At 62.5% G+C, this 121896-nt stretch overlaps 6 protein-coding genes across 15 annotated transcripts; 2 read left to right on the top strand and 4 right to left on the bottom strand.

Annotated features, from left to right (window-relative positions):
* Positions 1-5040: 5040 nt before the first annotated feature.
* On the top strand, positions 5041-19359 carry GTF3C5 (general transcription factor IIIC subunit 5). The gene is made up of 11 exons (XM_037492940.2): positions 5041-5198; positions 7807-8023; positions 9163-9361; positions 12913-13108; positions 13526-13630; positions 14488-14602; positions 14986-15066; positions 15209-15306; positions 16202-16284; positions 16751-16893; positions 17404-19359. The coding sequence occupies exons 1-11, from the start codon at positions 5046-5048 to the stop codon at positions 17547-17549; spliced, it is 1536 nt and encodes a 511-aa protein (XP_037348837.1). The 5' UTR covers positions 5041-5045; the 3' UTR covers positions 17550-19359.
* A 3540-nt stretch (positions 19360-22899) lies between these two features.
* Positions 22900-29326, top strand: CEL (carboxyl ester lipase). The gene is made up of 11 exons (XM_037492984.1): positions 22900-22965; positions 24642-24792; positions 24878-25000; positions 25205-25402; positions 25854-25984; positions 26129-26236; positions 26337-26454; positions 27146-27332; positions 27485-27688; positions 28466-28663; positions 28944-29326. The coding sequence occupies exons 1-11, from the start codon at positions 22900-22902 to the stop codon at positions 29257-29259; spliced, it is 1800 nt and encodes a 599-aa protein (XP_037348881.1). The 3' UTR covers positions 29260-29326.
* Positions 29327-33124: 3798 nt separating this feature from the next.
* RALGDS (ral guanine nucleotide dissociation stimulator) lies at positions 33125-71326 on the bottom strand. 4 transcript variants are annotated; one of them, XM_037492910.2, is made up of 18 exons: positions 52161-52343; positions 44430-44540; positions 43623-43816; positions 43106-43201; positions 42640-42833; positions 42025-42473; positions 41658-41873; positions 41291-41394; positions 40929-41013; positions 39784-39852; positions 39359-39445; positions 38912-38944; positions 38395-38516; positions 38201-38296; positions 37790-37991; positions 37420-37662; positions 36330-36444; positions 33125-34978 (listed from the first exon to the last, which is right to left on the bottom strand). In XM_037492910.2, exons 1-18 carry the CDS (start codon positions 52341-52343, stop codon positions 34803-34805), a joined length of 2775 nt encoding a protein of 924 aa, XP_037348807.1. In that variant the 3' UTR covers positions 33125-34802. The 4 variants fall into 4 exon arrangements, with proteins under 4 accessions (XP_037348807.1, XP_037348808.1, XP_037348810.1 ...); XM_037492911.2 differs by having other exon boundaries at positions 43106-43165; XM_037492913.2 differs by lacking the exon at positions 52161-52343 and adding an exon at positions 71268-71326 and having other exon boundaries at positions 33126-34978; positions 43106-43204.
* A 1799-nt stretch (positions 71327-73125) lies between these two features.
* GBGT1 (globoside alpha-1,3-N-acetylgalactosaminyltransferase 1 (FORS blood group)) lies at positions 73126-80832 on the bottom strand. 7 transcript variants are annotated; one of them, XM_054689221.1, is made up of 7 exons: positions 80016-80107; positions 79522-79587; positions 75857-75929; positions 75743-75778; positions 75274-75408; positions 74644-74757; positions 73126-74481 (listed from the first exon to the last, which is right to left on the bottom strand). In XM_054689221.1, exons 1-7 carry the CDS (start codon positions 80084-80086, stop codon positions 73450-73452), a joined length of 1527 nt encoding a protein of 508 aa, XP_054545196.1. In that variant the 5' UTR covers positions 80087-80107; the 3' UTR covers positions 73126-73449. The 7 variants fall into 7 exon arrangements, with proteins under 7 accessions (XP_054545196.1, XP_037348846.1, XP_054545197.1 ...); XM_037492949.2 differs by lacking the exon at positions 74644-74757 and having other exon boundaries at positions 73758-74481; positions 75857-75907; XM_054689222.1 differs by lacking the exon at positions 74644-74757 and having other exon boundaries at positions 73758-74481; positions 80016-80054.
* Positions 80833-83998: 3166 nt separating this feature from the next.
* OBP2B (odorant binding protein 2B) lies at positions 83999-88781 on the bottom strand. The gene is made up of 9 exons (XM_037491406.2): positions 88757-88781; positions 87417-87600; positions 86486-86591; positions 85989-86122; positions 85746-85816; positions 85255-85365; positions 84630-84731; positions 84378-84404; positions 83999-84116 (listed from the first exon to the last, which is right to left on the bottom strand). The coding sequence occupies exons 1-8, from the start codon at positions 88779-88781 to the stop codon at positions 84379-84381; spliced, it is 759 nt and encodes a 252-aa protein (XP_037347303.1). The 3' UTR covers positions 83999-84116; position 84378.
* A 3739-nt stretch (positions 88782-92520) lies between these two features.
* ABO (ABO, alpha 1-3-N-acetylgalactosaminyltransferase and alpha 1-3-galactosyltransferase) lies at positions 92521-98003 on the bottom strand. Its single transcript, XM_037491401.2, has 4 exons — positions 97963-98003; positions 97461-97496; positions 95031-95159; positions 92521-93243 (listed from the first exon to the last, which is right to left on the bottom strand). The coding sequence occupies exons 1-4, from the start codon at positions 97968-97970 to the stop codon at positions 92556-92558; spliced, it is 861 nt and encodes a 286-aa protein (XP_037347298.2). The 5' UTR covers positions 97971-98003; the 3' UTR covers positions 92521-92555.
* Positions 98004-121896: the final 23893 nt, after the last annotated feature.

Genomic DNA, 121896 nt, shown 5'->3' with positions numbered 1-121896 from the left:
CTGACTCGCCAGCTCCTCCCCTCAGCAGTGTATTTCAGACAATCTGCCTGTTCTGCTCCCCACTCTGTCTCTGGTGAATCCTCACCCCCCACACCTCTGGCCTGCACCCCAGATCTTGTATGCATCAATCTTTTTTAAAAATGAAAAAAAAAATGTGCATTTACACATGTGCATGCTGCACTGTCACAGTTATTAATGATGGGGGAGAGATTTCTTTCTAAATGTGGATGAAAAGCAATTCCTCTGTTTGTACTTTTTAAAAAATTGTGGCAAAATACACAACCATGAAACATACCATCTTAGCCCTGAACTCTAATTCAGGGGTGTGAAGTTCATTCACATGGCTGTGCCACCATCACCCTGTCACACTCAGAACTTGTTCATTTTCCCCAAATTGACCCTGTCCCCATGAAACACCCACTCCCTATCCCCTCGAACTCCAGGTGCTCACCTCCCCACTTTCTATGAATCTGACTACTTTAGGTCTCTCACATGAGCAGAACCCTACGGTGCCTGGTCTGGCTTATCTCTTAGTGTAATGCCCTCGAGGTCCATTCCTTTTATAGACGAGTATGTGTCAGAATCTCCTTCCTTTCTAAGGCTAAATGCTATTCCACGTGGCGCTTCTGTGGGGACAGGACTGTTCAGGTCGTCAATCAGGGAGCAGGGACTGGGGCTTGGCTGGACCCTGGGACAGTCACCCCCCTTAAAGTCACCCCCTGGGAAAGAGGATGGAGGAGCTTTGGGGTACCCTTCACCACACCACTCCAGGACTGGGGTGCCCAGCTGTGCAGAGATCTGGGCTGCTGTCTAGAGGAGGGGATGGGGCACGTGGGGCAGAAAACAGTCAACTCGCCCTGGTCCTGGCTTGACCCCCCAGCTCCCATTACCTGATTGGCGTCACCTGCTGTTGCCCGTCTGTGCTAGTCAGACGCAGGCCCAGGGCTGGGGCAGGAGCCCTCCGAGCGGCGCCGGAGCCCAGGTGGGGTCACACACAGGAGCCAGCTGGAGCTGGCGCCGGGGCAGCACGTCTGAAACCACCCTGCCGTGACGATGGGGCGAGTCTGCAGTGCCTCAGCGAGCACTGGGAATGAGGGTCTCTGACCTCATGAAATGGTGAGGACGATGGGGTGGGGGTGGGGCATGAAGACGCCTGCTCGCCAGGGAAAGCCTTCCATGCCTCGAGAGAAGACAATCTGACCCACTCATGACGGAGTTTCAAAAATGAATCCTGGACGATTTGGGAACTCGGGAGCTCTGCCCCCTGCACGCGGGTCTGTGGCCGCTGCAACGAGTGACCGCAAACTGGCGACTTGAAACCCAACAAGAATTTGTTTTCACAGTTCTGGGGGCGCACTCCCTCTGAAGGGCCGAGGTCAAATCCTTCCTGGCCTCTCGCAGCTTCCGGGAGCTCCGCTCTCCTTGGCTTGCAGCCACATCACTCCAGTCTCCGGGGTCACAAGGCAGCCTCCCTCCGCCTTTCTCTTCTAAGGACACCCGTCATTGGGTTTAGGGCCGAAGACACCCTCTTCTCAAATTCCTTAGCTTAATCACAAAGACCCTCCCCCCAACAAGGTCACGCCGACAGGTTGCAGGGATTAGGGTGTGGACCTGTCCGAGCTGTGTCCAGCACCTGCTTGCTCTTTCCTTGGCACGTGGAGTCCCTCGAGGGCCAGGTGTGAGGACTGTATGTGTCTATTATCTGCCTCCTTTGAAAGGCGGGATCTGCTGCCTGGCACAGGCTGGAGACAGCATGTTTTTGTGGAATTAATGAACGGAAGTCATGTTTTTCTTAATATTTGACTACAGTGGGAATCCTGTGGGCTCCAATATAGAAGCAACCTGTTTCATCTAACACGCCCCTCCCCACCCATTCTCACTCCTGCCACGGGAAGTAAAACATTCCAACATGCATATTCCCCACCACAGTCCAGTGTCCATACACACAGATGGAGCGTTAGGAAGTGGCCCGTCCATCTGAGGACAGGGCTGAGCTTCCACTTCACATTCCAGACAGTGCTGAAAGCAGAGCTTCCGCAAGGCCTGAGGCTGAAGCTAAGGCTCAGCCGAGTTACCCTCAGCCTGTCGGCGATGGGAGGGTCTGAGTCTGGGAAGGGGAGCTGAGCCCTGGGTCTGCAGTGGCTTGTGCCAGGTGTCCCCACCTTTCTCCAGGGCAACAAACACTCCCCAGAGGGAGTGGCATGTACAGGTCACCTCCACAACACTCCAATTCTGACCACCAGAGGTGGTGAGGGCCACAGGGACCTCAGAGCCCTTCTTTCCCGTAGGTGAAAACTACCATCTTGCAGGGAACAAGGTGGAAGAGGACGCCCTGAAACCAGGCAACCAAGGTGCCCCTCAATATGTAGATTTTAAGGATTGGTGTCTGGTCTGAAGGCTACAATTATTTGGGGGGAAAGTCCAGCTGCTTCTTTAACTGGGCTCCTGGTCCCTCCTGGCTCCCCTCTGCTCCCAGCCTGGCCTCACAGCTCTACCTCTGCTGTCCTTTCCTTGGATCCCAGGTAAGACCAGGCTCTGTGCCCAGTTGGCCCTGTCTTCTCCATCCAGGTTCTCCCCTCAGATCCCGTGACTCTGGGGCCTCTCTCTCTGGTGACCATGCCCCATCTGGGAGCTGGACCAAACAAGGCTCAAAGGAGCCAAAAGGCAAGTAGTCTCTGTGCCAGGGCCAGGAAGCCAGCGGTCAGTCATCCAGACTCGGGCCCCTGCCTCAGGAAACTGCCGTTCTGCAGGAGGAGAACTAGAAATAAAACAGTGCTGTGTGATGAGGTGGATTTGGGTTCCATGGGCAGAAGTTGGCACCACCTCCCAGGCAAGGTGAATGACAAGCTAAACATAAAGGAAGATGAGGAGCCGACCAGGTGGGGCAGTGTGGGGAAGGGGCAGGGTCCCTGGAGACAGGGCTAGCATGAGACTTCTACCGAGGTCACTGGCTGCTGTAGGGGGAGCAGATGAGAGCAGAGAGAGCCGGCGGGTCCTCGGGTTGGGAGGTGGGTGCTGTCAGGAGCCAGTTGGCTCACTCAGATTTCCAGGTGATTTAGAGTCAAATGTGCAGGTTCAGACTCAATTCCTACTGTAGCCAGAGGTAGGGTGCTATATTTAGCAGATAAAAACACATCTAGATAATTTGAATTTCAGATGGGTCAGTGTCCAGCATAAGCACGGCCCCAATATTGCATGATTTTCAAATGTCCTGGTGCAGCTAACGTTACTGGTCAACTCTGCCAGCGATGAGGTCACCAGGACTGACTCAAGGGCACCAAACTCACACGGGTCTAATGTAGATACACCAATTTAGTATTCTACAGCTCCAGAGAGGGGAGAAACATGTTATTTGGGTTCTCCTCTCTGGAAAATTAAACCAACCATCTGAAGACTGTTCAGTGAGCAGAGGAGAGCAAAAGAATATGAGAAGTTGGAAAGGAAATTTTATCACAGGGCCCCACCATACATTATATTCTTTGGTGTCAGATCACACATGTGCCCACTGGTCCCCCCTGATGAAATGCACTGTCCCTCCAGGTCATCCGTTTCTTGCAGGGGGTTGTACTTTGCTGGGGGTGGCAAAAGGGGCTGCTCTTTCAGAGTGTTGTTTCCTGCAAAGTCTCCCAATTACAAAATAATGTCATATTTCACACTCAACTCACACATTTTTCTTTTTGAGGTGTATGGCAGTCTGCAGTCCTTTGACTTCCTTAAGCCCATCTAGAACAACGTCCTCTTTTGATTTAGAAATCATTTCAGAGGGGCCTCCCTGGTGGCACAAAGGGGTTAAAGAACCTCACTGTGAGGCTGTCTGCAGCCACTGCTGCACAAGTTCGAACCCCAGTCAGGGAGCCACCCACAGGGCGCAGCAGACCCCTCCTGTCTCCCCGCTGCTCCCCTCAGCAGTGGATCTCAGTCAATCTGCCTGTTCTGCTCCCCACTCTGTCTCTGGTGAATCCTCTCACCCCCGTGCCTCTGGCCTGTACCCCAGTTCTTGTATGCATAAATAAATAAAAACTTTTTTAAAAAAATCACTTCAGAAACTTGGGGTACTCAAATCCAGGGGTCCCTTGCTCTTACTCCTTACAGCCTCAAGTCCAGTCCTTTCTTTGCACTCACTGCACGTCCTGGCCCCGGACAGCACCTCTGGCGCGTACTGCGCAGCCCCCCGGTTGACCTGAGTCCACTTTGGCCCCGTCTGGCCTATTTTCCGCACCGGATCCCTTTAAACGCCCAGAGGAGACCGCGCGCTCCTGAAGGGCCGCGTCGAGGGCTCCCCGGTCAGGCACCCGCTTTTTAGGACCTGTCCGGCCTGTGGGCCGGCGCCCTCGCTGCCCCCTGCGCGGCGCCCCGCTTCGCCCCGGCACCCCGATGGGCCGGGCGCCTCTGCTCGGTTCCGAGCAGCGCGCGGCGGGCGGCAGGCGCCAGGGCACCCTGCCAGGCGGCGGGGCGTCTCCAGCCGCACGCCCGCGTCATCTCCTCCAGGGGCCGCCGGAAGCCCCGTCCCGGGGCGGCGGACAGAAGCGGGGTCCGCGCCAGAGGGACCCCGCGGCGGACCCGGCCCGGAAGTCAGCTCCCCGCCGCGAGCTTCCCCGCGCGAAGCGCACCGGAAGTTCTCCAGGGCCCGCCCCGAGCTGCCATTGGTGGACGGCGACGACGGACGATGACGCGGCCTAGTCATGACTCTCTATTGGCTAACCTTTGGGGGGGGTGGAACCTGGCTGCCTCCTGGCTCCTCATTGGCTAAAATTTCTGCCGGGCTTAGGGTTCTCATTGGTTGAAGTCGCGACAGCGGCCCCGGGCCCCGCGCGGGAGGGTGCGAGACGGGCCCTCGCCCCGCCCCCGGGCGCCCCCGCTTCACCTCAGCCCCAGCTGAGGGCCGGCGGTCGTTCGCCCCCAAGCCTCGGGCTCCCCTCGGGCGCGCGTTCCCGCGGGCCCTCGAGTCCGGGCGCGGCGAGGAAGCCGGAACGTCTCTTCCCGGAACCACCGAGGCGAGGCCTGCGGGGGCGCGCGGACGCCGGGCCGCGGCGGGCCGGGCCGGGATGGCGGCGGGGGCGGCGGACGCGGGCCCGGGAGGCGCCGTCCCGGTGGAGCTGCGGCGCGAGCGGCGCCTGGTGTGCGTGGAGTTCCCGGGCGTGGTGCGCGACGTGGCCAGGATGCTCTCCACGCTGGGCGGCGAGGAGGGCGTCTCCCGGGTACGGAGCGGGGCGGCCCCGGGCCGGGGAGGAGGCGGGCCGCGCGCGCGGGCGGGCGGGCGGGCGGGGTCCCGGCTCCCCCCGCGTCCTGCTGAACCTGCCGCGGCCGCAGCCGGCCCGTTGTCGCGGAGGAGCGCGGCTAGGCCCGGGCGGCGCGGATCGTTGTCTGGAGGCCAGGAGGACGTGGAGCCCCCGGCCCGCCCCCTTGCCAGCGGGCATCGCCTCGGGCCAGGGTTTCTGCCGGCCAAACCGCACGCGGAGCCAGCGGGGCCTCTCACCCGGGCGCGGGACCTGGTGTGAGGAGCCTGCCGGGAATCCAGCATCTGCCGAGAGCAGCAGGCAGGCATTACGGCCAGACTAGCAAGACCAGCTGCAAACCTTACGTGTACAGATTAGCAGAAAGTTAGGCAGGAACAGGGACTAGAGACAGGATCTTTGGCTGGCAGGAACTGTGGAGACACCCCACCCCCCAAACCCCCACCCCGCCCAAGCAATAGCCCCTGGTCACTCCACCTTAGCTGGCACCAGACAACGTCGCATCCCGGATAACACATCCCCACGTGCTTGCCCACCTTCTGGGGACCTGGTTCTAAATAAAAATGAGACTTCGCGTGCATGGGGCTGCACCTTCCAGGCATAAGCCCCTCTAGGCCTCTCTCTACTTGGACTTTGAATCTTCACCCCGCGCGGCCCACAACACTGCTGCTTCGCAGGCAGGGCAACGGAGGAGCAGTGTGGTATACTTCTAGCTTTACAAGTAGCGACAGCTAACATTCTGTACCACACACAGTGCGAGGTGCTGTACTTGCAGGTGACCCTGGTTTAACCAGGTAGACACTGTCACCGTCCGCATTTTACAAGGAAGTCAATGAACTTGTTTAAAGGTCTCCCGGCAAACAGAGGAGCTGGGTTGAGTCCTTAGCTCTGTGTAAGCACTTTTCCTGCACCAGATCTTGAGCCGTCTCTCCTTTGGAGAGGCCTACCCCGACTGTCCTAACTAAAGTGGACTCTGGCAGTTAACATCTGCCTTCTCACCCTGTTAATTGCAATCTGAAATTTTATCTCAACTTATTCCTTGTCTTAGCTCTGGGACTGTAAACTCCAAGAGAGCAGGGCCCTGTGTGTCTCGGTCACTCCTGTGGGTGCCTGCTTCCCGAATAGTTCTCAATTGCACGACTGAGTCCTCACAAAAATCTGGTGCAGTAAATACATTCCCGTCCCCCTTTTTAGCTAAAGACGCAGGTAGGAAAGGTAGGTCAGACAAGCCCCGCCCCTCTGCGGTGTGGGCTCTCCTTGTCTGCTTCCTCATCCTTCATGTCCAGAAGCCTCAACTGGACATTAAGCACAGGACGCCATAGTGGACCCATCGGTGGCGTTTGTTCTTTTATCCTGATCACGCTCCCGTGGCATTGCCTGCACCCTCACTATCACCAACCCCAGGGATATCTCCCCAGCTACACCGTGAACCCTTTGGAAAAGATTCTGGCCATTCATTCAGTCCATCCATGTTTCTCGGGCACCTCCACTGTGCCAGGCCACATCCAGGGCCCTTCCCAGCTCAGAAGTCTCAGATGTGTTTTTGGTGAGAAGGGATTCTCCAGGATGGGGCCTCCCTGGTGGCATAAGGGGTTAAGTCTCAGCACTATGAAGCTGTCCACAGCCACTGCAGCACGAGTTCCATCCCCGGCCAGGGAGCTACCCACATGGCACAGCAGACCTCCCCTGTCTCCCCGCTGCTCCCCTCAGCAGTGTATTTCAGTCAGTCTGCCTGTTCTGCTCCCCACTGTGTCTCTGGTAAATCCTCTCACCACCACATCTCTTGCCTTACCCCAGCTCTTGTATGCATAAATAAATCTTTAAAAAAAAAATAAAAAATACATGAATCTCCTTTTCCTAGGTGTTGCCTGAGCTCCTCCTAACGGCAGGCCCTGTCCTATGAGCTTGCCGGTGGTGCCTTCAGACACACACACTGACACCTGTGTGGGGCAGTCATTTTCACGGGGGTGGGGCACACAGGCTGAGTGTCTGTTAGGTGCCTGGCCAAGTGGTCTGCACGTGTTGTCATTTACTGCTCGTGACAGTCCTGTGAGGTAGGCTGTGCTACGTCCATTGTAGGGAGAAGGGACCGGGACTTGGGGAAGATAAGTAACAGCCAGTCAGAGCCAAGGTGGTGATTACCAATTGATGTCACCTCCTTGCGCCTACAAGCGTCTGCATGTGGCTGCATACCAAGACCCTGGGGCGGGGGGGGGGTTAGTTTGCTAGAGTAGAAAGTCTTGCACAAGGCTCAGAGCCCCCATAAGCTCGGGAGATGAGTAGATCCATGCAGACCCAGGCAGCACCAGAAAAGTCATGTGACCCCCAGATTGCACCTTGATAGCTGGTGGCTTTACCTGACCATTGGCCTTACAGCCCCGGACAAGGAAGAAACTCTGCTCATTTTTCCTACTAAATAAAAACTAAGATCCTTGGGCTTCAAAATGAGTCTTTGGGAGTGAAAAGCTGAGTGTGAGACCCTGGATGTCGGGGTCACCATTGGGCTCTGGCTCGGGAGCAGCTCCCTGCCGGCTGGTCCCGGCTTCACTTTTCTCCTTTGGCCTCGCCACAGATCTACGCGGACCCCACCAAGAGGCTGGAGCTGTACTTCCGGCCCCAGGACCCCTACTGCCACCCCGTGTGCGCCAACCGCTTCAGCACCAGCAGCCTGCTGCTCCGCATCAGGAAGAAAACGAGGCGGCCCGAGGGCCAGGGGCCCAAGGCCCCCGCCACGGCCGCGTTCCACATCGAGATCCTTGGCATCGTCTCCACCATTTACAAATTTCAAGGTCTCTGCCAAGTGTGTTCCTAGCCCTTGGGGGGGTTCAAGCCCCTGCCTGAGGGGCCGTGTGAGGTGGCAGGATCTGCCCAGGCAGGAGGACGGGCTAAGAGCAGCCAGCAGCCCCCTCCGCCCGTCCCTTGGTTGCCCGTCGCCTGCACCCCTAAGCTGCAGCCTATGAGCAACTGCCCTCTTTTTTTTAAGCCCACTGTGTGGGACCCAAGTAAAACTGGCCTCCAGTTTTCCACCCCCGGTGGTGTGAGACCTTTTCTCGGTCCTGGCTGCTGCTGGTCCCGCTCCCTCTGCAGCCTTCCCAGGTCACCCCAGCCCTGTGGGACCGCGCGTCCCTTTGAATCTCAGTAGATCGACAGCCCTCGTGGCCCTCAGTTGGGTTTGTTACCACGGGGACCCCAGACAGGAGGCGGTAAGGTGGGGCCAGGGAAGGGAACTATGGGAACTTTGGGGTGTGTCCCTTGGGCGGCAGCTCGGCTTCCCTCAGCCCAGGCCCTCGTCTGCACCGGGCCTTCAGCCCTCATGAAGGTTCAGGCCAGGGCCGATGCCCTTAAAGGCCAGGCCAGGCACGCGGGCGGCCCTTGCCAGACGGCTGGCTAGCCTCGGAAGTGTCTGCAGTTACGGCTGCCACGCTAGGGGAGACTGATGGGAATGAAGATTGAGGGGGCAGGAGGAGAAAGGGAAAGAACAAAACGGGGCCACGGGTGGGCGTTCGAGCGTCGGTCATGGGGGGGAACGTAGGACCCCCGCGGCGGAGCCAGGTTTCCCAGGGAGTCACTTGGCGACTGTTGGCCCTCAGCCTGCCCCTCGGGGTCCCCGGCTGGCTGCAGCCGCCTCCCTGGGGCTCGTCAGACGTGCGGCATCTCGGTGTCTGCGCCAGCAGGGCCCGGGGGTCCCACGCGCTGCACACTGAGGCGCTGCCCTGGACTGGCCTCCCCCACCGCAGAACCCGTCCCCCCACACGACACTTAGCCAGTGACTTGGAGCGTGTGCGGCCTGGCGCACGAGGCGCCGCGAAGGCTGTGGTGTCGGTCCTGCGGCTGGTCGGCGACCCCCCAGGAGGCGTGGGCGCGGGGCTCTACGCGGCCAGGTCCTGCGTGGGCGTGACTGGGCGTGCCGGCGGCCCTCTCCTGCCAGGGATGTCCGACTTCCAGTACCTGGCGGTGCACACGGAGCCTGGCGGCCGGCACGTGTCCATGTACGAGAAGGTGCTCCTGCTGCGGCCCGAGAAGGAGGGCTTCTTCCACCAGGAGCTGCCGCTCTACATACCCCCGCCCATCTTCTCGCGGCTGGACGCCCCTGTCGACTACTTCTACCGGCCCGAGACGCAGCACCGGTAAGGCCCCCGGGGTCCTCACTAGCACGGGGTTCAGAGTGAGGCCCCCCTGAGCCCACCAGCAAAAGGAAGCAGGGCGCTGGCAGACGGCCCGACCCGTAGCGGGGGGTGTTCGTCCAGGAGTCTTGCCGTGTCGTGTCTCAAGCTTCCAAAAATGTGGCCTTTTCGTGCTTGGGCAGCCAAGGCGCCGCTCCCCCCCAGGCCAGCAGGGGCTTTGCCCAAGCCCATGGCCACTGCGCCTCTAGGGGCAGTGCGGCTGGTGACAAGGGGCCCTGACGAGAAGGGGAGACCCTATCTGTCCTAGGCCGTGCCCAGCAGGAGGATCGCTCTGCGCTGTCCCTGAGGCGTGTCCTGGAGGTGTGATGAGACCCCTTCTCCTGAAGGAGCCCCGGGTCAGGTCAGCGGGAGAACAATCTGGCAAAAGCTATTACAATTGTTGATGTTCTTCCCTGTGTTGAGAAGCAGTGTGCCTCAGGACTGACACCTGAGCTTGCCTCCGTGCAGACTCGCAGGTGAGAACGTTCCCGGATTAACTGTCGGAGCAGCAAGAAACAGAGCCTGGTGGTGGGGAGCGCGAGGCGCCCTCTGGCGGGCCGTCCTGCACGAGCCTGGTTGCTCCCCCAGAGTCCCCATCTGCAGCGGGCTCACAGTGGTGCCCACGCCCCTGTGCTTTTCGGGGGTTAAAGAGACTGAAGAGTTTGGAGATACTTAGAACAGTGCGAGCCTGGCGGATTTGATGAATTAGTAAGCGGCTGGTCAGATGACAGGGACGAGGCTCCTTCAGCTCGGTCTGTATAAGGGCAGGAGGGTTCTCTATGGCCCGAGCAGACGGGTAAAGGAGGAGCGAGTCCTAGGTGCCCTCGGTGGCTTTTCAGGCTTTTATTGGGATTTACCAGGTACACGGCAGGTCTCCCAGCCCCCAGCAAGTCTTCACTCTACCTGGGCTCTCCAGCGTTCTCTGGTGGTTCTTTCTCTGCTCTCGTGGTTCTGCTTCTGCTGGCGTCTCCGTGATGCTGCTCTTATAAGCCCAGTCTGTCAGCCCAGGTGCACCCACTTACGCATGCCCACACCCTACTCCAGGTGCCCGCCATCAGGCATGCGTGCAGGACCGCAAGGGTCCATCCTCCATCCTAATGGTGGGAGAGCAGAAAAGCCTGACACTTTACTTACCCTACAGTCTGCCTGGGGTGTCGGGACCTTGCGCAGGGCTAACACAAGCCTGGAACAGTCTGGAAGTGTGGGCTCAGGACAGTTGTCTGAATAACCATGTTTCCCGGGGACCTAGGGGAGCCGGTGTCCAGATGCGTGTCTTCAGGGAGATAAAGGGTCACCCCAGGGCGGGGGCTTAGGGTGTCAGACGGCTCTCGGTCTTGCTAGCATCTGAGACAGATCTGAGCTGTGACAGCGGAACAGGGGCGATCCTGGAAGAATATTCCAGATCAGAGCACTGGCTCTAGCTAAAGAACAGCGTGGGGCCAGTGGCCCTGGAGTGTGGACAGTGGAAGGGGTAAGGCGCTCAGAGTTAATTTTGGGCAGAAGGTGTAGTGTTTTCTTTAAAGAAAAAGACCATGGAACACTCCAAACATTTTCCAAAACAATCCTCTAATGGACCCCACCGGCGTCCTAGCTTCCAGGACCAGCAGCTCCTGCTCCCCCAGCACCGCAGCGCCTCAGGGGCCGTGAGGGGCGTCTCTCAGGACTGATGCTGCAGTTCCCCCTGCACCTGGCGCCCCTCCTCGTTCAGGAGAGCTGTGACGGGGGAGGCTGTGAGGGGGAGTCACAGCACCCCCTCCCCGAGCGCACATACACCCCCCTCCCCTCCCGTGGCCTTTTCTAAATCAGGCTCGTTAGACCAAAACATTACGGAAACCTGTAACTAGCAGGAACCGGGCCGCCGCGGGCGGGAGCCCTGAGTGAGCGGTGGTTTCCATGACTCCACCAGACCCCGCGCAGCGCCACAGAGCGTGAGGCAGGGGTCTGCAAGTTTACTGTTTTCTGAAGCGTTGTGAGTACTTTTCCCCCACAAACATTTTACTCTTATGGTCAGAAACAAACAAAAGTAGAAAAAAAGAAACAGCTCCCTCCGTACTGGTGCCCCGGCACTGGTGGCCCCGGCACTGGGTGTTGACCCCGGCACTGGGTGGCCCCGGCACCGGCTGGCAGCGTCTGAGTCACTTCTCTGTCCTGCAGGGCCAGCAGGCAGCTGCACCCGAGCCTGGGGCGGGGAGGGGGCTGGGGGGCGGGGAGCCGCCCTTGGCCCCAGGCCTGTGTTCCTCCCTGAGTGGTGTATCGATTTTCCGCTCGTGGAGAGAACCTGCCTTTTCTCCCAGGACCACATTGATTTTTTCTGCCCCACTGGCCTTCCTGGCTAACTGTACTGTTGAGGGGGGGCGCAGGCTGCTCCCTGCCTGGGTCTGGGGATGTTGAGCTCCTCACAGTCGGGTCCCAGGACAACCAGGAGGCTGGCCTGAGGGTGTCCCTCCTCGGGGGACAGCAGGGGCTCAGGGGTCCTCCCTGCTGCTGCCGACCTGCAGACAGCTCCCCTCCCGGAGTGAGCCACAGGGCTTCCTTTTCAGGTGCCCGGGGTTTCTGGGAGGCATCTGAAATCAGGGTGAAGCTGCCCTATGGGGACGGGTTCCTAGTGGAGTCACCTCGAAAAAGGCCTCGACTTTCCAATTTGGTTTCCCAAATTGGACAAATCTGCTGTTTAGCACAGACGTGCAGCTGGCCCATCCTTGTAGGAAATTAAATGGGATCATGTTTAAGAGGCAGCGATGCCCCGGATGAGGCTAGGTGGTCGGGACAGGTGGCCTGGGGAGGGTCCGATGAGGTGAAATTAGCCACGAAGCAGTAGTGGTAAAGCTGGTGGCGGGCTTCTGCCACGCCCACCTTCCCGTGGTAACCTGCGAGCACCGGGCGTGCCCTGTGTGAGCAGAGAGCGCAGCCTGGCACCTGGCATTTAGCCCCTGTGCTCCGAGGGGCTGTAGCAACAGCGGTAGCTGCTCATTCCTGCGGAAGCTCACTTCCCAGCTCACTTCCCGGCGCAGGCCTGGCTGCAGGGGATGGCCTGGGTGGGCTGGAGACCTGGCCCGGGTGGGCTGGGGTCTCCGCAGCCTCTCTGGGTTTGGCACTGGGCAACATTGTTACGAGGAGCTGGGAGGCAGCTTTTGACCTCTGGGCCTCTGTTCTTTCCCCAAGAAGGGGCTCCTTCAGGGATTATTTTGCGGCTTAGGGGGCTGAGCAGTGAAGGCTGCTGAGCAGGTGTTGAGTTTGCTCCCCGCCTGTCACCAGCCTCCCACAGGTGCCCTTTGTTGCACCCCAGCCTCAGCTCTGCTCGAGCCACAGGCCCCGCTCCTACCGGCTGTCTGGCAGTCACTTCCTCTCGCTCCTGGCGTCAGCCTGGGGGCGCAGGCTCCTCTCCCCAGCCAGGCTTCCAGGGAAATGCTGGACCGCGGGCACCACGAGCCTGGGGGGCTCCCTGCCTCATCCTGCCAGGCCTGCGCCTGGAGTCTCCTCGTGCCCCGGGCCTCACTGGCTCCCTCTGCCTGCAGGGAAGGCTACAATAACCCCCCTGTCGCCGGGGAGAACCTGATCGGTCTGAGCAGGGCCCGGCGCCCCCACAATGCCATCTTTGTCAACTTCGAGGAGGACGAGGTGCCCGCGCAGCCCCTGGAGGCCGCGGTGCAGACATGGAAGAAGGTGTGTGCCAGCCCCATGGACCAGAAGGTGGAGGAGGAGCTGAGGAAGGTGAGCGCTGGGCCCTTCGCCCTCAGCTCCCTCACCGGGCAGCTGACTTTATGAAAGCGGGTGCTAGGGTTCAGTAGCACCCGGATGCCTCGCCCCGGGGTGGTGTCCGAAAGCCCAGAGCTGAAGATGCGTCTTAGAATGCCCTCAGCGGGGGGCAGTCGGGGCTTTGTCATAAGGTGGCCTCCGCCTGGCGCCCAGCCCCAGCCCTGTCTTTGTCCACTCATGGACCTGCCGAGCGCCTGCATGGGCTGGACAGCCTCGTCCTGCCAGTGCCCCCCCAGCTTGCGGGTTCTGGGAAGACCCGGCCGGGGCTCGTTCCCCTGTCCCCGCGTCCCCAGAGGCAAAGATGGCGGGTCTCGGCGAGGGGCGGGGCGGGGGAGCTGCCTTGTTCACTGTGGCCTCTGCCTCACCCCCCAGCTGTTCGACATCCGCCCCATCTGGTCACGAAATGCTGTCAAGGCCAACCTCAGCATCCACCCTGACAAGCTCAAGGTCCTGCTGCCCTTCGTGGCCTATTACATGGTAAGTGTCCACCCAGCTTAGTTCCCCAGGTCATCCTACCCCTGAAGTCCCCTCAGAGCCACAGCAAGAGCAGGCGCCCACCCCTGACAGTGCGACAGCCCCTAGAAGGGCCTACTTCTGGCCAGATTTGGGTGGCTTTGGGGTTAAGGATCACGCTTTTAACTGACCTCATATTGAAGAACTGTTTAAGGACCGGTCGCCAGGTTACCGTTCCTGTTCCTCCTTCCTGGAGGGGTGCTTACCCCTGAGGAGGATCCTAGGGGACCTCCCTGGGGACTGACCTGTTTGGCCGCAAGCTCCCCAGCCACAGTGGCCCCCTGCCTCTGCCCACTCTCCCTATGCCAAAGGGGGCAGAGCCGATGGGGACTCAGTCCCAGAGGGCATGGAGGTGGGGGCATCATTACCGAGGTCCTCCTTAGTGCCAGGATGAAGGGGTTCTGCCTGCCAAGGGCCCCTGCGTGGAGCCACAGCAGAAGACATGACACGTGGCAGGGATAAGAAAGGCTCAGCCCCTCGTCCTCATACCCCAGGGCTCAGAGAGCGGCCGTGGGTTCTTCGCTCGGCCTTCTCACCCTGAGGCCCTGCCGGGCGCCGTGTGAGGCCAGGCCAGCAGCAGCGTGGACAGAGCGCGGAGCGCTGCAGCTCGTGGCAAGGGCCTGCGTCTCCATGCTCACACACTGTGGGGAGGGCCCGCGTCACCGCCACCAGATGGAAGCCCTGGTGCCAGCGCACGGGCAGAACTGGGGTCCAGAGTCGTGTCCATGCCTTGGGGTGTGTGCTGCCCCAGCATAGGCCTCTGTCCTGAGGGGGCCAAGGGTGGGTCTTGACCCTCCATGTTCTCTCACTGGTTCTCTCAGATCACAGGCCCCTGGAGAAGCCTGTGGATCCGATACGGATATGACCCCCGGAAACACCCGGAAGCCAAGATCTACCAGGTGCTTGATTTCCGAATCCGCTGCGGAATGAAATACGGTAAAGATGACCAGGATCTGCTCCTTGTCTTTCTCTTCTGTTCTCCCGCTTCTAGTCTTCTCCCTTGTGCTAAGGATGTCTCCAGTGGCGAGAACAAGAGCCCTTTCCCCCTGGGGAGCTCTGCGGGCCGCACAACAGCGTAGAGTGAGGGTCTGCTCTGCCCTGGCCCGGCTGCTGCCCCTGAGCTCCTGAGCCGCAGGCGCCATCATTGCCTGGCCCGTGGTCACCCGGCGCCTGTCGCGGGCCAGGCCGTGTGGACGTGCAGCTCCGGCCTCATGAGCCACTGCCCGCAGCCTGCGTGGTCAGTGCCCCCTTCTCTGGAGCCAGTGCTGATCCAGGAGGCACACAGGCCAGCCCCGCCTGATGCGCCCCCTGGTCTGCAGGTTACGCCCCCAGCGACATGCCCGTCAAGGCCAAGCGCAGCACCTACAACTACAGCCTCCCCATCACCGTCAAGAAGACCTGTGAGTGCCAGCCTCTGCAGGCAGGCCCTCGCCCTCACCGGCAGTGTGGACGAAACGGGCACCTGGACGGGCGGGCGGGCAGAGGGTGCGCGTGGGGAGCAAGGCCACCTTGTATCCACAGCACTGCTGTCGTCCCTTGCAGCCAGCCAGCCTGTCACCATGCATGACCTGAAGCAGGGCCTGGGTCCCTCGGGGATGGCTGGCACACGGAAGTCGGCCTCCAGCAAGTACAAGCTCAAGGTGGGTGCCCCTGGGCACCAGTGAGGGCCCTGTGCAGGCCTGACATGCTGTGCAGGGCTTGCACTGTGACCCCCGGGATTCTGTGGGGCAGTGTTGCCTGCCCAGCACCTAGACTCCACTCCCGCCGTCAGGGTGGCCTGGGCAGCAGGAAGGGAGCTTAGGCAGGGGGCGCAGAAGGCCGCTTGTGCCCACAGGTGGTGGCTGGCCTCAGGGGCACCCATACCACTGCTGTGCAGGGCTGCCCATGAGCGGCGGACGTGGGAGGCCAGGTAAGGCCTGGGCTCAAGTGAATACAGCACCGTGCAGCCCAGCTGGAGGGCGGGCAGTGCTGCAGGGGCACGCGCCAGGGCCCACAGCCCACATCTGCACCTGCAGAAGATCCTTCCCAGAGGCCTTCCCCATGCTCTGCTGCTGCACATGTGCCACAGTGGGGGGCCCACCTGGAGTCAGATACCTCACATCGGGGGTGGCACAGAGTGGGCCTGCAGGAGAGGGCAGAGGGCCTGGGGACAATCTCCCTGTACCATTGTCTCCTGGCTGCTCGGGGCAAGGGCGAGCACCAGCTGGGCAGTGGGACAGTGTCCGGTGTGTAGGGCCCTGCCTGGCGAGGAGGCGAGCGTGGCTCTGGCTGAGCCACGCCATGTTGGGGCCTGCGACCTCCCGGAGGCCATCGATCCCTGAGGTCAGCAGGGAGCCTCGGACAGCAGAGCCAGCGTGAGGCCATTTGAGCCCCTGACCTGCCACACAGGCGACTCCTGTGCTCCAGGCCGAGGGCGGGAATCCAGGGACCAGCCAGCTCCTTAGAGAGGCCTCCGTGGTTGGCCAGCGTGTGTGTCTCTAACACCGCCTGCCTCGGGCAGCTCCACCACCTTCCCTTCTCCCCACCTCTCCCCAGGACTCGGTCTACATCTTCCGGGAGGGGGCCTTGCCGCCATATCGACAGATGTTCTACCAGCTGTGCGATTTGAACGTGGAGGAGTAAGTAGGGGGGACCTGGCGTGAGGTGGGACCGGGAACTCGGGTCCAGGCTCTCCCAGTGTGTTTCCAGCAGCTCTTTCATGGCACGTGGGCGCGAGTCTGGGGAGAAGGCCCCCTCTGGGGTTGGGGTGGACTCTGGGCTCACGTCCCCAAGGCTGCGCCCTGAGCAGCATCTGTTCTAGTGAAATCCCTGCTCCTCGGGGCCTGACCTGACTCTCAGAACCCTCAAATCCACTTGCTTTAGTGGCAGTTACAAAGTGGGGGCCGGGGTGCAGGTTAAATACGGCCTCAAGTCTGGGGCGAGCTGCCAGCTCCTCTCACAGGGAACATGCTGTGTGCACAGGGGCCAAGCAGGCCCAGGAGCGCGCTGTCCAGCTGCTCCTCACAGGCTGTACTGGGGCCGCTCCCGAGCGCGCGGCCAAGCTCACAGATACCCCAGCCCAGAACTTGACTCCCCAACCCCCAGGTTGCAAAAGATCATTCACCGCAACGACGGGGCCGAGAGCGCCTGCACGGAGCGGGACGGGTGGTGCCTGCCCAAGACCAGCGACGACCTGCGGGACGCCATGTCCCTCATGATCCGGCAGACCATCCGCTCCAAGAGGCCTGGTGAGGGCCGCGCGGCAAGGGGCAGGGAGGCACTGCCCCCACCGGGCTGAGGCCCCCCGGGTGGAGCCTGGCTGGGCAGTGCCGCCGCTGGGGCCTGAACATTACGCCCTGACGCCGTCCCACATCCAGGGGAGAGTGGGGATGGGCCAGCAGGAGCCCAGGTCCCTTACCCTGCACCCCGCTCCCCGCTGTCCCAGGGGCTGGGCTCTCGTTGGGCTGCGGGTCTGACCAGGCAGGGAGAGCACTCAGTAGGCCCCTCACGGCTTCTTGCTGGGGACCAGGCACAGCCACCCCCACCGGCTGACGCGAGCAGGCCCCTGCACCTCCGAGCCTGAAACTAGGCCGTGGCCCTTGCCCCAAAAGGAAGCTCCAAGCAGAATGTTCCCGCAGTGCTGTTAGCCCGGCCCCCACGCCGTCCTGCCCCACGAGTCCCTCAAGAGCGCCGCCCTGGTTGCCCGCAGGCCCCCGGCAGCCTGTGTTGGGGTAACTCTGGCCTTCTGTCCCTCCCAGCTCTCTTCTCTAGCCCGAGCAAAGCCGACGGCGGGAAGGAGCAGCTGACGTCCGAGTCGGGGGAGGAGGAGGAGGATGAGGAGGACTTCAAGCCGTCAGACGCGAGTGAGAACGAGATGGAGACCGAGATTCTAGACTATGTGTGATGCCCTGGGCCTCCCAGCCCCGCGCTGGGTCTGGCCTGTTCGAGCCGGGACCAGCCAGGGTGCCCTGTGCCGCCACGCCAGCCAGGCTGCCCTCGGGGGCCCTGAAGGCGAGGGGGCCTGGCGCTGGGGCAGCAGACCCTGCTGTTGCCCTCTGGCCTGGACGCCTGGGGACAGCCCTGAGGCCTGGCTCACACCTCCATGGGCGACCATGCCCGGCGCCCAGCTGCACCCCTCGCCTCCCTCTGGCTGAGACCAGCAGGAGGTGGAGGTGGGGAGCAAGCCGTCGGGCAGGGCCTCTCCCTCTCTCCCCTGACACAGCGTGGGGAGGCTGGCTTGCTCTCAGAGGGCAGAGCCTGGCCTTGGGCTGGAGCTCATCTGGGGTAGGTTTGGCCATGGCCAGGCCCAGCTGGAATCGTACTTATTAAACAAGCTTTCCCAGGAGTCCTGGCGCCTCACTGGGGGGCTGCACCCAGGGGTTTCCTAGCTCTTTGGATGTGGGCTCCCGCTGGGCCCTCATTTCCTCCCTCAGCCCCCCTTCAGTGACCTCACGTGGGTGGTGCCAGCACCATACAGAGAGGCCTGAGGTCCCTCGCCAAGCGGGTGGGGTGCCAGGGAAGGGCCGTGGGGTCACAAGTCAGCCCCTTCTGCTCCAGGGGTGAGCCCTAGGGCCCTCCAGGAAACCGCTCTTGTAGCTGCCAGGGTGCACTTGGCTCCGGGGCTGTGCTCCCAGAAGCACTCGGGCAGCCTGGACCAGATGGGAGCTGCTACCCTACCCTGGGCCCGCAGACCCGGCCCCTCAGCCCATGTCAGCCCCTTAGCACTGCCAGGATTAGACCCTGAGGGTCAGGCTCCTGGGGGTCCAGTTCCCATTTGCGGCATGGAGTGAACCACCTTGTGGAGCAGCAGCTGTTGGGGGGGACAGTGGGGAGGGAGGAGACACTGCCCCAGGCCTGTCCCTGAAGCCACCAGAAATAGAACTTCCTGAGGGGAGCTGGGTCCCACCTGCTCCTCTGGTGCCTACTGTTTGCCCTTGGGCCGCCGGGCTGTGGGGGTTCTCCCCACGTGCCCCTCACGGGAGAGCTGCCAGGTTCTGGTTCCCATCTCCCCGAAGCCCCTGGGTCCCCCTGCAAATCTGCGGTGAAGAGGGCGGGACACCCCCTCTCCACACCCATCCTGTAACCTGGCCCCACCACCTCGCTGCCCCGTCGGAACCTTCTTAAGTTCCACCCACATGTAGGAAGAGGATTTGGTGACGCTGACGCCCCACTTAGAAACCTAAACGCTGCCCCTTCAAAAGCTTTTCACTGGAAACGCCCCCCGCCCTCCTCCAGGGCCAGGACTTCCCTCGGCCCCTGCGCCAGGATTCCTTTGTGTTTTGCCCGGATTGTTGGGCAGGGACCCCGCGGCCTGCGACCGGCTGGTCTTTCAGCTTCCAGTCGCCAAGACAGCCCCGCCCTGCCAGGCCCAGCCGCCGCCCCGCACCCCGGGTATGGAAATGGTATCTGGAGACCCCAGTCAGCGCCAGGGCTGGCGGCTGCTTCTGACAGAGCTTTTGTATGTACATAAAAAATCAGTTTACACAGATCTATCCCAAGTAAGACAAAATTTTAGGATTTTGCTTCTCTGACACCAGCTTCCTTTCCTACCCATGCGAGAGGCCGGGGCTTCTAGCAGCACCACCAACCTCAACCCCCACACCCCCGCCCTGTCCTGTAATAGGAGACTCTGAAAGTGGAAAACGCAGGCCCCGGAGCAGGCGGCGAGGTGCAGGTAGGCATGCGGTGCAGGTAGGCATGCGGTGCAGGTAGGCATGCGGTGCAGGTAGGCATGCGGTGCAGGTAGGCATGCGGGTGCTGGCAGAGACCAGGCAGTCATGATGAAACGGCAGGACGCTGGGTCACTGAGGGCCTCGCGCCTTCCCCACAGCACGGACAGCCCTGCCCCGAGTCTCCAGGGTGGCGAGACACGTTAGGGGCCCTGCAGTTTGAAATGGGTGTTCCTCTGCTGGAAAATGAAGGTTGAATGTTCCTTTCCGAGCGCCTTGTAACCTGCGAGTCGGCAGACCCCGGCTGGCCGAGGTGAGCGCCTTCCGCCGTCTCTGGGCGAGGGCGGGCAGGAGGCCGGCGAGAAGGCAGCCGGCGCCGGCCTGACTTGCAGCGTTTGCCGGGTGCGCTGTGCACAGCCGCGTCTGCCCTCTCGGAACACGCTCCGGTCCAGAAAATTCTAAGTGTTTGCCTGAGCGGTGGGTGCCCCTGTCCCGAGATGCTTTCCTGCCCTGCGGCTGCGCCCGCTCAGAACCTCGACACTAGCCTAGACTAGCGGGGAGGTCAGAGACTCCCCGAGTTCCCGATGGCTGTGGAGACTGCAGAGAAACGTGAGTCCCCGCAAATCGGTGCATCCAGTTTCAAGGGCATCCCGGGCCCCCACGATCTGCCCTTCAACTTCCAGCAGGGCCACGGGCCGGGACTCAAGTGTCCACCACAGCACTGGGCGCAGGAGCCCGGTGCTGGGCGCCACCTGAGTGCCCGGTGGCAGGTGAGCGTGTGAAGGAGGCTGGAGGACTCTTCAGCTCTGAAAAAAAGATGAGCTCTTGCCGCTGGTGACAGCAGGGGCGGAACCGGAAGGTAGAATGACAAGTACCGGAAGGCGGCGTGCCGACGCGGGATCCGGAGGAACAACGGGACAGGCCAGGCCAAACCAAAACAGCCTGGAAACCTCAGAGCTCTTGGGGGGTAGCGGGGGAGGGGCCCGTGGTCCCTGGTGAAGGGATGTGGGTTCTCTGGTGGGGGCGATGGCCATCTGAGGAGGGGGGACCTGTTCCCTGGCCCATACCCAGCACTGCACGCCAGTGTCACCTCCATTAGAAGATAAATACGTGGATGAGAAAAATGCCTGTTATCTCCCATCATCGCCCGTGAACATTTTAACCTTATTTGATTAGTAAACTCAAGTGGAAGAGAAACACATGCTCGCGTTCTATGCGATAGCGCCCGAGACACAGCTGTCCCAATACTATTGAGCCAGTTGATTTATCACAGAGTTCCCCAAGTCACGTGACCTGGAACAGCCCTGGGCTCCGGCTGTCCGGGCGCTCGAGGAGGGCCTCGTTCACGGGAGTGCTCGTTTCTCTCGAGACCCAGTTTGAACAGAATTCCTCTGAGGGGTTTTGAAAAGTAATCTGGCAACACCGTAAGGAGTAGACAAAGACCACGCATGCACGCGTAGCACGCACGCACGCACGGACGCGTGCAAGGCTGCGGGAACACGGACACGAGCAGACGTCGCTTCGTTCTGAACTTGCCCCCACGCGCCGGTGAGATCCTGACACGCGGCCGCCGGTTGGTCTCCACTTGTGTTTTTATCTGAATTGTTTCTGGAAGCCGGCACCAGAGAAGGCTGCCTGTGTAGCTACACTTGAGGTTTCTAGAACTTCCTTTGCCCTGATCCCTAATCTTAAAGACTGCATTTCAGGCGAGTGGTCGAGATGCCTTGAAGCTGCCCAGACATCAGCAAAGCCTCAGGTTCTGGGCCTTTTTCTCCTCTCAGCATCAGGGGCTGCTTTCCGAGGTCCCCGTGTCCCTGCAGAGCCCTGGAAGGAAGTCAAGGGGCCCGCAAAGGTCCAGTGGCTGGGCCAGCGGGAAGGGAGAGCTCTGGTAGGTGGACAGAGGGGTGCGGAGCGGAGGGCTCGCGGGGACAGAGCCAGGGGTGGGACGGGAGGGCGGGCTGAAGGTGGTGGGGGGGCAGGAGCAACGGGCTGGAGGCATTAGAGGACATTTGGGGACACCCCACATTTCCCAACAAGGCCAGCCACCCTGCACAGCTGCACGACGCAGAGACACCTCACGGAGGGAGTTCAGAGGACCTGCGCAGAGCGGGGAGGAGAGACCCTCCGAGCCCTCACACACGGGGCGTGTCTTTCCGGGTTGAGAAGAACACCCCTAGAAGTCAGCGCCCTAGAGCAGGGCCCACAGGCAGGGGGTGCAGCTGGCAGCTTGCCCCTGGTCACACAGCCCTGCTGGCTGTTCTCTGGGAATGGTGCTTACTGCCGCCCTACTGTGTGCAGGGCCTCACTGCTGCACGGCAGCCCCCTCCCCTCCCGTTCCTCACGGCTGCCATAAACAACACTTCAGCCAACATCCTCGCGCACACGGGCCCCCCACAGTCAGAATGACTTCCTGGAGAACAGCTTCCCGGAATCGGCAGAGCCAGGCAAGAGGCGTGTGTTAGCAGATGCACTTCCTTGTCCCCGGCAGCACCCGTCAAACCCTTTGCACCCCCGTCCTCAAGCTCCCCCAGCTGAGGGCACATTTGCCCCGGCCTGGCTGCTCCCTCCCACATGGGCCACCAGCCGCCCTCCCCCCAGCTGCTCTGCCTCATGCCTGCAGGGAGGGCCCTGGCCTGCCTTGCAAGCAGGGCCCCAGACACCGGAAGGGCTCCCCAGAGGGGCTGTTGGCCCGGAGCGCCCGGGCTGCCCCCTGCGTGTGTCCCCGTCATTGAGAGGACTCTGCCGTGGAGCCCGTGTGTCCTCCGGGAGGCCCAGCCCGGTGGCCTTTCACTTGTCACCACTTTTTCTGGTCACCAAAGTCACGCGCAGTCACACGTTCCTGTGACCTGGCCTCTGTGTCCACCCGGGCGCCGGCTGAGGAAGCCCAGGGCCCTTGCTGAGCCCGCTCTCCTGCCCCTCCCTGCCTCCGGGCCTCTGGCCCCGACGCTCGTGGGGGTCTCCCCACACCCAAGGGCAGGGTCACCTGGTGCTAGTGCTCTGGGGCCCCGCAGTCACTCAGGCCGCACCCCAGGCCCTCGGCAAGCAGGTGAGCCACACAGGCTGACCCGTAGCCCCAGCTGTCTCCGTCCCCGAAGTCACTGGCCCTGGCCCCCAGGGGCCCCCTGCTGAACTTAGGGGCCAGCAGGGCTCAGAGGCGAAGCACCCCCATGCTCTTAGGGGGAACGAGCTCCAGTCAGTGCCTGAACCACACCCCCGGGCCCGGGGCACAGGGCTACCACCCCCGCCCTGCAGCCTGCCGGCGCCACCTGCCTCGGCTCCCAGGTGGGCAGCCACCTGCACAGGTGCACCGACAGCCCTGCAGCCTTGGGAAAGACGGCCAGTTCCTGTGAGTGCGTGTGTGCACACCCGCCCGCATGCGACCTTGGCCCAGGCTGAGCCCGGCTGGGGAAAGCAGCTGCCTCCTAGCCCCAAGTACGGCCCTGGCATAGGTACAGCCCCAGGTACAGCCTGGAGGGCAGAGCCAGAGGAGGAGGAGGAGGAAGGGGCCCTCTGCACAGCGCTGGCCGCCGGGCTCCATAAATAGCCCTGGCCAGCGGAAGGGCCGCCCAGAGGCAGGAGTGCACCATGGGGCGCCTGGGGCTGTTCGTCGCAGGCCTGGCCTGCTGCCTGGCCGCAGTGAGCGCCGCAAAGGTGAGCGAGAGGCCGGCAGACGGGGCCAGGCCTCTCCTGCTCGGGCAACCGGGAAACTGGGGAGCCGGGGTGCAAAGGAGGGCAGATGGACAGACGGACCGAGCAGGAAAAACAGCCAAGAAGGAGCCTCCAGCCGCGCCAGGACAGCGCCTCTGGGCCCCGCTCTGAGCTTTGGGTCCTGCACTCATGGGGTGACCGGGCACCCAGGGCTCTGGCGTCTCATAGGAACCAGGGGTGACTTTCAGTGCAAGCAGCTGCCAGGAAGAATTCGGGGCGCACTCACACTCAGCGAAAAGCCGTGCTCATCTGCACTGCAGGTGTCACCAGCACCCTGGAGTCGCAGCTCCGAGCCGGCGGCCTGCCCGCAGTGCCTGGCTGCCCCTCCTCTCCCCACAGATGGAAGTGTCCCCTTTGATGGAAGGGGAGACAGGGGTGCAGAGCCCCTGAGTGGTTTGCCCCCCCACCTCACAGTCGGCGGTAGCTGAACAGGAATCTGAATCGGGTCCAGGTGGGGTGGCTGCCGATGTGCCCCATCTCCGGAGATGCGCCCCCCTCATCCAGTGCTGCTCCCCTCCCGGCCAGCCCTGCTTGGCAGCCCCCGCAGGAGGGAGGGACCGGCAGGAAAGCCACACACAGAGGGGGGTTGCCAGCCGTTCCTGCACCTGCAGGGCTCCAATAGGCGCCCCCAGGCCCGCGACGGCTCTCCCAACTGCCAGTCTCCAGCCCTCAGCCTGTCCCTCGCCCAGGGACCCTCACCCCAGGTGCCCCATGGCCCTGGAGGCGCAGGCAGGTTCTGAGGCCACCTCAGGACCTCAGGCCAATTTCAATCACACACAGACTCTTCTGAGAGGTGACTTCCCTGTCCCCCAGGCACTGGCCTGGCCCTGGCCCTCTCCCAGCAGCAGGGACTGGTCAGGAATACGCCTGGAGGCCTGGAACAAGGATGCTTGGATGGTGGAGGTGGGGGGAGCTCTGGGGCCCTATTAGCTTAGGGCCCTCTCAGGCCCGGGGGTGGTGATGAGGTGGGCGGCCCATCTGGCCCCGGGGGGGGGGGCCGGCGAGTCTTGCAGGGTGGGAGTGAAGGAGGGAGGGGGGAGGGACAGGAGCTGGGCTTGGAGGTCAGGCGGCCGCTTCCCAGCTGGCAACTCCAAGCAGGAGAGCCTCCGGGGGGGCGGTGGGTGACCATCAGCCTTCAGGAGTCTCCCTGGGGGCCAAGGGGGCAGCCCCGGGCGCAGCTCACTGCCCAAGGGAGCGGGAGGCACAGATGGCTCTGCCGGCCGGGGTGGGGGCTCCGGGTCTGACGGACTGCGGGGCGGCTTGAGCGTGGGGTCGAGGGGGGAGGCTGGGCCGTGCTCAGGGAGCCAGGGATGGACAGGGGAGTCAGTGCGCCGGGGCGCCGGGCAGCACACAGGCCCTGGGGGGACACTGCCCACTGCCGCTCTGGTCCGCATGAGAAAGCGGTGGCCATCACGGTGGCGAATGTCCACCCGCCTCTCCCAGCCTTCAGGAAGCCTTCTGGGGTGAGATCCGAAGAGCAGGGCTCCCCAGGGGATGGGGGGACAATATTCTGGCTCCCCCCACAGTGTGGACAGGTACAAGGACCGGCCCTCCTTGAGACAGTCTCTGGAGCACCCCTGCCCCTCCCCTGTCCAACCCAAGCCCTGTTCCCCACCCAGCTGGGCGCCGTCTACACCGAAGGAGGCTTCGTGGAAGGTGTCAACAAGAAGCTCGGTCTCTTTGGCGACTACGTCGATGTGTTCAAGGGCATCCCCTACGCCGCTCCCCCTAAGCCCCTGGAAAAGCCCGAGCGACACCCCGGCTGGCAAGGTGGGCGTGGGCAGGTGCTGGGCAGGGCCCCAGACGGAGCGGGCCTGCTGGCCGCCCGCCTACAACTGCCTCTGGCCACCTGCAGGGACCCTGCAGGCCAAGGACTTCAAGAAGCGATGCGTGCAGGCCACCATCACCCAGGACAGCTCGTACGGGGACGAGGACTGCCTCTACCTCAACATCTGGGTCCCCCAGGGCAAGAAGGAAGGTCTGACTCCCCCCAACCCCAGGCCCTTGCGGGAAGCTCCCAGCGATCAGGGCCCAGGCCCTGCCCCATGGCTGTTCTGGGGCTCCGCAGCCCAAGCCCCCTGACACCGGCAGGGGAGGGGTGCTCAGAGTCGCTCCCCAGCCAGGGGCCAGGCACTCCTGGAGGGAGGGTGTCGGGGGTCACCCGCTGCTCCCTCCTCCTCAGTCTCCCGGAACCTGCCCGTTATGATCTGGATCTTCGGGGGAGCCTTCCTCATCGGGTCCGGCCATGGGCCCAACTTCCTCAAAAACTACCTGTACGACGGGGAGGAGCTGGCCACGCGGGGCAATGTCATCGTGGTCACCTTAAACTACCGCGTCGGCCCCCTGGGCTTCCTGAGCACCGGAGACGCCAACCTGCCAGGTCTGTGCGGCCTGGGTGGGCGTGAGCCCGAGGCCAGGACGACCCTCATCCCCAAGCCCCCCGACGGCCCCCAGAGGGTTCAGAATCCCACTGGCAGAGGCAGGCCACGGAGATGGACTGTAAGACGCAGGAGGAAAGAGGCTGCCAGCCGCAGAGAGACAGACGGCGACCGGGGAGCCCGGGGGCCGGGGCGGGGAGCAGAGAGAGACAGAAACGAGGGGTGGAGGTGGGCACTGAGGGGCAGACAGACAAGAGTGGCCGTGGCAGAAAGATCCCCAGGCCCAGGTCCACGGCCCACAAGCACCCCACCCCACCCGCCTCCTGAGGACCCACTATTCACCACCCCGAGGTCCCCCGGGAGCCCCTGGGGTGGCTCCTCATGTCCTACTTGGATGCAACCCCCCGGGCCCGCCCTGGCAGCAGCCCAGGGTGCTGACGACGCCCCACCCAGGTAACTACGGGCTCTGGGACCAGCACATGGCCATCGCTTGGGTGAAGAGGAATATCGCAGCCTTCGGAGGGGACCCCAATAACATCACCATCTTTGGGGAATCAGCTGGAGCTGCCAGTGTCTCCCTGCAGGTTTGGGGCTGCTGGCGGGAAAGACCTGCCCCGAAGGGCTCAGGAGGAGGCGCTGGAGGCTGGAGGGGCAGGGCAGAGCAGACCTGCGGGGGTGCCTGCTGAGCCAGGCTGGGCCGTGGGTGACGGGACCCCTCTGCGTTGCAGACCCTCTCTCCCCACAACAAGGGCCTCATCCGGAGGGCCATCAGCCAGAGCGGTGTGGCACTGACTCCCTGGGCCATCCAGAAGGAGCCCCTCACCTGGGCCAAAAAGGTATGGGGGGGAATGGGGGGACCGTCTTCCTTTCCACTCCCTGCCCTGGCCCCACCCCCCGCTCACCGAGCTCCGGCCCACCCACCTGCCCTTCCCCCAGATCGCCGAGAAGGTGGGCTGCCCGGTGGACGACACCGCCAGGATGGCCAAGTGTCTGAAGGTCACGGACCCCCGCGCTGTGACCATGGCCTATAAGTTGCCCTTGCGGGGCATGGAGTGTGAGTAGGGGCTCCGGGGTGGGGGGTGCAGGGCCACTGTCAGGAGAAGGGAGGAGGGGGTCTGAGGCCCAGGGCACCCGCCTGAACCCTCAGGGGTGCACAGGGGGCAGGAGGGCCGTCCTCTCCTGGCCTCAGGGGGCCTCACGCCTTTGAGAAGCTGATGGACGTCTGGGCCCCACCCCCAGGGACACACACAATTTTAGAGAGATTTGGGGATACCAAGAGGCTTTGTGCAAGCCAGTCACGCATTCTTCCCTCGCCCATTCACCCAGCGTTCTCTAAACCCCTGCGTGGCCACTGGCCCTTCCTGCCCGGGGACCCTGACCCCCAGGAAGGCTGGGCCCAGAGGCCACAATCCACTCTTGCTCCTCTGGTCAAGGACAACAGGGGCGCCTCATGTGCATCTTTGCCGAACCCCAGAAATGCAAGGTGAAACAGCCAGAACAAACCTGGCCCCAAAATCAAAGCAGCAGACGAGGCCAGGGCTGCCCCACACACCCCTGGACAGGCCGCCGCCGCAGAATCACCCTGCCCAAAGCCGAGGTCCCAGGCCCAGGAGCCCTGGTGTAGGCCAGAGAGGGCAGGGTTGTCCCCTGGGCCTTGTCGGGGTGGAGTCACCCCGAGACCTGGCAGCCAAGGGGCAGGCAGGTGAGTTCTGGAAGGTTTGAGAACCCTGTGGTCCTCCACGCAGACCCCATCGTTTACTACCTCGGCTTCCTGCCCGTCGTGGACGGAGACTTCATCCCCGACGACCCCATCAACCTGTTCGCCAACGCGGCCGACATCGACTACCTGGTGGGCACCAACGACATGGACGGCCACTTTTTTGCCAACTTGGACAACACAGCCATCAACAACAACAAAGTGCCCCTCTCGGAGTAAGGGGGCGCGGCGGGGCGGTGCTGGGGGGAGGGCCAGCTGCGCGGGGAAGGTGCCCCTGCCGGAGGGCCGTGGGTGGCTTCCGCAGGGTGGGCGTCAGCCCCCTCCCGCTGGCCCTGGCTGGCGGGTGACGGAGGCTTGGTCCTTGCAGCGAGTACTTCTACAAGCTGGTCAGTGATTTCACCTTCATCAAGGGGCTCAGGGGCGCCAATGCCACCTTTGATTTGTACACCGAGTCCTGGGCCCAAGACTCGTCCCAGGAGACCAAGAAGAAGACCATGGTGAACCTGGAGACGGACATCCTCTTCCTGATTCCCACCAAGATCGCCCTGGCCCAGCACAAAGCCAACGCCAAGTGAGAGGGGGGCGGGGAGGCTCTCTGGGCAGGCAGCGGGGCCCCGCCCACGCCCGAAGCCTGCATCGTCCTCTTCGAGGACGCTAGGGAGGGCTCCTCGTCCCTGCTCAGCCTCAGGGAGGGGTGAACCCCCCCCCCCAATCCTTTGCCCAGCCCGGCACTCTCTCCCTTACTTGAAAGCACTTGAGTCTCCTTCCCTCCGGCCCGCATGCTGGAAGGGCAGATGCGGGATGGTGCCCCAACACTCCTGGGGTTTCCACTTTGCCAACTTAATAACAGAGGCCTGCGGCCTCATTAAAGACCTCGTGTAATCATGGCCAGTGAAAACAAAAATCAGCTGGGAATGCACAAAACATAGGCGGGCAACAGGAACCTGGAAGCTCGGGCCCCGTCCGGAGGGCCGCCGGCCAGAGCGGCGCGAGAGCTGGGCGACAGCTGCACGACACAGCGCGCTCCGAGCTTCCCATCGGTCAAGGCAAAAGGGGAAACATCCGCAGGTGGAGTCTTGTCCAATTAAACGAAGGACAGAAAGACCCGTGGAGAGAGAAAACCACTCTTGACCGAATCAGGAGGAAGTGGCCGCCAGGCTTTGGTGGCGGGGAAGCAGCCGGGCCCTCGAAGCTTCCCAATTTTCCTTCCACGGCACGAGAATTCCGGTTCCTCTTGCATCTGGTGGGAATTCCCCAGACCACGGCCCCGGTGACCTCCCTGCAGGGTCAGGCTCGGGCCGGCGCGTCAGTGCCCTGCTGATCTGGGTGGTCTCCCTCCTCTTCTCAGGAGTGCCAAGACCTACTCCTACCTGTTCTCCCAGCCCTCTCGGATGCCCATCTACCCCAAGTGGGTCGGGGCCGACCACGCGGATGACCTCCAGTACGTCTTTGGGAAGCCCTTTTCCACCCCCTTGGGCTACCGGCCCCAAGACAGGACTGTTTCCAAGGCCATGATCGCCTACTGGACCAACTTTGCCAGAAGCGGGTAAGTCAGGGGTGAGGTTGAGCCTCCTGCCACCGGGCCCGGCAGACCTGGCTTCTGGCCCCTGCTCTCTCACACTTCACCTCCCTGAGCCTTGAGGTCCCGGTCTGTGTGTAGATGGAACTGAGCTCTGGACTTGTGGGTGCCCGGCCAGGCCCCAGGATACAGGGAGGTGACCCGGCTGTTGGGGCCAGCGCCCAGGGTTGCCCAAGCAAGCCGGGCAGAGCTGGGCCAGGGCCTCCAGTCTCTGACGAGCCCCCACCCAGCCTTTTCTCACCCACAGGGACCCCAACATGGGTGGGGCGGTTGTGCCCACCCACTGGAAACCCTACACCGTGGAGAACGGCGACTACCTGGAGATCAACAACAAGATTGACGCCAACTCCATGAAGCAGCACCTGAGGTCCGAGTTCCTGCACTACTGGACGCTGACCTACCATGCGCTGCCCACCGTGAACGGCCAGGAAACCACCCCCGTGCCCCCCTCTGAGGACTCCAACGTGGACCCCGTGCCCCCCTCCGAGGACACTGAGGGGCCCCCCGCACCTCCCTCCGAGGACATTGAGGGGGCTCACATGCCCGTAGTCATCGGCTTCTAATGCCCTTGGCCCCAGAGGGCCCCCTCCCCTCCTGGGCGCCCCTAAATAAAGCCTCATCTCTCTCCATGTGGCAGCTTTCTTTGCCCCACTTTGGTCAGTTTGCAACCCCCGCCCCCACAAGTGCGATGCAAACCCACAAGTTCCCAATGAGGGGTCAAAAGAATACCCCCTAAGAGCAGCAGAAAATGACGCTTTTCCTCCAAACTGTGGAAAGGCAGCTACTGTCCGGGGTCGGGAAATTGTTGTTTTTAAAAGCTGGGGTAAAGCATAAGCTATGCTCCTTTAACTATTTTCAGGAGTACAGTTTGCTGACATTAATCCCATCCACACTTGTGCGACCATCACCGCTGCCCCCAAAACATTTCAGTCACGCCAAGCGCAGCCCGCCGGACCTCTCCACCCCCACTCGCCACCAGCCCCGCATGGGCTCCACTTTGTCTCCACGTCCCTAGGCCGGGGATTTTTTTTTTTTTTGCATAGCACTGGGGTGCAGGCCAGAGGAGCAGGGCCTGAGAGGATCCACCTGAGACAGAGGGGGGCACAGAACAGCCTGCGCCAGGCATTTCTTAAGCGGCACCCTAACATTTCCAAGGTTCACCCACGTTGTCACAGCCGAACACCCCCGCGCCAGCCGTCGGGGCAGGACTGCCGTGACGGTCTGCGGTGAGGTCCCCCTTTCAGACTCCGGCAGCTTGAGTCTTGCCTCCTGTTGTCTTAGTCAATATGGTTTGTTGATCTTGTCATAAAACCAACATTTGGTTTCGTTGATTTTTTTTTTTTTTTACTGTTTTTCTATTCTCTGTTTTATTTCTGCTCTAATCTTCCTTTCTTCTGCTTTGGGTTTAATTTGTTCTTTTCTAGTCCCGTAAGGTACAGAGTGAGGTCACTGATTTGACATCTTCTTTGATGTGTCCACAGCTAGGAAGGCGCCTCCGCGCTGCTTTCACCGCACACCGTACATTTTGGTACGTGGCATTTGTCCTCGTCTGTCTCAAGGCCTTCGCCAGCATGTGTGTGTTTCTGAGTGTGTCGCTTCATTTCCACGTATTCATGAGTGTTCCAGCTTCCCTTCTCCTGTTGACTTCTGGCTTTACTCCACTGCGACTGCAGGGCGGCAAACTCTCAAGGTTTATGACGGCTGAGTGTACGATCTAACATACGGTTATGCTGAAGAAAGTTACCTTTGGGATTACAATGAATATCTTAAACTGTTAACAACCCAATTTGAATAATGCCACATTTCATAGTCGGTAGTTGAGCAATCCTTAAGGATCTTTTCCTTCTGTTTGTCCTAGACATTACTGGAAGTGAGGGGTTAAGACCTTCAACTGTTCATCCCTTTCTTTGTGCCAATTTCTGCCTCACGTGCATGATGAACTGATATGTTCACAGCTGCCATTTCTTCTTGGTGACCAATATAAGCTGACCTGGTCTCTTGTTATCTGTTTGACTTAAAATCTATTTTGTCTGATAACAGAACTACCACAGCTGCCTTTCCTCATTTCACGGGATATCTGTATTTATACTTTTTCTTTCATCCTTTTCATCTTTGTGATCCAAAGACTCTCCTCAAATACAACATATACGTAGATCATGGCTTTTAATCTGTTTTGCCAAACTATGACTTTTAGTTGGAGAATTAAACCCACTTAATTATGGTCATTACAACAAGGACTTCTTTCGTCCATCAGGCTATTTATCTCGTTTTACACATTTTTGTTCCTCAATTCTTCCATTATTACTTTTTACAGACTGAGCTGATTTTCTTCTAGCACACCATTTTTTTTGTTTTTTTTATTTATTTATTTATTTATTTATTTATTTATTTATTTATTTATTTATTTATACAAGCACTGGGTACAGTGAGAAGCGCGGGAGGGTGAGAGGATCCACCAGAGCCAGAGCGGGGAACAGAACAGGCAGACTGTCGAAGTACACTGCTGAGGGGAGCAGCGGGCGGCAGGAGAGGTCTGCGCGCCATGTGGGACCCTCCTCCTGTGGTCGGGGAGCAGCCGGGGATCGAACCGGCACTGCAGAGGCCGCCGGCAGCTTCGCAACCCAGCGCTCAACCGCTGCGCCACCGGGGAGGCCCTCGCACACCATTTTGATTCCCTTCTTTCCTGTGTATTTCTAAAATCTTATTTTCTTGCTGGTTACCTTTGGGATTATAACATCTTAAATTTATAACAACCTACTTAGCATAATACCAAGTTGCTTTCAGTGGTATATACTCAGTTCCCCTACCTCCATCCCCCCACCCCCACTCATGTGGCTGTCGCCGATTTTAACTGTATACATTGTGTTCACATGAATGGAAACGTATTGTCTTATGAATTTGCTTTTAAAAATCATATAAAAAAGGAGCTACAAATCAAAAGTGCAATAATAGACTTCCATGATTACCTAGGAGTGCCCCTACCCGTGCTCTTACTTTTGCATAAGGCTTTGAGTTGCTCTCCAGGCCTGAAGCCTCCCTTGAACAGATCTTGTAGGGCAGTTTATTCCCAGGCGTTTCATCCTATTTGGCACTGGACATGGAACTGTCCTCCCGAGTCCCCTTTCTTTTGATACATCACTTGCATATAGAAGTGCCACCGATTTGGGTGTACTGATTTTGTATCCTGACACCTTACTGTACTCCTTATTATTTCTAGGTTTGTTTTTTTTTTTTAATATATTTTAAAAGCAGGCTTAGGGCCTCCCTTGGTGGCGCAGCGGTTGAGCGCTGGGCTGCGAAGCTGCCCGCAGCCTCTGCAGCACTGGTTCGATCCCCGGCTGCTCCCAGGCCACCGGAGGAGGGTCCCACATGGCGCGCGGACCTCTCCTGCCGCCCGCTGCTCCCCTCAGCAGTGTACTTCGACAGTCTGCCTGTTCTGTTCCCCGCTCTGGCTCTGGTGAATTCTCTCACCCTCCCGTGCTTCTGACTGTACCCAGTGCTTGTATAAATAAATTAAAAAAAAAAAGCAGGCTTATTAGGAAAAGGGTTAGAAAAGTAAAGTACACTTGCATAGACACCAGCAGGCAGGAAGAGCTGCCCCAGAAGGGACAGGTTTGCTAAGCGAGGCCTGCATGGTTGCAGGCAGGAGGCCTCTGACAGGTCATGGGCAGGCAGGAAGTCTGCAGTCCTGCAGCGGGAGAGAGGTGGTGAAAAGAGGCACCTGCACAGTCACAGGTGGGCAGTGGGAGTGCTGCCTATTTTAGAAATTTTTCATAGAATCCTTTTGTTTCTCTAAGTATGCTAGATGTCATCCGCGAACACTGACAGTTTCACTTCTTTTTCCATTGGGATTCCTTTTATCTTTTTCTTGCCTAATTGCTTCAGCAAGGACTTCCAAAACTACGTTGAGTAATAGTGGTGACCGTGGCCATCCCTGTCTTGTTCCTGCACTGCTTTCAGCTTTCCAACATCAACTCTGATGGCTGTAGGTTGGTCTTTTATATGACTTTCATAATATTTATATAGGTTCCATCTATGCCCATTTTTTAGAGAGTTTTTATCATACATGATGTTGGATCTTGAGGAATGCTTTTTTGGCATCCATTGAGACGATGGTGTGATTTTTGGCTTCTTGATCTGACGGATGACACTGGTGAACCAGCCCTGGGCCAAGAAATCAGCCCTACTCGATCGTGGTGATTCCAGCGCCCCCTCTGGTCCCTCCCTTGCTGTCCCTCAGCAGCCACCAAGTTTCATTCTTCAGCTCTTTGGGGAAGTCCTGAGACTGTGTAGCTGGGATGAAGCATCTGGAGCTTCCTATGGCCACATATTCATCTCTTACAGGTTGTTTTAAAAGGGGAGGCACCCCGGCCTCTCTCCCTGGGTGGGTGGGTGGGTGGGTGGTCTCACGAGTCTCGCGTCTGCCCGCTGGGCTCTGCCCTATTCTGTGTTTCCATTTACATTATCGTACTTTTCAGCTCCAGAATTCCCATTTGGCTCCTTTTGATAACTTCTAGCTCCTTGTTAAATTTCCTATTTGTTCTTACAGTCTGTTGCCGTAGTTTTTTTTGCCCACGGTTTTCAGTCGATTTAACGGGCTAAGTCATATTCATGTTCTGGGCTTTTCCTCGGAGTGTTTCTGTCAAATTCTTTATTTTCCCCTGTGATCAAGCTTTCTTTTCCTGTTGCTTTTATGCCTTGTAATTCACTGACACCTGGACCTGGAGTGTTACCTGTGGGAGCCGTGGGGCGCTCTCCCCCTCGGGGGCTCTCCCCCTGCAGCGACATTCCCCCTCTCTCCGCAAGCCCACTGCAATTCTGCCTCATTGTTTCGGGGTCCAAGGGTGGCCTGGCAGAGCACCCCCTTCCATCAGGCACCCCCTGCTCATGTTTGTGTGAGGGTCCAGCGCCCACATTGTTGATTCTGATGGGTTTTATCAGCTTCGTGGTTGTTTACAGGCGTGACTGAGCCCTGGAGCCTCTCACTCCACCATTTTCTGTCACAGACATTACTTTTAAAGTAACGTGTCGGAATTCCAGAGGTGTCACTGTGCCCTCCAACTCTAAGACACCCCAGGCGTTCTGAGGGGTGCCTCTGCGCCAGTGACACCTGTGCTGTGAAGGGGGACTGGCTCACTCCTCTGGTGAGTCGCGGGGGGCGGGGGTGTCCTTCTCACTCCTTCTGCACAAAACAAGCCCAAAGCCCGCAAGGTCTCTTACCTGGTCACACAAGGTGAGCGTCTGTGTCTTATTCAAATCAGCCAGGAAATGAAGGACTAAAACCATCACTCCCAGGCTATAGTAGAAACAGGATTTTAATATAATATTCAAGTCTACCATTTGCTATTTACAACAAATAAATATTGCCCCTCCCCAACTGGTAAACATCTTTTTGCCCTTTTTACAAATGTTCAGTCCCCGCCCCTCCCCCCACCTCCTCCCTTCCCGCTAAGCCCTGGCTCAAGTGGCCCGTGAAGCCCAGGACGCAGTGGAGAGCGGCACCCGCAGGAGTCGACGTCGAGGGCCTGGCTGGAGCCGCCTCACTCATCAGGTGGGTGTGGTCCGTGGAGAGCCCCTCTCCGGGGGAGGGCTGGCGCAGGGGTGGGAGAGCCTCCCCCTCTGTTGGCCCAGATGATGGAATCTTTGGTGCAGCCTGAGAAAGGCCAGAGTGGTGGGAGGGCCTGGGCAGGGCCATGGGCCCGAGGCAAGGACACCTGTGGTCAGGCCCGGTGGACAAGCAGGCGCGCGAGGGTGCCCATGGGCACAGGCGGCAGTGACCCACACTGGAGGTGTGTGGAGGCGGTGCCGGCGGCACACGGGGGTCCGTGCCCAGGGCAGCACCCCTTGGCAGAACAGCTGGGCCTCTGGTTCGAGAGAGCAAAGGCACCTAAGGCAGCGAGTGGTCCACGGGAGGCCGGGTCAGCCTGTGCAGGCGTCAATCCCAGCAGCGGGAGAGTTTGGGGTGGAACTGGTCCTGGGGATGGTCTGGGCTGGCAGGACGGGCAGAGGGTGCCCGCCTGGCCAGGGCCTCTGTAGTCTAAGTGCTGAGCCGCTGGTCAGTCAGACCTGGACAGGGCGCTCCTGCGGCTGGACAGCACGGGGCCATTCAGAAGATGCCCTTGGCGATCTTGAGCCCCTTCTGCTTCATGCGAGGGAGGGTGGAGCTGGCTCCGTGCCTGACCTTTGCCCCCTTGGTGAAGGTCCGCTTCTTCAGCACAAAGTCGTAGTTGGCCGCAGAGTTCATGGCGTAGAACACGTTGGCGTTGTCGGGAATCTTCAGCTCTGGGGGGCGGGGCAGAGGGAGTCAGTGGTGCTCAAGGGGGTCCCACGGACACCCGTTCACTTGAGAACCTCCCGGGATGGCCGCCCCGAACTGGAGACCGGAGACCCCAGTCCAACTCCAGGACCGCCACTGCCGGGGACTGAGGTTTGAAAGGGATCTGGCTGCAGAGCCCCCACTGTCTGGCCCCGGCTGCCCGGGCCGATCAGGGTCCCCAGCTGGAAAAAGCTTCCTGGAGCCCCAACCTCCCGCCCTGCATCCTGCCCTACTCAGGAGAAGGGCTCGGGGCCCAGCGAGGGGGCCTGGCCTGGGCCCCCAGCCCGGGCTGGGCGTCCGGCAGGTACTTCTCCCACTGCCCACGGTCTCCACCCTGGAGTCTTGCTGCAGCCCTGCTGCTGGCGTCCAGCTCCTGCCTCCAAGGCCCGGCCCCTCAGGCTGGGGAGGCCGCCGTCTCCTCTCTGGATGGTGAGGTCCCCCTGCCCAGCCGACACGGAGCAAGATGGCGAGGACACCCTCAAGGTCACGCAGGGTCTACAACTGTCTGGCTACGGCGGGGGAGGCCAGCTCGCGCGGAGGATGTAGGGGTGCCGACGCCCAGCTGCCCTTCGTGACGCACATCACACGTGTGCTTGCAGACAGCATGTGTGCACCTGACCTCAGCCACGGCTCACACGCGGGCGGGCGCTGACCAGGTCTCCACTGGGGAGGGGCAGCCACGAGGCTGCGGGCCTGGCCAGGGTCTCGGGCCTTGCCGTCTGGCGCGAGCTGCTGCTGCTGCATGGGGCTTCCTGGTATTTGGACATAGTTGCGCCCCAGAAACCTGCATGCCTGTGCCCCACCAATCCTATCCCCCAAAGTGGGAGAGGTGGGCCTTTGGGGGTGAAGAGGTCACGAATGGGACAGGGCCCCTACAGAACAGGCTGACTCCCCGTGGCTGTGGGGACGCACGCGGGCAGCGGGTGCCACGATGGTGCCGGCGCCCAGACCTCGGCCCACCAGGACCCATCCCTACCGTCTTCGAGCCTCGGTGGGCAGCGCTCTGGCCTAAGCCTCACCCCAGACTCAGGCTGCGACCGCCCAGTCCCAGCAGGCGCCACTCCCGCTGACGCATACCCTCCCGTCTCAACCAGCGCGTCCCCGGTGGCCGCGGGGACCCGGCCCTCTGGCCGCCGTGCCCTCGAGGGGGCCCTTCTCTGCAACGCTAGCTCTGCCCTCACACCCGGGGAAGGGCGCACGCCGGGTCCAGGGGGCAGTGAGGGGACACAGGGCACATGCCCGAGCAGTGAGCAGTGTGTCTGGGCACGGCGCCAGCCCACCCCCCCCGCCCTCCCCCTGCCGTCCGGCCCAACTCACTTCTCTCTTCTGAGATGACCTGCACCAGCTCGTAGTCCTCCGGCTCGTCCTCGTCCAGATTGTGTTTGTCCATGGCCTTGCGGATCACGGCGGGGGCCTTATCCTGACTGGTCACCTGGGGTGGGCGGGGCGGGCCATTAGCCGGGGGCCGGGGCAGCGCCCCGAGCACAGAGGCCAGGTAGCCTTGAGCTCCTCGGCACTGGGCTCGGGGCTCAGAGCCCTGGCCAGGAGCTGGGGCCTTCCCCACCTTCCCGACCCTGGGGAAGGCCCCTGTGCAAGGAGGAGGGCCCTGCTACTGCCTCCCACACCCAGGAAACTGCCTGCCCCTCAGTTATCAGCGAGTCCAGGGGATAGGCAGCATCTGCCCCCTGCCCGCGGTCAGAGGAGGAGCCAGTGAGAGGCCTGGGGCTTGGCCAGGCCTGCGCCGGGGTGATGGTCGGCACAGGTGGGCCCCAGCTGCCTGAGCCCGGGGTCAGAGCACCCGCGATGGCTGCATGACAGCCACGGCAGCTCTGGTAGGGAGCGAGCTCCGCACAGGTGGGCATGTGATGGGGCTCAGCACAGGTGGGCATGTGATGGGGCACCTGACCTGAGCGGGCGGGGGAGGGGCAGTGGCTCTCTGCAGCCCACACACTAAGGACGAGCCAAGCCCCATGCCCACTCCCGGGCAAGTCCAAGTGGCTCCATCTTGACCTTCACATTACAACCCGCGCCTGACACAGCTGCCCGCCTCCACAGCCACCAGCCCGCTGCGCCACTCTGCTCTGCGAGGGGACTGTCACCTGCCCGCTGCGCTTCCGGTGCCAGCCCAGGCCCCGCGGAGAAACCAGACACTGTCCCTTCTCTGCTCTGACCTCGAGGCTCCTGTTCTCTCCCCCAGGATCCAGGCAGACGCCTGACCAGACTCTCAGCCCTACCCCTGCCCCCCAGCCCCCCGGCCCTGGTCTAACCCCGTCCCCAGCACCAGGACCACCACTGGGCACCGGCTGACTGCATCCAGCGGACGCAGTCCCTCCGCCCCCGAGGCCAGCCAGCACGGGAGGGCAGGGCTGAGGGCCGGGCTGTCTGCGGCGAGGCCCGCGGCGCTCACCAGTATGCTCTTGTACATGTTGCCATTGTCCACGTCCAGGCTGACCCGGATGATGCAGCAGTCGCCCACCTGCTGGTTGTAGAGGGGCAGCGCGGAGCCGTGGCTGCAGACCCCTGAGACGGAGCGCTTGTGGGTGCGGGTGGAGGCCACGGGCGTGGTGGAGGCCGAGGAGGAGGAGGCACTGCTGGAGGCGGAGCTGATGCCCGAGGTCTCCGGGGACGACTGGGAGGTTGACTCCCAGAACTGTGGGGACAGCGCCATCAGGGGGAGCCCGGGGCCCACTCTCGTCCTCGAGAAGCTGGGGGTGGGCGCCCCGTGCCCTCCGGGTGGGGGTGGGGAACAGCAGGACGGCGGCGGGGTGGGCAGGCACCTTCTTCTCCTGGGCATCCGGGGACTCGGGCACGAAGCTCACACTGATCTCCTCCACGTCGGAGCTGGACGAGCCAGCCGAGTGGACACTGAGCGCATCGGCCACGTCTCCACTGCCGAGGTAGGGGCCGCACCTGAGCTGGTCACAGGACTTGGAGTGGGAGCTGCCACCAGCGCTGAGCTCCGTGCTGGGGACCTGGCGGCTAAAGGTGGAGCTGGGTGACTCGGGGTCCCCCAGGGATGCATCCCAGCTGGCACCTGCTGCGGGCCCTGCCGAGCACCCCACACACGCCTTGTGTCCACCAGACCATCTAGCCTCACCCCATTTCAAGGGGGGCTGCAGGTCGGGGGCAGTGTGCTGGGGGCTGGGGGCTCGGCCCCAGGCGGCCCGCCCTGCCCACCCGGCACTCACTCGCTCCAGCGCTTGACGATGGCCGTGCTCTTCTTCACCTTGAGGGTGCTGCTGGCCGACTCGGACGGGGGCTCCAGCTCGCAGGAGAGGTTGTAGCTACAGGACAGAGGAGCGGCTGTGAGCCCCAGGAGTCAGCCCAGTCTCCTCCCGCCTCGGGGTCCACACCAGACTCCGCCCCCGCCCAGCGGCCTCACCTCTCGCTCTCACTGAGCCGCTCCACGGTGCGGAACCAGGCCCCGAAGCGCTCCTCGGGCAAGATGCTGTAGTTGTTGCAGGCGGACTGCAGGAGCTTGATCCGCGCGATCACCTCGAACTCCTGCGCGGAGGGATGTGGGAGCTGGGGCACCAGGGGGTGCAGGGGGGCCTGGGGAAGTGCTGGGGGAGGCCTGGGGGTGCCGGGGGATTCTGGAGAGGCCTGGGGGATGCTAGAGGGGCTTGGGAAGGAGTGCTGAGTGGGCCCGGGTGGGATGCTTGGGGGGAGCCTGGCAGGATGGTGTGGAGGTCTGAGTGGGGTGCTGGGTGGGTCCGGGCAGGCAAGGTCCAGTCTCGGGGCCCCTTCTTCCTCTCTATTCCCATCCCAGCCCCTTATTTCCTGGGGTTCCCCCCTCACTAATCTAGGAGGAAGGGGGACGGAGCCAGTGAGTGTCCTGGGGGGGGAGTGTCTCAGATTCCCACCACCTCATTGACCAGGTGAGGGCGGCAGCTGCTCACCTTCCTCCTCTTCTCGAAGTTGATCAGTCTCCCCTGCAAGGCAGACAACAGGGTCCATCAGGAAGTGTCCCTGGGCCCTCCCGCCTCAGGCCGCACTACCGAGAGCACACGCTAGGGGGCAGGGCACACCTGGCATACACCTGGGTCTCAGGTGGGTTCTGGGTGCCAGGGCAAGGGCTGGGGCAGAGGCTCAGGGACCATCCCCCAGTCCTCTGAGGTCAGGTGGAGAGGACAGGCCCCGCCCAGCTTGGCCACCACACACCTGGCCTCCGCCACTGCAGAGGGCCTGAGGGCCAGGCGGTGTCCAGCTCGGCCAAAACCCCTGCGGCCCTGGGCCCACCAGCAGGGAACGGAGCTGGCCCCTCGATGGCCGCTGGGCATGGTCCCCACACACAGGGAGCTCTGGGGGCCCTTCCAGGCTTCCGGCCCCGGCCCCAGTTCACTCACATACAGGTAGTCCTTCATGGCAGTGTCCAGCATCACCAGGTCGGTGAGGAACGTGCCCAGGTAGGGGATGGTGCCCTGGATGACACCCTGGGACAAGGAGGGGCCGATGAGCCAGGCCCAAGGGCCCTCCTGGAACCCTCACCCCCAACCAACCCCAGGCACCTCAGTCTCCCTAGTCACTCCCAGGGCTATATCCTGGCGAGCCCCCAGGCCTACGGTCCCAGGCCCCACCTCAACCCCACACCCCGAGACCCATTCTGCCAGCCCTAGGCCTGGCAGCTGCCACTAACCCCACTAAGACAGTAGGTGGTCAAAGCAGGCCTACAGGGGCAGCAGGAGGTCACACCTACAGGGGTGGCTCCTACAGGGGCGGCAGGAGGCAGGCTCCAGGAAGGCAGCCCCACTCAGGCCTCAGATACACTCACCGTCTCCTTCGGACGCTTCTGGGCTCTCTTGGGGTTCATCTCCAGGGTGGCAAACTTGGAGGTGCCCTCCTGCCAGGGGGGGAGAAAGGAGTCAGTGAGGCGTTCCTCCACTTCACCCCTCCAGAGCCCCGACCTCTGGCCTCAGGCTGAGGGTGAGACCAGACCCCAGTGCCTCTGGGGTCGCCGGGGACTCAGTGCCTCATGCCGGCTGGGCTGTGCAGCCTCCCCGTCCTGAGGGGCCTGCCCAGCTCCACGTTCCTTTTCTCCCTCTGGCCTCCTCGCCTCTGGTCCAGATGGGAAAACTGAGGCCCAGGGTGGGGTGGTGGCTTGCAAGTCCTGCAGGGACTCAGAGCACAGGCTGCCCCGGCCTTCATGCCCACTTCCCCACCACTGACCGGCCGGTCCTTGGGGCTCTTGGGGGTGCCTGGCCCCAGCCAACCGAGCCATGGGGACAAGGGCCGGGGTGGAGTGGGGCTGGCTGGGTCCTGTCTTCCCAGTGCCATGGAGGTCTGCCCCTGGCGGGGTCACCTCCCAGGAAGCCCCTCAGGATGCCCCCTGCAGATATCTGCCTTGGGGTCTCCTCGGTGCCAGCGCAGACCTCCGAGTAAGCCGGGGCTGCCGGGGGCGCTGCCAGTGACACTTTGCTTCCCCTTTCACACGGACGCATCTGAGACGAGGTGTGGAAATACCCACCAGCCCTGCCACATCCCTGGGCCTTGGGGCGCGTGGCACCACCAACACGAGGGCTGAGGGGAGAGCGAAAGGGCTCTCTGGGACCCACCTGCGGCGCCTGCTCCAGCTAGGGGTGGTGAGGGGTCTCCATGCCATACCCCTCCCCCCCAGCTCAGGCAATCACCCTGTGCTGGGCAACCCCTCTGGGGCCAGGCCCCTGGGCACCCCGTGTGACCCACCCTGGGCAGTGCAGATGGGCCGCAGGGCGGGGCTGGTGTGGGAGGAAGGGACACCCAGCTCAGCCCAGGCACCCACCCGAGGAAGCCGAGCACAGGGGGGCGCTCACCTGCAGCTCCACAGCTTCCCAGGCAGCCTCCTCCCACCCCTTCCCCACGGCACCCCCACCCCGCCCACAGACCCGCTTCTGCCGGGGGGCTCCCGGGAGCACCTCCAGGAGACTCCCGGAGCCTCACCTTGATGAGCAGCTCTCTGCTGAGTGAGTAGTTGTTCTCATCAGAGAAAATTTCTGACAGCTTCTGGAAGATTCGAAAACTGTCCCTGTGGGAAGGAGAAAGTAGGGGTGATGGGAGGGGGCGAGTGCGAAGAACCTGTTTTATTTTAGAACCCAGAGGTGTGGTCCTCAACCAGGGCTCCGCAGGCCGCGTCACCTGGGGACCGCGGTCCTGTTTCCACCACGCGACGCCAAGTGCCGGGGGGTCAGGCTCGCTCCCGCCCCACAGGGGTGGGCGCTGAATTCTGAGGCGGCCTGTGGCCCGTGGACACCCAGCCGCGGGCGGGGCTGACACCGGCGGGGGCGGCCGAGAAGGACACCCACCTGGAAACCTCTTCCCACGTCTTCTTCAGGCGGTGGATGGCGTTGCTCTGCAGAGCCGAGAGGATGGCGTAGAGGGACGAGAAGTTCTTGAGGATCCGGCACTCCTGGCCCGGGGGAACCAGCGTGAGGTGGGGCTGGTGCGCCCTCGTCGGAACCCCATCCCTGGCAAGACCCTCCGGGGTGCCCCCCTGGGCCCAGGGAGGAGGGCGTGGGCCAGCCCAAGGAGGGAGGAGGAGGACGTGGGCAGCGGATGTGGGGACGAGGCTGGCAGGACCCTGGGAGGGGCCTGGGGTCTCCACAGGGACCCCAGGGACACCGAGAGCAGGTGAAGGGGAGAAGGGGGAGCCCCTGGGCCTCCGAGGCATACCCTGGCCACCTCGATCCAGTGCTCCACCACCCTGGCCCGGGCCCGGGCCGTCACGCTCCTGTCCCCGAGGCAGGTGGTGATGACGCAGTTGGCCACACTGTTGAACTGGGTGACGGTGGCGCGGACGGTGGGGGCCAGGTGCTCCTTCCCCTTCTTGTCCCGCTGGGACCAGATGGAGCCCAGGCAGTGGTAGGGCACCACCTTCTTGAACAGCTCCTGGGCAAGACGGGACCGTCAGGCAGCTGGCCGCAGCCCCGCAGGCAGCGGGTGGCCGCCCGGGCCCGGGTCACGTGGGCCGCGAGGGTCCAGGGCCTCGGCCGGGCCGGGGAGGGCAGGGCAGAGCTGCCCACTGAGGAGGGCTGCTCACCGCATCCATCAGCGTGAACTGCTCGGCCACCAGGTCGGGAGGGAAAGCCAGGATGTGCGGCCTTTCCTCCGTCAGCCCGTTCTCCGCAGCCGCAGGCCAAGGAGGCTCAGGCGCCGGGGCTGGCTCCAGCTCCAGGGTGGGCGACGGAGCGGGCTCCAGCTCTGAGGCTGGCACTGCGGGCGGCTCGGGCGCAGTCTCTGGCTCTGGAGCGGGGGTGAGGGCAGGCTCCAGCCCTGCGGCTGACCCGGGCGCGGGGCCCAGCTCGAGCTCCGAGGCCTCGCCAGCCGTGAGTGTGGGCTCCAGCTGTGGCCCCAGCGCGGGCTCTTGCTCCTCCACTGGCTCTGGGGCTGGCAGTGGGGCCGGTGGTGGCTCCAGTGCCAGGGCGGGAGTCGGGGTCGGCTCTCGCTCTGGAGTGGGTCTCAAAGCTGGCACCGGAGCCGGTAACAGAGCTGCGAGAGGAGCAGAGCTCTGTAACATGCCTGCCTTCCAAGGCCACTTGTCCCGGAGCCTCCCGGAGAAGGCCCAGGGGCTCCCCGGACAGCATCCCAACCGCAGCCCACCTCTGGGGGTGCAGGCCCGCCCTGCCTCCGGCCCAGCCCGACCCGTGTTCCTCACCCTCGGGCTCCCCCTCCACGAGCTCAGCGTGCTCCAGCTGGGCCAGGAGGAGGTGGGCGCGGCGCTCCAGGTCGGAGCCCGGCATGTTGAGTTGCACGTAGGCCACCAGCTGCTTGAGGCAGGGGAAGTCGGGGGGCTGGCAGAAGTCCTCGGAGTACTGGTCCAGCCAGGTGCCCAGGATGGAGGAGATGGCACTAGGGTGGGGAGACAGCAGAGTCAGGCTGGCTTCTCAATCCACGGCCCTGCCCCTCTCGATTCACTGCACCCCTGCCCCTCCCGGCCTGGGCCCGGGCACTGGGGAGGACAGGCCAGGTTGGGGTGGTGGGGAGGGACGTGCTCCGACCCCCTTCCTGCCGTGGGAGAAGCCTCCAGGCCTTGGCCCCCTAGGGAATCCCAGGACAGGTGGGAGCCAGGGTTCTGCCCGCCACGCCCCCACCCCAGCCACAGCCCTGAAGTCTCAACTCACTTCTTCAGTTGGTCCTGGGGTCCGCCGTCCCCACTGGAATACGGGAGGACGCAGCCGTATCTAGAGGAGGCCGTGAGGGCGTCACACCTACCATACCTGCTGTGAGGCCCAGCGTTACCCCCACGAGAACGGAGGCCTGGGGCGGAGGGCAGGGACTTTGGGCCGCTCTTGCACGCAAGCAGGCTTCCTGCCTAGACAGCCCTCCAGCCGCAGGGGCTTCGCGCTTTTGCTAAACGAAGGTCCCCACCCAGTTCACGCCCGGGAAAGCTGGAGATGGATCACGCCATGGTCACGGGTGGGAGCCCGAGGCTGAGCTTCCCGGGAGGGAGAGGCGAGTCAGGGATGAGAACCGGCACAGACCTGCAGCCCTTGGCACCGGCCCCGCGGGGGTCCACACCGCCCGCGCTCACCACCCACCCCAGAACAGCCCTGCGAGGCTGGCGCCGAAGCACCCCCGGTTCCCAGGCACAGACAGGCCGAGGAGCTCAAGGCGCCCAGGAGGGGTGGCGGGGCTCACCTTTTGAACAGGAGGTCCAGGACCTGCTGGGTGGTGGTGAAGGCGCGGTAGGTGCACAGGAAGATGGTGACGTAGGAGAGGTCGCTGCCCTGGAAGGCGGGCACCAGGTGCTCCACCAGCCTCTCCAGGGTACCTGCCTTCACCGTGCGCACCTTGCAGGTCTCATACACGTTCAGGGCCGACTCATTTTCACACTGGGTGGAACAATGGAAGGTCATGAGACGAGCCTGCCAGGAGGCAGCAAGGCTGGCGCTCTGGGGCCCGGTGGCGTGCGGCAGAGGGCCGACGAGCGTCCCCGGCGGAGGCTGCTCAGTTTTAGAAGTCGAATTCAACAAATGTGAGTACTTCCAGCTGAGCGTGCCAGCCGAGTCAGGTCAGTGTCTCCAGGGAGACTGGACAGCACCGGAGAAGTGACCACAGCACAAAGACTGGACGCCGTGGTTACCGGCCTCCCTTCTAGAATGTTCGGCACCCAAGCTTCTAAACTGCAGGGCTCACGGGCTGTGTCCAACGACACAGCAGCCTGAGCTCCCAGCCCTACTGAGCATGATGATGTGGAAGGGGCTGGGAGGGCCACCGGGGACCCGGAGAGGGCAGTGGCAAGACTGGGGCAAAGTGCAAGAACGCCGTGGTGGCATCTGCGGGGATGTGGGTGCAAACATGTCAACCGTGATTCTGTGGCTGCCCACAGCCAGGCCTGGACAGTCAGTGAGGGAGGGTGGGGACCCCGACACTTTTGGGAGCAGGACTGGGGGTCCTGAGGCAGTGGGGCCCTGAGCAGGGAGGCCCCAGGGTGCCCGCACTCACCCCGAGCCAGCGCTGGCCCTTGTTGGCGCCCTGACACACCTGCACTTTGCGCAGGGAGATGGAGTAGATGACTCCGTTGACCAGCTCCTCGCCGATCTCCTGCGTGGAGCTCTGCAGAGACAGCGGGGGGCAGATGGCGGGGGTCAGGGATCTGGCCCAGGCAACCTGCCACCCCCAGATGAGGCACAGACCAGGGCCACGGGACCGACCGCCAGCATTGGGGTGGGTGGGCACTGCCCCAGAATGGCCCTCCACCCTGCCAGCCACAGCCGGGTGTGGACAAGACTCTTGTGCCCCCCGGAGGGGTACAGATGACCATGGAGGCCTGGAGAAGAGCCCTTGCCCACAGCCATGTCACGGCAGATGCATGGAGCCCCGGGACACCAAGCCAGCTCCATCTGGAGGCCCTGGCCCCCGGGGTGCCTCCCGCAGCCCCAGTCTGTGCCCACCTCCCTCACTCCCAGCGGACCCTGCCCTGGAGTCAGCAGCTTGGGTCTGGGGGGAGGCGTAGGGACTTCTGGATGCCACGTCCGAGGCCACTTCCTCCCCTCTGCCATTCATGGCCTTGGGCCTTTGCGCAACGAGCCCCAGTTCCCTGCCTGCCACGTGCGCGGGGACAGTGTGGCACACCGTGACGGCTGGGGTCCCAAGGAGGCGACACCCCAGGCTTCAGCTGAGACCACAGGGGGTCTGTCTGCTCCCTGGACCTCCCGGGAGAGAAAAAAACTCTGTGTTGGGAGGCAGTGCCCTTCCCAGTGGGCAGGCTGGCCTGGGGGCCACAGCCCTGGTCACTCAGTCCCCTCTGCCACTGACCGTGCAGGGAGCTCGCAGCGGGGAGGGGGCTGGGAGTAAAGACACTGACCTCCAGGGCTTCAGGCACAGTCAGCGCCCGCGGGGGAGACCTCGGGTCACCGCCCCGAGCCAAGGAGGGCGTGAAGCTCAGAGAAGGGCAGGAGAAAGCGCTGACTCAGCCTCGGTCTAAGCTGGGCTGGACCCCCCAAGACACCAACACCCTGGGGCAGGGGCTGGCCCTCTCGCCTCCTGCCCACCCCGCAGGCCCTGGCAGGCCTTGAACCAGGTCCGGAAGCCCACTTCCTCCGCCGAGGCCGCCTCTCGCCGCGCAGTCACACCGGCCGGCATGGCCTCCTCTGGGGCGAGAGCCAGCTCGCTTCTTGGAAATTTGTGGGGAGTCCACAGGCAGAGGCCCCCAGAGCAGCGCTCCCACACCCACACCCCTCAAACCGCCCACATTTGGGGAGTCCGGCCCACCCTTCGAGGGGGGGAAATTCCTTCTCCCGAAGCAGAAAAACTGAAACAGATGCTGTCCCCCGGCCCTCCTCGCACCCCGCAGGAGGACACCCCCGGGGCGGGCTGCGGGCCCCGTGGCAGAAGGGCTGCTGCCCACCCACCGGGCCGGGGCCCCCACCTCTCCGCAGGGCCCCACAGGCACCCAGCGCGGGCCTCTGGCGCGGCTGAAAGGCTGCCCCTCCCGGGGGGCTTTTCACCACATGTCGCCCAGCCGGAAGCCAGGCAGTGTCCAAGGCGCCCTCGGCCGCCCCGGGCAGGACCAGCCAGCCGGAGGCGCCGGACTCATGCGTCCCAGGAGCCCACACAGGACCCCGCTCCCAGGAGGGGCTCCATCCGTGCCTGCTGGACAGAAGCGCTGGCCTGCCTTGGGGGGTGGCGGGCAGGGAGGCTGCGCAGTCCCCGGGGTCTGAATAGCCGCTCCACAGTAAGCCCTGGCGGCTGCCAAGCAGCTGGCCGCCCTGCCCGGTGTCATGTGATCCCCAGGCCCTTCCCCCACCCCAGGGGCCCCCTTCTGCCAGTCGAGGGGGGGGGCAGGGCAGGATGCTAAGAGCCGCACATGCTGGGCGTGGGGAGTCACCACCCTGTCACAGATGGGGGCTGCACAGCCCAGCGGCGCTGACCCATCCTCTCGGGCCCTCACGCAGCACAGCCGGGGCTAAACCAGACGGAGCAGAGCTGAGCGCAGGGGGGCCTGGAGCCACCTGCCTGGCCCCAGGAGGCGGCAGTGCAGGGCTGGGCTGGCAGGGACGGAGGGAAAGCGGCCGCGGCCCAGCATCTGCCAGGACCCGCAGTGGGCCCCCAGCTGAGCAAGACCAGGCGCTGCCCACGGGGGCAGCACCCCCACACTCCAGCGGGGCAGGGGCGGAGCTGAGGCCACAAACAGCCTGAAGGGGTGTCCACGGGCAGGGCTGTGATGTCAGGAGAGAGAAGGCCGCGTGGACGCCGTGTCCTTGGGGCAGGTCCCCATGTTCCATCTCAGAAGCCACACGACCTGGCCCCAGGGCCCAGGCTGCTGTGGTGGGCGGGTGCCTCACATACTCTGGCCCACTGCTGTCGCTCGAGGGGGACAGAGGAGGGCAGCCAGCGCCCCCATGGCCCTGGTGAGCAGAAGCTGGCAGAAGAGGCATGTGGGGGGCGGGCGCGGACCCCACAGCCCCTCAGAGCACAGCCTAGAACCCCCAGGATGAGAGAAGCCCCCTCCACGGGGTGGCGTCACCAGGTGTCACCTGATCGGCCTTCTCAGGGTGACAGGCGGGCAGGATGCTGTGTCCCCAGCCAATCACAGGCCAAGCCCTGAGCCCCACCAGGCATGACAGTGGGTCACCAGGGGCTCTCCCCAGTCCTGCCTCCTCTCCCGGGAGGTGACTCGCGCTGTGTGCGTGGAGATGGCACCCCTGATCCTGACCGCCCGTCTACTCCAGCTTAGACACGCACCTCCCCGTGGAAGCTGCACGCGGCCCAATGCTCCAACCACAGACACTCCTCCAAGGCGGCCAGTGGGGCTGAGGCCACAGCAACCCCCTCCCCAGGGAGGTGGCCGCAGCCAGAGCCTCTGCACGCAAGACCGCTGCTCGGCGTGACCTCCCCACCCATTGAGCTGCCGCCCGGGGCCGCTGGGTCTCAGAGGCCACCCCAGGCCTGGTACCCCCCGCCCCCACAGCTCCGGCCCCCGAGGCCCCCAAGTCCCCTGCCCAGGGCGCCCAGTCTCTGCAAGGGCTCTGGCCAGCTGGGCTTGCCTGGGAAGTGGGCACAGCAAGCCAATGGGGCTGGGGCACACCGGGCAGGCCGCAGCCCCGCGGCAGGCAGTGGACACAGGGCACAGGGGCAGACTGCTGCTGACTGTGTGCCTTTCACTGGGGTGCACTATGAACCCCAAGACCACTGGCAGGGCCCCTGGGCAGTGTGCACATGCTGCCGCCCGCCCACTTTATAAGGGGCGACAGACCAGGACGCCTTCTCCGCAGCGTCCATGTGAGCAGAGCATCGGGCGCCTCCAGCCCAGCCACGCTGGTTCGCCTCTGACGCCAGAAGCACAACTGGGCCCATTTCACTCAAGAGGAAGGTGGGGTGCGGCGCCCCTCCCAGCACATGTGGGCGCCGGCTCTCGAGCCTGCTCGAGCCCAGGTGGCAGCGGGCACCCCGAGCCCAGGGCACCGGCAGGACCGGCGGGGACGCGAGGTCGGCCCTGATAGGGGTGGCCATGCTCCCAGTCCCCGGGCACCGCAGCCAGGTGGCCGGATGGGGGCCTTCTGAGGTGGCTGGTTGCCAGGGCAACTCCAGAGAATGGACCAGCCTGTGCTGAGCCCCCAAAGAAGCTGACCCATCCCTTAAAATCCTCCCTGCCAGTCTTCTCAAGCTGCTCCCCAGCACTTAAAGGAGGAGGGGCCTCGCCCTCCAGACCCGCACGCTGACCACAGCACGGCACACACGGACACACCCTGGACACTGGGCCTTGCACGCACATCATGCACAATCCCAGCACCTCACTCGACTGATGAAAAAAGTGGGCGGGGGACGCGCCCCAGTTAGGAGCCAGGAAGTGGCAGCTGGGGCGGGGATCTGGACCCTGGCCCGTGACTCTCTGGCCCAGGCCCGCTGCTGCCTCTCTGCTGGTGGCTGCTACAGCCCCGGCCCCAGAGCCGAGTCCTGCCCCTGGTGACCCGGACACGGCCGAGGCCAGACTCAGGAAGGGCTCCCAGGCCACGGGCCCAGTGGGAGCAGCAGGGTGGCCAGCTCTCCACGGGACAGCCAGGGCCCCGCGTCCAGGCACAAGGACCAGCCCCAGCAGAAGTGGCCACACGCCCGGCCCGTCAGAGAACACACTGGCCTGTGGCCTGTGCCAGGCTCTGCAGGGCCTGCCGGTCAGGCCGCCGTCACACCCGCTCTCCCAGAAGCCGAGGGAGGAGCTGGCGGAACGCATCTCACAGAGGACACTGAGGCTCGGGGAGCAGGGACCGGACTTGGGCTGCAGACGTTCCGAGGGGCCTTCCGGCTCCGAGCTCCAGAGTCCGAGTTCTTCCCTTTTGGGGGGGCCCCAAGTTCTTGACTGGCATGCCTGACCCTGACCCTGAGTTCAAGATGACATCACTGCACGGGCCTCCCTGGTGGCGCAGGGGTTAAAGTCTCAGTACTATGAAGCTATCCGCAGCCTCTGCAGCACAAGTTCGATTCCTGGCCAGGGAGCCACCCACATGGCGCAGCAGACCTCTCCTGTCTCCCTGCTGCTCCCCTCAGCAGTGCATTTCAGTGGATCTGCCTGTTCTGCTCCCCATTCCATCTCTGGTGAATCCTCCCACCCCACACCTTAGGCCTGTACCCCAGTTCTTGTGTGCATAAATAAATACATCTTTTTAAAAAATTACAAAAAATACACAAAGTCATCGCTGTGTCTCTAGGCATGGGCACCCCAGAAAAGGAAACCCCAAGGCAGCACCCACAGGCCAGAGCTCTCCACACAGGCCCTGTGCCCAGAGCCCACCGGTCGCCCAGGAGCACCTGCCAGCAGCCGCTCGCTGCAAAGAGGGGCCGGGCCGGGTCTGCCGAGCTCCCGCCTTTCAAAGAGTTGGAGTCACCCCGCTGGAGCCGGGTGTCCCAGAACACGGTGTTTCTGGGCCTGTGAGGCCAGAGGCCCGAGCCCAGGACACAGTGGACACGGAAGTGTCTCACCGTGGGAGCTGTCTGGGCGGCAGGCCAGTGGCCCGTGGGAGCCAGTCCTCCCTGTCTGGTGTGGCCTGAAGCCGCCCCCTCGGGGGCAGGGCCAGGGCAAAATCGAAGTCAGCCCCTGTTCAGCACCGGGAGGGTGGGCCCAGGGATGGCAAGTCCAGGCTGGGGATGGGCCCCCACGCTTGCCCGCTGCTCAAATACCTCCCGGCCTCCCAGGAACCAGCTCAGAAGGCCCACGGGAGGACCCAGCCCCGGCCAGCCCAGCCCCCTCCTTCCCCAACTCTCCTGGGGCCCAGCGGAGTAAAGCAGGAGAACCCCAAGGTCCATGGAGGCCCAGCGGCTGGCAGCCGCCCCTCTGGAGCCCAGGGAAAGCGCTCCTTGATGATCACAAGACACACGTGTGCGCACACACACACACATGCGCACATGCACACGTGCATCCCTCAGGGCTTAGGGGCCCGGGCCAAGCACAGGGTAAGGCGCGGGCACCCCGCAACTGGCCCCAGGCCTTGTCCTCACACCGCCTGGGTCAGAGTCCCGCCTCTGCCACTTCTGTGATCGGGGATCTTAACCTCCAGGGCTCACTGCCCCACCGGCTAAATGGGCTACTGGCCGCTCACACGCGTGGACACGATGTGCTCAGAACACGCGTTACCCAGGTCCTCCCACCATGGCCGGTCACGCTGACTATGCTGCTCACCCCCAGCACCCGGTGTGTGCTTGCGCCTTCCCGGAGCTCCCCCCGCCCCCGCGTCCGCTGGCCTGGAGGCACCACTAGCCGGCTCCGAGCCCTGGGGCTCCCGCGCGGCCTGGGCCTGGTTCTGGTTCCTCCTCCCATGGGCTCCCGGAGCCCTCCCTGCAGAGGCCTGTCTGCGCCCGCGGCCCTGCACACGCGGGGCGCCACCGGACAACCGCCCACGTTCCGAGCGGCCGCCCCCCAGGGCCGGGATGTCTGGCTCAGGCCTTCACCTCTCAGAGCCCCGGCTCCCGTGGGCGCAGCACCTGCTCGCAAGGGCAGGTGGACGGGGCGGGGGGGTGTCCACAGTCGCAGGGCCCACGGACGGGAACTTTCACCAGGTGAGGCGGCAGCCTGCCTGGAGCCGGGGCGCGGGCCAGGTGACTCCCAGAAAGCAGGCGGCGCGGGCGGGGCTTGGACTCGGGATGAGCGGACATCCAGATGCGCAAGGACGCCGGCAGCCCGAGCGGGAAGCCTGGGTGGAGGCTTGGAAACGGGACAGGGGAGGAAGATATGAAGCGCCCGGTGGTTTCCAGCACGGACAGGGACCACGAGCCGGGGCCCTTCAGCCCAGGCCCGGCACTGCGACCAGGAAATCAGCCCAGGATGGGGGGGTGTTGGCAGGAGGGACAGGGACTCCCCGCCCCTCCCCCAGCCCATGGTCAATGGTCATTGTGTTCGGTTTCCGGCTGTGGCCTCCTCTCCTGCCAAGACCCTGGCTTTCCTGCCCCAGCCAGAAGCTTCCCCTTTGATTTCTAAACAGCAGCCACGGCCTGGATCTCAGTGCTGAGGCCGGATGAGGGCGAGCGACAGGGAGACAGCGACAGAGACACTCGCCGGGGCAGGGACGGGCCTCAGACCTGCCTCTCCCTACCCCTCAGGGACGCGGACGGTGGAGGGAGAAAGAGCAGCGGCCGCCCCGCCCGGGCGGGAACCTGCCCGGCCCCTGAAGCGCACAGGCTGGACCCTCCCGGCACACAAAGCCCAAGTCGCTGCCAGACATAATGAGAGTCAGATGAGCGCTGGGCTGGTGTCAGCCCCCACCCCCACGCTCCCAGGGGTCCTGCTCCTGGCGCCAGCACAGACGGGAGCGCTGGGTGGACAGGAGCGCTCGCGCTGGTCTGGCCCCCCAAGGTCAGGAGGACAGGATCTCCCCAGCCTGTGTTCCCCCACGAAGAACTCCCCCTAAGCACCCTCCCCTTCGCGAGCAGGAAACCCCCTTTAGCTCTGGGCAGATGTGCTTCCAGGTCCCACCCAGACACGGGGGGCACACAGCAGAGGACTAAGGCTGGTAGTCGCCCACATGGGTGAAAGTGGGGGGAGCCCTAAGTCCCTGAGCGTGGGGCTCAAGAACTTCACTGTGAAGGCTCCGTCCCGAGCCCCCGGCCCCCCCGCACCACCCAGGCCAAGCAGCGAGGCGGTTCTCCTGGACGGTGCCACCTCCGAACACCCGCGGGGCCCATGTCCAGAGCCCACTAGAAACACGTCCCCACCCCCACCTGGGCCAGGCGCACTCCCTATCTCTGCCCCCGACGCGCTGTAACCAAGCAGGAGAGACGGCCTCGTTGAGACACCTGGTCCCACGGGTTGGAGGCCTGCCCCGCGGCGGCCCTCCTCCGGGCAGCCCCAAGCATCAGAGCCAGTGTGCCCGCACAGGGGCCACCGGGAAGGCCTCCGCGGCTCCACAGGGTACCACCCTAGCCACTCCCTGGCCACCTGCGCCGGGAAGCCTACCTGCCTGCAGGCGGGGCTGGCTCCGGAGGTAAAAGGCGGCCCAGCCCGCGGGATCGGCAAGTTCACAGGCGTCAACGGACAGTGACAGCGCCGGGGCGGGTCCACCTGGGCGGCAAGGGCGCGGGGCTGGCACACCTGGCTGGGTGCCGGCCGGCACCAGGGCGCGTCCGGGGCCGCACCGGGTCCGGCCCGAGCCCGGGGGCACCGCGGCCCACGCCCACCTGCTCCCTGGGCTGCTCCCTGCCGGGCCCGTCCCCCGCGCCCCGGGCCCGCGCGGCCCGCACACCCACCTCCAGGCGCGGCAGGTCGGGGTCGAGCTGCGTGAAGCTGTGCAGCACCACGGCGCGGCTGTCGGGGCCGCCCAGCTCCAGGCGCACGGCGTCCCACACGCTGCGGCTCCGCCGGGAGCCGGGAAACAGCGGCTCGGCGCCGCCCGCCGGCCCGGCCGCCTCGGCCCACATGCGCTGCACCATGGGCGGCTCGGCCGGGCGCGGGCCCCGGGGCGGCGCGGGCGCGGGGCCGGCCCGGCGCGCGGCTCGGCGCTGCCTGCGCTCTGCGCCCGGCCCCGCGGAGGTCAGGCCGGGGCGGGGCGGGCCGGCCGGGGCGGGGCCGGGCGCGCGGGCTGCACCCACGGCCGCCGGGCCCGCTGGGCGCGCGGGGGCGCTGGGCTGGCGCAGCGTCCGCCGGGCCGGGCCGGGGCCGGGGGAAGCCCCTCCCCGGCGCCCGGGCTCCCGCGGCTGCCTCACCTTCCCGCGCTAAAGCGGCTCCTGCGCCCCGAGGCTGGCACCGGGGCAGGCGCCGGCACCCCGCGCTGCCCGTGTCCCCCGCGCGTGTGCATCTGCAAGCCCGCGGAGCTGGGGCGAGTGCGCCGTGGGAGGGGCCTTTCGGAGCGGGGCGCTTTGCCCGCACCATCTCTTTTCAGTTCTGCGGCCAGTGGGGGGCGGACAGGGCGTGTCCAGACACCCCAGAGTAAGGGATCCAGTGGGGCAGAAGCCAGCAAGCACCTGGCCGCCCGCCTGGTCAGCTGGGGACACTGGTGACTTGAGGGCTCAGGGTCTCCGGGCAAGGGTGGTGGCGGACGTGGGCTGGGGAGGAAGCAGGCCTGACCCCTTCTCCAGAAGCTGGGGAGGAAGAGAGGCTGGAGGTCAATAGCCAGGTCAAGCAGGGTCATCATCCCTTTGGAGACGGATGGAGGCCGCAGTTGCTGCCAGCAGCCCTGGCAATGCCACCACCCGCCTGCAAAGCCCACGCCGTTGGCCTCAGTTTCTCAGCTGCAAGGAGAGGACAGGACCAGACTGTGCATCCCGTGGGCCTCTCCTGCACACCCACTGTGAGCCCACAGAGAGCCATGGGCAGTGGGGCCCAGCGAGACCATTGCTCGTGGGCCACACAGGCGGCTGTTCCGTTGGGTGGGAGGCAGGCGAGGAGTTGGCAGCTCCTAGTAAGGGCACTGACGGCGCTCCTGCCTTAACTCCACTACCCGCCACTGCCAAGTTCACCCTCAGGCCACAATGAGCGCTGGGCACAGGGATTCCCAGAGGAGGACTCAGGCGGAAGCCACTACAGCTCACCAGGCCACGGCGACCCGGCCGCCCCAGGCCGCCCCCCCGGACTGTCCAGCTCACAGGCCCCGATCAAGGCGCGGAGGCACCCGGATGCAGATGGAGCCTCGCGAGTGGACACTTGGCCACCAGCCGGCCCTGTCCGGCAAAAGCCACGGTGGCTACCTCCGGGCAGTGCTTGGCACCTTTCCTCCTACTTCTTGAATTTTCTAGTTTCCTTCAACTATTTTTGTGATCACGAACATGCAGTAAGTACAATGAATTTTTTTTTTAATATATAAAAAGGCGGGGCGATTTGGTCTGGGTGGAGATACCCAAGAGGCTTTGGGGGAGCTTCCCACCCTGTCTCCTACCCCCCCACGGGGAGCCAGGGCGCGCGCACCCAGAGTGGCGGCGGGGCGGCCCGGGCGCTGCCTTCCCGCGCGGCGTCTGTCCTCCCACTCCCTCCGGAGCTGAGCTCTGGCCTCAGGGAGCACAGCCCTTGCCAGGTGCATCCAAGCACCGTCTGAGGCTCACTTCATCTCCTCGCTGCTCCGCACCTTCTCCCAGGGAGGGGCCTGGGAAGCAAGCTCAGGCCCATTTTACAGCCTGGAAAGTGGCCCAGGGGCCAAGTGACTCACGAGGGCACCGAGACTCCAGGTCACTGCCTCTCCGGCCGTGACTGTCCAGGCTGCTGGGGTGGGGAAGACCCCAAAAGTCTGGCGAGGTGGGGGAGAGGATGGTCCCTCACGACACCCCCCATGGCCGGCAGGGCAGCCTCTCATCCAACCACCGGACACCCCCATGGGCGGTGAAGTGTGGGGTGTCCTTTGCTGAGCAGCCCCTCCGGCTGCCGTCTGTGTTCACGACCTCGCGGCCTCGCTCACCCGTCCAGGGTTCCCTCCTGAGTCCGGCAAGCCCACTCACTGCTCCAGCTGCACAGGTGTGTGTGCACGCACCCCCACACACGCACCCCCGGCTCCCAGGGTGCAACTCCTTCCCTTTCTTACTGTGTGACCCCCCTCTGCTCCCAGGCAAGTCACCCTGCTCCACCACAGCTCTTTCCTATAAAGGGGCATAACTAACACATGCTCAGCACCCAGGTCAGGCAGGCCCAAGACACCGTGCTAGACTCATAGGACAAGGGCTGTGATTCTCGGGGGGGCCTCGGGTGTGTGAGTCTCTCTAGTTCTCATGTACCCCCAAGGCTGTGGCCAAGTCCTTTTCCCAGGACAGGGCCAGCCACAAAGAGACCAGACAGGGCTGTGTGTCACCTGCTGGAGGACACAGAGCCACCCCCATCCCCATGTTCTTGCCAAACCACATGTGGACCCAGCCAGGCAGGGCTCTGCCCGTGGCGGCCACGCGGGAGCATTTCAGGGCCCCGAGGACCCCGTGAGACACACCAGGGGTGTGAGCAGCAGGCTCCAGACACTGGGAACCGCTGCAGGACAAACCACCCAGTTTCTTCAGCTCCTACATTTCACGGGGAAACGCAAAGCGGGAGACGGGGAGCAGACAGGCAGTGACGTGGACGCGGCAGCTGGTTAGACGGGGGCTGCCGTCAACACTGTCGGCGCTTGACACATTCAACCTCATTCTTTGAGTTACATGTTGGAATATTTATGGATGGAAGGATGCTCCAGGATTTAAATAAACATGGGGGGCATGTGGGGAGATGGACGGTCGTTAGAGGAGAAACGAGAGCAGGCCAGACGTGACCATCAAATTGGGGCGTCACGATGCCAATGTCTCTGCTTTTGTGTCTATTTGGAATTTTCCACAGGAGTTAAAGGAGGACAGCTGGAGCCTGCCCCCTCCTCACCCGGAGCAGTGACCCCTGAGCTCTTCCCCATTTCCGGGGTCCCAGAAGGGATACCACGCCAACAGCTTCCAGCCCAGCTGGGGACAGTGCAGGCAGCCCCAGGATCTGGGGGAGTCTGCAGTCCCAGGGCCGGCGGGAGGACCAGGGGCCTCCGGACGCGCTGGGGCCTCCGGACGCGCTGGGGCCTCCCTCCACCTGCACACTCAGCTCACCCAGTCCCAGGAGAAGCAGCCTGGGACGGGCCTCCCCACGGCCAGGATGCTCCGGCCGGGACACCCAGCGCAGGAAACTAAGGACAGACGGCCAGGCCGAGACAGGCCAAGTCCAAGCCACGCGTGTGGTTGGCTTGGCTTTCAAAGTGATTTCAAAATTTTGAGCCAACCATAACAAGAAGAGTGATTTCATCAAAAATCCACATCTCCAGCTTCTCCTGTAACTCTGGCGACCTGGCCACGCCGGCCTGCTGGCCCTGTCGGTGGGGGCTGGGCTCCTGGGGTGAGCAGACCCCAATGGCCTGGACTCTCTCCCTGGCTTGGAGTCTCCTTGGGGTGAGGGACGGTGGGCACAGGTCAAACCTCTGAGACCCCTTTTTCTTCCTGCTTTCACACACCTTTGGTCCCTCCCCCCAGCAGCCAGAGGAGCCTCAGATCCTTCACAGCTCCCTCGCCGCTCTCAGGCAAAAGACAGTCTCCTTGCTGGGGCCCAAGTGGCGCCCCCAGGGCCTCTGTCCCAGCCCAGCGAGGTTGGACAGAGCGCTGAGTGCCAGTGCCCCAGGCCGGGCCCTCTTCTCCCCGCCCAGCTGCCTACCTTCCAGCCACCCGCGCCAGCCCGTAAGAACCACGCTAAAGGGTGCTCCGAGTGCGCTCGAAGCCAGCGCCAGCTTTGCCTCTGCCCAGGTGCCAGGGTGGGGCATGGCCTGGGCACAGCGCGGCTCAGAGCCAGAACTGGGCTCCGGGTCTGGGCGGCCCCAGGCCTCAGCCGTCACCCCTTCCAACCTGGGCTGGGCCGCGGCCACGGGGGCAGGAGCAGCAGCTGGGGACCCAGATTCGGGGCAGGCCTTTCGCGCCTGCCTGGGCAGGCAGAGGTCAAGGTCACCCCATCTGTCTCTTGTGGTCTATATTTAGAGCACGGGGAAGACGGGACAGGGTGTGTTCTGGGTCATTTCCCGACTCCGACGTCACCATTCCTGGCCTGCCTGGGTCCCGGGGCAGCCCTCTGTGGGCAGGTGAGCACACACCTTGGCAGGAGGTGACACATCTGCCCCGGCCCCGCCCCTCTGCCACTGCCTTCCTGGGAACCTGCAGGGCCTCCCCTCTTCCTCCCTCGGGGGCGCGGGGCCCACGGGCTGGGGGCTGCGCCCAGAGGTGGTCAGGGGCGGACATGGAGCCTGCAAGCCTCTAGGAGGCCATACGAGGCGGAGGGAGGTGACATCACAGCGGCCAGATCTCTGACCTCACAGGGCGTTACTGTCTCAGGCGACCAGCACAAGGAGGCCAGCGCCTGGCACCAAGGGAACAGCCCGGGTAGGGGTGCTCAGGGCACGGGGTCAGCCACGAGCTCGCTGGGGGCCTCCACGCCCCCTCACAGGAAGGGGGTGCGCTCGGTCCTGACTCAACTCCTGGGAGGCTGGGGCAGCTCTCGGACATTCCAGGCCCCGGGTCACTGTGCTACACACGGTGGGGACGAGGGGTCGTGACAAGTGTCCCCATCCCAGGGCCACTGAAGGCCACCAACCCAACCCAGCCCGAGGTACAGGGGACGAGAGGGAGAGAACAGAAGGGGACCCTGAGACACTGCAGCTGAGCCGAGACAGTTCCCGAGGGGCTGGTGTGGGAGGGAGACAGCTGGACACACCAGGCCCACCCCAGCAGGGCCAGGCCGCCGAGCGCCGGACACGGAGGGCTGAGGAGGCGCCCGTGGCGTGGGGAGCCCCCTCTCTCTCAAGATGTGGGACCCAGGTTGGTGTTCTCCCCGCCCAGCTGCCTACCTTCCAGCCACCCGCGCCAGCCCATGAGAACCATGCCAGCCCTAAGGACCACCTTGCACCTCCCTGTCCATCAGTGAGATGGGGACAAGAGAAACAACGAGGAGGAGGGTGCTAACGGGGTCACCACCTGCCCGGGGTTCCCAGAAGAGCAGCCGGAGCAGCCCACAAGCCCTTGTGAGCCAAGCAGCACCGTGAGGACAGGAGCCCAGGACAGCCCCGTGACCCTACGCCGCCCGCCCGGGGAGGGTGGGCAGACACGCTGCCCGGGAGCACGCGGGCACGGCGGCGGCACCCCCCTCCGCCGCTACCCCAGTATGGGAGAGGGAGCCTCCAGGGCTGCCAGCAAACTCCTTCAACCAGTCCTGACAGGAGGGAGGAAGTAGACGGAGCCGCCCCTGAGCCGTGCCCCGGTGGCCCAGCCGGCCTCCCGGCAGAGGCGCCCACGTCCCTGGAAACTCACCTCGGGGGCCGGCAGAGGGGGCGGCCAGGGCGCAGGACTGCGGGGGGTGGCGCGGCGAGAGCTGGCCCACCGCCTGGCGGTCACCACGGAGACAGAGGCAAAAAACAGCCAGGCCCTCCGCTCCCTGGGCACGGCGGGCCGCGCTTCCCGGGCCATGCTGGGCAGGCCCAGCTCCACGGAGGCCCTCTGCCAGTCTGCCCGTCCGCCGGCCTGGCCCCGTGGAGCTGAGCACCCAAGTGCCTAGGCCTGGTGTCACCCGCATGGCTGTCATACCTGCTCCCGTGACGGGCAGGGCCAGGAATTCCCACTCGTCTCAGGCCGTGAGCCAGCCAAGGACACGCAGACGGGCTCTGGAGCGAGCTGGGCCGGCAGCCCCTCCTGGGTGGGCCCACGGGCTCCCCGACACCCTAAGGCCCCATTCCCTTCCCCCATCCGGGAGGTCACCACCCAGAGCCAGGAAAGGTGGCAGATCAAAACAGGGCTCGGTGGGTGGGGCCCCCAGCTTTGGTGGCACCCCACCCCCGCCCACTTACCCCAGCTATGGCCTCATTCCAGAAGCCTTGGCGACGCACGACCCTCACAGCCCCCACCCCAGCACCCCAAGCTGGGACTTGGTGTTGAACTGCGGGGACCAACCAGGCAGCCGCCAGCTCCATCTCAGAGAAGCCACCGAAAACGCCGGGGGTGCGGGTGGGGGGCTCGCCATCGGGGGTGGCGCCATGCAGCAGGCTCACCGGCTTCGGGAAAACACCCCTGACCCTGTTTTCCCCGTGTTGCTGTCAACCAGACATCAGCAGCCAGGGGGCGAGTCCAGCACGCGCTGGACAAATGGAACCCGAGGCCCAGGGCAGGGCAACAGGGACTTGCCCGGGACCTCCGGGCGGAGATCTCATGGGGTCCGCCCGGCAGCTCTGCAGAGATGCCCCTTCCAGGAGCATTCGGCGCCCAGACCCCCAAACCCAGAGAGACAGAGCCCAGATGTTGGGTTGCTTCCTTACCCTTCTGGGGCCCTGGTGGGCAGAGGGCTGGGGGCTCAGAGCGCCGGAGGCCTGTAGGAGCAGGGGGCCGGTGGGGGCTCCGGAGCCCGCCAGCAGGCACATCAAGGCCCGGGACCGGCAGAGGCAGCCAGGAGAGCCAGTGTGACACAGAGCCCGCCTGCACCTACTGGCTGAGTTTCACATCCTCTTCCGGTGGCTTTGTGGGGCGAGGGGACCCAGCTGAGCAGGCAAGAGCTGAGACCAGGCTCCAGAGGGACCTGCAGATTCTTCTTTTTGAGCCTCAGCTTCCTGGGCCACAAAGCAGGGGTGCAGGATGGGGGGCTGCCCTCAGCCAGAGTGCGCACCCCTGGGCTCCGACGGGAAGATCTCTTACCCGGAAGACAGGAACCCCTGGAGGATGTGGGTGGGGGCCAGGGGATCAAAGAAACGCAGGTGAAGAGGGGGACCCCAGGTGGACCCCGAAGCAGTGCCTTCCACCTCCAGGGCTCACTTCTACCCGGCCCGCCCGGCCCTCAGAGCATGCAGCGCGGTGTCCTCAGCCCCGGCAGCAGGGCCCGAGTCAGCCAGCTCAGGCCAGGACCGTGACCGGGCGGCTCTGGGCCTCAATGTTCTCGCGTGTAAAACGGGGGCAGGGGTCCTGCGGGATTCAACAGGAGCTCAGCTCAGGCCTGGCTCATGATCGGAGACCCACGCATGCTCGCCCACCTCCCTCGGCCACCCGCCGCCCCGCAGCCTGGCACGTCACACACACCCGGAGGTGTCGGTGGGTATGACCCACGGGCCCGTGCCAGGTGGCCTGGCTCCAGCCCCAGGAGGAGCTCCAGATGGCAGCCTGGGCCTGTGCGTGCTCAGTGTGCGGCCCCACGACCAAGCCCTATGGATAACTTGGAAAAGTTTGTCGTCTAAAAGGGGGAGCATGTGTGTCTGTGGGGGTGGGGGGCGGAGGGGGGCTGCCTATTAGGTGTGTTAGGGTCTCACCGCCTGGGCTTAAGCGTTCACCGAGCGCTTACCCACAGTCCCACAGCAGCTCCCTGCTTCCTAGGCGCCAAACAGGCCCCCTGTGCTCCCCACATTCTCCACTTCCCGCCAGCCCCAGCCTCCAGGTCGGCTGGCCTCAGGGCCCAGGCGTCAGCCAGTCCTTTCTGAGCCAGGCCAGGGCTGCGCCGGGGAGGAGGGCTCGGCCTGAGTCACGGCCAGGCCACGGACGCCGGGGCCAGCTGCAGGCCAGCTGCAGGCCAGAAACACCATCCAGGGGGCGGGGCTGGCGAGGGGAGGGGAGCGCAGAGGCGCCTTTGTTCCCTGCCACATGCTGCACCACATCACTGTCACCGCCTGCAACAGAGAGCCAGGTTTCCGGGGGCCGGGGGCAAGGCTCGCTGGGGACGCCACCTGCATCCACCGTGTCCCGAGCGTGCCCGGCACACAGCCCGCGCCGGCCCTGTCCACTCTCGCCAAGCTGCTCCCCGACACCGAGGTGACGTGACCCGCCTGGCTCCCACGGTGCTCTGCCTGCCATGCCCATGGCCCTGGGATTAGGCACCTGGCCAGGCACATGCCGCAGGCTCAGCAAACCCGACTCAGGGACTCACGTGCGTGTGTGTGTGTGTGTGCGCGCGCACACACACGCGTGCCAATGCTCTCCTCCACCCAGACTCGCGTCCTCTGGTGGGGGAGGGATTCCTGGGGGGCCTGCCATGCTCAACATCTGGCAGGGGGTTCCTCTCGCCCCCTCCTGGGGCTCACAACCCTGTGGCATGAAGCGCCGTGTTTATAAACAGCAGCCCTGTCGCTAGGGGCGGTGACTCAGCCAGGCCGTGACTCCTCGAGCTGTTTACTCAGCACAACATCCTGTCCAGGAAGCAGATAGGGGAGGCCACGGCCCAGCCTGGCCCCTCTTCCCTGCAGCCTCCGACCTGACACTGGGTGCTGCTGGCGGGGCTCAGCAGTGACCCGGTCCCTGGGCTGGGGGAGGGCTGTGATGGGGTGCAGCTCCGCCTGGCCACCCCCATCCTCATTGACTGGGGCTCCCGGAAGCAGGGTACTGAGCCCCAAGGCCAATGCCAGCCCACTGAGAAGAGGGAGCTGCCCCTCAGGCCCTAGAGCCCCGCCTGGCTCTCCTCGATGGACACAAAGTGTTTCCATTCCGCGTCCGTGCAGCGGATGACGCAGTGACCACGTGTGTGGTTAAAGCCGAGAAACTCTCAGGGCCCAGAGAGGGCGAACTATTTGCCTGAGGCTGCACAGCAGGCCGGGGCCAAGGTCAGGGGCACACCCAGCCCTGACTGCCCTGCCCCCAGCTCGCTGTCCTCCACTCTGCCCAGTTGCAGACCACAGTGGATGCGCCCAGGCAGCAGAGGGGCAGGGGCTGCCCGTGGTGGCTGGTGCCCCATGCCCTGTAGAAGGGCCGACTCCAGATGCTGCCGCCTCTGCCTGCCCACCCCAGTGCCGACACTCCATCTCTACTATCCACCGGCGTGCCAGCGCGGCGGTCACGTCCCCGGCGCGAGGTGAAGCAGGCCCGCGGGGGAGCTCGGCTCAGCAGCTCGGCGAGGGCGCCACTCACCCAAAGCCACAGAGCTCAGCCGGGCTGCCAGCGGCTGCGGGCCCCTGCTCCTCCCTGCACACCTGAGCTGGGGCTGCTCAATCCTCACCACGGGTGCCCTTCTATAAAAGGGGACGCACTGCTTTAAAGGGGGTGCAGCGCCTCAGAGTCACTCTGGAAGGCCACAGGTCCACCCGGGAGGCCCCGTCCCCTGGCGCCGGCTGGGAAGCCCCAGGAGGGGCAGCGTCCAGGAAGCACCTGCCAGGGAGCGGGAGAAAGGCAAAGGGGCCAGGCTTGTTCTGGCAGCTGAGGCTCGCCCCCCCCCACCCCCGCCGCCCTGCCCAGGCGGTGCTGCTCGGCTGCTGATTCACCCGCCACGGGGCTCCCCCGCCGCAGGCCGTTCCCAGCCCACTGACTCAAACAGGCTGCCAAGAAGCTGGGGTTCGGAGAATCTGGGGCTCGGCCCCAGCCGCGCCCCCTGGCTGCATGCCCAGGAGGCCCCAGCACTGCCAAGGGCAGCCCCCCCCTGCTTGGGCAGCCCAGGAGTGTGCCCCTAAGCCCCCTGGGGCCCGGCCCCCACATCCAGCTGGGCAAGCAGCCCGAGGGCGACCGCGAGGACCGCAGTGACACGGGGGCTCTGCGTCGACGGCCCGGGCGCCAGTCCCCGCGGCCACCTGCTCTGGCGGACTCGGGCAGCCCCGCCCCCGAGGCTCCGTGCAGGTGCGAGCACATCCCGGGGGGGAGACACCGAGGACGGCACCTGGGAGCAGCCGCGTGCTCGGGAGCTGCCGCCTGGGGAGAACCAGTGGTTCCCCCGAATCCCCTCCGCAGGACGGCTGGGCACCGCGGCAAGACGCCGCCTACGCGACGTCCCATTGCCACGAAGCTCTCCAGACCATCTCCGCTCATCTCCCGCCCCCAAGGGCCGGCAGCAGAACCTGGAGCCCAAACCACCCGTGGCCTGTGACCCCAGGCCTGCCGCTCACACTCGCCCAGGCGGCGTGTCCGGGCCCTCCAGGCGCCAGGCCCAGTTCCGGCGCTGGCGAGCACAGCAGGCAAACATCGCCTGCCGGTGCTGGGGCGCAGCAGGGAAAATGCGTGTCTGCGGGTGAGAATGGACAAGTCGGGGGGAGGGGGGAGGCTGGCACATGGGGGGCCGGGGGACAGGCTGGTGCGGAAGACAGTGGCTCCACAAGGGGCGGGCAAGCAGAGAGAGCACCAGGTGAGGAAAGACCGGAGGGAGAAGCACTGGAGTCACCCTCGGTCCACCACCTGCCCCCAACACCCAGCGGGGCTCCCGACTCCCTGGGGCAGCCACTCCTGTCCTGTGCACCCTCGTGTCCACTGCCTGGGACGATGCCCAGCCCGTAGTGGGCCCGCAGGCACCGACAGGTGCAGGGCGAGCAGAGCACGTGTGGGCACACACCGCCACGCAGGAAGGGGCCCTGGGCTCCAAGCCCCCGAGTCCGCCCCTCTCCTCAGTTGGGAGGCGCGTGAGGAAGCCCAGCCACCTGAGGGACACTGGCGCTGAGCTCAGCCCGGGCATAGCATGGGTTCTCAATAAATCCCGGGATGAACGGGCGTGCCCCAGGGTCCAGGTGGTTCCTCCAGCCTCAAAGTGCCTGGACTTGAAAATATTCAAGTCCAAGAGCCAAGGAGTTCCAGGTGAGAAGATCCCTGGAAAGCTTCCTGGAAGAGGTGGCAAGGCCGGGGAGAAGCTGGAGGAGGGCATAGCAAGGGCAAGGCCTTCTCAGCCAGCCTGGCTCTCCCATGAAAGTGCTTCCCAGAGAGCCGGGCTGGAGGCGGGGCCTGCGCTGGGATGGCCGAGCTGGGGGGTGGGGAGAGGCAGGCGGTCAGTTCCGCTGGTTCAACCTGGGTTTTCGTTCCTCCCTAAATGGTTGGCTCAGCAACCTCGGGGGACTGGGTCTTTGCTTACTGGGTAAGTAGGTGACTCCAGTCTGGACTGGCCGGGCTGAGCAGCCCCTCCCCAAAGCACAGCCAGGGCCTGCTGAGGCGGGGTGGAGGGAGGTGGGGGGGGCACTGAGCCCACAGTGGGCTCCTGTGTCCAGCAGGGCCTGGTCACTTGGGGCTCTAGGGCCAGGGGAGTCGGGACAAACGGGCCCTTGTGGAGACACGGCTATTGGCTGTGCCAGGGACGCCGAGTGCCCGGGGCTGCCACCTGCCTGCCGCCCGCCTGAGGCGGGCCCAGGGCCTGGGAAGCAGGGCTGCCCTTTCAGAGGGGACCGCCCGAGCCGCCCCGGCCGCTGGGAAGGACCCAGGGCTCCAGCTGGCTGCTGGTACCCACCGCCCTTGTGCCCACAGTCTTCCAGCAAGGACGTTCTCCCCGGCAAGGGACGGTGTCTTGGGTTGCACTGAGCTGAAGCGACGGCTTTCGAGTCGCCGCCTCTGTCCCGCGCCCACCCTCCGGCAGCCAGGCCCTGCACTTTGCCCCTCGCTTGGTTTGTCCTACAGAAGGCTCGGGGCTCCCCCACCTCCACCTGCTCAAACCCGGGATGCGAGACAAGGGACAGGAAGGCACCGGGTGGCCTCCCACCGAACGGAGGAGCATGCTGGTGCTCACGGCTGGGGGTCCCGGTCCTCAGGGTCAGGCTCAGGCCTGGCACTTAGAAAACGCAAGGTGCAGACACGGAACGTACACGGGTCCCAGGACCCCGCAGGCCCCATCGTCAGCTGCCCCCTCTGCTCCGCCACACGCGTCCCCGCACACGTGTGCTTGCTCAGCCACCGCCTGGCACGGGCACCCACAGCCAGCCAAGGGCCCACAGTCACCCTCAGACAGGGAGAGGCTCCCAACATGCGTGCAGCCTCGAAGCCCAACGGGCCCCCGCTGCCTGCAGCTCTGCCGGACGGTGGCGGCCGCCCGTGTGCCAGGCCGGGTGGCATGCTCCCTCACCACGCGCCTGCTCCCGGCAGGGCTGGGGATGGGGAAGGGGCCCTGCTCTGGGCAGCTAGGAAGGCAGCTCCTGAGAGCCAGAGGAATGGCGAAATCCCGCCAGCTCAGCCCTTCCACTCCGGGCACTGCCCTGAGAGCCCACAGCGGCCACCAAGCTGGGGCCAGGTGCACAGCCTCACCCTTGCAATACAGCCCCGGAGGGCCAACGGGCACGCCCGGCCACCTCTGCCTCCTGGTCAGCACACCCCGGGAGGGGCTGGGAGGAGGCAGATCCAGGTGGAGCAATTTGCTCAACTCCGGGTCCCGACTTTCCCCACCTGGGAAGTGGCTGGGTTCACATAGGGCCAGCGAGTCAATCTGCCCCTGCCGGCCCCCACCCCTGCTCCCCAAGGGCAGCGAAGCCATTGCTGGGCCTTCCTGGGGCGTGGGGGGCACCTGCAGAGGGCCCGCCAAGAGCCAGATGCTTCAGGAACCTTCACACACCTGACATCCCTGAGTCCACAGGTGAGGCCGCTGGGCGGGGCAGGAGTTAAGGCTCTCACCTGGCTGGGGCCCTGCACGCAATGCCCAGGCTCCCAGCCTCCCACCAGCCTTGACCTCTCGACAGCCTTAGGTCCTGGCCCCAGGGCTCCCGGGTGAGACGGGTGGTCACTGTCAGGCCAGGCTCCCTGCTCCCTGGGGCGACCGCCCGGCCAGAGCGGGGTGGCCATCAAGACTCCCAGGGAACAGACTGTCCGCAGCCCCATGGGCTTAAGCCCCTCCCACGCCCACGTCTGCACAGCCAGTAACCGGGAAAGGGACACGGCGGCCAGGGCCTCGGGTCAGGAGGGAGTCCCCAGAGGGGCCGTGGGAAAGACGGGGGAGTTACTGGCCTCCGGTCACTCCCTGGCCAGGATGCCTCCTGCCGGCCGCGGCTCCTACCCCTGGTCAAGCGGGCACACGGGGACCTCAGGCGGCGGCTAGAGCAAAGGCCTCCGTGCCTTCTCCAAGGGAGCCAACTCTGGGTCCCCAACCAGAGGGGGGCGGGCTTAGGGGCTCCCCATTTGGCTCATCTGCACCCAGGGTGAGGGGGGCTTGCTGGGGCGTCTGGTTCCCTGGGGGGCTCTCACCTCCGTGCGCCCACAGGGCGGCACCACCAGCATGAACGCGGGCAGGGGCTGCGGCACGTCGGGGCGCAGGGGCGCGCGGCGGGTGCGGGCTCAGGGTCGGGGGCCTGCCCACAGCCCCAGCCGCTCCCGACACTCGGCCGCCGCCGCCGGGCCATTGTCTGCGCCGCCTCGCCCCGCCCCTCCTCCCGCCGCTCGAGCTGGGCGCCTGGCTGGGTGGCCGCCACCCCCATCGCTGCCCCCAAACCCTGCACTGCGGCCCGCACTGTGCCCACAGCCTGCCCCACTCCGGGGGTGGACGCGCCCCCTCCCGCGAGACACGGGGTGGGGGGGGGCAGGGAAACGGGGGGGGCTCAGAGGAGCGAGGAGGGGTCACACAGTGAAGGACTGCTCAAGGTCATGCTGGAACCCCCCGGAACTCCCTGGGGGGAGGTCAGCAGCCCCACCCCTCACTGCCCTCCCCAGAGAGAACCTCTGGGGCAATCCGGCCCCACACCCTTCCCAGCTTCGAGAACCCAGGCACCTGCGGGCGCTCCGCTCCGCTCCGGCCGCCCTGGGGCCCCGCCAGCATCCAGGCTCCCTGCACCCCGGCTCGGGCGCCCACAGACAGAAGCAGCCCCGGGAGAGCCCGCGGGAGCCCATTTCCTTCCATGGCCACAGCAACCTGTGAGGGGTCATTGTCCTCACGGCTCGGGGCGCAGTGAGGCTCGGAGGGGCCGAGTGCCTGTTCCGGGGGGCCAGGGGTAAGCGTGGCGCTGGGGAGGGGCTCGGGCGTCCAGCCCTAAGCCGGTGGCTGAGTCGGGACGGTCGGGCCGCAGAGGGGGAGGCGCAGAGGCCAGCCTGGCCGAGCCGCACCCTCCTGTCCGCAGGCAGCGTGGCTCCCTGGGCACCTGCGCCCGGGTGACAGACACTCAGGCACGGGGACGCAGTCCAGAGCGAGGGGCTGCAACCAGGCCACGGCGCTGTCAGCGTCCCCTTGGCACTCCAAGGGCCCCACCCCCACCTTCACCACCCCCGCCCTGCCCAGGCCCGGGCAGCTGACCGCTGCAGGGGGTGCCAAGCCCAGCACCGAGCCCAGCCCCCCAACCTGGCTGCCCCCCACCCCCGTCCAGTGTGCTCTCTGAACCCGCATTCTCTGACATTCTGTCCCCGTCGTCTATCACTCGGGGAGCCAGGAAAGAGGCTGTTGCTGGGGGACTGGCCAGATGCCAGGGGGCTGGCTGGGGGTGGGGAGGAAAGGGGTGCAGACTGGGGCTTTCCTCAGGAAGGACCCAGGGGTGGGGGAGCATCAACCACGAAGCGAGGACTTGGCAGTTAAGGCTCATACTCGGGCTGGTCGGAAAGCCCCCGGCCTCGCGCCTGCTCCAAAGCAAGTATTTTGGGGGCCTGCAGTTGCCAAGCAACGGCTCCAGGTTGCCATGGGAACTCTCCCTTCGGCTGGGGCTTGTCAGTTTTAGGGGGATAAGGTCTCCTCTCCACCTCCTCGCCCCGGCTCGGGTGCCCTGGGAGGAGACACTAGGTACCACCGACTCCCGCCCCCACCCCCCACAAAGCCCACCTAGCCTGGACCCCAACAGGAGACTGAGGTTCAAAATCCCAGAACCCCGAGAAAATGCAGAGCCCGGAGCCCAAGGCCTTCATCAGAGCGGGGAGAGCAGGGGAGGGCTCCTGGGCTGTGCTCACGTCTCCACCCCGCATAACCACCACCTTGGGGCCTCCCGCCGGCCCGGCCCTGACCGCGGTGGAAGCGGCTGTCATTGGGAGGAACTTGGCACCGGCACCCGTGCCCGGCCTGGCCCAGGCTTGTCTGCCCGCGGGTACACGCCGCCCCCAGCTGTGCCACTGACTGGCCCCGGGGGTCCCGTCATCTTTCAGTGCCTCAGTTTCCCTACCCAAATGGCAGGCACAGCCCTGCAGGCCACGGCCAGGCGAGGCGGACGGCTGTCCCCTGGCAGGTCCAAGAGAGGGTGCCCGAGTGGCCTGGTGCCATTCTGCAGAGGCCGGCTTCCCAAGGCGGGCGCGGGGCCCGGTCGCTGAGGGCAGGGTGGCCTCCGTGTCCAGGCCCCCAGGCTCCCAGCCCAGCGGTGTCCGCGTCCTTGCTCTACAGCCTCCCCCTCGCAGGGAAGCAGAGCGTGCCACCCCCATGGGGTGCTTCTGGGAGGATAAAGCCCGACACCCCCCAGGAAGAAACAGCCTCCGCTTCCTGGGCCAGCGCCGCCCTGGGCACCTTGCTCCCCTTTGCCGAGGCCTAAGGGAGCCCACCTGGAGCAGGGACAGGGAGCCCCGCGCCTCAGCCTCCCCACTTGTGTAAGGGGACAGGGCGGAACCCAGCAGGTGGGCACAGGGGCGGCTCAAGCCGCACGGCCCCCCGCGATCGGGCCTCTGGGGAAGGGACTCCTCAAGCCTCGACCTGCCGCCCCACGGCTGCCCCCCGTGTGCCCCCAGACCTGGGGCCCGCGGTAACAGGAGAGCCGCGTCGAAGTGTAACGGTAGCTGCGGCCGCGGGGCCCGGGGCCGGCTCGGCTTGCAGGTGACGCGCCAGACGCCAGCTCCAGACTGCACCGGCCGCCTGGGATCTGGGTCTGGCCCCGGCCCCTCCCGCGCCCTCCGCCCCGGCCCACCTGGCTGTGGGCTCTGCCTCCCCACAAATCGCCATCCACCCAGAGTCACCACGCGGGCTCCCCCGCAGCGCGTCACCTGGAGGGGCCGTGCGGTTTACAGCCGCCTGCAGCCTCCTCGCGGCGAGGGTGAGACCAGGTCTCCTCCGCTGTGGCCCCCTGAAGGCGCATCCCCGGGATCCATGCACCCCACCGCCCCAGCTGCAGTCCCCAAGACAGCCGCAGAGCCCGGGCACCTGTGTCCCTGGTCTTCGGGGGCGAGTCACCTGGAGCCCCTCTCGTGGCCTGGCCGGGCCCCCTATTCACAGTCCCGGGGCCGGGACCTGACTTGGAAATCGGGGTCTCTGCGGGTGTGCTCGGGTTAAGAGGAGTCATTCTGGATGAGGGGAGCTCCAGTCCAATGACTGGCGTCCCCCAAGGAGGCACAGAGGAGGCCACACGGAGCCGGAAGGAGGCTGGAGGGATCGCTGCCACCGCTGGGGGCGGGAAGAGGGGGCGGGAAGAGAAGGGGGCTCGGCGGGGACCCCTAGCTGTGGGCCTGCGGGCCCAGAGCCGGGCAAGGAAACGTCTCGTCTGTGTTCTAAGCCACCCCACAGGTGGGGCTTGGCCACAGCAGCCACAGGGCACGCCCACAGGCCCGCCCCCGGCTGCCCCACCCGCTGCCCCCTGAAGTGTTGCCCCTGTGTTCCGGGCGGGCCTGGGCGGTGACCTCGTCTCCAGCCTCGTGCCTCCCTCCTCCGTCAGCCGGGACCGCAGGGGCCTCCTTCCAGAACACCTCTCTGCGCCCGCCGCTGCCCCCGTGGAAGCCCCTGCCAACTCTCTGGACTGTCCCACTGCTTCCTCCAGCCGGCCCGGGGCGCGGGGAGCTCACGCCCACCGCGAGGGCACGAATCCCCCCTCTGCAACTCCCGCAGATGCATGTGCTGGCGAACCTCAAGGGGCTGAGGGTCAGGGGCCGTAGGGCGGGTGACGGCAGGCGAGGAGGGGGCCCGAGGAGGGGAATCCGGGGGCCTGGGCATTGAGAACAGAGGCAGCCATCCTGGGGTGCCACACCCAGCCGAGGTGTGGAGAGGCAAAGACATATGGGTTCCCGGCTGTGCCCTCTGCAGCTCTACCCCCCGGGCCAGCCACCGGCCACTCGGCCTCCCGCTGCCCCACCTTCGCAGCTGGCACGTGCTCCCTAGAGACGGCGTCAGTGGAGGGGGGTGAGGCCGACACGCGGGGCCTGGGGCAGGACGTAGCCGTGGCAAGCACCTGCTGGGGGGAGAGTCACAAAGAGGGGCGAGACCCCGCAGGGGCTCACTCAGGCCGGGCCTGGGTTCCGGCTCTGTCTCCAGGGGACGTCGCTTCCCCGGTGGGCTGGCTTCCTGGTCTGGGCCGTGAGGGGGCTGAAATGGAGGACCGCAAGCCTCCCAGGGCCTGCTCACCCCGCACCCCAGGCCTCATCAGGCTGGCGGGATGGGGGCGCCCACAGGGCACTCCAGCAACCTCTTCCCAGGACCTCGCCCTCCAGGGCGGATGGACGGGGAGGCCGGTTCCGGCCCCCAGCACATGGCGGAGCCGCGGCTGCCCCTTCCGGGATGCAGTCACAGCCCCGCGGCTCGGCCTTACCCGTCCTGTCCGCGCGCCCACCCCGCTGTCACTGCGTCCTCGCGCTGGGGACGCAAGCTGGGGTGCAGCGACCTGCCCGACAGAGGCCAGCGGCGGCGACGCGGTGAAGGGCCACGGGCAGCCAGAGGAACTGACCTCCTCCGACTGCGTCCTGTGCGCCCCGCGCCTCAGGTCAGGGGTGTCCCAGCCCCCACAGGTGGTCTCTTCAGGCCCGGAGCTTGCCCGTTCCCTCCCTTCCCCACCTGCTCCTTTTCCACCTGCTCTGTGGCCAAATTCCCCGCGGCCTCCTGGTCTCCGTGTCTTTGTGCTTCCCCGCGCCGGCCCACGGGCAGCGCCGGTCCACCCCGGCCCAGGCCCTCCCTCTGCACCCGCAGCAGCGCCCCGTCTCATCGCCCTGGGGTCCTTGCTCTTCTCTCCAGGCGTCATGCCCTGGGGCTGCCCCACCTCCTCTCCAGCCCCGGGAGGGAGAGGCCACGTGGTCCTCACAGCCCCTCCGGGGACCAAGCAGCCCGGCCGGCTCCGGGAGCGCTGAGGCCACGGGAGCTGAACGCATGGTGGCCGCAGCTCAAGCCCCCCACCTCTGAGCAGCCCACCCGGTGGACATGGAGGCTACTAACAAAAGGTGCAGCTTGGGCTGGAGGCAGGGGGACCCCCAGAATGACCCCTGGGTGTCCCCTCCTGGGCCAGCGGACGGCTGAACAGCGGGTGCAGCCCGCCCCCTGGAGGTCAGCCCAGGCGCCGCAGCCGGGCAGGAACCGGAAAACAAAACACACACCTTTGTTTGGCTGTAGCCAAGGCAGCGGCCCCCGCCCCAGGGGCCGGGAGCAGGACACCGCTCCAGGGGGATGTGAGGGGCCTCCCAAGTTAGCCTGGTCCTGCTTTTCCCCTCCAGGGTCCCGGCGTCCGGTGCACCCACGCTACTCCTCACCCCGCCTGGCTCCAGGCCCGCTGCCAGGTGAGGAGCCCTGCAGGCTCCCAGCGGCTGGGACGCTCCCCGCTCCCCGGCCGGAGCCCAGGCCCTGCGAGCTCTGCGGGTGCACGAGCCTGGCCCGCGGGCGCTCTGCTCCGCAGGACCTCGAGGGAGCAGAAGCATTTGCTGCCCAAGGACTGGGGGTGTACTGGAGGGCAGCGCTGGGCCAAGGCCAGCAGACCCTCGGGTGATCCCATCCTCGGACCTTTGGTGCCATCTATGCACCCCAATTTCTGGAGGAATACACCGAGGTCTTCCACCCTGAAGCCCCCTCCACACCAGGGGGGCGGGCTCCTCCTAGTTCCAGGTGTCCAGAGTGTTGGTGCAGGTCCCCAGAACCTGTCCTCTCCGGGCTGCCAGGGGGACGGTCCTGGCCCAGGTGACCCCTGGAAACCTGGGGGGCTCCTCCCCCCCCACTCTATGGAGCCTGTGGTCGCAGACCCGAAGCCCAGCGCCGCGGCAGAAGCTGCCTGCAGCCTCTCAGCCTCTTTCTTCTCCAAACGCCCCCCCAGCCCCCCTAGCCCCCCCCCCTGTCCAGCACCCCTCTGCCCCGCCTCAGGGTCCCCACCTGTGAAGCCAACGCGGTGACTCTCTGGGCGCGCGGCGACGCCAAGAGGAAACTGCCTCGCGTGGGAGGGGCTGCGCAGGGGTCCCCCAGGATTCCAGGGGCTCCCGTCTCCCAAGGAAACCCCACGGGGGGCGCTGGGTCGGGCCCCGCCGGGCGGAACCTCCCCGGCTCCGCACCCGCCCGCCGGGCCCGGCCGTCCCGCCCTCGGCCCAGTTTCCCGGGGCCCGGGGCGCGGCGCGGGCGGGCCGGGCACTCACCTGGCAATCGACCATCGTCCTCAGCCCCGGCTGCGCATCGCCGGCCCCAGGGCGGGGCCCGGGGCTCGCAGCGGCCGCTCGCCTCGGCCCGCGCGCGGCGCAGGGGGGCGCCCGGCGGCGGGGCTCATGGCGCGGCCTCGCGTCCCCGCCGGGCCCGGGGCTGCGCCGCCCTCGCCCGCGCCGCCGCCGCCCGCGCCGCTGCCATTGTCTGCGCCGCCCGCCCGCCCGCCCGCCCGGCCGCTCGGGCCCCGCGCTCGGCGCCGCCCGGGCTCGCGGGCTCCGGCCGGGGGCGGGACAGCCGCGGCCCCGCCCCGCCCCGGGACACGCCCCGGCCCCGCCCGGCCCCGCCCCCGGCCGCCCCGGAACCCGCCCCCGGCTCGGCCCCGCCCCCGGGCCCCGCCCCCGCCCCGCCCCGCCCCCGCCCCGCCCCCGGGACCCGCCCCGGCCCCGGCCCCGCTAGGCCCTGGCCCCGCCTCCGGCTCGGCCCCGCCCGGTCCCGCCCCGGACCCCCCCGGACCCGCCCCCGGCCGCCCCTGGCCCCGCCCCCGACACGGCCCCGCCCCCGGGACCCGCCACGGACGCCCCGGGCCCGCCCGGCTCCGCCCCCGGCCCCGCCCCCGGGACCCGCCCCGCTAGGCCCTGGCCCCGCCTCCGGCTGGGCCCCGCCCGGTCCCGCCCCGGACCCCGCCCGGACCCGCCCCGGACCCCGCCCGGACCCGCCTGGCCCCCGCCCGGCACCGCCCCGGCCCCCTCCCCGGCCCCCGCCCGGCCCCGCCCGGCCCCGCCCGGCCCCCCGCCCGGCCCCGCCGCAGGTGCGAGGGGCGGGCCCGCCGGCTGCGGGGGCGCGCGGCGCGGGCGGCGGGGCTCGGGCCGGGGGTCCGGCGGCCAGCGCGCGCCCGAGAGCCCCGCCCAGCCGCGCGCACGCCCGGACCTCCGCGCTGGCCGGCCCCGCGTGGGCGGGTCCCCGCCAGTCCCGAGCCCCTGTGCGGGGCCTCCTCTGCCCCCCGGGCCTCCACCCCGGGCCCAGCCAGCGACTGCGGTGCTGGCCGGGATGGCAGTGGCGACCCGGGGACGCGGGAGTCGCCCTGACCCCCCGCCCCTACCCCATGTGCCCCCAGAGGTCAGGTGCGCGCAGGGCTGAGCCGGGACCTGGAAGCAGAAGTGAAGGGCAGGTCTGCAGGCACAAGGTCAGGCCGCCCCTGCCTGCCCCTCTGCTGTCCAGGCCTCTGGCAGGGCCGCAGGGACACAGAGGGCAGCTTGTCCCTGCTGCGGCCCTGCTGGTGTCCAGCTCAGGGGCCCACGAAGGAGGGGTGTCCCAGGGGGTGTTTACTGTAACCGGGAGCCCCTGGCTGCCCCAATCTCACCCCTTTTTCTACAGGAGCAGTGAGCCCACCCGGCCTGGGCTCACTGCCCCCTCCCTCTGTAACCCCCAGACGCCCTCCAGGGCACTCCTGCGCTGCAGCCCAGCCCAGAACTTCTCCTCACCTCATGGAGACAGTCCGGCCCCTCTCCTGCCTTTGGTCCTGCTCGCTGACCAAACCACACGCTGCAGGAGGAGTGGGCTTGGGGCTGGCCCCAGGTTTTCTGGGATCTCCAGGTGGCTGCCCACTCCTGATGTGGACATGGTACCCCCCCAGGCTCTGCCTCACCCCTGCATGGAACGCTGCTGCTGCCTCCAGGGACAGACGGTGGGCCAGGGGGCCCACCCCACCTCTGCCCTGCCAGGCTCGGGGGTGAGTCTCTGGAGCCACAGGAGAGGCTGCCCCGGCAGGCCTCTGACCCCGCAGATGGCCTCGCTGGGCTGAGGCTGGCCTGGAGCCAGGAGGGCCTGAGACATTTGTCATGCCCTCGGGAGCTAAGAGCCCATGAACCCTCCAAGTTAACCCAGGTTTTTTTTAAAGCCATACATACCCCCCTCCACCACTCCCACAAGTTGATGGCGTTTGAAACCCAGGCTGCCTGACCCCCGGTGGCCAACAGCACGGACACTTGGATATGCAGGTGGTCAGGCCCTGCTGAGGGCCTGGCACAGGCCAGCTTTATTAAAAACCACCCGAACACTCTTACAAAGGAGGAAGCTCAGGCTCAGGCCAGTCCACCCTGGGGTGCCGGCTGGATTGGACCAGAGGAGCTGCCGAGACCTGGTGCCTTTCAAAGCCTCACTGCGGGGTCCCAAGTGAGGTCACAGCGCTGACACCTCCTGCAGCCAGAGGACAGGGTCCGGCCGCCTTTCGCACCCCACTCTGACAGGGGGCCGAGACCGCACCCGGCAAAGGCACTGCTGCTGGGGTTGGCTGTGGGCGCACCTGCTTGACCCGGCTCCCTGCTCCCGGCGTCTGGCCGGTCTCTGTGTGCTGGGCACGTGGGCACAACCCTTTCGAGTTCGCAGAGGCTTTTCTGCATTCATTTCCGGCCGGGTTCTGCTAGACGGGGCACAGAACAGTCTGCTCTCGCCCGAGGCTCGGCCCCTGGGTGGCTGGGATCCCTGAGGGGCAAGCTGCTCCGTGGGCACGGCAGCCCGGCTCTGCGTCAGCCCCTCAGCCAGCGGGTGTCCTTGTCCAGGGTGGAAAAGCGGATCAGCTTCAGGCTGGGTGGCTGCGGCTTCCTGTCGTCCCAGAGGTACTCGGGGGACAGCACCCTGGAGGGCTTGTGCGAGATGAAGCGGCGGTTCAGGTGGCTCTCCTCCTGCCAGGCAGCCATGACGCCGTTGGCCTTGTCGGCCAGGATGGCCATGTGGCAGCCCCTGGTAAACTCGTACACCCTGGCCACGCGCCCCCCAAAGACCGCCCCGCCATAGTAGAAGTCCCCCTCGCCCTCCGCCACGAAGGCGGTGGAGACCGGCCTGCGCTCGTAGGGGAACTGCTGGCGGGGGGCCATGAAGTAGCCGGGGTGGATGGCCGCGACCAGGTCGCCCAGAGTCTCGGGGCCCCAGGGGTTCCGGAACACCATGTCCACATCGAGGCAGAAGAGGTAGTCCACCTCCCGGTGCGCCCTGGCGGCGATGTGCTGGCTGATGGTCTCCATCCGGCGCATGGACACCTCCTCCCAGCGGGAGTGCGGCTGCACCGGGAAGACGCTGAGGCGGCGGCCGGCGCCGAGTGGGCCCCGGGGGATGGCCGCGGGGTCGTCGGTAAAGACATAGTAGTGCACCCGGTAACCTCGCATGAAGAACCGCTCGGCCGACTCCAGGAAGTGCCGCGTGAAGCCCGTGTACCTGGGGGCGGCCACCCGTCACCTGCCGCGGCGGGGCCACTCCCGGGGTCCCCACCTGAGCTCCACTTCCCCAGTCACGGTCCCCAGCGCTGAAGACCCGGGTGAGCAAGCTGAGCCCGCACGCGAGCGCCACCCCGCGCTCGCCACCTCCAGCCTCACTCACTGGCCAGGAGGAAGGCCCTGCGGTTCCCGTTTCAGAGGCCGAGACGCCTAGGCCAGAGAGGGGGCAGCAACAAGCAGCAGTGACCGCACCAAAGGAGGGTGAACTGGGGGGGGCCTGGGGGGGACGTGGAACAGGAGGAAACTGCAGCCACCGCCCCTCGCCGCCCCAGGCTGCAGCTGTTCAGACCAGGGGGTGACCCGGCCGCGGGTGGGTCATCCAGGGAGCCCCAACACAGTCCCCCAGGGGTCCCCAAAGAGGCAGGTAGGCTCGGGGAGGAAACAGGAAATGTGCCGAGAGGTGGAGGGGAGAGCTCCTGCGGCAGGCCAGGGGCCCCGGACCTCCTGACCGCGTGGCCTGACCACAGCCCCCAGTTATGGGAAGTGGTCTGGGGTCAACGCCTCATCTCTGAGGCCTGACTGGACCACTTGGGGGAGGCAGAGGGCCGAGGGAGTCCTGACTCAAAGTTCCCACTGCCCCGCCCCTGGGCTGCCCCCGCCCCGGCCCCCTCCCCTCAGCCTCTCCCCACAGCGCCTGGCTCAGGGCCTCCTAGTACCCAGGTCAGGTCCTTCCCAGACCATCCGCCCCTGTGGCTCAGGGGTGCCCTCACCCCCACCCCAGCCCACTACTCACTTCCCCACTGCAAACACCGTGACCCCAATGGTCAGGTTCAGCGGCTGGTAGATGTGCTGCAGGAGCTCGGGGTCGAAGGTGCCCTCGGACACGATGGGCGCCAGCCAGGGCGTGAGTGTCAGCAGCTCCACAGGCCTGGCGGAGGGGAGCCTGGGGCTGAGCGCTCCCCTGGTAACATCCACATCCTGCCCAGGCACCGCCACCCCCACCCCTCCCCGAGCTGCGTGGCCCTGGGCAGCTCTGTGCACCCCTCTGGCCCCCAGCAAGGTGGGGACGACTACTACGCACCTGAATACAGCTCAGAGGTGACACAACCGGTGCGCGTCCCCATCCCTGACTCCTAGACCGTGTCTCTGCCTGGTCTCAGGTGACCGGACCCCAAGGCCACCTCCCCTGCCCACCACCCAGCGTAGACGGCCTTCTCGCCAGTCCAGCCTCCTCTTTGCACCCTGACCGCCTCGATGCCTACCTCTGCTCCAGCAGCTTGGGCTGCGGGTACTGTGCCCTGGAACAGAGAAGGGCGCGGTGAGCAGAGGGAGGCAGCCCCGCCAGGGCCACCCAGGGGACAGAGACCATCGCTTACTGTGCCGCGGGCTGGAAAGGCCTCTCCCCCTTGTACTGCAGCTTCATGTTGCTGATGGTGGAGGCGACAAGAGCTGTTAGTTAGTGGAGGTGCTCAGCAGGGAAGAAGAAAGCTGAGATGAACCAAATGCCCCCACGGGGCAGGCACACCCCAGGTCCCAGCGGACCCCCTCCAGCCTCCCCGCTGCTCTGCCCCCTCCCCCCACGCACATGCGCAGGCCTGGGGTGGGCGCGGCGAGGCACCCTCGGGCCGCCACTCTCCAAAGCTGACGCCTTCTCCGGCACTGGGCACCCAGCACCAGCTAAGAGACTAGAGAAACTGGGGGGGCCCAGCTGTGCCACTTTCTAGCAGGGTCCTCAGGCGAGCCCATTAACCTGGGCTCCCAGTGGGGTCTGCGGTAGGATCCGGGTCTCCGGCGCCATCCGGGCGTGCTCTGAGGGCGTCTGCATGTGAAGACTGTCCGGATGCGCTGGGCCGGCCGGACCCTGCTCTGACGCCGGCCTGTAGATTTCCAGCTGGCCCTGCCACCCCTGCAGCCAGCTTCCCTCCCTCCCTCCCCTGGCTGTGTCTTCAGTAGGACCCCGCCAGATACACCCCTTTTCCGCATCTATAAAAGGGGATCCACCCATGGGAATTAAACAAGGCCTATGAGTTGGGGTGCCCCCACCCCTGCCCGAGCACACCTGCGAGGGCGGGCAGCCACTCGCTGCCTCAGACCAGTGTGGGTGCAGAAGGGAGCGGCCCCGGGAGAGCAGTGGCGGCTGCTGGGTAACCAAAGACGGCAGGTGGCAGGTGGCACGGAGCCTCCAGCTCTGCACCGAGAGCCACCAGCCCGCCCAGAGCCCTGGGGCCAGGCCTTCCACTCCCTGGGCTACAGATGGCAACAATGAAGCCTGCGGCTGTCCCAGGGGTGGGAGTGAGGCCCAGAGAAAGGACAGGCAGGCCCAAGGCCACCCAGGGAGCGAGTCAGGGCAGCTGGCTCCAGGCCCGCAGCAGGACACCTACGCCACATACTCCTGGAGGGCTCCTGCCTTCTCCAGTCCGCGTGGTATTTTTGGTGGTGAAATATACGCAGCGGAGATCTCCTTTAGCCCTTTGGAAGTGTACAGTCCCTGGCGCGAACCCCGTTCTCTGTCCACCCACCATCCCTCTCCAGGGGGCTTCATCCTCCCCAAATGAAACCTTCCCCATTAAACACCCCCCCACTATTCTGCTTCTGTCTCTATGAATCTGGCTGCTCTGGGACCCCATATTAGTGCATTCCTGTAATATTTGCCCTTCGGTGATGCGTCTGGACCCTCAAATCTACACTTCTTCAAGTCAATTCGCCCAACTGGCCCTCAGCCCCCATTTCCCATGACAAGCCCGATTCCAGCCCTGGCTTCAGAGCGATGGCACTGGAAGGGGTGAAGGTAAGAAGGGGGCCCCACTGAGGGCACAGCGGCCTGGGCGGCGCCAGGGACAGCAGCGGAGACTCTGCACCAGAGCCACAGATGGGCCCCCAGGGGAGCGCCTCCCTGCCCTGGCCCGGAAGTCAGAGTAACACAAGTCCAAGGAAAGAGGGAAGCAGCAGAAAGGAGCGACGTGGCCACAAGCAACATTCTCCAACTCCCGACGCATTCAAAGACACTCGGCCCGCACCTCCGGCCAGCACCCTAGATCTTGGATGCATAGATCAATCTTTAAAAAATAAAAGACTTTTGGCCACGACTGACATTCAGAACCAGGCAGGCCAGCGAGCGGCAGAGCCTGAGCATGGAGAAAGGGAAACGTGGTTAATGGGACGTGGTGGGGTGGGGCGGGGGGCGGAGGCCTCCGTGTGCTTGAATAATTGAAATTTAAACCAAAGAAAGCACCCCCATCTCTCCAACCAGCAAGACTCTGGGTTCGTTTTTTTGTAACACCCACTACCACCAGCACGAGCCAGGGCTGGGGGTGCATGAATGCCACTGTGTCCCGATCCTTCTGGAAAGACCCCCTGACAAGGGGATCGAGATTCTACTGTGAAAGAAAAGCCACAAGCTGGGCAAAAGAAAACAGATTTATAGCGACAAGGACCCCACCCCCACCCCCGGTGACCCCCAGGCCCGCTCAGTCAGGCTGAGCAAGCAAAGGCTTGTGACAGATTTTTATCTGCCAAGTCCTTGCCTTTCACACACACAGGTTGCACCTGCCAGGGATGGTGATCGGAGTTTAGAGGACTCTGCTCCTTGTCAGGGAACTCACCAGTGCCCGGGACAGGGACCACACGCTCTATTTCTATAGCGTTTTTTTTTTTTTTTTTGATTTATTTATTTATGCATACAAGAGCTGGGGTACAGGCGAGAGGTGCGGGGGGTGAGAGCATTCACCAGAGACAGAGTGGGGAGCAGAACAGGCAGACTGACTGAAATACACTGCCGAGGGGAGCAGCGGGCGAGCCAGGAGAGGTCTGCGCGCCATGTGGGTTGTTCCCTGGCCAGGGATCGAACTTGTGCTGCAGGGTAGCTTCACAGTGTTGTGCCTAACTCCTCGCGCCACCAGTGGGCCCTACAATGCTGTTTCTATAATGTGTTGCCTTCCATGTCACTTTTTTACTGAGTGCCCTGCCGGCTCCTTCCAGTCCCAACACCATCCGAGCTACCTGCGGGCATGGGCGGGGAGAGCCGCTGCCCGGGTCTGCTTTCTCACTGTGAATTATCTTGATTTTTGAGAATGAATCTTTTTCCCTCTACCTAGTCTCCATAATTATTTATAAGCAGGGAACGTAGCAAACAAAAGGTTCTTCAAGGATCGAAAAACATTCTATCCAAGCCGCTGCTTACAAACAAAGGCAGAACACTGGGGACTGGAAACACCCTAAATGCCCCCCAGTTGTCAGTGGGAAAGAGGGGTGTTCAAGATTTATGACCCAGTCCCTCGGTGGAGTGAAACAGTGGTAACCACGGAGGGATGAACCACATTGAAAAATAAAGCCAGCTCTGGGGAAAGAGGATAAAAATCCCAGCCATTTCCATTTCTGTTTTTAGAGCCAATGAGGTACACGCTGGACTCCCCTGGAGAGCAGAGCAGTGACCGAGGCAGGCCGGGCGCCTGCAGCCAGAGCGTGACTCCGGCCGGTGGGGCCCAAGAGGGAGACCCCTGGTCTCCCGGCCAGCTGCCTAATTGACTATGTTCTATGTTCACACTAAAACAGAAACGCTCCTTATTGACAGGCTGTCTCTGACCCGCATTTCAGACCTGCCATGAAAAACAAAAGACCTTGGGGCCAGACGCCCCCGAGCAGCGCCACCCAATTTTCACTCTTCATGGGCCCAAGTCAGAATGGCCCCAGGTTACAGACTGAGTCTCGTGTCCACTTGTCCCTCGGATCCACACAGAGCACAGCATTTGAGGCCACGTCCTGCAAAGCTACGGGCCCTCCCTTTCCGCCTGACAGGTGCAGCAGGTGAGGCTCAGAACTTGCAACAAGGTGAAACAGGAAGAACAGGGGCTGCCACGTCACCCGAAGATTGAAACGGGGGATTTCAACGCCACCCCTGCGGCAGCACACACATCACCCACTCACCACACTACCACAGCCCTGAGCTTGGCGCCCGGGAACCTGCAAACAAAGTGACCCAAACACAGTCTCCCCACTCTGGGCAGCCCACGGGGACCCCTAATTCTCTCAACCCCATACTTACAAGATCTCTGGGCAGGGGAGGTAATAGGGGACATAGGAGAATGGCAGCCAGTTGTCGACATGCACCCTGGGAAGGAGAAACACCTGCTGACTCTGCCCAGAGGCTGAAGACCCACTAAGTGCACGCTGGTGGGAGAGAGGAGCCCACTGTGTGGGGATGGAGGCAGAGGCCTGTCGGCCTGGCTGGCCTGGGGACACTGTCTCCCGCAGGGGGCCAGCCTGGGCTAGGGCAGGAGTACTCTGGGGGGTGAGGGGCCCCTGGACCGGCAGGGAACCCCCACGGGTGAACTGCACAGGGTGCGCAGGACTTCCTCATCTCCGCGGCTGGAAGGAAGAGCCAGGGAAGAGCAAGTGGGGGTGGGGGGCAAAACTCCAAAGCCAGAATTCCCTGCACTGAGGGAGGGGACAGGCGTCCAGGAGAGGTAGGCAGGGCCTGGGACGGGGAAGGGTGGGTGGGGATAGCGACTGGAAAGGAGGGGCCCGGGGCGTGCTCACCACAGAGCCCAGACGGCGGCGCCCACTAAGAGGCAGGAGCCCAGGCCCAGGGCCAGTCTGCGGGCACGCATGGCTGGGGCGGGGTCCCAGGGGTGGCGGCGGCCGGCGAGGGCGGCCGGCGGGGCCCGGACGCTGCGGAGGAAAGCGCCTCCTCAGAGCGGTGGCCCTGCCCTGGGCGCCCCGGGTCTCCGCGACCCGCCGAAGCTGCGGCTGTGCCGGGGGCGCCGCTGGACTGGGCGCCCGGCTCCTCTCTCGGGGCGGGCAGCGGCCTGGGGGACCCCCGGCAGCCAGACGCGCGCCACAGGCAGAGCCGCGCCCGGGGCCCCCACGGTGCCCTCCGGAGCCCCGCCCCGGCGCCCCAAGGGGCGGGAAGGCCTCGGCCCTCTGGCCCGCCCCGCCCCGCCCGCCGCCGTCCCAGCCGGGCTTGGGGATGGGCCGCGGAGGGCGGCACAGCCGCGGCGCCCCCGGGCGGGGTGTCCGGCGCGGGGGCGGCCGAGGGCAGAGGCAGCGCGGGGCTGGGCGCGGCCCGCTCCCCCGGGGCCTGGGCCGGCCGGTCCCGCGCCTCCCCGGCGGGCCTCGGCTCCCCGCCCGGGCCGCGCGCGCAGCGGCCTCAAGCCCCGCTTCGGGGCTCGGGGCTGGGGGGGCCCGGGGGGCCCGGGGGGCCCGGGGCCCGGGGTCGCCGACGCAGAGCCGGGCCGCACCGGGGCCGCGCCGAGCCCCGCAGCCGGACTTGCGGGGGGACGCGGGGCGGGGGCGCGACGGACCCCAGAAGTGCAGACTCAACTCACCCCTGCGGCCTGGCCCAAGTTAGGTCGGACGGGAGCGCACCCCGCGGGGACACCGGGCCGCCCGCCGGCCCGCTGGCCGCCGGCGTCCTCCGGGCCTCCTGCGGGCCTGCGAGACCGGCCCGCTCGCCCCGCCCCCCGCCGCGGCCCCGCCCCCGCCGCGGCCCCGCCCCCGCCGCGGCCCCGCCCCCCGCCGCGGCCCCGCCCCCGCCGCGGCCCCGCCCCCGCCGCGGCCCCGCCCCCCGCCGCGGCGCCGCCTGCTGCGCCCCCGGGTCGGGGCGGCCCCCGCCGCCAGCGCCTGGAGGCGTCCTCCGCCCTGCGGCCGCCGAGACGGCCCGCTCGCCCCGCCCCCCGCCGCGGCCCCGCCCCCGCCGCGGCCCCGCCCCCCGCGGCCCCGCCCCGCGGCCCGCCCCCCGCGGCCCGCCCGCCGCGGCCCCGCCCACCCGCCGCGGCCCCCGCCCACCCGCCGCGGCCCCGCCCACCCGCCGCGGCGCCCGCCTGCTGCGCCCCGGGTCGGGGTCCGGGTCCCCCGCTGCGCCAGCGCCTGGAGGCGGCCTCGCGCTCGGCGGCCCTGCCCCGGGCGAGACGCGGGTTCCGGGGATTCAGGACGGCGGTGTGGGCCTGGGACGCGATTTGGGGGGCACCGTGAGCGTTTCTGGAAGGCGGCGGCGTAACTGCAGGGGAGCCCCCAGGACGCGCACCCGCAGCCTGCGCCGCCTCCCGCTGACCAGCCCACAGCACAGGGGGCCGCGAAGTGGACCCCCACTTCTCAGCAGCTGGGCGGGGATGCTGTCCCTCTGCGAGGCTGCGACCCTGACCCTGAGGCGGGGTGGCCTGGGGCGCGCGGGGAGGGGCAGGCGGAGCCGCCCGCCTTCGCTGAGGCCTCGTTAGCTTGCACAGAACAGGCCCTGGACCACGGGCCTGAGTGCCGACCCCCGCCTGGGCGGTGACCCGCGGGGCGCAGCAGGCCTGCCCTGCCCGCTGCTCCCCGCAGCAGCGGATCCCGGTAGATCCGCGGGTGCTGCCCCCACTCCGCCTCCGGTGGACCCTCTCACCCCCACACCTCTGACCTGCACCCCGAGCTCTCTCTCCCCCGCTCTCAGCAGCACCTAAATAACGTGAATGAAATGAGGAAAGATGTCGGCGGGCTCTGCGGAGGTGACCTAAGTGTCAGTGGCCAGAGGACATGTCTATGGAAATGACGTTGGAGCTGAGCAGACGGGGCACCACACCTGGGCGGCCACGGCCGGGGTGGGGCACACCTGTCACTCCCCCAGGCTCATGCCCCCGGCCGCTCTGCACACTCGCGCCCCCGGTCGGCCAGAGGACGGTGCGGTGGGGACGAGGTGGTCTCGGCAGACCCGCGGGGCGGCACTGACCTGGCAGGAGGCTGTGTCCTCTCAGCAGCCACTTGGTCTCCGTGCTGTGCTCGGGCAAAGGATCAAAATGATCTTGTATTTTACAGCGAGCAAGCAAAGCAGCGCCAAGAGGATGTTAAGCTGTTTATTTAAAACATTCAGATTTGCCTGGAAGCCGCTAGCGCCCTCGGCTGGGAGGCGTGTTGAAGGGCATGTGGCCCGTGGGGGCGGGAGGGACCCGCCGCGGCTGTCCCGTCCCCTCCCGCCTGTGTCTTCACCTGCAAACTGCGCGCAGGTCCAGGCCGGGCGCTAAGTGGCTTCTGAGAGTTCTCGGCTCCGAGAGCTGATGGTCTTCGGCCACCGGCAGCCTAAGCCGTGAGTTTCCCCTGAAGGCCCAGGGAGCCGGGCTTGTTCTGTTTTCAGCCTCACTGAGGTGGGATGAGCGAATGAAAATGCTCACATTCAACGGCTCCACATGGACGGGTTTGGACATGCCAGTTCACTGGATAGCAGCACCGCGGCCAAGGTGCCACACGCCCGCGCCCCCAGCCTCTCCTGTGCGCTCTCGGTGGGGGGCGGGGTGTGTGTGCACCCCCGGCCCAGCAGTTCATGGTGATTTGGACAAACGGACAAGGACTCTGGGAGGCCAGGCAGACCTGCCGGCCCTCAGAGCAGAAGCGCGGCGGGGCACAGGCGGGGCACAGGCAGGTGCGGGGCAGGCAGGAGGGGAGTCTGCTCAAGGAGCTCCGGATCCCCATAGCCCCTGCCATCTCCCGCTTCCCTGCCTTCTCTCCCGGGTGTCACAAGAGCCCCGCGCTCACGCTCCCGAGTTTGTTTTGTGCAAACAAAATGTCACTGCGCTACCAAAATGTGCTGGTGAAACCTGGGCGGAAAATAAAGCCGCAGGCGGCAGCCATGGGGCGTGGCGGGAGGCGAAAGAGCCGGAGTTACTGCGTGTTCCTTGCAGTGGGGTGTGTGTGTGTGTGTGTGTGTGTGTGTGTGTGTGGTGAGGACGCCCGCAGGACGCCCACCCTCCGGCCCTGTCTTTAGTGCTGGCGCCGGATGGCCAGTGCCGCGCAGCTGATCCCTAGAACCTACGTAGCCAAAGTTAAATTGGCCTCAGACCCTGGAGCATAAAGAATCCCGATCTAAACTTTTCTCAGAGACTCACAGACACAGCAGAGCCCCGAGGCTTCTCGGCTCACCTGGCGCAGCGCCCAAGGCCCCTGGAGCCCCGGCGGTGGCCCCGCACAGAGCGGAGCCCAGTCTGAGAGAGGCCTCGGCCCTCTTCACCCGGGCTCAGCTGCCCGTAGCTGGCCGTGACCTTCAGCCACGTCCATGTTCCTTCGCCCCTCACCTGCTCTTCAGCCCATGCAACTCCTTTGCTCTCAACTCTGGTCCCCCAAACCTATATCACCTCATTCCCTTCCCTAATGGGGCAAAAGCAGAGTCACACCCGAGCTGGGCCCCAGGGTACTGCCGTCCACCCTCATGAGTCTGGGAGAGTCTGGTCTGGTGCCTGGACCCTCTACTGTGCCCCCACTCCTGCCACTGCCCCCCAGTCAGGAACCAGGGGCCCAGATGACCCCACCTGGAGCCCATCCTGTGACCCCACGCCCCTCCCCCACCGCCCGACCACCGTCCCGGGCTTGGTGGCGTCAGACCCACAGGCCCCAACCTGACCCTCGTAGCCTTGGATGGGGACACTCACCAAGGACAGCCGGGACATTGCTGGGCTCCCCAGCCTCCCACTCCCCAGCCTCTGCCACCCCCCAGTCCCAGCAGACCCCGAGGTGTCCACCCCGGCCCACAGACGACAGAGTCGGGGCTGCGGAAGCTCTTTATGCAGAACAGGGAGGAGGTAGCTGGGGGAGGGGTGCCGGGGAGGCGGGCGAGAGGCCAGCGGAGGACAGGGCTCCTCCGGTCCTGTCCTGCTCCTCAGGTCCTGGGCTGCTGCCCTAGAAAGGAGGGGGAGGGGGTGAGGCCAGAGCTGGGGAAGTGCAGGGCTCTTGGGGCTGCAGTGGGGGGCAGACCCCAGCCTCCACGGGGGCGTGGGGGGCAGACACTGATGTGGTCCCCGAGTCAGCAGGAGGGGAGAAGGCAGGCGTCCCAGTGCCACGCGGGGACAGGCTCCGGGAGCAGGGTCAGCCCAGGGGACAGCCCCGGGAGGCTCCGCTGACGCCCACTGAGCCAGGCTGCCGTCCGCCTCCGTCACCTACCTCACTCGCTCGCGGGGCTGCAGTTTTCTGTAGGCGCCAAAGAAACCCAGAATGAGGGGAGGCCCGAGGAGGCCAACCCCGCAGTGCCCGCAGCTCAGGGGCCCCCGGAGCACCCAGAGGGGCCTGGGCCCGCCCCTGCGTCACACCAGCCCTGATCCTCCCCCCAGGATGGGTGTGGCAGGGCGTCATGGGGACACGGGGACCTGGGGGGTCCACCATGGGGGACACCAGGCCCGCACAGCCGCCTCTCACCCATCTGGGCAGGCATGAAGATGCCCTCCGCGGCCAGCCCCCGGCGCTGCACGGACTCCCTGAACGCTGCTAGGGCGTCCAGGTTCTCGTCGGAGTTTCGACCTGCGGGCCAGATGACTGGTGAACCCACCTTGGGGCAGACCCCGGAGGGGACAGCATCTCCCAGCCCGGGGGCTGGCCAGGAGGGTCAGGGTCTAGTGGGAATGAGGACTTGGGGGGTTTGGAGACGGGACTCCCCCAGCTGGCAAGCCCAGGAAAAGGGGACAGTCTGGGGAACACCCTGCAACACTGAGGTCCCCTGGGGGGCCCGGGCCGCAGAGGCCCCAGCGGTCACCCCTGAGCTGGCAGGACCTCGTAGCCCCCAGGAACTGTTGCCCCTATGGCCAGAGGACTCTGGCACTGACCCCCAGGGCCAAACCACCCTCCCCCACACTGGAGGTCCCCCTGGGAGCATTGGGGTCACTGAGGGATCAGGGGCTACCCTACCCCAGGCAGCAACTGTGTCCACACACGGAGACCCCCACAGGGGGTCCCAACCCCAGAACCAGTGAGGCTGCAGCCGCCTAGCAGCGCGGAGTCAGCAGACCAGGGCTGGGGGCCGGGTGGCCAGGGCGGCACCCCTTACCCAGGAGCTTCCCCATGCGGAACGGCCCCCGGCGGCTCCGGCCCTCCGCGTAGAGCAGGAAGTGGTCCTGGACGGGCAGCCTCTGCAGGGACACGCTCACCTTGCCCTCGTCTGCAGGCACAGGGAACGGGGGGCATTTGGGCCTTGAACCCCGGAGAAAATGCTCAGAGCAGCCTGGAACCTCTCAGCAGGCGCCCGGCCGGCCTGTGTCCACGACTCTTCCCCTCACCCAGGACCTCCTGGGGGTTCCTGGCCGAGCTGCAGGGTCACCAAGGTCGGGGGACATCTGCCAGAGGCGGGTGCCGCCCTCGGGGCCCCCGGCACCCCTTGCGCCTGGCTGCCCTCAGGGGAGCCCCTGGAGCCCCAAGGGAGCCCACCGCAGGCACACCCGAGCCAGCTGGAGTCTGATGTCAGGACGAGACCTGGGGTGGGGGCAGGTGCTCCTGGGCAGGGGAGGCGGGGGGTGGGGGGGTCTTGGCACCCCGACTCACGGGCGCTGTATCTGCCGGGCTCCTGGGTTTGCCGCAGCATCACCCGCTGCCGGTGGCACTGGTCCTCCTTCCTGAAGTGGGGGACACACTGAGCCCCTGAGCCCACCTGGCCCAGCACCGCAAGCTCCACCATCACCCCCAGCCTAGGACCCTTCCCCTCAAGGCCGGGGACTTGCCTTTTCCCCACACCCCAAACTAGAACGGCTCCCCACCCACTCCATGCCCGGGGGGTGGGTCACCCACATGAAGGTGAATGAGGCCTCGAGGTCCCCGCCGTCCAGGGCCGTCACTGTCACGGGGGACACGGTCCACGGCTTCTGCTCCCAGGGCGGGGCCTCGTCCACCACAACGGCCTTCACGTGCCACGTCCCGATCGCCTGAGCAGGGGGCGCGTGAGCCCACCCGGGCGGCGCAGACCCTCCCACGCCAGCCACCAGCGCCAGCCCCCCGGCACGGGCCCCCGCACCCCCACCCCGTGCGCCATTAGAACGAGCCCTGCTGCTCTCGGGGCGCCTGGCCCAATGCAGGGGGAGCTGCAGCCCCACGACCCCATCACAGCAGGCCCGGCCCAGCCCCCTGAGACCCCCAGAGGGCCCTGCAGTGGGCCTGGGTGAGCCGAGGGGTCTGAGGACCAAAGGGAACCCCGCTGGCTCAGCCCCCTCCCTGGGGAGCGCAGCGTCCCTCGGCGCTAGGACACCTCCTCGGGCAGCCTGGGCCCTGCCCGCCCCTCCCGGCCTCACATCCTGCGGCTCGAATGCCAAGGGCAGCGGGTCCTGGGCCTGCAGGACGGCGGCCAGGCCGAGGGTGACGGCCAGGAGGAGAGCCTGCATCCCGGGGCTGCGCTCACTGCAGACGGGGCGCGGGGCTGGAGGGGGACGTGCCTGGACTCCAGGTGGTGGTCCTTTATCCCCTCCTGGCCCCACCCTCACCCCCGCGCCCCGCCCGGCAGGGGGCCAGCTCCGCCTCCGCAAGGAGGGGTGTCGGGGCTGCTGGGACAAGAGGCGCGGCCTTTATGTGCTGCCGGAGACGGTGGGTGGACGCGGCTCCCCACGCCTGCACCTCCGGGCCCCGGGCCAGCGTCTGCAGGGGTGCTGTTGGGGGTGGTGGGGACGTGCATGCTCCGTGCACCAGACGCCAGAGCTGGGTGCCAGGCACCCACCTCAGCACGTGCCCCTCCCGGGGGGGCTGCCCCGTCTGCTGGGGCCCTCGCGACTGTGTGTGGCCTCCTCCGGGCCTCCCTGCGTCACCCCCTCCCCGGCCGCCTATTCCCATCAGCACTTTTGCTCTGTCCACCGTCCGCTGCCCTGGGGCTCGGGTCCCCCCCGGGGGGGGGACTGGTTCCTGGGCCTCCGTGCACCAGGCGGTCGGGAGGGGCTCCCGAACCTCCTCCCCAGGCCCCCTGCGGCGCCGGCCCCCGGGTGGTCTCTGGCGGGAGCCTGGACGGGCTGCCCCCTCTTCCCCTGATGACGCTGTGGGCAGGAACCAGCTGGGGCGGCCCCCAAGGTGCTGGCAGGGCCCTGCCCGGAAGGTGCCCGCCTGGGGGTGGGGGAGAAGGCGGGGCCCGTGCTCTTTAGGGCCGGAGATGAGGCACCTCCCTGGGGCGCATGGCAGTGGGGTCCTTTTCCTGTCCCTGCCTTCCTTGGCGGCCCGCCGACCCTGTGCTCTGCTCACCCTGCGTCACTGGCCCCAGGGGAGCGCACGGTGGGAGGGTCCCGGGAGCGCAGGCTGCCCTGCTGCCCCCCCAACCCAATTCTCAGCACCCTGGGCCCTCGAGGGAGCCCCCCATGCAGCTGCTCCCCCAGCTGCCTCTGCAGCGCCCCCAGGTGGCGCCGGGTGTGTCTCCTGGAGGCAGACCCTGCTGGGGAGGGGGAGGGGGAGCGGCCCTGTCCTTTGCCCAGGGCTGGGGCATTCCTCCTCTGGCCCCGTCCACCCCCTGCCCGCCTCCCCCCAGACCCCTGCCCTGGGCCTGCCCCTGGCTCCAGGTCTCCACCTGTGTGGAGGGCGCTGGTCACCTCGCCCTTGAACCTAGCAGTGGTCACAGCAACCAGGCGTGGCCACGCCTGATGGGGAGAGTCGGGGCTTCCTGGGCATCTGGGTGGAGGCTTTGCTTCCACCAAGCACCACATCAGAGGTCTCATGGCTGGGATGGGGGAGCCGCGAGGGGCAGGCGGGAGGGAGGGAGCACGGGTCAGCCGCAGGACCACCCGTCCAGGGGCGAGAGCTGCTGCGCCCGCCACCGACTCTAAGCGCTCAGCCCTGTGGCCAGCTGCTGCCCGAGCCTCAGCTCCAGAACTTTCCAGCACAGATCCATCTGGAGCCTGGGGCGTCTGGGCAGTGCAAGGCGGGGGTCTGTGGCCTTGGTGCTAAAGTTGAGCTCCTCCGCCTGCCTGAGGCGAGTGGACAGTCCTGCAACGACAGGCCCCAGCCCTGCACCCGCGTCCTCTCCTCCTGGGCCTCCCTGGCACGTGGTGAAGCCAGAGTGCAGCTCAGAGGGGAGAGGGCGTCCTGTCGCCAGGCCCGACCTGCACGGTCCTGCCCGTCCACCTCTCCCTGACCCCAGACCAGCCCTGGCCCTGGGCCCAGCAAACCTGTCCACCCACAAGCCAGAATCCAGGCGAGCCGCCCCCTCCGAGGTGTGCTTCTTCCTTTGCTGCTGCAGCGGGGGCCACCCCGTGTCGGCTCCCTTTACACCCTGCAGCCAGTGGTTCATTGTCTGGCTGTCCCTGCTGGGTCACTGCGGTCTGTGTCCTGAGTGATCGCTGACTCACGCAGGGCATGTTATTTTAAAGGTGTCGGGTGCTAAGGGGGCGCGCCGAAGCGGCGGGCGAGCAGGGGGTGGGGACAGGCTTGTTTGTATTTCGAGACAGCCCCATGGCAGTGACATCGGAACCCAGAATTAGGGCCGGGGAGGGAACGGCCGGTGGCTCCAGGGGGGCGCTCCCAGTGCCAGGGCAGGGGGCCGGGGCGGACAGACCTGGGCGGCCAGGGAGGGTGACCCCCCTCGGACCAACCTCCTGCTACCAGCTTCATGTCCATAGTCCGAGCTGGTCACAGGGGCCATGGAAGGCCCCAGCAGCCTCCTGCCAGTTCACTGGGCAGCCAAGCGCTGAGCCCTCACCCAGGGCCAGAGGCCTGAGGGGCCCCAGGGTGGAGCTGAGCCGGCCCAGGGATCGCTGCCCCCAGGAGCTCCCTTTCTGGAAGGAGATGGACAAAAGCAGAAAAGGAGAGCCGGGGAGGCCAGCAGCGGAGGCTAGAGGGAAAGCAAAGCCCGTGCTGCCGGGTCAGGGTTGGGGTCTCGCTGAGAGGGAGGCCCCGTGGGCCCCCCTGGGGGAATATGCAGCAACCAGAGGGGCCAGAAAGGCCAGAGGGCCAGGCCTGCACAGCCAAGAGCAGGGCGCCTGGGAGAAGGCAGCCCAGGGCAGACCAGGAGACCGAGGGAGGCAGCAGCGTGCCTGGCTCTGTGCCCGTTCTGTGCCCAGCACGCCCGGGGGTGAGGCCCCACAGCTCGGGCATGGGGCTCTGGAGCCTCAGGGGGGGGCCAGGCTCTGGAAGGCGGGTGGCAGGCCGGGCCCCACCAGGGGGTGCTGGAGTGCAGCCTGATCTAGAACCAGGGCCTGCTGAGAGTGGCATAGGATTAGGACCACCTGGGCCCCTTCCTGGTCTGAGGTCAGGGGCTGGGGGTCACGGGGGTGGGGACACGCCGACCTTGTCCTCAGCCATCCTGGAGATGAACCCCAAAGAGACCCAAGAGGCAGCGGGAGGAGAAGGGGAGTGTGAGGTGGGGAGGGGCCCGTCCCGTAGGCGGCCTCCCCACACCCCTGCCTCGGACACTCCGCCCCAGCCGAGACCACAGCAAACATCTGGAGCCGAGGGCAGGATGGATCTGGCGGGAGAGCCAGGCTCATTACCTGTGACTTTCCACGCCCCCTGGGTGGTGACTAGGAGTTTGGTGTTTCTGGAGGCTGAGGGAGACTTGGGGATGCCCAGGGTCCTAGGCTGCTCCTGGTGGGAGCCTTGGGGTGAACTTTGGTGGTGCCCACAGAGGGAAGGTTGGAGACAGGATAGCCCAGTCCTGCCCTACCAGCCTGAGGCCTCATCTCCCTCTCTCCCGGCATTGAGGGTGGCTAGGAGGGACCCCCAACCCCCCTGGGTCCAAGCCTGTGTTCTAGGCAGATCCTGCCCCCGGTGGGCTCTGGAGGACATGCAGCTTGCTTGGGAAGGGCGAGAGCGGTGCTGGGCTAGGGGGCTCTTTGTGACGGACCAGACTGTCTCACAGAAGAATCCAGGGCCTCCTGGTGGCGCAGGGGTTAAGTCTCAGCACAGTGAAGCTGTCCACGGCCAGGCCAGCCGCTGCAGCACGAGTTCCATCCCAGCCAGGAGCTACCCCCAGGGCACAGCAGACCTCTCCTGTCTCCCCGCTGCTCCCCTCAGCAGTGTATATCAGTCAGTCTGCCTGCTCTGCTCCCCACTCTGTCTCTGGGGAATCCTCTCACTCCCACATCTCTGGCCTGTACCCCAGTTCTCCTACATGGAAAAAAACCCCAAGTTTTTTTAAATAATAAAAATAAAAATAAAAGAGACAGCACCAGAGGCTTCCTCACCACTTCCCTGCAGGCCTCAGCCCCAAGAGGGCGCCTCTGCCCCTTTTCACCATGTTTTATTCCTGAGCTCTGGTTTTAATATTATTTCCCTGTAAAACAACAAAATTGTATCGTCACGTTTAGTTTTTTCCCTTTGCATTTCCCCCTGAGATATGTTGAAATATGTCAACCCCTAATCCTTTCTCCGCCGCGGGACACCAACAAACCCGTCTGCTGCTCCATGTGGGTCGCTCCCTGGCCAGGGATGGAACTGGCGCTGCAGAGGCTGTGGACAGCTTCACAGGTTGCGTCTTAACCCCTTGCGCCACCAGGGAGGCCCATAGCACCGTTTTTAGTTCATCTCCAAACAGATTTGCAGAGTACTGAGTCCCGGCCTTACAGTCAATCCGGAAAAAACGCATCAGTTCATCAGTTCGTAACACATGAGCGTTTGTCTCCTCATCAGGTGGCGTCAACCCCATAGAGGTGCGCCCGCCCCCACCCCTCGCCCCCAGGGCAGCAACACCGAGGTGCCTGTCCCCAGGTCTGCGTTCCTCCCATATGTCCCAATGCAGGTGGAGAGAAGGGGTGGCCGTGGAGGGATGGAGATGGTGGAGAGGCAGGGAAGGGGCGCGGGGAGGGGTGTCCAGCTCAGCTGCAGCCCGTCCCTCTGCAGTAACCAGCAGACCCCACGACAAGGCACCCGGGACGTGGAACAAAGTCCCGGCCCCGCTGAGTCCAGCCAGAGGGGGAGCCACAGGGACGCAGACCCTGTTCACAGCTGGACCACGAGGTCCGTTCTCTGGAGACAGGCCCCCACCCTCTGTTCTCCACCCCACAGCGCACAGCAAGGCCCCATGAGGGCTCTGCAAACTCTTTCAACGCCCCGGCAGAGGTGGGGGTCCCAGAGCAGGCGGCAGGGACCAGGGACCCTTGGGGCCAGCCCTTGGGGAGCCATTGGGTCCCCACAGGTGCGATATGTGGTGTCACATGCATGCACCCAATAGCCAGAGCCCCTGCTGCCTGCATCAGGCCACCAGCTTTTATGGTGGGGGGGGGCAGACCCAGGTGCCCCCAGCCCAGCCCCCACACCCCTTACCCCAGGAGGAACCCCAGCAGATTCCACAATGAGGGGGTGTTATTGCCAGAAGATAGACAAAGGAGGGTCCCTAACAGACCTAGGCCCAGGAGCACTTGATACTGAGACACAAATACCATGGAGAGAACTTTCCAGTAAGATTTCAAACACATTTTCAATTGGTGGTGCTCGGATGAGTATCAGAGAGAGAAAAATTCAATTGGACCCTCCTATAAAAACCACATTCAAGGGCCTCCCTGGTGGCACAGCGGGTTGAGCGCAGCGCTGTGAAGCTGTCCGCAGCCTCTGCAGCTCTGGTTTGATCCCCGGCAGGGAGCTGACCCACATGGCGCAGCAGACCTCTCCTGCATTCCCCGCTGCTCCCCTCAGCAGTGTGTTTTGGTTAATCTGCCTGTTCTGCTCCCCACTGTCTCTGGGGAGTCCTCTCATCCCCCGTATCTCTAGCCTGCACCCCAGCTCTTGTGTGCATAAATAAATAAATCTTTAAAACAAACAAACAAACAAAAAAAAAAAAAACACATTCAAGTCAATTCCTAGAGATGAAAGCCTAAGTGCGGGGCAAAAACCTACAGCTTCAGGAAGGTAATACAGGAGACTGTTTCTGTGATTTCTCACATGCAATTACATTAAGAAGGTTGAGAAGACATTCTCCCAAGTGGAAGAGACACTTTAGCCTGCATCTGACTAAAGTGCCAGCGTCCAAGTCCTGGAGGCCCCGCCAGAGTCCCCCGCGGCCCTAGAGTGTGGAGGGTTTGGGGGTGTCCGAGCACAAGGTAGACACCGTTGCAGAGAAAGGCGAAGCGAGAGGAGCCTCCGCCCTCGCTCACACTCTGAGGGGAGGTGGATGGGCAGACGCAGCCCACGGAGCCCAGATACCTCCGTGGACATTCAAAGGGAACTCGGTACAACGGCAGGAAGAAGAGGACGTCAAAGGACTTTCAGGGGACGGTCTAGCATGGAAGACAGGACGGGGGAGCGGAGCTAGGCCCATCCACCCTGGCTCCAGAAGGGCACGGGGGCTGTGCTCACCCGCTTCTCCCAGTCTTTGCTCAGCCCCTTGTCAAAATGGAGGAGCCACCCCTGTGGGCTGTGGCCTTTCATGGGGCAGGGGTCTCTCGGAGGCTGGACTCATTAGCTCCGAATCTCTTTGTGGTTCTTGGGCACGGCCAGGTAGCGCAATTTCCTGAGGAAAGGCCGCGTCCCCAGCAGCTGCTGGTCCCACAGGTACTCGGGGGATAGCACCTTGGCGGGCTTGTGGTAGAGCAGGTACCTGTTCAGGTGGCTCTCATCGTGCCACACAGCCTCAATGCCATTGGCTTTGTCCGCCATCGTGGCCTGGTGGCAGGCCGTGGTGAGCCGCTGCACCTCAGCCACTGACCCCCCAAAAAATCCCCCAGCATAGTAAAAGTCACCCTCATCTTTTGGGATGTAGGCCCGCGACTGCGGCCGGCGCTCGTAGGTGAAGGACCCGCGGGCCGCTCCGTAGAACCCGGGGTGCAGGGTGCCGAAGAGAGGGGCCAGGATCTCCGTGCCAACGCGCGCGCCGAAGCGCATGTCCACGTCCATGCACACCAGGTAGTCCACCTCATGCCCGAAGCGCTGCTCGCACGCGTGGCTGATCATCTCCATGCGCCGCATGGACACGTCCTGCCAGCGCTTTGAGGCGGGGACCTCCAGCACCTCCAGGCGCCGGCCCGGCGCGAGTGGCACGCGCGGCACGTCGGCCGGCCGGTCGGTGAACACATAGTAGGTGACTCGGTGCCCCGCCATGAAGTGCTGCTCTGCTGTCTCCAGGAACAGCTTCAGGAAGACCACGTACCTGCGGCGACAGGGCCCGGGGAGCCATCAACAGCAGTGAGCAGCACGAGGGATAAGCTCAGGCCGGGCCTGTAAGGCTGTGCCTGGGGGCTTCCTGCTAAGTGATAAAGCCTGAATTCCACTCCCGGGAGGTGCCACAGTAGGCCCAGAGATGGAGATAGAAGGTGGGGCGGCGGGGCTGAGGGAGGGCACTGAGTCTCAGTTTTGCAAGAGGAAGAGCCTGGAGATGGAGGAGGGGGGCTGCACACGACACCCCGCTTAACGCTGCTGAGCTGTGCACAGTCAGAAATAGTCCAGATGGTCACTTTTGTTAGGTGTGTTTTACCATAATCAGAAAATAAAAACCAGGGCCTCCCTGGTGGCGCAAGGAGTGAAGCCTCAGCACTGTAAAGCTGTCCACAGCTTCTGCAGCACCAGTTCGCTCCCCAGCCAGGGAGCTACTCACAGGGCGCAGCAGACCTCTCCTGACTCCCCGCTGCTCCCCTCAGCAGTGGATTTCAGCAGATCTGCCTGTTCTGCTCCCCACTCTGTCTCTGGTGAGTCCTCTCATCTTCCATATCTCTGGTTTACACCCCAGTTCTTGTGTGCATAAATAAATAAATCTTTGTGGGGAAAAAAAAAGAAAAGAAATAAAAAATCATAGCCATTGGCTAAAGCTGAGGGCCCGAGACCAGACAGTGAAAGGAGGGAGAGAGACCTCATGATGTGTATCTTCCTGCCTCAACCCTAAGATGATCTCTTTCATCCATTCGGTTGGCAAAAATTCAACTAATGGATAATGTGGATGATAGCAAGGGAAGGATGTCTCCCAGATCAGAGCCTACCAATGGACTGTTGTCTTCAAAATAAAAGTGGGGCTGGGGACTCAAGATCCTGTAGTGGTCTCCCAGGCCCTGCAAGGTCTGCTGTGACCTCACCTCCTCTCGCTCGCTCCACCTCCTGTTCTGGGCAGGTCAGCCTCTGAATGTTCCCCACACGGGCTGCCCATGCTCCTCTGGGCTTTCCACTTCCAGCTCCCTCTGCCTGGAACCAGCGCCCCCTCAAGCTCGCCCCTGTGGTGGCTTTGCCGCATCTAATGCACATCCAGAGCTGGACATGCCCTATGGCTCCTCCTGCTGGTGCTGACCCGAGTAGAGGCCCTACATCACACCACAAAACACGCCTCAGCAAATTTAAGAAATCATACCAGGTACCTTTTCTGAGCACAATGGTATGAAACTAGGAATCAATAAAGGGGAGGAGGGGAGACTGGAAATTTCACAAATACATTGTAATTAATAATACACAAAACCTAAACAATCAATGGATCAAAGAAGAAAGCCAAGGGACATTTTAAAATATCTTGAGGCACATGGAAACAGAAAGGCAACATACAAAGACCTATGGGACGCAACCAAAGCAGTTCTACGAGGGCAACACACACGAATCAAGACATCTCAAGGGACCAGCGAAGAACAAAAACTAAGCCTAAAGTCAGCAAGAGTGAAAAATACAGATTCGATCACAAATAAATGAAAGAGAACAGGAAAACAACAAAAGACTAATGAAAGAACTGGTTCTTTGAAAAGATAAACAACTGACAGATCTTTAGCTAGAATGACTGTGAAAAAAGAGCCAACCTAGATAAAATTGTAAATGAAAGGGGAGATACTGCCACTGACACCACTGCTCCAAATCCCCTCCCGTGGGCCATGCCTGGTCCTGAAGTGGAGCGTGCCCACTGCGGCCACTTCCTGGGTCTCCGAGCGCCCACACCCGGCTCGGCCCAGGTGCCTGGCCAGTACTTACTTTTTGATGGCGAATATGGTCAGTCCAATGGTGGCGTTTCTGAACTGCATGTCCATGATGGCAGGGTCAAAGGTCCCTTCCCAGACAATGGGGGCAAGCCAGGGGGTCATGACCAGCACATCCACCCTCCTGGGGGAGAGAAAATGCCACGCTTCAAAAAACTTCAGAGCAGGGCCTCCCTGGTGGTGCAGGGGTTAAAGTCTCAGCGCTGTTAAGCTGTCGCCAGCCACTGCAGCACAAGTTCGATCCCCGGCCAGGGAGCTGCCCCACATGGCGCAGCAGACCTCTCCCGTCTCCCCGCTGCTCCCCTTAGCTCCCCTTCGGTCAATCTGCTCCCCACTCTGTCTCTGGTGAGTTCTCTCACACATACATGCCATGCCTCCAGCCTGTACCCCAGTTCTTGTATGCATAAATAAATAAAAATAAATCTTAAAAACTAAAAAAACCTTCAGAGCAGAGATATGTGTGGGGGGCAGGGGGCAGGGGTCCAGACTGGCCCAGTCCATGGCTGGCAGGCACCGGACCCCATACTCCCATTCCAGGGTCTGGGGCTTGGGGAGTTCTGGGCTGAACGCACAGAGGCTCACCCAGAGAGGGAGGGTAGCTACCTGCTCCTCCCCCAGCCCCTCCCTCTAATTCCACTACCCCTGGGTCACAGCCTTTATACCAAACCAAAACTGGCAAACAAAGCACGCTGGAGTTCCATGCGCTGTCCTAGCAAAGGATGGAGGCCGAGGGGGATCTGGTGGAAACCCCAACTTATTGCTGGCTGCTCAGCAGCCCGAGGACAGCCTGGACTTGCAGCTGTTTCCTGAGGTGCCTGGGGGTGGGACTGAGCCCCTCCCCTGCGGAAGTGTCAGAACTGAGGGTGGAAGCTAGTCATCTGGTGGCGCTGCTAAGAGCAAGAGAATTTTCTTTAGAGACAAGGCTGTATCTCAACGCCCCTCCCATCCCAGGGCTCTCACCTCTGCTACCCCCAGAGTCTCCTCTGTCCCCTTCTCTTCCCTGCTGCCTCCTTCCCTCCTTCTCCCTCCCTGATCACAAGGGAGCTCCATGCCCAGTTCCTGGTGACCTTCTGCCCCTAGGAAACTCATGCCAGCTCAGCCTCCAGCTCAGTGCTGCCCAGCAGAAACATCAGACCAGCCACGAGTGGGCTGCCGACTCTCTAACAGCGCCTGAAGGTGAAGAACCAGGTGGGACTGTGGTTCATCGGGTGTGATCATAGGCCAGACGGATCACATTTGTTTAACCAGCGTCTGTGTGATAGGATCACCAGGGAAAGTGAGACATGTCACCATTTTTGACATAGCTACAGCATGGGTGCGGCATGGATGCTGGCCAGTAGCTCATGCTGACAGCACATCGCGCGCCAGAGCCGCCACGTTCAGTATTCATGGCCACAAGTGGCTGGTGGCTCCACGCTGGCCCGAGCGGCACCAGAGGCAGGTGCAGTTTCAGACACTGACACTCCTGCAGGGAGGTGGCGTGACAGGACAGAAGGCACTGGGCCCCTGGGCAAGGCCCCCCAACTGCCCCTCACCAGCCGATGCCCTTGGGCTGCTCCCCTTCCCTCAGTGACCTGTCTTCCTGCCGTTAGACGCGGGCAGCCGAGGCGCTCAGCCTTAGGGCGGCCTGCGCACACAGAAGCCCTGGGCCTGATGCCAGAGTAACGGCGGGTGCTTGAGCTCTCTCTCGGCCAGCGGGAGGGGGCGGCGTGGGCCCCAGCCAAGGGGCCTGGAGCAGGGCGAAGGCTCCCAAGTGTAGAGAGGAGGGTAACCATGGTCTCTCAGACGTTTGCATCCATGGACGCCAGCCCAAGGTCCTTGTCTTTCCCCTCCTGCTCAGAGCTCTGGGCGGGCTTGCCGGGCAGAACAGCAGCACCGAGGCACCCCCACCCACTTTCCATGAGGGGAAACGGACGTTTCCTGGGTGGGCCATGGTGTGTCAGGAGGCAGCCGGGTGGCAGCCGCTGTGCTCCAGGCGGCCTCTCCGCGCCTGGACGGCCAGCAGCCCTGGAAGACGGATGGCGAGGCGCCGCGGGCCGCATCCAGCGCACGCCCCATGGCAGCCGCTCCCCTGCACGCCCTCCACGCTCTTGGTTCCTCAAGCCCGTAAATGCGGCCTGAGCCCCACCCTCGGGACACTGACGCGGGAGCCTGGCTGCCAGCCTCCACCAGGGGCCCTTGCCATCCCAGAAGCTGGTGGCAGGGTCTTGGCTTCTGTGCCATGGCAGTGACATCGTGAGCAAACGGGGGGAGGGGGGGACGCCTAGCAACCCAGAGTCGGCCAGCTCTGCTCTAATTCACCCCCTCCCTTGACAAACCCACGAAACACTCAGGAGGATCCTGCAGTGGTGCGAGACAAGGAGGGAGGCAGGCAAGGAGGGGCCGGCGACAGGAGCGGGTGGGTGGCGGGAACCCGCCTACTTACGGGGGCTTGAAGAGCTGGGCCTGGGAGTAAAGCATCCTACGGGGAGAAAGGACAGGGGAGCCAGCGCCCACCTCTGAGACCCTCTGAGCACGGGACCCCCTCCCTGGCCTCACGCTTTCTTCCAGGCGTGTCCCCACTGCACAAACAGCCCTTGGTGTGCCTCCGCCTGGGGTGCATTCCCGGGCCCCAGGGGCCGCCTGGCCTGTTCTGATTCAGTCCTGAGGTCTGGCTGTAATGACTGGGGCGTCCTGCTCTGCTTTTAATCTGGGGGTCAGAGCACAGGGCCCCCCCCAACCCATAACTTTGTCTGCTCCACCTCAGCCCCACCCCACTCCGGCTGAGTGGTGCCCTTTGTCCTCGAGGCCCCCCCCCCACCAGTGTCGAAACTGAGACCTCAGACTGAATCCCCCACAGGTCAGGCACCCGAGCTGGGCTGGGGGTCTGTCGGTGCCTCCTCCCTCCCTGTCCCCCTCGCCCCCCTCCAGGACGTGGTCTCCCATACCTGGGCATCTCGGGTACTCTGCTGGTGTCCAAGGGACAGTCGCCTTCACTGAGGGAGGAAGACAGGAGTTCAGAGCCCAAGGGTCCTGCCCGTTGCCCAGGAAACCTCCCCATGTGGCCACAGAGGTCGGTCTGTGGCCAAGGGAGGGGCCAGGCGGAGGGGGGCAGCCAAGAGGGCGCTCGGCCCGGGGGGTGACCCAGCAGCCTGGGAGCAGCAGGACAGGCGGGAGGGGTCTCGCACCTCCTTGCCAGCCCTGGCACTGTCTCCCTTGTCCTCCCACCTGCTGCCCGCCAGGCGCCCGCGCCCTCCTCCTACCTGGTCCCCTGCTGCGGCTCCTGCAGGGTGCTCCGAGGCGCAGCGCTGCAGTTGTCCTGGCTGCTGAGGGAAAGGGATGGAAAGGGAGCTGCTCACAAGAAAGCGTCTCTCACCAGCCAAGCGCTGGTGAGAAGAGGGGCCTCACCCCATGCTGGCTTGGCCCTCCTCGAGGTGGGCTGGGGACTTCAGGGAAGGGGAGGGGGAAGCCCCTGGATGGAGCTGAGGTGGGGCTCCCCCATCCTGAGGGCCCAGCCAGAGCTCTCCAGCGCTGGGCCTGGCTCAGGAGCCAGGGGGTGGGCAGTCTCCACCTGGATAGCGGCAGCCCTGGGCCTGCGGGGAGGCCTCCCTGCTGCTGAGAGAGAGCAGTCCCGTCCGCTCAGCCCCTCACCCTCCCCTGGCCAGCTAGCACCTGTGGGGGCAAGCACCACCTGAGGCTGGCAGTAGGCTGGGACTTGGCCCCAGTGAGCTCTGCCTGCTGGGACCCCTACCTCGGCAGGATGCTGAGCCCCTGAGGACACAGAGCCTCCACCTGTGGGTCCCCATGGGGTCAGGGACCACCCCACCACCAGCTGGCCTTGCCACAGAGGCTGAAGGGAGGGACTTCAGGCACCGGGTCCTCCCCAGCCCTCGCTGCCAGTGCTGCCAACTGGCTGGCTGGTCTGCTCTGCTCCTTCTCCAGCAGAAACCCGGAGGCTGCCTGGGTTCTTCCACCGCAGCACCCCCACCGCGAGGGCGTGGGGAGGGGAGACTGTGTCTCCATTCAGTCCAAGCTCGTGCTCTGACTCCCACTTAGATGGTCCTGAAAGGAAACACCTTAATTCTAAAGACTCCTCCATTACCTGTGAGACTCTTCTCTCCACCCCCATCTGGGAATCTTGCTGAAACCATGGCTGGGGGGACAAAAAAGAGGGTGATCATGAGACCCCCGTTGACTGGGAGAACGACAGGCTGAGCTTTGGAGACTGAAATTCTGCACCGTGTGTGACCCGCTGGTGTCAGGGGAGAGGCTGTCCTGAGCTGACTGCACACAGGCCTCGTGGACGCCACCCCCACCCCAGACCAAAGCCGTCAAGACACCGGGCAGGACGAGTCCCATCACCCCCAAAGGGAAGGTGGCGGGACCTGAGGGTGGGGCGACGCAGCCAGGGTTGGTATAAAAACCAGACACGTGGGCCTTGGGGTCTCGCCTCTTGGCTTCACGGCTCGCGGCCCGCGGCCAGCTCTCAGAGCGCCGCTGGGATTCCAGGGCAGCAGAAAGGGTAGGGCGCATTTGAGACTTTATCTCCCTCTTTTCTCCCTGAGCTGTCCATCTCCTCATTTCCCCTTCCCTTGTGAATAAACCTTTCATCAACCTTTCGCCTGCTCCTGCAGTGGAGCATTGACAAGTCCTTTTAAGCGCGGGGTGAGGACCCACAACCAGGCACCCCGTTTTATATCGGGGCTGCCCAGGAACACTTGGTCTCCGGCTCCTGAGAAAATAGAGGTGGGGCCCCAGCAGGGCCAGAGGGAGGCAGGAGAGGGAGTGGGTGTGGGTCTGCTACTCCTGCTACTCCTGTTCGGCCACCATTTTGTTAAATCCTAAGCAAGGTCAAAACGACCCCTTCAGTTAGGTGCAGAGCCCAACCCTGCAAGGCACCCTTCAAATCAAACAAGAGCACGAAGCTGGATCACGCTGGGAAGGCTATGATCCCGAGAATGCCCAGGGGGCTGAGGACGGATGTAGGACAAGGCACCCCAGAAGCTGATCGGTGGAACGCCTGGTTGATGAGATTGAAACAGTGGCTGGGGAACTAGGGTGTGATCTCCATGACACACCCGTCAAGACGCAGATGAGAAGTGCCTGGGGGCAGACTTGGGACCCCTGATCTTCTCCTCCTTCCCCTTCTCTAGTCTCCTTCCCCTTCCTTTTGCTCCTTCCCCTTATGCTGTGTATCAATAAAAGGCCAGGATCTTGCTCTTCGGGAGCATCCTGCATTATAGAGCCTGATCCATGACTCCCGTTTCTTTATGAGCGTGGTGTTGCCTGATGCAACAAGTGGGTGTGCAGGCAGATGCACCCCCCACTGCCCGCCACTACAAACATGGGACTGTATTAGCAGATCTGCATCTCCACTAGCAGCTGCCAAGCCACGGCCTTCCTCTGCGTGTGAGGATGAGGGGGACCCTGCACCACAATTGTCCCAGGAGCTGTTTTTAGGTGCACTCCAGAGCCCCTGATCCCTGTTACAGGGCAGGGTGAGCAGCACCTCATGACCCCCAGACTTGCACATTCTAAATAGGTTCTGCCATCCACAGCTTAAAGACAAAACATACTCCAGTACATTAAGACTTACAATGAAAAAACTTTAATACCATTGGTGTGCAATAATTAGTGAGCACAGAAAGAATCTAGCTTCCAAGTCATTTAGCACACTCCCCTAGCGACCTGCACACACGCTGAAGCCCGTTGTATGACAGCCTGGCACAGAGATTTCCAGAAGCCGATGGACATGCAGGCTCAGTGGGTAGTTAGGGCACAGCAGGGAGCCAGGCCAGGAGCCCCAGCATGGGCCAGGCCTCTGGAGCCCACGGCCATCCTTGCTCTGTGTGGGGAGTCTGGTGCTCCTGCCCTCCGTGGAAACCTGTATCCCAGAGACGTGGCCTGTCCCTGCAAGTTGGACACTTGGGGGCTTTGGGTTACAGAGAGTGTGCACCTGACATGACCCCAACACAGACTATACCTCCGGGTAACGTCTGGATCACTGGAGTCCCAGGAACCCAACAGGTGCGTACAGAGTGGACCTGTGAACCCAGCTGGGTTGATAGTGCCAGAGAGAAGGGAGGTCCCCATCTGGACCCACAGGGAGACCATGGGAGGCCACATCCCCAAGGCTACCCACCCCCACCAAGGCCTCCTGGTGATCCCTCGGCTCCCAGGCCATAGCAACCCCTTGTCGGGATGCCTCTTGTTCTTATTCTCCACCTGATGGCTCCCCCGCGAGTTTGCATCTGGGCCTCCTTGGTTCCCAAACTCACCTTGCCCAAACAAAATTCACTCCCCGGCCACAGTTCTCCTCCATCTGCTGTTCTTTTTGGCGATACCACGACGCAGCACACACAAGCGCCAGGGGTTCCAAACCACCCTCGCTCCCAGGCCATCACGGGGCAGCTGGGCTCAAAGGGGGACAGCCCAGAAAGGGAGGGGACTACTCCCAAAGCCTCAGCACCCAAGCAACTCCTTGGGGGACCACCATAGGTAACTCAAGTCTGGGGTATCGGGGTGTGACTATTTCCTTGTGCCATATTAGAAGGCAATTTTGTCCAGGAATCTCTCTGTGCTTTGTGTGAATTTTTTTTTAAACCTCAAGAGACTTTCTTTTTTCACTGTTTGGAGAGTGAGATTTCACTAGACTGGCTTCATTTTCCTCAATCAGAATCCCTCAGGTGAGCCAGGAGCCAGAAGCTAATGAGAGTGGTTGTTCACTCACATCTCATAAGACGGTTTTCTCCCACACCGCTCTAGCCACACAGGGGGGAATCCATAACTAATCCACAGTGAATGTCTTAGGACAGGGACCTGCACACTCTTTAAAAGGCCAGAGAGTAGGGCCTCCCTGGTGGCGCAGGGGTTAAATCTCAGTGCTGTCAAGTTATCAGCAGCCACTGCAGCCTGATTTGATCCCTGACCAGGGAGCTACCCACATGGCACGGCAGACCTCTCCTGACTCTCCCACTGCTCCCCTCAGCAGTGTACTTCGGTCAGTCTGCCTGTTCTGCTCCCCACTCTGTCTCTGGTGAATCCTCTCACCCCCACACCTCTGGCCTGTACCCCAGTTCTCCGTGCAAGAATAAATTTTTTAAAAAGTGAGATAAACCCATGTATTTAAAGAAATGAAACATAAACTGAGTAATGAAAAGCCTTTAAAAGGTGTGGTCTGACTTGCAGACGTGTATGTCAAGTCTGAGAGGAGCTCCTGTGTCCTTGTAACTGGTGTCTTCAAAGGGCCACGCGGTGGAAGTTGAAGGAACCAGTCAGTCACACTCACCCTCGAGGTGACCCTGATATCTGCAAAGGCCTATGAATCATCAGGAAGCAACGTGCAGCCTGGCAACCCCCACCTCAGTTTCCTTACCTGCAGAATGGGAGTGTGGAGTCGGACCCTCCTCCCCAGGATCATTGTTGTGGGTCAAAAAATAAAAACTGAACAGTCTCATAAGTAAAATCCCCAGCTGCCCCAGGCCCCAGGGCTGTTCCACCCTCCTCACCTGTAGAAAGCCAGAGAAGCAGCGAAGATCAGGAGCAGCCACAGCAAGAACTTGGTGTTCCTTCCGCAGAAGTCTGCAGAGAGAAACTCTGGGTTACCTGCACCCCAAGTCACCTGGCTGAGATCAAAGTTGGACCCTGGCAGGTGACAGCCTCACGCTGGCTCCAGAGGAAACCCTTTCTGTCCTCTGTCCTCTGCTCTCAGGGAAGGCAGGCTGCCACTCTTCTGGCACATGATCCCACCAGGAACCTGGAGGGCTCACCTGCGGCCCCGGGGTACCCACATCAACTGACAAGTCAGGTTCTCTTGTGGGTACCAAAGGAGTAGGGTGCAGCGGCCTATTGCAGTAAACGGACGGGCAGTGCCTACAGGGTGAGCTGCAGCAGGATGGCAAAGACAGAAGGGTACAAGACCAGTTTGTTCCAGACCCACAGGTGCAACCCACAGGTACGTGCAAAAGCAGCTCACACCAGAGGAACCCATGACAAAGCACCAGGTCCCAAGAGGCCGCTGTAGGCAGGACACGTGCGCCTGCTAGGAAGGTGCACTGCTGGCTGGTCAAGGCTCCGCTGGGCGCTGGGGTCCTGGAGGTATGAGTCCAATGTCTCCACAGCCAGAATCTCACTGATCATAACATGTGTTGGGGGCCTCAAGGGGTCTGAAAAAAATCATGCCCAGCTGGGTACAGTCCAGAAACTTCTACCAAAGAAAATTTCATTTGGCCTCACAACTCTGTTTCCTTCGAGTATGAAAATATGAAAACCAGGGTTGTGTGTCCAAACATAAACTCAAGAATGTCTCCCAACTGTAATGGGGGGTCCCCAGAAAAAGGGGAGGTTCCAGACAGAACCTCTGGAAGCTTCCCTGAAACCTCCCAAGGGACAGCGGAGCTGAGCAGGGAGGAGGAGAAGCTGCAGGAGTCTGGGGAAGGGAGGAAGCAGGATGGGGAGCAGGAGGAGCCTGAAGGAGGTGCAGGGAGCGGAGACATGGAGAAGCTGCACATGCCTCCCAGACCTGGACGGGGTCGGAGCAGGAGTGGGGGCACCCGGGGGAGGGGACTGCGGCAGCTTTCACCTCGATTTTGCTCCTTGTGTCCCAGATGTGCTGGGCCCCTCCCGCCCTGTCCTGTGGGTCCCCGCCAGGAGGGGCCTTCGGCAGCCTCTCGGGCCTCAGTGGCCCCACTTTGGACCAACCCCGTCTGGCGGCCGGGCGGGGCGGGTGTTTACCCACGAGGGGAAACTTTATTTCCCCCTTTCCTTAAATGCTCACTCATTGTGTGAAAGTTCCTTCCCAGTAAAGTTCCTATATATTTTGTCTTGGTCCAGCAGATGGCAGAACCTACTTAGAGCAGGCAGGTTTGGGGGTTCTGGGGTGCCCCTTCCCTGCCCTGTAACAAACCAAGAGTAACTCTGTCAATTGCATTGCTATAAGTTTTTGATGAATTTGACATCACTGTGCTGCTTGTATGAACTTTCTTTTTAGGTATTTAAAATGTTTAGGGCTCTATGCTATGCCCAGTTTACATTTCATTTCATGATGGACAGGATGTTCAGGTGCGTGGGGAGATTTTATCACATCCGAGTCTTCTCTTTCCAAAGTCTGTCATGTCCAAGAGAATTTCATCGGTTAAGCTTAGCATTGTAGTTTAAAATGAATTATGCGGGGGCCTCCCTGGTGGTGCAAGGGGTTAAGTCTCCGACTGTGAAGCTGTCCTCAGCCACTGCAGCAGCACACGAGTTTGATCCGGGCCTGGGAGCTGCCCACATGGGTGCAGCAGACCTCTCCTGTCTCCCTGCTGCTCCCCTCAGCAGTGGATTTCAGTCAATCTGCCTGTTCTGCTCCCCACTCTGTCTCTGGTGAGTCCTCTCACCCCTGCACCTCTGGCCTGTGCCCCAGTTCTTGTATGCATAAATAAATAAATCTTAAAAAAATAAAAAGAAAAGAAAACACTATAGTTTGAACAAGAAATTTTTAGACCATAGCAGTCTGGTACCATTTGGAAAATCTTTTTAGCTCTTCTGCCCATTTTTTGACTGGATTATTTTCTTTGTTGTTGTTGAGTCTCATCAGCTCTTTGCAGATTTTTGTGATCAGTCCTTTATCATTAGTGTTGGGTGCAAAAATGTTCTCCCAGTTGGTGGGGTTTCTCTTTGTTTTTGTTATTGTCTCTTTTGCTGTGCAGAAGCTCTTTAATTTGATGTAGTCCCAGCTGTTTATCTTTGTCTTCACTATCACTGCTTTGGGTGATGTGTCTGTAAAGATGTCTTTGATGTGCATATCACGTAGTGTTTTGCCTGTATTTCCTTCTATGTATTTTATGGTTTCAGGTCTTATGTCTAGTTCTTTAACCCATTTTGAGTTGGTTTTTGTGTATGGTGTGAGGTAGTGGTCAAGCTTCATTCTTTTGCATGTAGCGACCCAGTTTTCCCAGCACCATTTATTGAACAAACTTTCTTTGCTCCAGTGCATATTCTTTGCTCCTTTGTTGAAGATTAGTTGACCATAAATCTGTGGGTTTATTTCTGGATTTTCTATTCGATTCCATTGCTCTGTGTGTCTGTTCTTGTTCCAATACCATGCAGTTTTGATGATTATGGCTTTGTAGTATAGTTTGAAATCTGGGAGTGTGATGCCTCCATTCCCTTCTTTTTTTTTTTTCAGGAGAGCTTTGGCTATTCAGGGTTTTTGGTGATTCCATATGAATTTCATCAATACTTGTTCTTTTTTTTTTTTTTTTAATAACTGTTCTCTTTTTTTTTTTTTTAAGATTTATTTATTTATTTATACAAGCACTGGGTACAGTCAGAAGTGCAGGAGGGTGAGAGAATTCACCAGAGCCAGAGCGGGAAGCAGAACAGGCAGACAGGCTGAGGGGAGCAGCAGGCACAACAGGAGAGGTCTTGTGCCATGTGGGACCCTCGCCAATGGCAGGGGATTGAACCGGCGCTGCAGAGGCTGCGGGCAGCTTCGCAGCCCAGCGCTCAACCACTGTGCCACCAGGGGAGGCCCTCATCAATACTTGTTCTATTTCTTTGAAGAATGACATTGAAATTTTGATTGGAATAGCATTGAATCTGTAGATTGCTTTTGGTAGGATGGCCATTTTAATAATGTTTATTCTTCCAATCCATGAGCAGGGGATGTCTTTCCATTTCTTTGTGTCTTCTTCTATTTCTTTTAACAGTGTTTTATAGTTTTCTTTGTATTGGTCCTTTACCTCTTTTGTTAGATTTATTCCCAAATATTTGATTTTTTTTTTGTTTTGATAATAAAAGGGATTGTTTTTTTGGTTTCTTCTTCTTTAGATTTATTGTTTGTGTATAGGAAGGCTACTGACTTTTGCGTGTTGATTTTGTATCCTGCCACTTTACTGAACTGATTGATGAGTTGAATTAGTTTTTCTGTAGAGTTTTTGGGGTTCTCTATGTATATTATCATATCATCTGCAAATAGTGATAGTTTGACTTCTTCTTTTCCTATTTGGATTCATTGGATGTCTTTCTCTTGTCTTATTGCTCTGGCTAGGACTTCCAGTATTATATTGAAAAGCAGTGGTGAGAGTGGACATCCTTGTCTTGTTCCAGATCTTTTTTTTTTTTTTTTTAAAGATTTATTTACTTTATTTATACAAGCACTGGGTACAGTCAGAAGCCCGGGAGGGTGAGAGAATTCACCAGAGCCAGAGCGGGGAGCGGAGCAGGCAGAAGGACCGAAGTACACTGCTGAGGGGAGCAGCGGGCGGCAGGAGAGGTCTGCCCGCCATGTGGGACCCTCGCCCGGCGGCCGGGGATCGACCCGGCACTGCAGAGGCTGCAGGCAGCTTCGCAACCCAGCACTCAACCGCTGCGCCATCGGGGAGGCCCTTGTTCCAGATCTTAATGGAATGCTTTCAGCTTTTCACCATTGAGAATGATACTGGCTGTTGGCTTGTCGTATATGGCCTTTATGATGTTGAGGTACGTTCCTTGTATCCCAAGAATTTCAAGGGTTTTTATCATGAATGGGTGTTGCACTTTGTCGAAAGCTTTCTCAGCATCTATTGATATTATCATATGGTTTTTATATTTCTTTTTGTTGATGTGTTGGATAACGTTGATTGATTTTCGGATGTTAAACCATCCTTGTGTCCCTGGAATGAATCCTACTTGGTCGTGGTGAATTATCTTATGGATATATTGTTGGATTCTGATAGCTAAAATTTTATTGAGGATTTTGCATCAGTGTTCATTAAGGAGATTGGCCTGTAGTTTTCTTTTTTTGTGTTGTCCTTGTTCGGTTTTGGTATTAGTGTAATGTTGGCTTCATAGAACGTGTTTGGTATTGTCCCTTCCTTCTCAATTTTTTGGAAGAGTTTGTGAAGGATAGGCACTAATTCGTCTCTGAATGTTTGGTAGAATTCATTTGTAACTCCATCAGGTCCTGGGCTTTTGTTTTTGGGGAGGTTTTTGATTACCATTTCAATTTCGCTGCCTGTAATTGGTCTGTTTAGGTGTTCTATTTCTTCTTTATCTAGCTTTGGGTGATTGTAGAGTTGTAGGAATTTGTCCATCTCCTCTAGATTGTTGAACTTGTTTCCATATAACTGTTCATAGTAGTTACTGATTATTCTTTTGATTTCTGCTGTGTCTGTTATGATTTCTCCTCTTTCATTTATGATCCTGTTTATTTGTGCTTTCTCCCTTTTTTCCTTTGTGAGCCTGGCTAGGGGTTTGTCTATTTTATTTATTTTTTCGAAGAACCAGCTATTGGTTTCATTGATCTAGACCCATACAGTGAAGACAGAGCATTCACCCCAGACCCTGGCTGCCGAGCAGCATCTCCAGGCCGTACCTCTCAGGCTCTCAGGGCCTGGAAGCCCAGCCACGCCCCACTGATGACCCACCAAACGTTTTCAAGGCCAAGCAGGACCCTAGATCCCCGCTACCCACCCCCACAGCCAGGGCACCCTGTGGGGGGCCGCAGGACAGGGCACCAATAGGCCCAGACAGCTCAGAGGCATCTTTTACTTCCTTCCTCTCCCGCCCTGAAACCAAGTCAGTCACACCCCCTGTGAGTGCCACCCTCGGTGCTGGGGCGCAGCTGTGTGGACACAGGGTGGTAACTGCTCGGAAACTTCAACAGGATTATCACAAGGCTCAGCAATTTCACTTTGGTTTACCCAAAAGAGGTGAAAGCAGAGAGAGCCGTGTTCACACCCACCACATTTTAGAGCACCAATTGTTAGGGGAAAAGGATGTTCTGAGCTAATTCCATGCAGGCTTTGTGGACCCCACCCCCACTCCAGACCAAAGTCATCAAGACATTGGGAAAGACGAATCCCATCACCACCAGAGGGAGGGTGGCTGGGACCTGAGGGTGGGGTTAAGCAGCCAGGCTGGGTATAAAAACCAAACACGTGGGCCTTGGGGGGCTTCACGGCTCCTGGCTCGCGGCCAGCTCTCAGAGCGCCATTTGGGATTCCTGATCGGCGGATCGGGTAGGACTCATTTAAAACTTTGTCTCCCATTTTTCTCCCTGAGCTGTACATTTCCTCATTTCCCCTTCCCTTGTCAATAAACCTTTTTTTATTAACCTTTCACGTGTGCCTGCAGTAGAGCATTGATAAGTCCTTTTAAGCGCGCGGGTGAGGACCCATAGTCAGGCACCCCGTTTTGTATCGGGGTTGCTCTACAACACAAGCTAAGGTTTCTTTCCAGCCTTTCTTCTTGGGACAGACCCAGCACACCCCTGGGGACCTCACCAAATCACGACCATGTGGGAGCCCTGCCGCCACCACCTCCCAGGGGACCAGTCACAGGTGCACATTTGGGTTACTGCTCCCTCCCAGCACCTCCCAGGACACTTCATACTGGGTCTTGGGCCTTGTGGGCCTTGGAATTCTGTGGGCTCCGGGGCGGGCAGCTTCCCAGCACCTTCCCACGTCGCCTCTCTTCTTCAGCCACCTGGACAAAGGGATCCAGGAGCCAGGACAGCCCCAGTGCCCCTCCGGTCTTCTTGGGGGGCGTTTCCCTGGGGAGCCCTGCTCTGGCCGCCAGAGCTGGGGTCCAATGTCTGCCTCCAGCACCGGAAAAGAAGGTGGAATAAGTGTACCAAGTCACCATCAGAAAACCCTGCCCTTCCCAACCAGGAAGTCCTGGGCACTCCCAGAGATGGAGGTCAAGAATAGAAAGACTGGAAAGGAGGTGCCCCAACACCGGAACTTGACTCACAAGGAGGTGGCGGTTGAGGGGAATAACATGACCATTAACCCAGCCATAGAGGTCGTGACCCTCAGGCACCAGGGCCTTATCACAGGCATGTGATAAGCAGGGTCAGACCTAAGCAGGAACAGACTGCTCTAGGGAGTGGAGCACAGGCTGAGGGTACAGATTTGGAGATTGGGCCCACCCTGGAATCTCTGGTCCCCTCCTGGTTTTGCCTAGTTATCCCAAATCAGCAACAAGCAGCCACTCCACGGAGGAGTGACCCTCCCAAACAGAAGGGGACTCTATCAGGGCAGTCTCAGCACAGGCTCGGGGCAGCACTCGGTCTGCCCACCTGTGACTATGCAGGTGCCTCTTGTAGCAAAACCTGTCCCTTTCCCTTTCCCTAATAAACCTGCTCTTTCAATATGACTAATGTCTCTGTCTCACAGAGAACTCGCTTGGGAAACTCGCCGCTGAAACGGGAGCTCTGGTGACACCTTTCCCAGAGTGAACCCAAGGGCCCCACAACTCTACAAAACCCCATCACCAGGGCAGGCAGCAGTGTCTCCCCAAGTACCAGTAGTCAGTGGATTGTGGGTCCTGAGGGACCGCAGCCCCCAGCACCCCCTCTACCTCCTGGAGGACTTGCCCAGGAATGAGTGCAGAGGGGCTGTGGTGTCCTTCCCAACTCCCTCCACCCCCATCCCCTGTCTCCTGGCTCCTTCCCAGGGCCACTTTCTCCTACTCCCAGGGAAGTGAGGGTCCAGAGCCTTCCAGAACTCCCTAGAAGCCCTCCTTTCTCCTAGGGTCAGGAAGGCAAGACCCCAGGGACTTGGTCCTGGGAAGAACCCATTAAGCACCCATTCAGCTGTATCCTCACTTCGACCTGACATTCTAGAAGTTTCCCTGAGGCGATGCCCTGCGCCAGGGCCTTGCAAAGGGCCACAGACCAAAGGGAGGATAAACAGTTCCTAGGCCTGCCCCAGAAGGGTCAGGTGCTACCATGAGGAACACTCAGGAGGGACAACTGGGTAAGGAGTGGAGCAGGAAGGAACCCCTGCCTCGGGTGCCAGGAAGGGGAGTCGCACCCTCCTCTGTTAGGGCTGCCTGACATCCCTGTGTGGGGTCCTGAGGAGCCCTGTGCCTGGCCCTCTGCCCTCACTGCCCAGTCTCCCCACCTGCAGCCACAGGTGGCTGCTGCCAGAGTTGGAGGGGCCTTCATAGCTGCTCCTGTTCCCTCTCCTGCCCTCTGCCCCCCACCCAACCACGAAGTGTGGCTGGGGAGTGTATGGTCCAGGCCGGGGCAGTGATGAGGCAGAGGGAGGAACTTGAAACTACGGCCACCTGCATCCCGGGAGCTGGCTCTACCCGGTTTGCACCGCGCCTGATAAGCGGCCATGAAAGAAGAAGCTCCAAGAGAGAACAACTTCTTTGAAAAGCAACTTCACTCCACCTCCCAGCAAGGCCAGACCCCGTCCTATAAAAGATTCCCCTCACCCCTGAGAGGCGTGACTTCTCTGACCCCCGCAGGGGTCGGTGAACTTCGCTGGGGCACAATAACCTTTTTGCCTGTGAGAAATTTAGCCTGGTTCCCTTTTCTTTACCGCGCCAAACCTTGCAGGGACCACCTCAGGTAGGATGAATGACAACCCGCCCGGCCTGCACTGCAGGCACCTCCTCTCCCTTGGGCCTGTTTCCTCCCTCTCTCCCTGAACTCGGTCCTCTGGGGCCCAGAGAAGAGAGGAGAGACCCCAGGGGAGGGACAGGCAGAGGCCCTGACACCAGCCAGGGAGGAGCCGCTTTGCATGTAAAATCAGGACATGTCCCCCAAGGGCCTGCCCTCTGTGGACACCATCCAGCACACCTTGTCTGTGCCCCGTGGTCACCATTGCCTGTTCCCAAGATCCCTGCCCCCGACACAGACCAGCTCCCACCCCGCCTGCCTGTCCCTCCCGCTGTCCTTGCTGGGGCTACCACGGCTGGGGTTCTAGTGAGGACCTGGCCAGTGGCCAGTGGAGGCACCCACAGCCCATTCCTGAAGCCTCGTCCCTCCCCACTCACCTGTGGGGCCCATGACACCCGCGGACCTGCAGACCAGTGCCTGGTGGCAGAGATGGGAGACAAGTCAGGCAGAAGCCTGGCACTGAGCTGGGCCGCAAGAACAAAGTCCCTCCCATCTGGTCCTGGAGGAGCCAGCGCGGTTCTGGTTGGCTCGGGAGGGGCGGCAGCCATGTCTGTGAGTGCATGCGGGGGCAGCTTAGATCTCCCGGCAGGATCCGGGACCCAGCCCAGTCACCAGGTCTGCCAAGCCCGGGGCTGGCCCTGCTCTCCTCTCTGGGTTGGGCTGGTCCCATGCCATCTCCCTGCCCTCCTCACCTGCCTCTACAACTAGGGCGCTGCTGTTCTGAAATGCCTGCCCCTTTGCCTGCCCTCCCCCTTGGGACACTTCCAGGTGTTATCGCTGTCTGCCGAGAAATGTCCCGCACGCGAGGGTCCCTGGCAGCCTGCAGTGCAGATGAACTGAAAGCCCCACTGGAGGCCCCGGGGCTGTCCTCAGGGAAGGCCATTCTGGGGTACAGGGTTCCAGGCAGGAATTAAACACTGGAGAGGCAGAGGTAGCCCTCCCTGTGCAGGCTCCCTGCAGGGCCGCCCTGGGTCTGTTCCCTTCCCTCTCCCCTTCTGCGACCTGCTGGCCTGGCTCAGTGCCAGCCACAGGAGTCCCAGCCAGGTCGTAGCCGGTCAGAGCTGCTGCCACAGAAGCCCCTGGATGGGGTGCTAACGCAGCAGGAAAAGCCGAGTAAAGAATTGCATAATTTAATATACAAAAATTAATCCAAAACCCATCTGTGACCTCGATATAAGAGCTTAAACCACAAAACTCTCAGAGGAAAACTTAGGGGCTTTCTGGCCTTGGATTTAGTAGTGAGGTCTCAGATAAGCTTTCCAAAACACAAGCAACATGAGATAAACAAAGTAGATTGGGCTTCTAAACTTCAACCGGTGTGGTTCAAAGACACGATCTAGGGCCTTCCTGGTGGTGCAAGGGGTTAAGCACAGCACTGTGAAGCAATCTGCAGCCTCTGCAGCACAAATTCGATCCCTGGCCAGGGAGTTACCCACATTGCGCACAGACCTCTCCTGTCTCCCCGCTGCTCCCCTCAGCAGTGTATTTCGTCAGTCTGCCTGTTCTGTTCCCCGCTCTGTCTCTGGTGAGTCCTCTCATCCCCCACACCCCTGGCCTGTACCCCAGCTCTTGTGTGCATAAATAAATCTTACAAAAAAAAAAAATCATGTTACTCACTGAAAGACCCAGATGCAGAGGCTAACAGTGTGCACATAATGTCCAGGATCGGCCAATGGGCAGAGATGGACTCAGACTGGTGGCTGCCAGGTGCGGGGTGAGAGGGGTGATGGCTGAATAGGTACTGGATCTTTCGGGGGTGATGAGGGTATTCTGGAGTAAGATAAATTTGCCACCTGCACCCACTGTGAATGTGCCAGATGCCACAGAATTGCATGCTTTGAAATGACTAACATTCTGTGACTTACACTTGAAATGTTTTAGGTCAACTGTGCTGTATTTGCTGCTCCTGGCTCATGATGAACAATCAAAAGATATTTTCTGGGCCTCCCCGGTGGCGCAGCGGTAGAGCACTGGGTTGCGAAGCTGCCCGCGGCCTCTGCGGCGCCGGTTCGATCCCCGGCTGCTCCCCGGCCACCGGAGGAGGGTCCCACATGGCGCGCAGACCTCTCCTGCCGCCCGCTGCTCCCCTCAGCAGTGTCCTTCGGTCCTTCTGCCTGCTCTGCTCCCCGCTCTGGCTCTGGTGAATTCTCTCACCCTCCCGCGCTTCTGACTATACCCAGTGCATGTATAAAACAAAACAAACAAACAAACAAATAAATAAAAACATGCCTCTATTAAAAAAAAAAAATCTTTAAAAAAAAAAAAAGATATTTTCTTTTTCCACCACCCAGTCACCAAGTCACCTCCTTCTAAGGGTGGGTAAGGAGAATCTGGGACTTTAATGGACCTGGGTGAGGCAGAGGGCAGGTCCCCACTTTCTCACTGAGCCCGGGATGTCTGGGTGCCCAGTGGGAACACTTGCTTGGGTGCCTGTAGGAGCCAGAAACTGAGACTGGGGCCTGGCAAGGGTTAGGATCTAGGCCCACCCCCAAGGGGACTAGCAGCTGGGAGAGGAAGCTGCAGAGCCCACTAATGTGATGACCCCGGTTGGGCCAGGTGGGGCAGAGCCAGATCCCACAGGACCCAGGGACAGACATGTACCTGGGTTGTGCCAGCTGGTACAAAGCCCTTTGGGGTGTTTATAACCTTCTCATAGCTCTCCTGGCTTCAAACTCCCCCACCCCCCTGCTTTTCTTTCATGATTTATTTGTATATGCATACAAGAGCTGGGGTGTAGGCCAGAGGTGCGGCCTGAGAGGACTCACCAGAGACAGAGTGGGGAGCAGAACAGGCAGATTGACCGAAGTACACTGCTGAGGGGAGCAGTGGAGAGACAGGGGAGGTCTGCTGCGCCCTGTGGGTAGCTCCCTGGCTGGGGATCGAACTCGTGCTGCAGTGGCTGTGGACAGCTTCATAACATGAGACTTAACTTCTTGCGCCACCAGGGAGGCCCATTTGTTTTGTTTTCTGTGCATTAACCACTAATTCATCCCAAAACGCAAGTTTAAATGTCCTCTCAATCATACCAATCAGTAACCATTGTTTCCTTGGAGATATCCTCCTGTCCTCCAGCTCCACTCTGGGATTCTCCTCTCACCACCATCCGGGCAACCACCGCTGCCTTCTCCTGTGTGAGATCTTATCTCTCCATTTCCAGATAGAGGAGACTTTTATCATTCCTCTGGCTGCCCAACAGCAAAACTCCCTTCTTATGTTTAGAGACGTCCTCACCTAATGTGATAGATTCTGCCTTTGATTATAAAAGCTGCAGATGTCAGAGGCTCCCCGCTCCTTCTCCAGTTCTCAGGCTCTCTCAGTCTGACACATCAGTCCCAGATTCCGCATGAATAGGCATCGCTAGAACAAAGGGCATAACAGGTGAGAGCAAAGAGTCCTTGCTTCTCTTATCGGTAGGGAGATTCTAGTGCTTCTCCTTTAAACAAGATGCTTGCTTTGAAACAGAGGGGAAGGGCGTCTTCATAGTAGCCAAAACGAGATGAAAGTTTGCTTCTTCCTCCATAAAATAAACCCAGGGGTAGGCAGTGATACAACCACAATCCACAGAGACTACATCTCTGGCATGTGGCTCCCTCCTCAAAGGCTGTGATGGCTGCTTGGCTCCATTCACCACCACCACATTCCAGCTGGCAGGAAGGCCTGGAAGAGAGGGCTCCTCCCCGGCCTAAGAAAACTTCCTGGAACGAAGAGTTTTGCTTCTAGTCTGTTCACCAAATCATGCTCACATGATCACACCTCATTGCAAAGGAGGCTAAGAAAAGCAATCTATGTCTGAGCTGACCACATGCCCGTCTAAAAATTGAGTTTTATTACCAAGGAAGAAGGAAAGAATGAATTGAGTGTTAACTAGCAACCTCTACCCCCCATCTAGTCTTTTCTTTTCTTTTTTTAACCAGGAACGCAATTTAAAATTAGTCAGGGTTTTTCAGCATCTAGGGTCATATTGGGGTTTTCTTTTATCAACAGATTTACTAATATAATGAATTCCATGATACATTTCCTAGTAGAGCCATCCTTGCAATAAATCCCAGGTGGCTTGCATTTTCTTTTAATGGGTTTCCTTTCATGCACATGGAGCAAGCTTTTTGAGTTTGGAATAACCGAAAATTGTCTCCAGTCTTTTATGAATCTGTTACAGGACAGGGAGAGGGGCAGCCCAGACCCCGCACACCTGCCTATTCTAAATGGGTTCTGCCATCAGCCGCATCCACACAAAACATATGAGACTTTAATGGGAAGGAACTTTAATAAAACTAGGAAACAACACAGGTAAGGCAAAGAGTCTAGTTTCTAAATCAAGCACCCAAAGTGACCCGTCCCCTCGTGGGTAAAAGTCCACCCATATGGGATCGGCCCAGAGCAAGGCCCCAAAGCCTGCCACAAGTCTAAAGCATCTTCCAGTGGGGACCCACAGAAAAGGGTCACAAACAACCGGACAAGCCCGGAAGGAAAAGAGCAAAATCAACATCAAGATAAAAGCTGCCATGGTCACCTCCCCACAGGTCTCACCCACATCTGTGTCACCCAGTCCACGACCAAAAGACAAGCGCAGTTTCTTCACGTGTCTCTAGGCTCCATGCGCCTCCTCCAGGTCTCCTGGCTCCATCCTGCTTCCTTCCTCAGTCTCCTCTGCCGCTTCTCTCCCTGCTCAGCTCCACCCTTCCTTGGGTGGGGCAGGGAACCTGGAACCTCCCCCTTTCCTGGGGACCCCCCTGTTACAATTTCACTGCTCTCTTTCTAGAATCAGGTTGCTGGATTATAGTTCCTAGGAAATGGTCAATTTTGTTCGTATTGTCTAATAGATTTGCATAGAATTGAGCAAAGTTGTTGCATATTGTTTTAAAACCCCTCTTCTATGTATTCTTGGCTGGTTCCCCAGTATTGTTTCTTATCTTGCATTTTTACTCTTTCTTTTTCCTTCTTCCTTTGCTAATATAGATTTATTTTTTTATTTCACGTCTCCTTTTACCATTATGATGTCCTTTTTCCACTTTCACTTACTTCATTGTAATTTTCCCAACATCTTGAATTTAATATTTAATTTACTTATTTTTCTTGTTTGTTAATATAAGTAATTACATCAATTAGTTTTTCTCTGGGTGCTGCTTTAACTGCACCCCATGGCTTTTGGCATCTCTGTCCTCTTGCTTCCTTTTGACTCAAAAGTTGTTGGGAGAGGGCCTCCCCGGTGGCGCAGCGGTTGAGCGCTGGGCTGCGAAGCTGCCCGCAGCCTCTGCAGCGCCGGTTCGATCCCCGGCTGCTCCCCGGCCACCGGAGGAGGGTCCCACATGGCGCGCAGACCTCTCCTGCCGCCCGCTGCTCCCCTCAGCAGTGTCCTTCGGTCCTTCTGCCTGCTCTGCTCCCCGCTCTGGCTCTGGTGAATCCTCTCACCCTCCCGCGCTTCTGAGTGTACCCAGTGCTTGTATGAATAAATAAAAATAAATATTAAAAATAAATAAATAAATAAATAAATCTTTAAAAAAAAGTTGTTGAGTTTTTTAATAATAGGCGGTAGTAACTTTTTATTATATTGCTATTATGATTTTCTATAATGGGAGGACTTCACCATGCTTTTTTTTTTTAAGATTTATTTATTCATGCACACAAGAGCTGGGGTACAGGCCAGAGATGTGGGGGGTGAGAGGATCCACCAGAGACAGAGTGGGGAACAGAACAGGAAGATTGACTGAAGTACACTGCTGAGGGGAGCAGCGGGCGAGTCAGGAGAGGTCTGCTGTGCCATGTGGATTGTTCCCTGGCTGGCCAGGGATCGAACTCATGCTGCAGAGGCTGCAGATTGCTTCATAGTGCGGTGCTTAACCCCTTGTGCCACCAGGGAGGTCCACCATGCTTTATTTTAATTTATTAAACTTTCTTCTTAGTGTAATAATGTCCCCTATTTGAAAAGTTGTGTCTTCTATTTCATGACATACATCAGACCTTGAATGCGCAATTCTGTTGTCATTCAGTCCTGACTGAACTCCACCCACTAATGTTTTATGGGCTCCATCCCACCTCCAAGCAAAGAGTTCCCAGGCGCAGAGGATTACAGATCCCATTATGCCATGGATCGGCCATGATTCTTGATTTCCTGTAGGGGGTGCTGCTGGGGACTAAGAGTGGAGTTGAATAACAGGCTTGGTAGAAACCCAACACCTGTGGGCCTGCACTCTTCTTGTTTTGCTGGCCTCAGTGTGCCCTCGGGGTCCCAGCTCAGACAGGGTTAGGACACATTCACCAATCAATCTCTTTTTCCCTGAGTTCCCCCTGTTTTGATTTCCTCTTTGTAATGAAAACTTTTAGTAACCTTTCAATGTGTGCCTGCAGTTGTTTCTTGTTCTAAGTTTATTATTATTTTAGTGTGCAGGTGAGGACTCACACCCAGGCCACCCCATTTCCTTTTGGGGTTGCGTAACAATTCTACTTTAGTAACCTGTTTCCTTGTGCTTGGCTGATCTGACATGAATAGGAGCAAATCAAAACCTACACTGCCGATTCCTCCGTGCACTGTATGTCCACGCCACACCATTTGGTGGACAGAATGTCATCTACCATATATCCATGGAAACTTTCACGTCTTGTGACGAGTTGCCCTTCTTGATCTCATTTAACGTCTTTTCCATGAAATCAGCATGGTGAAGATCATGACCTGTGCTCTTTCTGTTTTCATTCACCCAGTTTCTTTGAGAAACTTCTGTTGATCTGCAGCACATTTTTAAAAAACTTTTTCGGGGCAGTTGTCACATAAAATGTCCTAATGTAAACAAAATTTTTTTGGCATCATAGCTTTTTTTTTTTTAAAAGATTTATTTATGCATACATGAATTGGGATATAGGCCAGAGATATGGAGGGGAGAGAGGATTCACCAGAGACAGAGTGGGGAGCAGAACAGGCAGATCCACTGAAATCCACTGCTGAGGGAGCAGTGGAGACAGGAGAGGTCTGCTGCGCCATGTGGGTAGCTCCCTGGCCAGGGATCAAATTCAGGCCACAGCCAGCAGTGACAGCACTGAGACTTAACCCCTACACCACCAGGGAGGTCCAGTAATTTGAAGTTTAATCTCATGGAAAATTTCCTAATCATACTGCAGTAACTTTCACCCTCTCTGTACTTCAAGTGCACTGCCCACTGGTGCTGTTGTTCCTCAGTGTAGCGCCTAGTTTCCTTCTTCCTTCTCCCCCTCCTCGCCTCGGCTGACTGACTAGTTATGCTTCTAATATTTACTTGCTATGCTTCTAATATTTACACTGGTCGATGGACTTCCGCCTGCCTTAGTGGGATTTTCAGGTTTACATGGTATTTATATAAGATGAAGAAACCACTCACTTTAATGCTGCGCATTGTCTCTCCTTCCCTGTCAGCTTCTGTGACCGAGAGTTGGGGTGCAATCCAGTGTCATCAGAAGCCCACCCCCGAGAACGCAGAGGGCAGGAGAGCTGGAAGGCAGAGGCAGAGTCAAGGGCAGTTTTAAGGGGCAAGTGGAGCTACTTTCGAGCCTTGTCTTGGGCAGCCCCCCAAGAACCCCGCCCACTCCACAGCTCCATAGAGGCTGTGTTCAGGCACAGGCACGCAGGCGGCTCAGCCACGCACCCCGTCTCCAGGCCGTGACCTTGGACAGCTTCCTAGTCACACCTTCCTCAGGCTGGCAGAGGGTCAAGGCTGAGTCACCCTGCCCGGAAAGGGGGAAGATGCCTCCTGTCCTCAGCTGCAGGGGCCAGCTCCCCACCAGACAGGTGGACTGCCCTGCGGATGCCATCTGGGGGAGACGGCCGGCCACGTGTGGCCTGTGAAGCTCTTGTTTGCTGACCCCTCTTTAAATAAGCCCAGCTGTTGCTGTTCCTGAGCCAGGGGTCCTGCAGCCCCAGCACCAGGGTGAGGACCCACAGACGGTGCCTGTCCCCACCTGGCCATGGTCCTCTGGCCCTGTTTTATTTTTATTTTATTTAAAGATTTGTTTATTTTTTAATTTTTAAGATTTTTTTTAAAGATTTATTTATTTGTTTGTTTGTTTGTTTATTTATTTATATAAGCACTGGGTACAGTCAGAAGCGTGGGAGGGTGAGAGAATTCACCAGAGCCAGAGCGGGGAGCAGAGCAGGCAGACTGATGAAGTACACAGCTGAGGGGAGCAGCGGGTGCTGCAGGAGAGGTCTGCACAGCATGTGGAATCCTCTCCACCGGCCGGGGATTGAACCGGTGCTGCAGCGGCTGCGGGCAGCTTCGCAGCCCAGTGCTCAACCACTGTGCCACCAGGGAGGCCCTAAGATTTATTTATACAAGCACCGGGGTACAGGCCAGATTCGCGGGAGGGTGAGAGGATTCACCAGAGCCAGAGCGGGGAACAGAACAGGCAGACTGACGAAGTCCACTGCTGAGGGGAGCAGCGGGAGGCAGGAGAGGTCTGCGCGCCATGGGGGACCCTCCTCCGGTGGCCGGGGAGCAGCCGGGGATCGAACCGGCACTGCAGAGGCTGCGGGCAGCTTCGCAACCCAGCGCTCAACCACTGCGCCACCGGGGAGGCCCTTTAATTTTTTTTTTTTAAGATTTATCTATGCACACAAGAACTGGGGTATAGGCCAGAGGTGTGGGTATAAGAGGATTCATCAGAGAGAGGGGGGAGCAGAACAGGCAGATCTACTGAAATACACTGCGGGGAGGCAGGAGAGGTCTGCTGCGCCATGTGGGTCAGCTCCCTGGCTGGGGATCAAACTTATGCCACAGTGGCTGGCCATACCTTGATAGCACTGACTTAACCCCTGCGCCACCAGGGAGGCCCCATTTAATTCCTTAATTCATGGAAAGTAGTTGAATCAATTCCACTGTTCCCTGAAAACACCTTCCGGCTCAGGCGCTAGCCATTTGCCCTGCCCGCCTGTTCCTGGCTCGCCCTGGAATTCCCTTGTTGAAACTCTTTTTGAGTGAGGCGTTTCCTGGGCTGCTACCTGCACAGGCATCGCTGAGGGAAGCACAGGTTGCATTTCAGGGCACAGGGCTGTCCTTACAACCCAGACAACTGGGTCCGAGGACCCAGGTTTGCCTGCAGTCGAGAGGGAAGGAAGCTCAGGGGATGTTAGATGCCCCAGCAGCAATGCTGCCGGCAGAGCTCATCTGCGGGAGAGGAGCCGTCAAACCTCCCCCCACCCAGTACACCACCACACCACCCGCTGCTTCTCAGAACCAAACCCCCAGGCTCAGGCTGCGGCGGTCCCCTCCTCACTGCTGGGGCAGGATTTGGGATTTGCACCTGGGGAGGCACTCATGGATCCTTCCAGAGACCCCTGACCACGGCGTCCCTTTCCACCTCACTTGCAGTTTCCCTCCAGCCAGCACTGGCACCTTGGCCAATGCCGCCACGCAGCACTCCCATTCCTGCCTTCCCTGGACCTCGCCACCCGCAGCCCCCACTGGCCTGTGGAAGTGGACGCTTGTCAGGTAAACGAAGATTGGCCAGGCTTTTCAGCCGCTGGCCTCTGGCTATTCCTGCGGCCTTGAACGCAGAAGGCACTGGGGACCGTGGCTGATGTGGACCCCTGGAGCGCGGTGTGGGCGTCTGTGCGAACACCTGGGCCTGGAGGCCGAGGCTACAAGGGTGGCATCACTCAGGCAAAAAGATGGTAGAGCGACGGCAACGAGAGGACAAGACCATCCCAGAGAGCCCAGAGAATGTGGAAGATTCGCCTGCCAGCCCCCCGGCCCCAGCCTAGCCCCACAAATGGTGCAGAAAGACCATTAAAACCTGAAAATGCCACGGAGGGCTCTGGATGCTCCTCACCTGTCAGCCCAAGCTGATGGAACCGTCTACGCAGCCTCTGCTCAGGAGACCGCCCTGTGGTGCCCCCCGGTACTGCAGCCTCCACAGCGGCCTGCAGCAGCGCCGGTGCCCCAGGGGGTCCCAACCACCACCAGCCCGTGCACTTCACTGAGGCTGACCACCCCTGGAGGACCCTGGGCTCTCCCCCCGCCCACACAATATGCCCGCCCAGGCCCTCCACCTGCCCCATTCAGGAATCCCCGGATGGCGCAAGGGGTTAAGACGCAACCTGCAGCTGCAGCCACTGCAGCACGAGTTCAATCCCCGGCCAGGGAGCAGCCCACATGGCGCAGCAGACCTCTCCTGTCTCCCCGCTGCTCCCCTCAGCAGTGGATTTCAGTCAGTCTGCCTGTTCTGCTCCCCACTCTGTCTCTGGTGAATCCTCTCATCGCCCCCCACACCTCTGGCCTGCACCCCAGCTCTTGTATGCATAAACAAATCTTCAAAAAAAAAAAATGGGTCTTGGGCTTTTTCTCTTGAGGTGGCCACAGGGCATCTGCTCCTTATTTAAGCTCACAGTCTGCGGTGCAACCACCTCGCAGCTCCGGGTGTCGCGGCAGGAAGGGCACGGAGCAGGATCTCTAGCTATGCTCCTACGCAGACGGGTAAAGGAGTCCTGGAGCCCTCAGTGGCTTTTCCAGGCTTTTATTGAGCTTACCAGGTACACGGCAGGCAGGGGTTCCAGGGGGCCGGGAGGCTGACAGGCCTCCCAGTCCCCAGCAAATCTTCACTCTTTCTGGGCCCTCCGGGCTTCCCTCGTGGCCTCGGCTGGTTCTTCTGGTGACTCGCTTGGCCTCCTTCCGGTCTTCTCTTTCACTCTGCTGGCGTCCCTGTGACGCCGCCCTCTTAAGCCCAGTCTCAGCCCAGGTGTGCCCCCTACATATGCCCACACCCCACTCCAGGTGCCGCCATCAGGCACGCATTCAGGACTGCAGGGCCCATCATCCATCCTCACGGCGAAGCCTGACACTTTACCGTACATGGGCTAAACCCAGCTGCAGGGTGAAAAGCGATCATCAGGCTTTTCACGCCCTCCCGCCATGAGCACCTACGACTGGCACGTGGTCTTGCACACGCACCTGTCATGATGGGCACCTGGATCAGAGGGGGGTGTGTGTATGTAAAGGGGGGACGAGGGGGGTCAAAGGGCACTGTCACCCTGAGCTGGGGCTGCTACAACAGGAGACAGCCAGGGAGATGCCGAGAAGGTGGTGTGTCCCAAGCCAGGAGCAAAGGCCTGGAACAATCTACTGAAGGCTCCAAACTACCTTTCTGCCCATGAGACACTGAAGCTGCCTGGCCGGGGGTGGCTGCAAGACACCAACTTAGTTTTTTGTGACACTTTGTTTACCACTTTACACCTACACTCACGTGTGCATTTCCTCTTACCTAGCTTTTCTTTTTCCTTTTTTAATTTATTTATACAAGCACTGGGTAGAGTCAGAAGCGCGGGAGGGTGAGAGGATTCACCAGAGCCAGAGCGGGGAGCAGAGCAGGCAGACTGACATAGTACACTGCTGAGGGGAGCAGCGGGCGGCAGGAGAGGTCTGTCACACATGCGGGACCCTCGCCGGCGGCCGGGGATCGAACCGGCCCTGCAGAGGCTGCGGGCAGCTTCGCCACCCAGCGCTCAACTGCTGCGCCACCAGGGGAGGCGTGAAACTAGGTGTGACCT

This window comes from Talpa occidentalis, unplaced genomic scaffold (assembly GCF_014898055.3).
Source record: "Talpa occidentalis isolate TD23 unplaced genomic scaffold, MPIMG_talOcc4v2.1 talOcc4.7, whole genome shotgun sequence".
Classification (NCBI taxonomy): Eukaryota; Metazoa; Chordata; class Mammalia; order Eulipotyphla; family Talpidae; genus Talpa; species Talpa occidentalis.
This window is presented reverse-complemented; position numbering and strand designations above follow the sequence as displayed.

Coding starts and splice junctions, on each gene's coding strand:
- GTF3C5 (XM_037492940.2), top strand. CDS start 5,046: ATGGCGGCGGGGGCGGCGGACGCGGGCCCGGGAGGCGCCGTCCCGGTG. Junction 14,603..14,985: donor CCGCTGCGGAATGAAATACG/GTAAAGATGACC, acceptor CCTGGTCTGCAG/GTTACGCCCCCAGCGACATG. Junction 15,067..15,208: donor CATCACCGTCAAGAAGACCT/GTGAGTGCCAGC, acceptor CGTCCCTTGCAG/CCAGCCAGCCTGTCACCATG.
- CEL (XM_037492984.1), top strand. CDS start 22,900: ATGGGGCGCCTGGGGCTGTTCGTCGCAGGCCTGGCCTGCTGCCTGGCC. Junction 25,985..26,128: donor CTGCCAGTGTCTCCCTGCAG/GTTTGGGGCTGC, acceptor TCTGCGTTGCAG/ACCCTCTCTCCCCACAACAA. Junction 26,237..26,336: donor CCCTCACCTGGGCCAAAAAG/GTATGGGGGGGA, acceptor CCCTTCCCCCAG/ATCGCCGAGAAGGTGGGCTG.
- RALGDS (XM_037492910.2), bottom strand. CDS start 52,343: ATGGTGCAGCGCATGTGGGCCGAGGCGGCCGGGCCGGCGGGCGGCGCC. Junction 42,474..42,639: donor CGTGGAGGGGGAGCCCGAGG/GTGAGGAACACG, acceptor CTCCTCTCGCAG/CTCTGTTACCGGCTCCGGTG. Junction 37,992..38,200: donor ATCGTCAAGCGCTGGAGCGA/GTGAGTGCCGGG, acceptor CTCCACCTTTAG/CCGCCAGGTCCCCAGCACGG.
- GBGT1 (XM_054689221.1), bottom strand. CDS start 80,086: ATGCGTGCCCGCAGACTGGCCCTGGGCCTGGGCTCCTGCCTCTTAGTG. Junction 79,588..80,015: donor GCCGCCGTCTGGGCTCTGTG/GTGAGCACGCCC, acceptor TCTCCTTCCCAG/GGTGCATGTCGACAACTGGC. Junction 75,409..75,742: donor CCCAAGCTGCTGGAGCAGAG/GTAGGCATCGAG, acceptor CCCCTCCGCCAG/GCCTGTGGAGCTGCTGACAC.
- OBP2B (XM_037491406.2), bottom strand. CDS start 88,781: ATGGACATGAAGCTGGTAGCAGGAG. Junction 86,592..87,416: donor CCTGGGGCCAGTGACGCAGG/GTGAGCAGAGCA, acceptor CCCCGTCTGCAG/TGAGCGCAGCCCCGGGATGC. Junction 84,732..85,254: donor CCGCATGGGGAAGCTCCTGG/GTAAGGGGTGCC, acceptor TCTGGCCCGCAG/GTCGAAACTCCGACGAGAAC.
- ABO (XM_037491401.2), bottom strand. Junction 95,160..97,460: donor GCCCAGCTCTTCAAGCCCCC/GTAAGTAGGCGG, acceptor TCTCTCCCCCAG/GAGGGTGGATGTGCTGGTCA. Junction 93,244..95,030: donor ACCATATTCGCCATCAAAAA/GTAAGTACTGGC, acceptor CTGTCGCCGCAG/GTACGTGGTCTTCCTGAAGC.